General features: G+C 42.7%; 2 protein-coding genes and 1 pseudogene across 2 annotated transcripts; all 3 read right to left on the bottom strand.

Moving 5' to 3' along the window:
- Window positions 1-37,698: 37,698 nt before the first annotated feature.
- On the bottom strand, window positions 37,699-45,548 carry MMP7 (matrix metallopeptidase 7). Its single transcript, XM_012926991.2, has 5 exons — window positions 45,395-45,548; window positions 41,496-41,722; window positions 41,253-41,410; window positions 39,221-39,349; window positions 37,699-37,883 (listed from the first exon to the last, which is right to left on the bottom strand). The coding sequence occupies exons 1-5, from the start codon at window positions 45,509-45,511 to the stop codon at window positions 37,699-37,701; spliced, it is 816 nt and encodes a 271-aa protein (XP_012782445.2). The 5' UTR covers window positions 45,512-45,548.
- Window positions 45,549-66,588: 21,040 nt separating this feature from the next.
- On the bottom strand, window positions 66,589-100,994 carry MMP20 (matrix metallopeptidase 20). Its single transcript, XM_058662532.1, has 10 exons — window positions 100,862-100,994; window positions 93,211-93,458; window positions 90,228-90,376; window positions 88,436-88,561; window positions 87,498-87,659; window positions 85,793-85,934; window positions 77,510-77,646; window positions 76,368-76,524; window positions 67,937-68,040; window positions 66,589-66,893 (listed from the first exon to the last, which is right to left on the bottom strand). Exons 1-10 carry the CDS (start codon window positions 100,985-100,987, stop codon window positions 66,793-66,795), a joined length of 1,452 nt encoding a protein of 483 aa, XP_058518515.1. The 5' UTR covers window positions 100,988-100,994; the 3' UTR covers window positions 66,589-66,792.
- Window positions 100,995-105,321: 4,327 nt separating this feature from the next.
- LOC118759658 (U2 spliceosomal RNA) lies at window positions 105,322-105,531 on the bottom strand (annotated as a pseudogene).
- Between the last annotated feature and the right edge of the window lie 38,648 nt (window positions 105,532-144,179).

The following is a 144,179-nucleotide window of genomic DNA, read 5'->3' as shown; positions in this document are numbered from 1 at the left end:
AGAGAGAAGGGGAGATGGCTGCTCCCAGTAGCCCAACCGCATCAACACCTGGCGATGGCGGATGGCCACGTGATACCATCCGGGGTCCCCGATGTGGAGCATGTTCCAAGGGTACTGCTTGAGTGTTTTGATACTTCTGAAATGCTATTGTTTTCACTGTTTCAGGGATGAGAAAAATCCTTGCAAGGTCTATTTGCTGTCTGTTTGCTGACATAGTATACCTTAGGGTCTTGATGAGAGTAAGCAAGAGTTCCCCGTTCTTTGGTCTACACTGACACTTGTTGCCTTTTGCCTTTTTTGATAATAATCTTACTAGGATAAAGTGATATCACATTACTTTTTGATTTGCATTTCCTTGATGATTAGTGATGTTGAATTTTCTTTTTTTAAAAAGATTTATTTATTTTTATTGGAAAGTCAGATATAAAGAAAGTCAGAGAGGAGGAGAGACAGGAAGATCTTCCATCTGATGATTCACTATACAAGTGACTGCAATGGCCGGTGCTGCACCTATCTGAAGCCAGGAGCCAGGAGTTCTTTCTGGGTCTCCCACGCGGGTGCAGGGCCCCAAGGCTTTGGGCCGTCCTCGACTGCTTTCCCAGGCCACAAGCAGGGAGCTGGATGGGAAGTGGAGCTGCCGGGATTAGAACCGGTGCCCATATGGGATCCCAGTGCATTCAAGGCGAGGACTTTAGCTGCTAGGCCACAGCAGCGGGCCCAATGTTGAATTTTCTTGCACGTATTGATCTTTTGCATGCTTTCTTATAAAAATTTCCTGTTTGGATTTACTGCCTATTTTTAAATTGGATTATTTCTCGTGCATGTGTGAATTCCTTCTAAATTTTGGCTACCAACTCTTTGTCGGATAGATAACTTGCAAATATTTTCTCACATTCTGTAGGTTAACTCTTCATTCGGTTGATGTCTTATGATCACACCATGTTGGTCTATTTTTACATTTGTTTCCTGTGCTCTGATATTGGGAGATACACACACACACACACACACACACACACATCAGTTGTTACTGTTGATTGCAATACTGAGCCCTTATCATGATAGAATATCCTTCTGTATTCTTTTTGGTTTAAAATTAGTACAGCTCAGCGTACTAATGGCCTGCTCCAGTGCTGATGCTCACTGGCAGGTGCTGCGGCCTAGCTCAACTGGCCTGCAATGATTTCAGCTCTTTTCTGTCGGTGCTTCAGCCTAGCCTAGCCTGTCCCACACCCATTCTGGCTCTTGCAAGTGCCAGTGTGTGCTGAGCTTAGCCCAATCTGGCCTGCCCCCAAACCTGGCCATAGGCGTGCGACAGCCTTGCCCAACCTGGTCCACCCCCTGCTCAGTCTCCTGTACTCACCAGTGGGAGTTGCAGTCTAGCAGGAGAGTCCCTAGAATTCCCCTACCAGGCCCATTCCAAGTCCTGGATCTTGTACATGCTGGCAAGTGCTTCAACCTGCCTGGCACAGTCTACCCACTGTTTCAATTCTCACTGGCGGGTATTACAGTCTAGCCCAGTTGGGCATGGCCCACACCCTCTTCTTTCTCTATTTCATGCCAACACCCAACCCACAAATACTGACAAGTCCTTTATCCCTGCCTGGCCTGGCCCGCTCCCAGCTCCAGTTTTTTTTTTTTTTTTTTAAGATTTATTTATTTCCAGTGGAAAATCCGATAAACAGAGAGGAGGAAAGACAGAGAGGAAGCTCTTCCATCTGATGATTCACTCCCCAAGTGACCGCAACGGTCAGTGCTGGTGCCGATTCGAAGCCAGGAGCCAGGAACCTCCTCCAGGTCTCCCATACGGGTGCAGGGTCCCAAGGCTTTGGGCAGTCCTCGACTGCTTTCCCAGGCCACAAGCAGGAAAAGGTTTTTGTGCTCCTCCATGTGAGCTGTGGCCTAGCAGAGGAGTTCTGTAAATACCTCTACCAGGTCTACTCCCAACCTTGGATCTCACGGGTGCCAACAGGTACTGTGGCCCTGCTTGGCATGGTTTTCTCTCCATCTTTATCTTTACATGTGGCAGTGGGTGCTGCAGCCTGGCCCAGCCTGGCCTACTTACAGCCCCAGTGACTGTGTCAGGTGAGTTCTGTGATCCAGCCTGGTTCAGCCCATTAGCACCTGCAGCTCTCTGTGCAAATCAATGGGTGCTGCAGTCCCACAGAAGTGAGCCCATAAGTCTCCTGCAGAAGCTGCCCCCAGACTTGCTTGTTTCACTTTCTGGTGAGTGCTGTGGCCCAGCCTGGATTGGACCACCCCCTGCTTCGACACTTATCAGGGATACTGTGGCCTAGCCCAGCCTGGCATGCCCTCCAGGCCCAGTTTGTGGGCACCAGTGGGTGGCAGCCCAGGTCTCTCACATGGGTGGGTGCTGTGGCCTGACCCAGATGTGACCTCTGGTTCCCTCAACCGCAAACCACTGTACTAGCTCCCTTGCCTACTTGCGAGTGCAGTGGCCCAGTCTGTGGAAGACCTCAGAAGTCATTCCTCCTCTTTTAAACATGCCTTCAGCTGCTCCCACTCTAATACATCTGCAGACCTCTTTCCCTGGGAAATCTGCAGTGCTCTACCACCCCTGACCAGCATTCCCCACCCTCCCTACATATCTTTCAAAAAACAGTTAGAATAGGCAGCTATGCTGGCACACTGGTATAGTTAACACAAATTGGCATTAACCAGACCAAGAGTGCCTGCCAGCAACTGGTTAATTTTTCTCACAGGCAGTATAACACTTGTCTAGGTACAAGGCAACATAGGCAGTTCCTATAGCTGGAGCCTTACTATTATTAAATTTGAGCTATATCTCCTGTTAGATGCATTCATTTTTTAAAAAAGTAATTGCTCTTGAGGTCGGCAAAATAGAGCAGCTCACTACTCCTCCGCCCTTGGCACCAGATCCCACAGAGAAGCCTGCTCGTATCATGGCTACTCCACTTTTGATCCAGCTCTCTGCTTGCGCCCTGGGAAGACAGCAGAGTATGGCCCAAGTCCTTGGGATTCTGAATCCACATGGGGGACCCAGAAGAAATTCCTGACTCTCAGCCTCAGATCAGCACAGGTTTGGCTGTTGCAGTCATTTGGAGAGTGGACCAGTGAATGCAAGGCCTTCTCTTTCTGCCTCTCCTTCCATCTCCGTAAAAACAGGCATTTCAAATAAAAATAAACAAATCCAAAAAAAAAAAAAAAAAACCAACCAAGCAAACAAACAAAAAAACCCAAAACCTGCAGCTCCATCTGAGTTGCCCACATGGCTGGCTGGCACCAAGCACTTGGGCTGTCATCCACTGCCTTATCGGGCTCATTAGCTTGGAGCCAGATCAGAGTCAGAGCAGCCAGGACTTAAACTGCTGTTCTCATAGGGGGGGCCAGTGTCACAAACTGCAGACTAATCTGTTGCCCTGGGACATGGGCTTCTAGTTTGTCTTTTAGTTCATTTACATTTAAGGGTATCATTGGGGAATTTAGTCCTTTTAGATTTAAGGTTATTATTGATAAACAATGACATGTTTCTGCCATTTTTTTTTTCTGTAAAATTTCTTTTGCCTGTTTTGAATATTCTTTGTTCCTTTTTAGTCAGTTTCACGCTTTCACATTATTTCACAGTGCTGATTGCTTTTCTTCGTTTCATTTGTTTTTTAAAGATTTTTTTTTTTATTGGAAAGGCAGATCTACAGAGAGAAGGAGAGACAGAGAGGAAGATCTTCCATCCGATGACTCACTCCCCTAGTGACTGCAACAGCCCAAAGTGAGCCACTCCAAAGCCAAGAGCCAGGAGCTTCTTCCAGGTTTCCCAAATGGGTATAGGGTCCCAAAGCTTTGGGCTGTCCACTGCCTTCCCAGGCCACAAGCAGACAGCTGGATAGGAAGCGAGGTTTCTGGGATTAGAACCGGACCCACATGGGATCCCAGTGCAGATAAGGTGAGGACTTTAATCGCTAGTCTATCACTGGATCCCTTCTAGAAATTCTAAGCTGTCTGTTTTCTCTGGGAATCTGGGTACTTTTAAAAATATGTATTTATTTTTATTGGAAAGGCAGACTTACAGAGAGAAAGAGAGAGAGAGAAAGGTCTTCCATTTGCTGGTTCACCCCCAAAATGTAGCAACAGCCAAAGCTGAGCTGATCCGAAGGTGGGAGTCAGGAGCCTCCTCTGGGTCTTCCAAGTGGGTAAAGGGTCCCTAAGCTTTGTGCCATTTTCCACTGTTTTCCCAGACCATAAGCAGAGAGCTTGATGGGAAGTGGAGCATCTGGAACACAGACCGGCACCCATGTGGGATGTGGCACTTGGAAGTGGAAGATTGGCCAGTTGGGCTAATGTGCTGGCCCCAGCAAGACTACTGCAAGACTACTGTTACTATGTTGCTGCTATTATAGTCCTAATTGGTAAGTTATTGATATGAATTAGCAGAGTATCTGAAAAGTGGTAGTGTATTCCTACAAGCCTTTTTCTGAAACTGGGGTAGACCCACAGACCTAATTCTGTGGTCATACATGGTTTAATGCCAGCTCACACAAGAGGCCACAGCCCACCATGTCCAACACAGCTCACAGGTAGGATCAAAGCTCACACTGTTATAGACCATCAGCTGCTGAGAGGAACTCCCTGTGGAAGTATATTGCAACACAAATTATTCTGTTTTGGGCATAGATCTGATCACCTGGGGCCTCAGGACTCAACATAGCAGTGGAACATGTTTGGGAAGGCAGCAGAATATTGTCTAAATGTTTGGGCCCTTGCCACTGACACTGGAGACCTTGATGGAACTCCTGGATATTGTGGCCACTGGGAGAATATTTTATTTTTCAAATAAAAAATAAAATTAAAAACAAGTTTTAAACAATATGCTGTTTGTTGAAAGTCTGCAATCAACATTAAAGGTAAGTACTTATGTGTTTAAATAGGCACATAGATTTTAAGAAAAAGAGAAGTCCAGTGTTTCCACTGGATTTGTCATAAATTTTCTTTTCTTGCTACTACATTTTCAAAAAATTTACTTTTATTATTTTTATTTGAAAGTCTATATATATTTATATGTGGACAGAGAGATAGAGAGAGAAAGATCTTCAACCGATGACTCACTCCCCAAGTGGCCACAATGGCCAGAGCTGAGCTGATCTGAAGCCAGGAGCCAGGAACTTCCTCCAGGTATCCCACGTGGATGCAGGGTCCCAAGGCTTTGGGCTGTCCTTGACTGCTTTCCCAGGCCACAAGCAGGGAGCTGGATGGGAAGCGTGGCTGCCACGATTAGAATCTGCATCCGTAAAGGATCCCAGCATGTGCAAGGTGAGAACTTCAGCCGCTAGCCTATTGCGCCAGGCCCACAAGTAGATATTATACCCATTAAATGCAGGGTAGTCCTTACAATCAAACTGTTAATTTTTCTACTCTGCCAATATTCTGATCAAATAAAAGGAAGATGGTTGCTTACTTTCTTGGAATATTTAAATGTCTTTACTCAAAAACCTAACATTTTACACTTAAAAATTTTTTCTGTGTTGTTTCATGAAAATAAGAAAATAAGGTGGATAGGATTGCTAAGAGTGATTCTCAATTGTTGACATTTCCCTACATGTGGGATAAAAGAAAAGAACTGTGACATGTACTGTTTTGTGCTTTAGCTGGATTTGCCTCCATCTTAGAATTTATATAAGATCCAGTTTATTCTGAACCTAAAAAAAATTGAATGTCATTTCCGGAATCTGTATGAAATCATTGATATGAGTTTTTACAGTTTCTTTTAAACAAGTAAGCTATAAACTTTTATTTATATCCTTTCTAAAGGCCACCAAGAATCTGGTAATTCATGAGAAACAGATCAAATGCTTACAAATTATTACCATGAGGTAAGACACTGGGCCTGCTTGATAAACCATTTTATCGTCTCTCTAGAGCCAAAAGTCCTTGGGTGGGCGCTAGATATTATAAATCTAATAGAGTTTTTGGGGCAGCAGAATAAGCATTCTAATAAAAAAGATCATGAACTTGGGGTTTTAGGCTTAGGTCTATTCCAGCTATGTGGGAGCAAGAGCCACTCTGTCTCTGGGGAGTAAGTTAACTTCAGTGTCTTCATTTGTGGAGCTCTCTTCCCAGTCAGCTAACATAAATCTCTCTGCAGCCAGCCAGGAGATGTCCCAGCCATCATACCAAATACCCTTCTCTCCAGCTCCAACTCGGATTTTAATGTGTGAAAGTTTTAGAAGCGGGTACTCGATTTAGAACCATGCTTTGTCAAAATGTGCTCCTCTGGGACCAGCATTTGGCCTAGTAGTTAAGACCTTGTTAGGCCCAGCGGCATGGCCTGGCAGCTAAAGTCCTCGCCTTGAAAGCCCCGGGATCCCATATGGGCGCCGGTTCTAATCCTGGCAGCTCCACTTCCCATCCAGCTCCCTGCTTGTGGCCTGGGAAAGCAGTCGTGAAAGACCCAAAGCCTTGGGACCCTGCACCCGCATGGGTGCTCTGGATCGGCGTTGCACCGGCTGTTGCGGCTCACTTGGGGAGTGAACCATCGGACGGAAGATCTTCCTCTCTATCTCTCCTCCTCTCTGTATATCTGACTTTGTAATAATAAATAAATAAACAAATAATAAAAAAAAGAGTTAATAAAAGAGCTGTCTGTTAAAAAAAAAGTTGTTATTCTATAGTGGGGACAGGGTTGGAAACACACATTGGAGAGTTACGAGGGGACAAAAGTCCACCCCAGCATAGCTGCAAAGTGAAACTGAGGAGGAATTCCTAGTGTCCTACCAGCATCTCTTTTCTGAGATTAACCAAATCTAGCCAGGGCTAGGGGGAGGATACAGAGAACCAGCCCCGGAAACTTGGTTCGGTTTCTGACAGGACAAGAGCAGGTGGTGTCAGAGAGGAGGGTGGTGTCAGAGAGGAGGGTGGTGTCAGAGAGGAGGGTGGTGTCAGAGAGGAGGGTGGTGTCAGAGAGGAGGGTGGTGTCAGAGAGGAGGCATTTCTGGAGAAGAGCAATACTTTTTTCTGGAAAGGTAAAATGAGGATGGTCAACAGAGTCTTTCCTCTGGGGAACAGACTGTCAGTTAGTAGTTGGTTTACACCTGGAGTCAGGAATCTACTGTGCTGTACTAAGTCTGAATCTTCTTTCAGATATATAAGAAACAACTCTTTTTTTAAATACCTGTGAATGACCTAGTTTTAATGCTAGGCTGCCATCCTACTGGAGTGGTAGGAAGGTAACCTAAATCATTCCAGCAGGTGTGCACTCCTGCCCCAATCACACTCCCTCCCTGTGCTGAGGGTCCTGAGGCCCCACCTGCTCGTTAGTCATCACTCCAGCCCAGTTACTACTCATTTCCCTACTGTCTATGTCTGCACAATCTTGTCAGGGCTGGCAGCTTGCAGTAGCTTCCCTGACACACTTAGGATACTTGGAATCTGAAGTCTAAAACCCAGCATCCGGGGCTCTGACTCTGTGAGCCCTGACCCTGGATTCTTGTTACTTCTCGGGGGAACCACTGAGAGCAGACCCTGGGTCCTTCTGATTTGTAGACTGGTGGGCCTCTTTCCCACCCCATCTCCTGCCCGATCTTGTTCTTTCACTGTACACTTCCAGGGCTCATCCAATCCATAACTCGAGACACATACTTCTTTTTCTTCCAGGAAAGAGAGGACTGACTTCTTCAAAGATGTGGGTAAATATTTGCATTTCATTTTTTAGCAAGTCCATGAAAGGAAAGGAAAACAGAAACAGATCATGTACTGAAATAATGTGAGCATTTGTACCCTGTCACATACTAACGGAGAGGGTTTGTGAGTTCAGGGAAGAACTACAGGACCCTGTGAAGGAGACCAATAGTGGGGCAGGCAGTGGGGATGAGAGCTAGCTCAAAGTGATGGCTTTGGATTGTCAGAATGAAGCACTTGAGGGGGCCTGTACTCAGAGTCCCTTGCCAAGCAGGTGGAATACATGGTTGAGGAGAGGGTTGGGGTATGTGCCCTGGTGTGTAGCTTTACGGGTAGTCAAAATGGATTTGGAATCCTGAGACTTCAAACAGAGGTCCTGGGATCTTTGCTCCACCTTGTGGCTAATCAGGGATGGCTGGTCTGGATTTATCTACTATTTTAATTTGGAATTTTATAGTTTGCTTTCTTTAACTTGGTCTTCATGCTATCCAGAGAGATCAGTGTTATACTTTTTACTGATGGGAAAATTAAAGCCAAAAGAGGCCAAGTACATTTTACCATAGTAGGAACCAGTGCAGTGGCTCAACTGGCTAATCTTTCACTTCCAAGTGCCAGTGTCCCATGTGGGCACCAGTTTGTGTTCTGGCTGTTCCACTTCCCATCCAGCTCCCTGCTTGTGGCCTATAAAAGTAGCAAACAATGATCCAAAGCCTTGGGACCCTGCACCCATATGGAAGACCTGGAAGAATCTCCTGGCTTCGGATTGGCTCAGCTGCTGCTATTGCAGCCATTTGGGGAGTGGACCATTGGACTGAAGATCTTCCTCTCTGTCTCTCCTCTCTCTAAATCTGCCTTTCAATAAAAATAAATAAATCTTAAAAGAAACGTAGCATAATAACACAGTCAGTATGTGGTGTCATACCCATGACAGTTGCTGTGTGTTCACACTCATGTACAATTTCTAGTCCAATAATGAGATTTTGAGAAAGAGTGCACTATAGCCAACAGTTGTGCCAGGCTTATAACTGAACAGTGGACTTCTCCCAAATCAATCTGGTTCTTTCTCTTTTTATCAACACCTTAAAAGAAGAAAAATTTTTTTTAAGATTTATTTATTTTATTACAAAGTCAGAAATACAGAGAGGAGAGACAGAGAGGAAGATCTTCCGTCCGATGATTCACTCCCAAAGTGACCACAACGGCCGGTGCTGCGCCAATCCGAAGCTGGGAACCAGGAACCTCTTCCAGGTCTCCCACGCGGGTGCAGGGTCCCAATGCATTGGGCCGTCCTCAACTGCTTTCCCAGGCCACAGGCAGGGAGCTGGATGGGAAGTGGAGCTGCCGGGATTAGAACCGGCGCCCATATGGGATCCTGGGGCGTTCAAGGCGAGGACTTTAGCTGCTAGGCCACGCCGCCGGGCCCAAAGAAGAAATTTTAATTCTAGCAATCATTTGACTTGAAAAATTCTCTATTTTACTGATTTATTAGCTCAGTTTTATTATTTCCTTCCTTTCAGAAAGGTAGCAAAGTTTGCCCACTCCTTTTGTGAAGGCAATATGGTCCTTTTATAGCTGTACAATGAAAGTAAGATTACAGACCAGTTCCATTTGTGAACAGAGATACAAAGTACCCTAATATGAACTAACTAACTGAATTGAAAATGGATTGAAAAGATATATAATGATTTAGGAATATAATAAACCATGATCAATTGTACTCAGTTTTTGGGAATGTAAGAAAACAATGCTGTATTAGAAGAGCTATTAAAGTGATCTTCCATACTAAAAGGAAAAAATACAAGTATTTCAACAAGACATAGAAGAGGCACACAATAAACATCTAAACTCATTCATAATTTAAGCCAGCAGAAAAGAAGAAAGAAAGTACCTTAATGTTATAAAAAGGCATTTACTTTTACCTGCAAAACTTGAAACAATTTTGCTTTAGGAGTAGGAGTGGTACCAGGGTCCCTTCTTTAGAAACCTCAGCATTATCCTGAAGGCTCAGGCAGGCGGACCAAGGAGGGAAGACTGGGAAGTATGAAGATTGTTTGAGAAGAGATAAAACTGTCAAGTGTTACGATCATTTATATGAAAATGAAAGACAAGAAGATCAATGGGACAGAAATAGAGATCCCAGAAGCGTACTCATGCACATATAGCCCACTGATTTTTGACAAGCAAACTGAAATCAACCCAGGGAGATAGGACAGTGTCTTCAACAAATGATACTGCGAAAACAGGATATATGGTTGTAAAAAACACAAGATCCCAGGCTCGGCGCAATAGCTGAGCAGCTAAAGTCCTCGCCTTGCACGCACCGGGATCCCATATGAGCACCGGTTCTAATCCCAGAGGCTCTGCTTCCCATCCAGCTCCCTGCCTGTGGCCTGGGAAAGCAGTTGAGGACGGCCCAAAGCCTTGGGACCCTGTACCCGTGTGAGAAACCTGGAAGAGCCTCCGGGGTTCTGGCTTCGGATCAGTGTGACTCTGGCCGTTGTGGCCACTTGGGGAGTGAATCATTGGATGAAAGATCTTTCTCTCTGTCACTCCTCCTCTCTATCTGATTTTCCAATAAAAATAAATAAATCTTATAAAAAAAGAAGAAACAAGATCCCTACCTTTCACCTTACACAAAAATTAACTCTTAATGCATCAGGGTTCTAAGCCTACAATGTGACACCATCAAATTATTAGAGGAAAACATTGGGAACACTCTGAAAACATAGGTGTACACAAAGACTTCTTAGAAAAGACCCCCAAAGCACAACTAGGCAAGTGGGATTACACCAAGCTAAGAAGCTTCCGAACTATAAGGGAACAGTCAATAAAGCAAAGGGACACCAACAGAATGGGAGAAAACATTCTTGAACTACACAACAAATAACGGACTAACATCCAGGATTTATGAAGAACTCCAGAAACTCAATATCAGCAAAACAAGCAATCCAGGTAAGAAATGGGAAAAGACATGAACAGTTTCCAAAACAAAAAAATGAAATTCAAATGACTAACAGACACATGAAAAAATGTTCAGGTTCTTTAGCTATCAGGGAAATTCAAATAAGAATCACAGTGAGGTTCCACCTCATCCCAGTGAGAATGGCCTATGTATAGAAATCAATGAATAATAATTGCTGGCCTGGATGCAAGAAAAAAGTTTTCTTAATCCACTGTTGGTGGGGCTGTAAACTACTGTACTCTATGGAAAGCAGCATGGAGATTTCTGACAACCGAAATAGATCTACCATATGACTCAGCTATCCCACTCCTGGGAATATATCCAAAGGAAATGAAATCCACATATGAGAGAGTTACCTGCAGCCCCTTATTTATAGCAGAATAACTCACAGTAGCAAAGACACAGAACCAGCCATCTGGGGAGTGAGCCAGCAGATGGAAGACCTTTCTCTTTCTCTCACTCTGCTTTTGAAAAAGATAAATCAATCCTAAAAAAGAACAGAATCACTCTATTGGAAACTCATATAGGAAACTCATACATGATACAGTGTTAGCATATTGTAAACTAACATGGTTCTGAGATAGGAACATATTACACCAAGAAATGGAAGAGAGTCCAGAAACAGGTGTATGAGAATTTGGGTTAAGTATTTTGTAGGAAAGATTGGTTCACTCTGTAAGAAAAAATGAATTATTCTGTCACATTTATTAAAAATAAAAAAGTAAGAACTTAAATATAAAAAGACTAAAACTGCTGGAAGAAATAGTGGAATGACTTTAGGGTTTTGTGTGGGCAAGGACCCGGTGTGGCACTGTGTTCAGCCGTGCTGCTTCCTTGGCACACACAACAGCAGGAAGGGTGACTGCGTTCCGAGGGCCAGGGAGCCTGGACCAAAGGCTGCATGCTGAACTCTGGTAGCACGAGCATCACTCCGAGCACTGACACCTGCAGTGCTGGCTGCTCTGTGAAGACAGGAGGCCCTGACCGGAAAGAGAATGGCTGGCTTTGTGTTGACAGCAATGGTGGGAGTCTTGCAGACTGTGGAGCCAAGACGGACACAAAGCCTGTCTGATGATCATGACTCACACAGTCTCAGTGATAAACAGGAGGTGCATGCCCAAGCCCAACCACAAAATGAGATGTCTGGTCATTTTGTTTGTTTTTGATTTGTGTAGATCCTTACTATTATCTCATCGGATGGGTGGTGACATAGCAACATGGCTTCCAATACAACTGTCATCAAGTGCTAGCTGAGAATTTTTTTTAAAGTGAATGAAATAACATCTAGCATTAGGGTTGCTATAATAGATAGAATATTAGTATGAGAGTATGGATTGAAAATGGTTGTACAATTTTTAGCATATTTGCATTAAGTGGTTTATTTGAATTCTGTTTTTTAAGAAACAGCATGTCTACTCTGTGTCTCATGCTCTTCTACACAAATAAAACAAATTTTCAGCCTGAAAGTAGTTAACATGACACCTTTTAATCACGGTTGATGATGTGATGGTTGTTAAAATAGAACCACAGACTCTCGGCAAAGCAGTCTATTTTTCTGATAAGGACCTGTCAGAAACAGATTCAAAGGTAATCTGTTCTAATATGTAAGTATTAATGCTTAACAAATGGAATACATACCGCTTAGCCACCCTAAAGTATCTTATGAGTCTCATTTCTTCTACATTTATTTTTCACGTGCTTGAATGGCAGAGGGAGAGAGAGAATGAATCTTCCACGTAGTGATTCACTTTCAGATATCACAACGGCCGGATCTGTGTTAGGTCTAAACCATTGGCTCACACCTCAGCCTAGACATTCGGTGAGGCCACAGCGTGGGCGGCAGGGCCCACTACCTGAGCCACAGCCGGCTACTTCCCAGGATGCACAATAGCACAGAACCTCCTGGGGAACAGAGCTGGGAGTTGATCCTGGCACTTGAGTATGGGATAAAGGGACCTGTGCTGCTTTACCTGTGCTATAGTATAATGCAGCCCCCACAATTTTAAATTTCTTTATTTAAAAATTTTTTTAAGGATTTATTTTTTATTGCAAAGTCAGATATACAGAGAGGAGGAGAGGCAGAGAGGAAGTTCTTATGTCTGATGATTCACTCCCCAAGCGACTGTGATGGCCTCCTCCGGGTCTCCCACGTGGGTGCAGGGTCCCAAGGCTTTGGGCCGTCCTCGACTGCTTTCCCAGGCCACAAGCAGGGAGCTGGATGGGAAGTGGAGCTGCCAGGATTATTACCGGCGCCCATATGGGATCCCGGGTCGTTCAAGGCGAGGACTTCAGCTGCTAGGCCACCGCACTGGGCCCCACAATTTTAAATTTAAACTAACCTCTTTGTTACCTGTCATTTATAATTAAATGCCACCATCTTCTGGAAGGTGTGTGAAATAAAATTCTTAACTGGGAAAATAACCCATTCATTCATTTATCATTCATTCATTCAGTCAACTTCGCAGCAAATATTTACTGAACATTGTTTATGTGCTGCTGAAACAGATGGTTTTTTTAAAAAAATTAAACAATATAGACACAGACCCCACCTTTTCTGCCAACAATTCTACTTTTCACACCAATATTATGGGGGCAGAGAAGAAATCTGAAAAAAAAACCCACTTGGGGTAATCGTATTTTCTATGACAGAGTAACTCCTTAGATTAAGAATATAATTAGGGCCTGGCGCCATGACCTAGCAGTTAAAGTCCTTGCCTTGCACGCACTGGGATCCCATAAGGGCGCCAGTTCTAATTGTTGCAGCTCCACTTCCCATCCAGCTCCCTGCTTGTGGCCTGGGAAAGCAGTCAAGGACGGCCCAAAGCCTTGGGACCCTGCAACCGTGTGGGAGGCCTGGAAAGAAGTTCCTGGTTTCTGGCTTTGGATCGGCACAGCACCTACTGTTGCAGCCACTTGGGCAGTGAATCATCGGATGGAAGATCTTCCTCTCTGTCTCTCCTCCTCTCTGTATATCTGACTAATAAAATAAATAAATCTTTAAAAATATGTATTTATTTAGTTTTATTGGAAAGCCAGATATACAGAGAGGAGGAGAGACAGAGAGGAAGATCTTCCGTCCGATGATCCAATCCCCAAGTGAGCCGCAATGGCCGGTATGCGCCAATCCGAACCAGGAACCTCTTCCAGGTCTCCCAAGGGGGTGCAGTGTCCCAATGCACTGGGCCGTCCTCGACTGCTTTCCCAGGCCACAAGCAGGGAGCTGGATGGGAAGTGGAGCTGCCGGGATTAGAACCTGTGCCCATATGGGATCCCGGGGCATTCAAGGCGAGGACTTTAGCTGCTAGGCCACACCGCCGGGCCCATAAATAAATATTTTTAAAAAGAGTATAATTAATTCACATTGAGGCATACTCTTTGCTGATTGACATGATCTAGTTATTAATAACTTAAAAGTACGATTAGGTGCCGAGCTTGAATGGAATTTCAATCATTATTTAAGGTTCCTAAGCATTTCTATATAGTTGTTTCCTTTTTTTTTTTAAATAAAAGACTTATTTATTTATGTTGGAAAGGCATATGTACAGAGAGGAGGAGACACAAAGAGAAAGATCTGCCCGTCCTCTGGTTCACTCCCAAGTGGCTGCAATGGCCGGAGCCGAGCTGGTCTGGAACTAGAAGCCTGGAGCCTCTTCTGGGTCTCCCAGGCGGATGCAGGGTCCCAAGGCCTTGGGCTTTCCTCTACTGCTTTCCCAGGCCACAAGCCCCTGCTTGTGAAAGACAAATGGAGCAGCCAGGACACCAGCTAGCACCTATATGGGGTCCCGGTACATGCTAGGCAAGGTTTTTTAGCCATTAGGCTACTGAGCTGGGCTCACTTTTATTCTTGAATAGGTGAACATTCTGGTGCGAGAGACAAGAAAAAGGAACCTGGCAAACGCACTCCAATGATGTCCTCCGAGGTCTCAGAGTCTCCTTCAGGTCAACAGTTAGCACAGACACGGGTACACAAAACAAACCGACAGGCCATTATCAATGCCCCGGATGGCTAAGAGTTCATGTTATTTGGGTCAAAAGAGCTTGATCTTTTGAAGATACATCACAAAAGACTGCAGGGAGAGAAGACTGCTGTTCCTTCAGGTTTAACCCTTAGTTTTCGAAAATCACATTTCTGTTTCTTTCTCACCAATTCAAGCTGCAAAAAGCCACAGTCGATCCCAGCTCTCCCTCTGCTCGGGCCACAATGCAATTCACCCTCTTCGTGCTTCCTACTAATGGAAGCAGTCACTGTTTCCCACTCCTAGAGCTGGTCAACAGCCAGGGCTCAGCCTTTTACATTTGTAGAAAATGTAACATTTACCCTCACAGAAACTGTTGCGATTCCCAGGGTCAGGGTCTACACATTCATAGAGTGTTGTCTCTGAATTCCCTCTTAGTTGGTTTGGTCCGTTGTCAACAGGAATCGGATGAGGAGAGAAGGTACGATCTAAGTTTACTTACGTTGAACTTCACAGGACATTGGTTGCAGCAGATGTATCCTGGTTTGTGTACTCCTGTTTCAAATGTTTCATGAGTTGAAGGGAGACCCCTTGTGGCAACTTGGATGCAGAACTACAAATGCTTGGGCAATCTGACTTCAAGGTGGAGCGGTACGCTGTTCCTTTGAACTCTGGGCATGTTTATAATTGCTTTTATCCATAGAATAAGACAGACATGATCACATGCGATTTTTAAGGTTGTCTAAAACAGTCATACAGCTGGGTGAGGTTGTTTGGGCCAGCTGAGTTAAGCAGTGGGTTAAACTGCTGCTTGCGATCTTTTATATTCTTTGTTGGAGTGCTGGTTTGAGTCCCAGTGACAGAGCCTCCAATCAGACTTCCTGCTGGTGTGTCCGTGAAGGCCGAGACGGCGCAAGTACCCGGGTTCCCTTCACCCGTGTGGAAGACCAGGAGCCAGAAACTCAGGGGTGAACCTGCCCCAGAAAGACTCTCCAGGTCTTTCCCTCTCTGCCTTTCAAGTAAATAAATAAATCTTTCTCTAAGATGATACCCTTAGGCTGAAGACGTGTAGATTTCCTGCTACCCACACTGATGTAGCTGATACGCGCTGGAAACCACCTTGCAGTCTTTCAGACCAGCCCATCTGCCCATGACACAAGAGAATTAGCCAAGGAACCTTGACCGAATCCACAGAAATCGTGAGATGAGTGGATTATTGTCTTTGTGCAGTTTTGAGGTGGTTTTGTGCATAGACAGACACTGTGATTGTTCAGCTCTTCCAAATGCAGATACTGAGACAAGACGAGACACGCGAGAAGCTGTCGGGGACATCCAAGCAGTTGGAGCAGGAAGGAGCAGAGGGGCGGGCAGCAGCACAGTCTACAACAGCTAAGACATGGAGACAACCCAGCAGCCTGCCCTTAGAGGAATGATAAGGAAATGGTACATCCACTCCATGGAGTACTACTCAACCAGGAAAAAGAATGAAATTCTACCATTTGAAATTCTACCAAATGGTCCCAACTAGAGACCATTATACTCAGTGAAATAAGTCAATCATCAAAGGATAGATACCATATGTTTCTCTGATATAAGGCAGCCTTCATGCAAAATACAAAAGCAATAGCTCTTTCAATACTGTTTTTGCTGCAACTCATGGGTTTTGATACTTTTATTTTCATTTCTTCAAAATAGTTTCTTTTCTCTTATGAAATAGTTTCTTTTCAAAATAGTTTCTTTTCTCTTATGAAATTCTTATCTGACTCATAGGTCTTATGGTAGTATCATTTTCTGCAAGAAGTTTTTTTTCGTTTCATTTTTTTTTCAGGGACACATTGGTCATTCAGTAGCATGCTATTTAACTTCATGGTATTGTAAATTTTTAAAATTTTGTTTCTGTTGTTGATTTTGTTTTATGGCTTTTCATTTAAGGGAATGTACAGTAGCTGTGAGACAATCATATCCATATGCAGTATGCATCTCTACTTCCAAATCAAAGATGGACTCCCAATGAAACTGTTAACTATTCTCTTGACAATAGGACTCTGGACTCTGCCACTGTCCATGCCTGCAATGTCAGGATACACTTAAATAGCAGAATGCTGGATTTATGACTACTTATGAAGGACTGTACTACCGTAATAATATAGGGGAACTCAGTGTGTGTGAAAGGGGTTTTAGGCAGTGGGTAAGGAAAATCCCAGAGCCTATGGGATTGTATCATTAAAAAAAAAGGTGGCCAGAGTCCTCAGGTGCCAGTGCAGCTCTGGGGTGGGCAGGAAGGAGGTTTAGGTAGGAGGTGTCTTTGGTTAAGTCACAGCTCTGCCCAGGCTGCAAGAGCATCCCCAGGCCTGTTAGGAAGGCTCTGCTTGTCCCGAATACTTCCTGACCAAGCTGGCCTTTTGGACTTGGTGTCTGATCTGTAGCATACCTGCCTAAGTTGAACGCAATGCAGGAATCCAAGCAAATAGCTTACAGAATTCCAGTGTTGGGACATCCTCCCCTCCATATGGCATGTTGTAACTCTATTACAACTCTGAAAATGTACAATTATTTCTTACATAACCTAGTTTTTCTTATATATTTTATTTTTATTAGAAAGTCAGATATACAGAGAGGAAGAGAGACAGAGAGGAAGATCTTCTGTCCATTGAGTCACTCCCCAGGTGGAGGCAGTGGTCGGAGCTGTACCAATCCGAAGCCAGGAGCTTCTGTGTCTCGCATGCGGGTCCCAAGGCTCTGGGCTGTCCTCCACTGCTTTCCCAGGCCACAAACAGGGAACTGGATGGGATGCAGGGCCACTGGGATTATCGGTGTCCATATGGGATCCCAATGCGTACAAGGCGAGGACTTTAGTTGCTAGGCTAGTAGTTCTTATTTTTGTTTTCATCTTCACTGCCCATGCTCCTGGGCCAGTGAATGCTTGCTGAAGGACTGACTGAAAATAATTGGTAAGTCATCTTTCCTGTGTAGTTTTCAGAATAAATAGCACTTCTCTGGATTTATTTTTTTTAAGACTAATTTTTTTAAATTGGCCTTTTTTTCTTAAAGATTTATTTATTTTTATCACAAAGTTAGATATACAGAGAGGAGGAGAGACAGAGAGGAAGATCTTCCATTTGATGATTTGCTCCCCAAGTGAGCACAATGGCTGGTACTGTGCCGATTCGAGCCCAGGAGCCAGGGGCTCTTTCAGTTCTCCCATGTGGGTACAGAATCCCAAGGCCTTGGGCCATTCTCGACTGCTTTCCCAGGCCGCAAGCAGGGAGCTGGATGGGAAGTGGAGCTGCCGGGACTAGAACTGGTGCCCATATGGGATCCCAGCGCATTCAAGGTGGGGACTTTAGCTGCTAGGCTGCCATGGTGCCGTGCCCAAAAGTGTATATTTCATAACAAAAATTAAGAAATAAGTGGCTTCAGAATTTCGAAGTGAAATGGATGGAGCTAAATCACAAACTTCCTATATTCTCCTTAGTATTTTTCTTCCCTTGGCAGTTTGCCATCACCTGTGTCTATTTGTGCGTGGGGTTGTAAACTACAATCCAACATACTGATTGGAGCCTTTCCCGGTGAGTCAGCCCAGATCCTCGGTTTCCTTTCAGCATGCTCTCCAATACCTAGTGCTTGCGGCTCCCAGGAGGCGGGCAGAGGGGAGGAGGAGGTCAGGCATGCTGCTGTGTTATCCCGGGGAGGGCAGAGGAGGTCCACACGCCCCAGCTACCCCTATGCCTCTGGCCCGTGCTGGGTCAAAACACAGGAGCGGGCATAGGTATTCCGGTCTGTAGCTGCGGACCAGGCCTTAGCGAGAACTTGGTACTTCTGCGATTAACATACTGGAGAAAATAGTGATCCCCCACGATTCACGCCCCTTACCATCCAGGGAGCCATGCTCATCTTTCTTGCGCCAACAGAGTGTAATTGCCACTGGTCTGCAGCCTGCAGTTCCATCTTGGCTACATCTGTCTCACAGCACAGCCTCTCTGAGGGATGTATTCTGCTCTCACTGGGTGTCAGCAAGCTTCCTGCTACCCACAGCTACATGCAATACGTATTGATGGTATGGAATGGTACACGTGCAACAAAACTCTGTTGAAAAGAAAAGGGAATGCACAGGCCTGCCTGGTTTACAGCAGCAGTGAAGTTCTCCCGGGCAGGAAAACAGACTGGGAACCTTGGAAATTCAATGCACTCTTGGTTATCCCCCAGGCTGCTTCTCTGAAGGATTATCTACTGTCCTTTGCCCATTATCCTCTGTTTTAGGAGGACTGGATTCGCATTCTGGTGAGGTACCTTTCAAACTTCACAGCCCTTTGCTGTTGATACAAGATTGGTGTGCCTGACCTCCCTAGAGTGGACTAGAGACCCCAGAGCCAAGTGACTCACAGAACAGCACTTCATTTCTCTCACACTTGATAGCCCAGGGTTGGGGTTTCAAAGCAGTGAATGCTCTTGTGAGTCATTTAGGGACAGATTCTGTACTCAGTAAGGTATTAGCTAAGCTTCTTCATGAAGGGCATCTGAGGGCTCTGCATTGTGGTGTGGTGGGTTAAACCTCCACTTGTGATTCCTACATCCCATGCTGGAATGCTAGCTTGAGCTCAAGCTGCTCCATTTCGGATCCAGCTTCCTGCTCATGCACCTAGGGGTCCCAAGTGCTCCAGCCCCTGCCGCCCACCGGGGAGACCTGGATGAAGTTCCTGTCTTCTGGCTTCAGCCTGACACAGCCCTGGTGTTGCAATGAAGCAGGAAGTGAACCAGAAGACGGTTCTCTCTCTGGTCTCTGTTCTCCGTCACTGTGCCTTCTGAATAAATGCCTTTTAAAAATAAGACCTAAAAACAGAATTTTTCTGTGTTTCTGTATTTTTTGATGCTGTGTGGAAAACCAGGACAAATGGAGTGACTGGGGACTGGTGGTGAGTAGAGCGCCCCACTTGGCCCGGTCTGCTCACATCTGGGCTTTATATGAAGGGGAGGGAGAGGGAGGGAGGGAGGGGGGAGGGAGAGGGGGAGGGAGAGAGAATGAATGAGATGCTGCTTGAGCTCTTACTCAGCCGTGCAGGTAGGAGAAGAGACCGAGAGCTCCCTGCAGCTTTTCTAGAAACACCGCTTAGCACTTCTGTGCAGCTACGCTAACTCTGCTTACCGCCCCACACTCCAAGGGAGGCTCAGAAATGTTGCCTTTGATTCAGAAAGCACTGTGCTCAATGGGAAATTTGGGTTCTCCCAAAAGGAGGGGAAGAGACTCCAAAGCAGACCTCGGGCAGTCTACACCAGCCGCTCTGGACAGTGGCAGGGGGACCGTGTGGCCTTGATTTCCCTGGAGAGCCTATGACGGCAGTCTTCACTGTTTGAGTGATGGACACACACACACACACACACATACCCACAAATAGAAAAACAGAGAGACACAAATCTTTTCCTTTCCAAAAGGGAACATGTCATTTACTATGCAGAGTTAACAGTTCAGTGAAGTGTTCCCATTTTGGTTTTATTAGCTTGCAAGAGTGTACTTGCAGTAATATGCCATGATTGTAGAGTACTTTTTTTCAGCTTCGCATTTTTCTAGAACTCCCTTGACAATGACTAACTACAATTAACCATAAATAGCCATGACTATACGTGAATGCAGATGAACAAAGGAGGAGACTTAAAATAACAAGTGGGGGGCAGGTATTTGACCTAAAAATGACACCCACATCCCATATATGAACAGCGGTTTGATACCCAGCTGCACCGTGATTTCACTGCCTCCCATCGCCCTGGAGTCAGGGTTTCTGCCACCAATATGACAGTCCTGCATGAGTTACTAGCTCCCAGCTTCAACCTGAGCCCAGGCCTAGTCCAGGCCCCTTGTACTGCTCGTACTGTTGGTACTGTTAACTCAGCAATAGTAAACAGCTGGTTCCTTTTCGATACACTGGAGAAGGCAGTTTAAGAGAACTTGAGACATTGGTTCTCAGAAATAGTCACACTATTTTTGATATGAGGTCATCTCTGTTTTTATCTTCCTCTTCTATATTAGAGAAACTTTTTTTTAAAAAGATTTTATTTTTTAATTACAGTCAGATATACAGAGAGGAGGAGAGACAGAAAGGAACATCTTCCGTCCGATGATCCACTCCCCAAGTGAGCCGCAACGGGCCGGTGCTGCGCCGATCCGATGCCGGGAACCAGGAACCTCTTCCAGGTCTCCCACGGGGGTGCAGGGTCCCAATGCATTGGGCCGTCCTCGACTGCTTTCCCAGGCCACAACCAGGACATGAACTGGCACTCAGATGAGATCCTGGTGGTTGCCAGACAAGGATCTTGCCACTAGGCTACCACGCTGTGCCCACAACAGTTTCTTAAGAAGTTTGTCTAATAGGGCCTGGTGCAGTGGCCTAGCGGCTAAAGTCCTCGCCTTGAACGCCCCGGGATCCCATATGGGCACCAGTTCTAATCCCGGTAGCTCCACTTCCCTTCCAGCTCCCTGCTTGTGGCCTGGGAAAACAGTCGAGGATGGCCCAAATCCTTGGATCCCTGCACCCAAAGGATCCAAGGAAGGGATTCCTGGCTCCTGTCTTTGGACCAGCTCAGCTCCAGTTGTTGCAGCCACTTGGGGAGTGAATCAGTGGATGGAAGATCTTTTTCTTGGTCTCTCCTTCTCTCTGTACATCTGCCTTTCCAATAAGAATAAATCTTCCAAAAAAAAAAAAAACCCCATATATGACATCTAGTTCAGTAATAGTGCTTTTTATAATTTAATTGTTAATAATGTTCCTCATTTTGGCTGTAAAGTTCTATTCTCTAAGTTTTTCATTGCGCTAAATATCAAATAACATCACATTTACTTTCCAGCATTTTTTTTTAAAAAGCACTTACTTAAGGGGAAAAGAGAGAGAGGGCGCCCTCTGCTGGTTCACGCCCCAAATACCCACTACAGCCAGCCTGAAGCTGGGAGAAGCGGACACTCAAGAACCCAGTTTCTTGAGTCATCGCTGCTGCCCCCTAGCGTCTGCATTAGCAGGTGGCTGGAGGCTGGAGTTGGGGCCAGAACTTGAATCCAGAGACTCCAGCGTAAGATGTGTTTCCTAACCAGTGTCTTAGCTGCTTGGCTGCTTGGCTAAACGTCTGCCGCCTTGAGTGCTTTACCTGTGCAGCTCAGTGGTACAGTCACAGTGCTGTGCAACTATCACCAATATCCACTTCTGAACTCTTCCAACTATGGAAAACCTGAAGTACTCATAAACCAACAACTCCCCGTTTTCCTCTGCCCTCAGCCCCAGCAACCCCAAACATTCTTTTCTTAAACAAGGAAATGTGAATCCTTCAGTTTTTTTCAGGATTATTTAGACTATTTGGGGTCTTATCATTGCATATGAATTTTAGAATAAGTTTATAAAAATTCTGCAAGCAAGATCATTGGAATTTTGATGGGAATTACATCAACTTTGTAGATCACTTTGGGTAACTTTGGCATCTGAACAATATTAAAATTTCCCATTCATGACATGGAAGGTATTTCCATTTATTAGTGTTTTCTTTAATAGCTTTCAGAAAGGTTCTATAGTTTTCACTTGCACCTGTTGTATTTCCTCTACTAGGTTAAATCCTAAGTATTTTTTTTGTCTTTTTGAAGCTATGCTAAATGGAATTCTCTCAACTTTCTTTCAAACTATTGGTATAAAAAGTTTTAATTGGGGCCAGCATGGTGGCATTGCAGCTGAAGTCTTCGCCTTGCACATGCCGGGATCCCACATGGGCACCAGTTCTAATCCCAGAGGCCCCACTTCCCATTCAGCTCCCTGCTTGTGGCCTGGGAAAGCAGTCGAGGACAGCCCAAAGCTTTGGGACCCTGCACCCGTGTGGGAGACCCAGAAGAGCTCCTGGCTCCTGGCTTCAGATCAACTCAGCTCTAGCTGCTGTGGCTGCTTGGGGAGTGAATCATCGGATGGAAGATCTTCCTCTCTGTTTCTCCTCTTCTCAGTATACCTGACTTTCAAATAAAAATAAATCTTAAATTCACTCTTTTAAAAAAAGATTTATTTATTTTTATTGGGAAGGTGGATATATAGAGAGGAGGAGAGACAGAGGAAGATCTTCCATCCGATAGTTCACTCCCCAAGTGACAGCAACAGCTGGAGCTGAGCCAATCTGAAACTAGGAGCCAGGAGCTCTTCCGGGTCTCCCATGTGGGTGCAGGGTCCCAAGACTTTGGACCATCCTCAACTGTTTCCCAGGCCACAAGCAGGGAGCTGGATGGGAAGCAGGGTTGCCGGGATTAGAACCAGGGACCATATGGGATCCCAGCGCATGCAAGGCGAAGACTTTAACCACTACGCTATCACGTCGGGTCAAAAAAAAAAATTCACTCTTTAAAAAAGTTTTGACCAGTGGTGACCATGAATATTTATGTAGTGCAACGTGATGTTTCTCTGCTTCAAGCTGGCACTCTACTATGGGATACTGGTTTTGCAAGTGGCAGCTTAACCTGCAGCACCAAGCCGGCCTCGGTTTCTATGGTTGCTTTCATTTTGTTTATATATTGTTTTCATGATTCCATATTTTCCTTTAGCTCTTTGAGTGTCTTTTAAAAAAGATTTATTTTAGCTTGATGGGAAAGTCAATATATATAGAGGAGGAGAGACAGAGAGGAAGATCTTTCATCTGCTGGTCCATTCCCCTAGTGTCTGCAACAGTTGGAGTTAAGCCAGTCTGAATCCAGGAACCAGGAGCTTTGAGCTTCTTTCGGGTTCCCATGCGGGTGCAGGGTCCCAAGGCTTTGGGCCATCCTGTATTGCTTCCCCAGGCCACAAGCTGGATGGGAAGCGTGGCTGCTGGATTAGAACCAGCGCCCATATGGGATTCTGGAACGTTCAAGGTGAGGACTTTAGCTGCTAGGCTACCGCACTGGGGCCCTCTTTTAGCATATTTAAGAGAATTATTCAATTTATTTATTTATTTGTTTATTTATTTATTATTTCCCCCAACCCCGCACCAAATTCCCCTCTATTATTACTATAGCATAGCTCTTCATAAACAGTCACATGTTTATCACTGCGGGAAGGGACAATGGCAGAGAGTCCAGCATCCTATTGTCAAGATACAGCTAATAGTTTCATTAGTAGTCCATCTTTGATCTGCAGGTAGAGATGCACACTGCACTGCCTCCTCACAGCTGGACATGATAGTCTCCATTACGCAGTCACCACACATCCCTCTTAAATGAAAGGTGACAATACAAAATCAACAACAGGAAGGAAAATAGAAATTTTCAACACCATAAATTTCTCAAGAGGTTTTCATGGTTTAACAGTCCTGAACTGCTGGCGATCCTGCCACTCCAATCACAATGAAATCTCTCTTGAGTCTTCTGGCAGCTGTAGTCTATCTTAATAGTGTCTCCATCTGCCCAGATCTTCACTGCCAATGCCTGGTTGGAGTAGTTGATCAATCTGTTCTGTCCTGTGTCCTCTGCCATGGTACCAGGTGTCCTCTGGAGGCTCTGATGTACTGCCATATCCTCCATGTCCATTTGTATATGCTGTCCTCTGCTCTGTCTGAGCCACTGAGGAGGCCCAGCTCTGACACATCCGCACCCACAGTCAGCCCATGGAACCTGCAAGTCTCTCCATGGTTAGGGTTCTGAGTCCAGTGGTTCAGTTGGTAGGGAATCACCCAAGAAACCTCATCTGAGGCCATCCCAGACCTGATTCTTGTGTGTTTGCCAATACACAGTCCGGCATAGTCTGTCACCCAAACCAGCTTATGCACACACTGGTAGTTGCAATTGCTGGGTCAGTTCTGTCTCCAGCCACGTGTTTTACGTAACCCAGTGGTTGTTGGAGCCCAGCCCAATCATGCCCACCACATACTTGGCCTTCACATAAACCAGTGGGAACTGTAGTCTAGTTGGAACAACCCACAAAAACCCCCACCAGGCTCACCCCTGCCCTGGTTCCTGTGCTTGTCAGTTTGTACAGCACACTGGTCCCATCTGTCCCACATCCCATTCAGCTCTAGTACATTTTGATGGGAATTAAAGCCCACTTCATCCCAATCAGTCCCACTATCAGTTCACACTGATGCTAGCGGGTGCCACCATCTGTCTAAACCATGCCTGTGCCTGACAGAATTTGGCCCTTGTGCCAGCATCTGCCAGCTGATGCTGCAGCAAAGCCCAATCAATCCACACCAACACTGGCATATACAAGTACCAGAAAGTACAATCAGCCCAGCCTGGCTTTTCCCTATTCCAGCTTACATGTAGGCCATCAGATGTGGCCCTGCCTGCCTTGGTCTGCCCCCATCCCAGCTCTCATGCTCACCAGTGGGAACAGTGGCCCAACTGAGGGGCCTTCGCAGCCCCCCTCACTGGGGCCATCCCCAACACCCCTGTGTTTCACATGTGCTGGTTGGGTGCTGCAGCCTGGTCTGGCACAGCCCCCTCACCTTGGCATTTGCCAGTGGGTGCTGTAGCCTGCCCAGGCCAGGCCCACCCCCAATTCCAACTCACACTGGTAGGAGCAACAGCCTAACCTAGCCCTGCCAGCCTCCAATCCTGGCCCCCCACGTGGACTGGCTGGTATTGCACCCTGACCCACACTCCATTCCGGCACTCAGATTCACCAGTTGGTGATATGAACTGACCCAGTCTGACCTGCCCACAACCTGCACCAAGTGTATGCCAGTGGGTACCGTATTTTGGCCTGGTCTGGGCTGCTCCCAGTCTTGGTTCTTGCACTCACCTGCAGGGAACGTGTCCTTACAGAAGAGTTCCCCAGGCTCCTCCATCTGGATCTTTCACAATGCCAGATCTCACATACACCAGTGGGGCCCTGGGCCAGCCCTACTTAGTCTGCCTCCTATCCTAGCAGGAACAGTCGCCTTTCTTCACCAGCCCTCACCCATTCTGGTTTTTGTTGTTGGGCGCTACAGCCCAGCCAAGCCTGATCCATACCCAGGCACAGCTCACATGTGTCTCAGTGGGGGCAGAGACCTGGCCTAGCCTGTCCTATACCTGCTTTGGTTCTCACGAGTACCAGTGGGTGCTGGATTCTAGCCTAATCTGGCACATCCCATACCCAGCCCACACACATGCCAAGGCATTCTGCAGCTATATCCAACCAGACCACAGCCCCAACCCTGGCCCTCATGCTCTCCAATGGGGATCATAACCCGGCCAGGGCATCCCCTTTGCTCCCCAGCCAGGCCTGCTCCCCTCCACAGATCTCATGCATGCCAGTGGTTGCTCTGACCCGGCCTGGCATAGCCCCCATCCATCTTAGCCTTTGCCTTTGGATGCTGTAGCCTGACCTGACCTATCCAGCACCCCCAGTCCCAACTCTCACTGGTAGATACTGCAACCTGGCCCTGCTCAGTCTGCTCCCATCCCTGGCTCATGTGAACCAGTAGGTGTGCTATTCTAGTCCTGCATGACCTGCGCTCCAGCCTGGTTTCTGCACTTGCCAGTAGGCTAAGATCTGCTCAGCCCTGCTCTGTCCTCCCGCTTCCAAAACCGACTCTCACATTTGCCAACAGGCGGGACTGCCTTGCCCAGCTTGTCCGGAACACATGTTCACCAGTGGGAGCAATGGCCCAGTAGGGGAGTCTCTCAGTTTCCCACTCAGCCCACTCCCAGACCCAGAACTCATTTACGCCAACAGGTGCTAGGTCCTTGCCAGGCATAGCCTGTCCCTCCATCTTGACCTTTGTATGGTCTGGTGGATGTTGTGGGCCAGCCCACACTACCCCCTGTTTTAGGATGCACATGCAGGTACTACAGCTTGGACCTGCCCAGCTTATTCTCAATTCCAGTACCTGTGAATGTTGGTGGGTTTCATGTTCACCCCTAGTTCAGCCAATCTCCACCCCAACTCCTGAGCTACCCAGTGGGACTTGTATTTCCACAGGATTGGGCCTACTTATCCCCCACAGAATCTACCCACAGGCCTGGTTCTCTCGCATGCTGGTTAGTGTCATGGCCCTGCCTAGTGTGACCTGTCCCCAGCTCTTAGACTCAATCAGGTACTTGGATCTAGGTCTGCTAGACAGGCCCCCAGCCATAGCTTTTGCGTGATATGATGTGTGGTAGTCAGTGATGCTCTGCACTAACCCCTCTCAGCCCACAATCTGACCCATACAGATCTTCCAATCTTTCCCTCCATACCACCAAATCTCAGTCCTCTTACATATCAGCCAGTACAGTGGCTGATATGTAGTTAGGTGTTGTTAGGTGTCCCTCAGGACTCATTCCTCACTTTCACATATGGTGTCCATATCCATGAGTGTCCCTAGGCAATATTTTGTCATCCCCAAGTCCCCAGAGCTCACTGGTGGGCGGCCAGTGGGCAAATCCTGGCACTAAACAGGCGCACTGGCCACGTGTGGAATAAAGATGGTGCTGGCTGCTTAAAAAGCAGCCAGGGTGTGGGAGGGAGGGTGGGGTTGGAGCGGGGGTGGGCTGCTTCCTCTGCTCTGAGTGCCTGACTTGCCGAGAATTGTTTTAAGTTCTTACTCTGGAGCAGGCACTGAATGTGGTTTCATAGCTGGCTCAGTTGCCCATGACTCGGAGTGCCTGGGTGCTATTCCTGCCGCCATTCCTGATCCCAGCTTCCTGCTGATGCAGACCCTGGGAAGCAGCAGTGATGGCTCTAGCAACTGGGTTCCTGCCTCTCAGTGGGAGACATGGCTTGAGTTCCAGGCTTCTAGTGTCCACCCAGCCTTGGGGAGGAGTCAGAGTCATTCTTTGTTTCTTGGTAAAGGTCCAGGGGGCAGGTGTTTGGCAGAGCAGTTAAGGTGTTGTTTGGGATGTCTGTCTCAGGTTGATGGAGTGCCTGGGTTCTCGTCTGCATCCCCTTCAGCTTCCTGCTCACGGGCCGCTTTGAGGCAATAGGCAATGACTCAGATCCTTGGTTCTGTGCCACTCTCATGGGAGAGCTACACTGAGTTCTTGGCTCCTGCCTTTGGCTTGACCCAACACTGGCTGCTTCCAGCATTTGGGGACAGTGAATGAGCCTTTCAAAGAAGATTTTTTTCATTAATAACAGATTTCATGTATTTCACAGGAAGATGATCCTATATTCTCCCTTCCTTCCCTCTCTCTCCCTCATTCCCCTTCCATTACTTCTGAAAATTTTTACAAAAACATAATCTCATTTCACTCTATGATCACAGATTTTAATGCAGCACTAACCAAAATATTCAACAAGCAAACTTCCTTCGGGACTAGGGAGAGGAGCTTTCTCTGGTCCTTGCCTGCTTCCAACTTTGGGTCCCCACCCGCTCTCGTAATAACCATCAGGAGTGCTCCAGAAACCCCTCAAAACAAACAAACAAACAAATAAACAAAACTAGAATAGATAGACAGAGAACAACAGGGAAAGCTTAGAAACAGACAGGAAACGGTCAGCTGGGATGCACTTGTAACTCACTGGGTGGGACACAAAGATTAGTTACTCCTCACTGGGGTATGGAAGATTTCTCTGCACACCCCTCCTAAACATGCTCACCTAAACTGTTGACATATATCCTGTTAGAATTATAGAGTTAGACCACCCGAAAAACAGCCAGGTTCAGCGAAATCATGCTTCAATGCTATAAACTGCTAAAGACTAAAATTAAAATAGGCATGAGACAGCTGAATAGCAATCTAAGTCATTTTAAGGTGTATAGAACACGGTTGAATGTAAACCAAAATTGAAATGTCTATGAAGAAGTCACAGGTTGTGGTTGAGAACCTGCATTTTCCTATTAACATATTAATCAATACCATGTCAATTAATGCCATAATGTTGTAAATGGTTGGAAATATTATGTTGGGGCTTTTAATTGATTGGGATGATACTCTGCCAGCTCTACCTTCAGACCAGAGATGGTCTCACCAAGAAACCATTGAACTTACCAGGACAATAAGATGCTGGACTTTATGCTTGGTAAATACCTCCAATGAAAGAATGTCAACTGAATTTGAACTATGGAAATGCAACAAGATGGAGCAATCCACTGTGGGGGGAGGGTGTGGGGAGGGGCAGGGGGAATCCCAGTGCATAAAAAAATGTATCACATAATGCAATGTAATTAATTTTAAAAAAAGAAAATGCAATAAAAATATATGTTAAAAAAAAAAGTAAAGTCAAGTGTTTAAAAAAACCTTGTGGGATACTTGGAACAGTTGTCCACACTTAGGGGCTTGGGGAACAGTCTGTTTCTGGGTGCCGCCTGGGAGTGACAGCGGGGTGGTGCACTCTCTGCTCCCCCTCCCACCCCTACCCTGCAGACAGAGCAAAAAGAGCTGGAACATTTACCCTCCTTTCCCACACCCATTGTAATCGGACTTGGAGGTCTACATGGTCTGTAATCAATGTTAAAATAAAAACTCTGGGATATCAATTATGTTCTAATTACAATTATAACTTGACATGTTTTAGAAATGGTTGCAATGATTTATTAATCTGAATGCAACCTCTGCATGAAGCTGTCATTTAGTTTTTAGCAATAACATTTCCTCATAAATACTCCATTTCAAAGAAGCTGACAGTCTAGATTCCTGAATTAAGTAGGTTAAGAGATAAGTGATGGTGAATAAGACTCTATTAGGTAACATCGAAGTTCTTTTTGTTTATTTTAGACATTTATTTTATTTATTTGAAAGGCAGAGTTAGAGAGAGATTCTTTCATCCACTGATTCACTCCCCAAATGGCTGCAATGACTAGAGGTGAGCTGATCCGAAGCCAGGAGCCAGGGGGCTGCTTCTGGGTCTCCCATGTGGGTGTAGGGGCCCAAGCACTTGGCTCCCTCAGAAAGCTGAAGCTGAAGCTGCTTTCTCAGCCACATTAAGCAGGGATCTGAATTGAAGAGGAACAGCTGCGATTCAAACTGGCACCCATATGGGGCTGGTGGGGCTGCAGATGGCAGCTTTACCCGCTCTGCGACAGCACCAGCCCTGTGGAAGCTCTTGAGGAAAGTCACTAAGCAGGTTTAGGGGAGGTTGATGTCAGGATGGTTTTCAGCAGATAGGGGCATCAAGGCTAAGAGGGGAAGGGCTGGCGTTTGGTGCTGCTGAGAGTCACACCCACAGCCAGGTGCCGCGTGCTCTGCAGTGCACCCAGGAGAGTGATTGGAGATGACCCAAGCATTTAAGACCTCTGTCACCCACATGGGAGTTCCAGATGGAGTTCTTTCTAGGTTCCTGGCTTCAGCTTGGGCCAGCTCATTCGTTGTGGTCATTTGGGGAGCGAAGTCAGTGGGTCTAAAAACTCTGTCTCCCCTTTGACATTCTACCTTTCAAATAAACACAATAGATCTTTTTCTAAAAAATTACCTGAAGCGGGAGGAGCTGCAGCCACCGCCAGGTGAAGGGCAGAGGCTGAGCCTTGCTCTGTCTACCTTGATTCCTGGCAGCTGGGCTTCTTGCTGTGAAAACCCTGGTGAGTAATTCTGATGCTGGCCACCTGCCTTCCTTGTCCTGCTCTTCACGATCAAACTGGTGGATTTAATCAGGGAGAAACTAAACATTTTGACATGCGAAGCACTGAATCATCACAGACTATCCACACACAGGTTCTGGTTAGCTTATCATTGAATGTTTAGAAGTGCAAATATCATGAGTCCTACTTAACCAAGAAAGATTTGTGGGGTCCACAGCTAAGGGCAGACTGGTGAGCCAGAGCACAGCCAGGATCTAAAGGGAACGTCAGAGTCATTCCAGTTTCTCCCAGTTACACATCGCTATGCTGGAATCGAGACCAGGCAAACATGGCAACTTTGATTAACATCACCTGGGGTTGACCCAGGGCCATCAACCCCCCTACCTATTTGCGCATCTAAAGCATATGTTGTGTATCACTTACTTTTGAAGAGTGACTTTCAATGTGAAAAGCTTTTTCTGAAGTCGTGTCTTCCTTCTGGTGTCGATTTGGTGGGCTGTTTGGGCTGTAGTTCCAGTTGGACGCTGCCCTGTAGTCCTCCAATAGCCGCTTCCACTGTCATTGATGGTGGTGGCACTGAGGGCATGAGTCGCACCTCTCAATTCCAGCAGGGGTGCGTGGGGTCTCAGTGTTGGCACAGGGAGGCAGGATGGGACAGGACCCTCCATGCCAGGAGTGCTGAAGATGTTGCTCAGTCCTCACAGCTGAAACACAGGTTTCCATGCAATGTCTTGGTTTGTGCCTACATCTTCTTTTGCTCAGGCAGACAATTGCTCTCCGGGTTGGGCTGCCTGAGGCTGGGAAAGGAATGGAACATCAGTCCTTTAGCAGCCTATGTCACAAGGCTGGTTCATTCCTGGAGCTTACAGTCTGCCAAGACCTGCAAGGTTCACATTGCTAGAGACTGCCTGCTGCGCATGTGGCTTTGCAGCCGCAGGTGACTGCAACTAGCACCAGGTGATGCTGGTTGAGATATCAATCCGACTGACCGGGGCCATGAGTTTCTATTTGTTAACACTGCAATCCCGGATGCTGTGTTCCCAGGCACTGGCCAAGGACATGCCTAGCATTGGTATTTTACCACTTTGGTGTCCTATTCTCCAGGAGCTGTGCTACTCTCTTCTGCCTGAAGTTGGGGCAGGGGAGAGAGCTTTGGCTGCCCAGGCTGATACCAAGCGCAGTTGCATTTGGGGCTCGCTGCTTCTGAGAAAGGCTGGGAGTGATACAGGCCCAAACCCATGGCTGTCTGATCCATCTCTCCATGATCTGGGCTCCACCTAACCCCTGGGCAGGTCTAGTGGCTCTGCTTCCAGGTCCTGGCCCTGGGGCAGAGGCTTCTGCTGTCTTTCTGGTGCTGGGTCTCACCAAAGTAAGCCTGCCTCATAGTTCTAAGTCAAAACCTTAAGCGCTCTCTCTTTTTTCTTTCAAGTGTATTTATTATTGGAAAGGCAGATTCACAGAGAGGGAGAGGCAGAGTGAAAGACCTTCCATCCATTGGTTCACTCAAGTGGCTGCAACGGCCAGAGCTGAGCCAATCCAAAGCCAGGGGCCAGGAGCTTCCTGTGGGTTGTCCACGTGGGTATAGGGCCACAAGGTCCTGGGACATCCTCCACTGCCCTGTCTTACTCTGCTCCTCATGGCTGGAATATTGCACAAGCATGGGGGAGAGGTGGTGAAGGTTGTCTCTTGGTCACCTGGCCAAGTAGGGGCCAAAGGCTCAGCATGCAGGTATAGGCCAGGGGAGAGGCCTTGTTGGAGCTCAGGTGTTGCTGTCGCAGACCTGCTGCTGGGTTTCCAGTTAAAGGTCTGGACTCTCTTCCCTCCCTCCCTGAAGCTGGAAGGTGATGTGTCTCTCTTTGCAGTGCTCTTGCTGGAATTGGAGAGAGGCACAGGCAAGCCGTTCCTTCCTGCCTTGTTGGATGCAATTTGTCTTCAATCGATAACACCAGGCATTGCAGCCTGGCTTCCTTAGCTCTTGCAAGCATGCCTTTGTGTATGATTACCTGTTCCAATTAGTGCTTCTTGGGGGAGAGACTTGCTGGAGCACCTGACTGAGCTGCCCCTTTTCCACACCTGAAGTCAGCTATCTCAACTGCGTGCAGACACGGCTGCCTCAGTCTCATTGTTCACTGAGCCTTTGTTACCCTTCTGGCTGGGATTTCAAAGCCTCTCTCTGGAGCTGGGCAATTCACTAATTTTGATTGCTTTGCATGTCACAGGGAGAGACTCATGTGTTTCATTTCCTTCAGAAATTCACTGGAATACCTCAGAGGGTTTCTTTACCCCCAGTACCCTTTATATAGACCTCTATTTGAAAGAGAGCATGAGAGAGAGAGATATTCCACCTGCTGGTATATGTCTCAAATGGTTGCAGAAGCCAAGAACCTGGTACTCCATCAGGGTCTCCTATGTAGGTGGCAGAGGCCCAAGACCTTGGACCACCTCTTTTGTGCTTTCCTAGGCACATCCATAGGGTATTGGGTCAGAAGTGGAGCAGCTGACACTGAAACAGGTGCTCCACTCTGAGATGCCAGCCTCTTAAGCGGCAGTTTAACTTGCTGTTCCAAATTTTGCCCCATGGGGTGGTTATTTTATGTATTTTAAAAATTTTATTTGAAAGAGACACGGGGCAGATCTTTTATCTACTGGTTCAATCCCTAAATACATGTAAAGCAAGAGCTGGGATATGCTGAAGCTGGGTGCCGGGAACTCTATGTAGGTGTCACACATGGGTGGCAGGAATCCAAGCACCCGAGTCATCAGCTGCCTCCCAGGGTGTCTTAGCAGGGAGCTGGATAGGAAGATGCAGGTGGCAGTCAGTCTCAGGCACTCTGCTGTGGGATGTAGGCATCCCAAGTGGAGGCTTAATATGCTTCCTACTCTGTTCCCATACATTACCTTTTGCTCTTTTTCCTTTTCTGTGAGATAGCATGGAATTGGGGGATGGTTGGATCTTTGGTAAAACAAAAAAAAAAAGGCAGGGAGGGGTGGGGAGAATCCAAGTACCTATGAAACTGTGTTACATAATACAATGTAATTAATGAATTAAAAATAATAAATAAATTAAAAAAAAAGGCAGAAGGGACAGTGAGTAAAATTCAGAGGAATTACTTTCTGTGGTGAGCATTTGAGAGTATTGGTGTGGATTTGAGTCCCAGCTACTTTGCTTCTGTTCCAGCTAAGGCATCCTGGGAGGTAGCTGATGAGGGCGCAAGTGTTTGGGCACCTGTCACATGCACACCTCCATGGGCCACTGGGATGGAATTCTGGGCTCCTGGCTTAGACCCAGCGCATCCCTAACTATTGTGGTCATTTGAGGAAGAAGTTCTCTCTCTCTCACCCCTATTTCTGTTTCTCTGTGTAGGTACATCTGCTTTTCAGGTAGATGAAAATAAATGCATTCACATTTTAAAATTCTTTAGCTCAGTACTTCCCAGTTGGGCTGTTTTTCCCCAAAAGGGAACTTGGCAGTGTCTGGAAATATTTTTGGTGGCTACAACTGAAGATGTGGCATACGGTGAGTAGAGAGAGGACAGGGATAACTGCTAATCACACCACAATAGATGGGGCAGTCCCCATCATAAGGCATGGTTCCCTCAGAACTTCCAGTGGTGATGTGGCTATGACAGCTTTCTCTTGGCAAACCTTTTCAATACCAGTTGAGTATAACTGATTAATTTCACATATTTTCCCACATAATTATAAAAAAGATTATAGGCTCTTGTTTTTTAGGAAAATGTGTGTATAAAAGGCAGTTACATGCTATTTTGACTGGAAAAAGAAAATTTCATTTCTGTGCTCAATTAGAGCTTAACTTCACTGCTAAGAATGATGTGCTGAAACACATAGCAGATTGAAGCTGGCATTGTGGCATACCATATTGAACACCTGCCTTTGACACTGGCATCTTATATGGACAATGGTTCAAGTCCCAGCTGCTCCACTTCTTCTTTGAAAGCATTGATTTATTGGAAAGTCATATTTACAAAAAGAGAGAGACAGAAATATTATCTGTCTGCTGGTTCACTCCCCAACTGGCTGCAACAGCTGGAGCTGAGCTGATCAGAAGTTAGAAGTCTCTTCTGGGTTTTCCACATGGGTGTAGGGTCCCAAGGCCTTGGGCCACTCTCTACTGCTTTCTCAGGCCACAAGCAGGGAACCGGATGGGAAGCAGAGCAACCAGGATATGAACTGGTGCCCAAATGGACTGTCAGCACTTGCAAAGCAAGAATTTAGCCACTAGGCCATGGTGCAGGGCTCAGTTGCTCCACTTCTAATTCAATTCCTTGCTAATGTGCTTGGGAAGGCAGTGGAAGATGGTGAAAGTACTTGAACCTTGCACCCACGTGGAAGAAACTCTGGACTCCTGGCTTTGGCTTGGCCCAACCCTGGCCCTTGTGGCCATCTGGGAAGTGTCTGTCTTTCCTCCTTTCTCTGTAACTCTGCCTTTCTATAGTTTAAAAAGATAAGTGAGATGAATCTGTATAAAATATTAAAAGCTCACTTTCCTGTCCATCCCACAGTCTCTCTCTCTCTCTCTCTCTCGCGATCTCTCTCTCTCTCTCACACACACACAATCTAGAGCCTGCAGACATAGATATTCTAGGAAAGCTGTTCAAGCTGCTGTGCCCAGGAATGTAGGCAATAGAGAAGGAGGGGGGTGAGATGGAAGCCTGGGTGGGGCAGTGCAGCAGAGAGGGAGCCCAGAGAATAGCGCTGGCAGGAGACAGATGCAGGGGAACCAGGAGGTTGAGGTGGAAACTGGGAACTGGGCGTGAGTGTGAGGTTAGAAGTCCTTGGGAATCCACAGACAATGTATGAGAAGAACTGGACTTCCCAAATACCCCATGATGACAGCTGGCCCAAAAGGACAAGGGGAAGTTAGTGCAACTTTGGGCTATACAAATGAATGAGAAAAAGGTGGGACTTTCACATTTCTCATTTGGTACTAAGCTGAGGTACACTTGAAGACCCTAAAATAATTCAGTGGGATTTTTTTTTTTTGGTCCTAGTCCACGATTTCTTTCTGTAGCATATCTTCTCCTGCTACAGAAACAATGCTCCCAAATAGAAGGTATTTTTTAAAATAAAAATTTTATTTTCTTGTGCATACAATGTTGATTGACTTCTACCAATTGCAGGTTGCTTGAGGTGACCCACATATATGTGTAAGACACAGTCATCCCATAAAGTTTGTCCTTACAGTGAGAGAAAGTCACACAAAACCCAACAGGCAATACAAGGAAGAATGAAGAAAGTGCTAGGTGGAGGGCTGCAATGGTTGTTCTTCTTTCTGGATAGGAAACACTTAGCAAGAACTCAGTGGATGATTGGATGTTCACCCTGAAGCTTCTATCTCTTTCTTGCATTACTTTTCTTCCCTGTTAAGAAAGTAAAATAAGAATAATTTGACTTGGTATAAAAGGTATAGGAACAACTTTAAGTCTGTAGAAACAAAAGAAATGTCATGGCATGTTATAGCCTGTCCTTCGCCCACCTCAGGACAAAGATTCTGAAGAACAACCTCCAGTGACTGAGCAGTCAGTATTGCACAGGGTGTAGGTAGACCTGGGGCTCAGGCCACGGTTGCCTGCTGTCTCCACTCTTTCACCATCTGTGTGATCATGGGTAAGTTACTAGCTAACCTCTCTGGGATTTCGGTTACCAATCTGTAACATGAGAAAGTAAACATCTCATTGAATCATTGGTTTCAAGGAGTTATTGTGAAGGGTGTGGTAAGTGTGGGTACTCAATGCACTTTAGCTATTGTTATTATTATTCTGAAAAGAACATTGAGAATCCTGTATCCATGAGTTTAACCACATTTTTTGAATCTGTTTTCTGCTCATATTACATTTCTGGCTTGATGAATCCCCTAAATTTATAATCTACCTAAAAAGAGCACTTTTTAATTTGTCTACAAATTACTTCTTCCTAACTTTGACTAGGGGAAATCTTTTGTCTAATACTTGCGGATTTATTGCATTAATCTGTTCTTTTTTTTTCTCCTTCTTTTTTATTCTGTGCCTCAGAATCTTCTTTAGTCCCATATATTTTTCTTAAGATTCTAAGTTATTGAATGCTGTAGAGTATTCCATGGGTTCCAATGTTTTAAATAATGGAGGGAGTACTTTCCATTTGTCTGGTGATAACTTTATCAGCAATATTATTTCAGTATTTGAGTCTTAGGAAGCAGGAACTCCTTAAGTTGGATGTTTAGAGTACAAATAATTTTTTCGAAGTGTGCTCTCTGAAATGCAATTTTTTTTGCATTTCAGTGGTGTGCCATAAAAAGGACTATAGTTTATAAAATACTGAGTTAAGCATGTTTGTTGAGTTCTGTTAAATATTTGTTGCACCTGAAATATATTTGGTGGTGTTTGCTGAAATTATTTCTCTATATCATGATTTTGGAGAATTGTCTTATATAACTGGCATTTTGGTAAGACAATTTGGGAAGTGCTGGTTTATAGTAACTTCTTGGTTTAACTAATAAGTTACATTCTTCCCCCTTTAGGGATGATTCTTCCCAAAGGACAGTACTCAGTAATATGAGAGCCATTTCATTTCTCTGTGATCATTCAAAGCTGTGTATTCTTTTTGCAGTATATTATCATCATGATATTTTACTGCACAGGATTACCAATATCTGCCAATTTACGTATGTTATTGCCTGTTCTCTTGTCTAACTTACTTTTATTTGTTCAATCTTAAAAGGTTGATGTATTTTGAAAGACACTGTGATAGAGGGAGGGAGAGGGAGAGAGATCCATCTTCATCTGTTGGTGTATTCCCCAAATGCCTGCAATAATCCAGGCTGGGCCAGACTGAAACCAGGAGCCAGCAACTCCTTTCAGGTCCCCTAAATGTGTGGCAGGAGTCCAAGTGTCCAGGCCACCATCTGCTTCTTCCCAGAAGCATTAGAAGGAAGAAGCTTGGTGAGAAGCAGAGGTGGGAGCTGATCCCAGCATCCCCAACATGGGATTTGGGTGTCCCAAGTGGCAATTCAACTTGCTGCACCATGGCACCTGCCTCCAGTTCGCTTTTTAAAGCTAACTGGGTAGCAGAAATATATAGCAGAGAGAATCTGTAGGCACACAGTCCTGACTTAGAATCATTATTCAAGCACTTAGAAGCTACATGACATTCAACAATTCACTTAGCTTCTTTGAACCTTTTCTCATCTTTTAAGATAGTGCTTGGGATGTTTGCAACCCATATTGGAGTACTTGAGTTAAAGTTCCAACTCTACTTCAGATTCCAGCTTCCTGCTGAAGTGCTCTCTGGGAAGCAGTGGGGCATGTACCTCACTTGTGGGAGACCCAGAGTGAGTTCCAGGCACCAAGCTTTAGCTTGATCTTTTGTGGACATTTTAGGAGCCAACCAGAGGATTGGAACCTCTCTCTCTGCTTCTATTTGCCTTTCAAATAAAAAAATAAAATAAATAAGTAAAAACTTAAAAAAATGTACAGAAACAAAGAATCTTGAAAGTGTTATTTTTGTAATTTTCCTACATGGTACTACTGTCTTACTGAAACTTGAAATCAGCATCCTTGTAAATAAATAAATAATTTATTTATAAACAAATGAATAATTTATTTGTTTGTGATCTCAAAAATGTCCCCTCAATTGCCTTTTAAATGTAAGTTTTGGTGTTGTGTTTCTATGCAAATGCCCATTCCCAGTCATCCAAGTCTAAGGGAATGCCCCTTACTTGAATGCCCCTTACTTGAACTCACAAATATTACCATATAGTTTCTGAATGCTTTCAATATCATCCCGTCCAAGTTTGAAATTTTGGGAATCTTCATGTTCGTAGGTTGGATACATCACAGCATTTGGATCAGAGGAGTGATCCAGACCCAAGGAATGGCCAAGTTCATGAGTTACCGCATACAGGAAGTTTATTCCTATAAGCAAAGACAGGGCACTCAGTAAATATAAAAATAGATATGCATACAAGATAAACTGTAAAAATGCTCAACTCCAATTCCTTATGGTTTACTTGTTTACTTCAAAAGTAGGGAGGAGTAAGATGGAGAATCAGAATGTTTTCACCTCATCACTACTTCTCTTTCTTCAAAAACTTCAATGCTATTTTATACCTTTTTGCATCTAGTGTAATCACCCAGGCTGTCCCATTATGTTATCGAAAGCAAAAGCTTGAAAATATTAAGACTTGGCCTTCAACCATATCTCTGAGCTTACTAGCTTAATGGCTTTGGTCACAATAAACGTGGCTCAATCTTAGTTCCTCACCTGATAAACAGAAGCAGGAATTTCTACTGTGAAGGCATGTCATGTTAATTAGTTTCCCTAAACTTAGAAAAAAAATGGCTATTCAATAAATGAGAGTGATCTGAATATCAGAAGAGAGAGAAATTTGATTTTGAGAAAGCTGACACTGAAAGGCAGGATCCCCAGGCAGGGCTGGATTTGTGTTTGATTTCATGAAATCATGTTACATTTGAGGGACCATCAATATGTTCATGGAAAATGTGCATATTGAAATCTATGCATGGATTTTAAAACTTTCCACAAAAATAAGCTTTTAATTCCACTTTCCGTCAACCCTTTTAAAGTACCCACATATATTCTTTTTTTGCCCGTCTCTCAGACCCATGGAAATGCTCTGTGTCTCTAATGTGTCTATAATCTCCTACTTTGTAAAATGATGAACATGATTGACTGAGCCATGGAGTAGGTGCTTTGTGAGTAGTACAGCATAATTTCAATATTGTATAACTTTTAATGGGATATTCTTTGTTCATCATTCTCCCCTATTTGAGATAACTTACTTTGGGGAAATATGAAGAAATAAGTATAACTTATTAAACTATTAGTATATTCCATGTACCATGTTAATTACTAGACATGTATCAAATAATTTAATCCAAGTTCAGTCTTTGATTTGGGAACTAGTATAGTCTCATTTTCTCATAGATGAGGAAACTGAGGCTCAATAAGGTTAAATAATGTGCCCAAAGACGCACAGGAAATCCTTGTAGAGATCCAGTGATTCGAACCCAATGCTGCTTTACTCTGTAGCCTGAGCTTTCCTCTTCTGTGTATATAACATAATGAGTACATTAAATGAGACTACACAGTTAAGGCTTATAATGTGATTGGTATTTAGTCAGGCAGGGTTCAGTGATTCTTATAAATTAAAGCAATTATCATATTAAACTTGATCTACCTTCAGGATTTTTCAGAGGATGGGTGGTACAAGAGACATGAGATGCTATACCTGAACCGCTACCGTCGCTCCAGGGTTCATCCTTGTCAAAGTGAGCATCTCCTCCAAGGCCAGGCCCAGGTGGAAAGGCATGAGCTAGTGTGTTTCCTGGTCCATCAAAGGGGTTGTCATCCCCGTGAGCTGGAAGAGAATGGGGGCAATTGCCTTTAGTATCTGCACTTTTCTCCAATCAATCACTCAATATATATGTATATAAATAAATATATATATAAAGATTTATTTGAGAGAGAGGTCTTTCATCCGCTGGCTTCTTGCTTAAATGGCTGTAACAGTCAGAGCTGGTCTGGTCTGAAGCTGGGAGCCAGGAACTTCTCCCACATGGGTTCAGAACCCAAGAACTTGGGCCATCCTCTGCTAGTTTCTCAGGCCATAAGCAGGGAGCTGATTTGAGAAGTGGAGCAGCTAGTTCATGAACCGGTGCCCACATGGTATACTTGCAGCAGAAAGAGGGGGGTTATTCTGCTACAATACTATGCCAGTGCCCAATCAATGTATTTTCTTTTATAACATTATCAAGTCTACAAAGAGCATTTCAGGATCCCATGTTGCAGTGTAGTGGGTGGAACCACCATCAGTGATGCCAGTATTGCATGACTGTTGGTTCATGTCCTTGCTGCTCCTCTTTTGATGGAGCTCCCTGCAAATGGTCTAGGAAAAGCAATGGAAGATGGTCCAAGCATGTAGGCGCCTGCCATCCATGTCCAGAAGGATTGGATGAAGCTTTTTGCTTCTGGCTTTGGCCTGGCACAGCTCTGCCATTGAGGCCTTCTGGGGAATGAACCAGCAGATGGAAAATCTGTCTGTCTGTCTCTCTTTATAACTCAGATTTTCAAAATAAGTAAGTCTTGAAAGGAGAGAGAGAGAGAGAGAGAGAGAGAGAAAGAGAGAGAAAGATGAAGAAATGCTAGTGTGTGTGTTCTACCTCTCTAGGTCTTTGATACACAAGTGTCAATGTTCTACTTTTTTTTTTGCTAATAAGGGTATTGGAAGGAATCCAAAGACACTGTCCCACTTCTTGGAGGTCACTTGTAACCTTTAGGAGCTGTAACGTTTTCTCTTGGTTTAGTATTGATATTCTTAGATATATTTTGAATTGACGCATGCCGTAAAATAGAAGTTGGCACACTTTTGCTGTCAAGGTAAGGCAGCAAGTCATTTTGTTGATTTAATGGTCTCTGTCACAACTGTGACCTGTTTGAAAGTGGTATTAGGCGATAGCTAAGTGATAGAACAGCGCTCTGCTCTGATATGACTGGTAGACTGGCTTTGGTTCAAGGTTCTTGGCTTGCCAACTTCTGTTGTGAAAAGTGACTGTGAGTTAGCAGACTAGAAATATTACACTCATATGGCAAAATATGAGGAGACTTCAAAAACTTTATAGAAAAGGAAGTTAAAAGAGAAATTTATTTTGGTGCAAATATTTTTCAAAAGCTGTGCACATACAAAGTCTTTGGGAGTTTATGAAAAATACATGTTATGCAAAAATTAGACATGATGTAAATATTTGCTAAACCAAAACAGGCTTACCTTTTAAAAAGGATTTAAACTTTATTATTTTATTGATTTGAAAGACAGAGAGTGAGAGAGAGAGAGAGACATCTCTCATCTGCTCTTTCATTTCCCAGATGTAACAGGCAGGAACTCTCCCTAAACCTGCTGGAAGGTTGGTAGTGTTAACAACTACTGGAGGTATCACCTACTGTCTGCCAGGATATGCATTAGCAGGAAGCTAGACTGGAGAGAGGTTCTGGGATTCAAAGCCAGGCACTCAGAACCGGGATGAGGCATTCTAAGTGGCATCTTAGCTGTTTCATAAAACACCTGCCTCTAAATTTATCTTTTGATTCTATTTTTGCACAAACTTTTTGAAATATCCTTGCAAGAGTGCATGCTCGTGCGCACGTACACACACACACACACACACACACACACACACACACACATTTTAAGATCTAAAATCCTAAAAAGAAGAGAGGACTGATAAAAATAACAAACACAGAAATAACTATAGCAATCTCCATACCTCCTCTGGCAAAGCCAATCATGATATCAGCAGTTCCGGACTGAAGTCGCTTGAAATGCAGTGGAATCTCTTTGCTCCACAGGCTGAAGGCCTTTGCCACTATTTGATCCACTCTGGTAGGCGATAAGCCTCGAGTGGGAAATGGATATGACATGATCCTAGTAGCGAATAAGAAAATAATGTTTAACCTCTTAGGAAAAGGGTTTTATTGTTTTTGCTAAAATAAACCAAAATAAAACTAACCTGTAGGTGACCACCTTGGAAGTCCATTTTGGGTTATCTGAGTATAGCGAGTATTCTGCAACATCTGGAACTCCACATCTGGGCTTCTGCATTATTTCTATGATGTGGGAGTTTAACCTCCCAGTTACAGGAAGGCCAAAGAACTTTTCCATTTCCTTCAGTCTGGTTTCTATACTATTGACATCCTTTGATTTTAAGCCATAAAAATAAAATCTCTGGAGATAGTCCTGTTGAAAAGAGGGTAATTAATCTATAGTTTCTGCTTATGGTCTTCATGCTCATCTTTCTCTTCTGGTGCCTGTGGATTCAAACAGCAATCTGAAGATACAACAGTTATATAGTTACTGGGCAAAATAAATAGGCATTAATGAGGAGAAAATTTTTTACTGATAGTGAAGCATTGTCATTCAGTTTCAGGGACTAAAAAGAAAAAATAATCCCTCAACTTCTCTCTCTTTTTTTTTAAAGATTTATTTATTTTATTACAAAGTCAGATATACAGAGAGGAGGAGAGACAGAGAGGAAGATCTTCTGTCCGATGATTCTCTCCCCAAGTGAGCTGCAACTGCCGGTGCGCGCAGATCCGAAACCAGGAACCTGGAACCTCCTCCGGGTCTCCTGTGTGGGTGCAGGGTCCCAAGGCATTGGGCTGTCCTCAACTGCTTTCCCAGGCCACAAGCAGGGAGCTGGATGGGAAGTGGAGCTGCCGGGATTAGAACCGGCGCCCATATGGGATCCCGGGGCGTTCAAGGCGAGGACTTTAGCCACTAGGCCATCGCGCCGGGCCCTCAACTTCTCTTTTATACCAGTTTTTTGAAGAGGAACATCTTTACTTAAAAAAAAAAAAATAGTTATTTTTATGTAAAAGGCAGAGTTACAGAGAGAAGGAGAGAGAGAGAGAATCTTTCATCTGCCAGTGCACTCCTCAAATAGTTGCAACAGCCTGAGCTGGGCTGATCTAAAGGCAGGGGGCACGAGCTTCACCAGCGTCTCCCACGTGCGTCTAGGGGACCAAGTACTTGGATTGCCCTCCCTTAAACCCCCAGCACGTTAACTGTCACTCACATGGGATGCTGGCACCACAGATGAAGGCTTAGTCTACTACATTGTGGTGCCAGTCACCACTTTACACTTCATAAAGCCTAGTTGCGTTTGTAGGAATCCTCAGGAGTGTCTCCCAGTGTGCCCGAGCGGCCACATTGATAACGTCCTAAGATCCTGCTGAGCTCTACTCCCAGAGAAAGGATAGATAATCTTAAAGTTTTAGTCCTGGAAAAATCTATCAGTTAATTATCAGCATAATTACTTGATTTCATTGTCCAAGTGAGGAGAGCAAAGCATTTAGTAGCCGAGAATTGGAATTGAGTTTCCTGGCTTCTAGTTTCTTTTCCCTCTTTCCCTCCTTTCCATGATTAAACCCTAATTAAATCCACTTTGGGAGGTTATAGGCTGAAGCAGGGCTACAGGGTCTATCCCCTCCACAACTTCATGCATGGGAATCTCATGGTTTCCTAGTGTCTGGATATAAGGAATCCAGCAGCTCAGATAAACTAATGTCAGCTTATTTATTATTACCAATATTTGGGTTTCATTCAGTAACATGGATATCTATTACTCATCGGGAATTGCTTATTTTTTAAAAGAAGAAGTTGAAGTATTTCTCTTTCTCATTTAAAAAAAATATTTATTTATAACACTTGAAAATATTATAAAGAACAAGGAAAGAGAGAGAGATTCTCCATTTGCTGGTTTACTCCCAAAATGACTGCAAAGGCCAGAGCTGAGCTGATCTGAAACTGGGAGCTAGGAGCCTGCTCCAGGTCTCCCACATTGGTGCAGAGGCCCAAGGACCTGTGCCATCCTCCACTGCCATCCCAGGCCACAGAGACCTGGATTGTAAGTGGAACAGCCAGGATACAAACTGGCATCGATGTTGGCACCAAAGGCAGAGGCCTAGCCTTTTATGTAGTGGTGCTGGCCCTGAAAATTGCTATTTAAAACAATTGATCTATTTTATCTCTACCTGAGCTACAGACTTTGTGGAGACCCAACCGGAATGGAATTTCTCTGTGTTCCTAAATTGCTTTTTCTCCTGGCTTCCATTATACCCAGCAGACTCCTTCTATTGTGCTGACCACCTGCACACCAACTAGAGAGACAGATGTACCTGCAAATGTACTTTTTCCTGGAGAATTCATTAGGTAGAATCAGATGGTTTGGAGGGGAAAAATTGTTAAATATTTGTAATTCCATATGGTTCCGTCTAACATTCTATGGAAAATGGAGTTAACAGCTAAGCTTATTTTAATGCAAGCTTCAGAATCCACATACAATTTTTTGTAATATGTATCTTCTATGAACTTGTTAAAGATTCCTTGTATTACTGAAACTTCTTTAGCCGCTAGGCCACGCCGCCGGGCCCAACTGAAACTTCTTAAAGTACAAGTTAATCAATGATAAAATTTGACCTTTCTTATACTTCAGGCTTAACTATAAATAGCACTTACGTGTAACCATCCAATTATTTTGCCAAATAGTGACTATCTACACTTATTATGTTACTTATTACAGCCTAATTTTTGAGCCAGAAAAATTTGCCTTGGATTACAATCTCTTGCACTAGCACCTATGTGAATCTACTTAACCTCTTTTTTTAAAATCAGGATAAACTAAAGAGTAAATGATGCAATGTACATAAAACCACTTTGTAATCTGCAATTCTTTTTTTTAATTATTTATTATTTAACTTCATTAATTACATTGTATTATGTGACACAGTTACATAGATACTTGGGTTCTCCCCCCCGCTCCCCAAACCCTCCCACCATGGTGGATTCCTCCACCTTGTTGCATAACCACAGCTCAAGTTCAGTTGAGATTCCCCCATTGCAAGCGTATACCAAACATAGAGTCCAGCATCTTATTGTCCAGTCAAGTTCAACAGCTTCTTAGGTATATCCTCTCTGGCCTGAAGACAGAGCCAGCAGAGTATCATCCCAGTCAATTGAAAGCTCCAACATACCATCAGCAAAAATTTACATCATTATGGAATTAATTGACATAGTAAAAATTCTTACATATAGAAATCTTCAAAAAGTTTCTTTATGCACAACTATGCATGGATTTCAAAGTTCTTTTTGCATGAGAACAATTTTTCTTTTTAATCACGCATTTCCATACATTTTTGAAGTATCCTCATTGGTATTATCATTTCCCTTATTTACAAGAATAATACTGGGAGGTACCAGACAGTGTTATTATTTCCATAGGGCATAAGGGAAAGCAAACCCAGAAGCTGGTGCCTTACCTAGAGTCCTTGGCTTTGGAAAAGTTGTCACTTCTACTTGGGTTTTTGGACTCCAATTTTCTCACCTTTAGAGATGTACTCTGTGCGCTTTTATGAAGATTGTCAAGTAGCAATAAGTAAGGATACACGTTCAGTCTATTGAGAATGAACACTGTTGCAGCAGCTAAATGTTACATGCTTCACAACTCCTCTGCTTGGGTGATCATCGTTTTAATCTCTAACATCTCAGTTAAAAAACTGAAGTTTTGAGAACGTTACCACTATTCCTAAGTCAATCTATATAACGAATGGAGGGGTTGGAACTTGCAGTCCCACTCCTTGCTCACGCACCTGGGAGGCAGTGGAATACGGCTCAGTATCTGAGTTCTTGCCACCCACTTGGGTGATGCAGATGGAATTCTTTGCTACTGGCTTCACCCTGGCCCTGCCTTGGGTGTTCCTGCCATTCAGGGAGTGAAATAGGGAGGAACTCTCTCCTTCTCTTCTTTTCAAATAAAACTCTTCTACTAGTGTAGAAGGAGAGAGAATGGAAAAACATAACCAGTGCTGCTGGCAAGACCCCTGAGTCCCAGGGGAGGGGACCGTGACATACCTGAGCCTGTTCCCACTGGGGCTCCTTCATGCCCGCTGCCTTCTGTGGCAGAGGCAGGGCCAGGCTGCCGGCCAGTAGACACGCGGAGCACAGCAAGGTGAGCTGCGTAGCTGCCATCCAGGATGGTAGTTCTTGGACCCACGGTTGGATTGGCACTTTCTGCTTAGAGGCTGGCGAAATTTATAGAGCTTCTCCATCCTGTATGTGGAAACAGGTGACTCACTAGGCTGCTGTTTGCTTATTTATTTATTTTACAAAGGCTCTGTTAGTTTTCATTAACAACAATGAGGAAGTATTACGTCCTCGTTGGCTGGCAGCACACAAGGTATTTGTCCTTCAAAGAATTATTTCCCCTATCTGCTTTATAAGTCAAATCTATCAGAAAGTGCTTTATGTGCCAAGATTAAATCAGTGTTCACACAAATTTAAATTTTTAAAGAATTTGAGGTGCATGATTTAGGAAATTCTTGTCTTATGCATCTTAAAATGATATTTTTTTTGAAAATAATTCAGATGTATAGAAAGTTCATGCAAAAGTAAATGTTAAAAGAAGAAAGTACATAAAACATAATTAAATAACTATTAATCAAATACCGGAACAGTCCTCAAAGTCAGAAAATAGAGTGCTACCACCATCCTGTTATTCTTGTTAGAGGGAAAAGATGGCAGGAGTGGTTGATGGCAATGCTTTGATGTGATGGATGGACGTCATCCATCATGGAGCCGACTTTCCAAGCAGCACAGGGGAGCAGTGATATCTACCTGCTTTAAATCTCCATTTAGGGGCCCGGCATTGTGTTGCAGTGAGCTAAGCTGCTGCTCCAGGTGCCAGCATCCCATGCTGGCACACATGTTCAATTCCCTGTTGCTCTGCTTCCCTTGCAGCTCCTTGCTGAGGTGTCTGGGAAGGGATCAGAGGATGGCCCAAGCACTTATGTTCCTGCCACCCACATAGGAAATCTGGATGGTGTTTTTGCTTCCTGGCTTCACCCTGATCCAGCCTTCCCTTTGCATCTATTTGCAGAATAAACCAGCAGCTGGAACATTCTCTCTCTTTCTCTCCCTCTTTTCCCCTCTCTTTATTCCTCCCTCACTCCTCCTGCCCCACTCATTGAACACTCTGCCTTACAAACAAACTAAATAGATTATTTTAAAAAAATCAAACAACTCTTCCATTTAGGGTCCAGTGTTGTGGTGTAGCACGTAAAGCCCTCTCATGCTAACCTCTCATGTGGGCACTGGTTTGTGTCCCAGCTAGTCCACTTGAGAGCCAGCTCCTTGCTGATGGCCTGGGAAAAGCAGCACAAGATGGCCCGAGTGCTTGGGCTCCTGCCACTCAAGGAGGAAGCCAGGAAAGGCTCCTGGCTCTAGCTTTCGCCTGGCACAGTCCCGACCGCTACGGCAAGCTGGGTTTTCCAGTGGGTGGGAAGATCCCTCTGTCTCTCCCTCTCTCTGTAGTTCTTTCAAGAAAGCAAATAAATATATTTTGAAAACCAAAAAAACCCTGTTCATTTATTCAGATTATTCCCTTCTAAAATTAATTAATTGTTTTTGTTGATACTCAGTACTGTTCCTAAACCCTCTTGAAACACATGAAAAAATACTAAACAGAAATATTCAAGCATGGGCTTGAATATTCAACTGTCCTACTTATTCTGTATTGTACTCCATAATAACAGGTCTCTCCCACACTCTTTCTTCCAATCACTCTGACCCCAGCTGCCACCCAGCCACAGTTAGGGCTGCAGTAACCCTCAATACTCTTAATCATTATGTAGTCTCTGTCTGGGGGGTTCCAGTTTAATCACTTTGTTTTTGCCAAAGCTGCAATTGAGGTCAAGATGACAGACTGACTGATTCCTGCAAAGTCATGTAGCTTGCTAATAGTAGTCATGACTCAGCTCAGTGGTATTTATGTATTTCAGGATAGATTTATCTTCATTGTATTATATATTTCTTGAGAGAGTGCCATCACTTATAACTGTAATACATCAACGTAGACACCCCAAGTGTGTGAGAGCTGAAAACTTCAATTTCCCAGATATCTTTTATAGGATCTGGTGATTAGATACTGTGTGTTAACAAAAGTAAAATTTCCAGATCAGTTAGTTCAGTTTGCTTTTTTTTTTTATATAAAGAAGCTTTGATTCTGTGTGGTCTCAGTCCAGCTATACTAGTGGATTTGGGGTCCTTAGCAAGTGAACAATAAATGTTTGTACAAGAAATGAATATTTAAAATTGATGTAGATTCAGCTAACAATGAAGTTATATGAGATTTTCAGTGATCTTTGCATTAAATTAAAATCAAAAGACTTTGATTCAGCAGAATAAGACAGATTACACACTGTGAGGAAATATCTGTGAAAGATACATCTGATAAAACTCAGCAACAGCGACACAAACAACTGAATTAAAAAAAGTCAGAATAAGACAGGCTACATACTGTGTAGGAAATAGTTGCAAAAGATACATCTGATAAAACTCAGCAACAGAGATACAAACAACTCAATTTAAAAAAGTCCCAAAGACCTTAAAGTGACTTTTTTTCAGAAAAAGACACACATTTGGCAATTAACCACATGGAAAGGTGCCCCACATCATGTGCCATTATGGAAATAATTAAAAAATGATATTTTGGGCCTGGTGTGATGGCTCAATGGCTAAATCCATACCTTGTAATTGCCAGGATCCCATATGGGTGCTGGTTCATGTCCTGGCTGCTCCATTGCCCATCCAGATCCCTGCTTATGGCTTGGGAAAGCAGTAGAAGATGGTCCAAGGACTTGGGACCCTGCACTCACGTGGAAGACCCAGAGGTGGCTGCAGGCTCCTGGCTTTGGGTTGGCTCAGCTCTGGCTGTCTTGGCTATTTGAGGAGTGAACCAGCAGATGGAAGAGATTTCTGTCTCTCATTCTATCTGTAAATCCGATCTGCCTTTCCAATAAAAATAAATAAATCTTTAAAAAATGATATTTTGGGCTCGGCACCATAGCCTAGTGGTTAAAGTTCTTGCCTTGCATGCACCGGGATCCCATTTGACCACTAATTTGTGTCGTAGCTGCCCCACTTCCCGTCCAGCTACCTGCTCTGGTCTGTGAAAGCAGTTGAGGATGGCCTAAGGTCTTGGGATATTGCAACCACATAGGAGACTCAGAAGAGGCTCCTGACTCCTGGCTTTGGATTGGCTCAATTCTGGCCATTGGGGTCACTTGTGGAGTGAATCAGCAGAAGAAAGCTCTACTTCTTTGTCTCTCCTTCTCTCTGTAAATCTGACTTTCCAATTAAAAATATATTTTTTAAAAAAGATATATCATTGCATTCCTATTACAATGACCAAACCCCCAAATACTGAAAACAAAAATGTAAGATGTTTTGGTTGGGAATGCAAAATGGCACAGTCCCTTTGGAAGACAGTTTGGTGTTTTCTAACAAAACTGAATGTCATCTCATCCTAAGATCCAGGAATCTCGCTCCTTGGAATCTACCCAGAGGACATGAATGCTTATGAAGGTACAAAAAGTTGCTCAGATGTTCATAGTAATGATATTTATAACAACTAACATTTGGAAACAACAAGGATGTCTTTTCATAGATGAACAGATAAATAAACCGGCACATTTAGACAATGGCTTGATATTCAGCATATAAAAGTGAGCTGTTAAGTCATCAAAAGACACGGAAAAAAAGTTACATGCGTGTTACCAAGTGAAAGAAGCAATCTGAAAAGGCTATAAAGTGTGTGATTACAAATGCACACCATTCCAGAAAAATGAAAATTCAGATACTGGAAAAAGATGTAAGTTGCTTAGGTGGTGGTTGGGAGACGAATAGGTGATGCACAGAGGATTTTAAATTATTTTTATTTTTAAAGATTGATTTATTCTTCCACTCACTGGTTCAGCACAGAAAATTTTAGTGGAGAAATCTCTGTGTGCTTCTGGATTGGTAGACATATGTCATCACACATTTGTCCGAACCTACAGAATGTACACCAAGACTCAATTCTGGTAAGAACTCTGGGCCAAAGCCGATCACGTGTCATGACAGGCCCATCAGTTATAGCAAGTGCTCAAACCTAGAAGTTCTTGTGGGAATGAATTTCCTAGGAAGAGCACACATGAAGAGAAGAATTGGAGGTAAGATGTTGAGCTGCAACCTAGAATGCCAGGGAATTTTGGCCTTATTCTGAGGTGCATGAAAGAGCCTTTGAAGGGAAAAAGGAGTGCAGTCAGGCCTGTAAAGCAAGACAATGCAAGTGGTTGTTTTGAAGCTAGACTGTGGAGCGATATCTCTACAGGGGATATCAGAGAAGAAAATAACGGGTGAGAGAAGGAAACAGGTTCTGAAATAAGACTGTGATCATGGAGATGGACAAGAGGAGCAGAACATGACATAGGTAGAAGCTAGGATTGATTAAAAATAAAAAATTGAATGCTAATTAGTTGACAGAGTGAGGAAGACAGGTGTATAGATGATCTGAGTTTAACAGATGATAGCACTTTTACTGAGAAGCTTATGAGAAGCCACAAGTGTTTCTCCAGTGGAGCAAGGACATGGTTGTAGTTAAGCAATGGCATCACTTTTGGACACTGAGTTTGAAATTTCAGCTGGAAAAATCACTTCTGGAGCTCACGAGAGTGATCCAGTCAGTAGATACAGATTGCCCAAGACTTATTTGTAAAGAAGGAATACGATGCTCTTTTTTTTTTTTTTTTTTTTTTTGGAGAGGAGTGTAAAACATATATAGTACAATTCTTAATATTTTAAATATTTTTACATGTATTATTTAATTCCATTAAGTACATTGATAAATTCACAAGTTTGTAAAACTATCACCACTGTGCATTTCTACAGTCTTTTTTATCATCCATAATAGGAACACTTCCTACTAAATAACAGCTCTTTTCTCTTCCTCCAAGCCTCTAGTAATCTCTTTTACTTTCTTGTCTTCTTCTTTAGCAAAGATTTACTTATTTACTTGAAGGAAAGAGGGGGTGTAGAGACTGAGAAAGACAGAGAGAGAGAGTTGTTGGTTCTCTGCCTCCTTGGCCAGAATGACTGGCTGAAATCAAGAGATTCGGATGCTAGCATCACAGGCAGTGTCTCATCCTGCACAATGCTGACCTTCTATCCTACTCTGTGTCTCTCTCATTGATTATTCCAGCCATTTCATATAAACATAATCACGTAGTAATCCTTTCATTTCTGGATTTTTTTTTCACTTACTATAAGGTTTTCCAGGCTTATCCATGTAGTATGTATCAAAACTTCATTCTTTTTGTGGTAAATGGTATATTCCATTGCCTGCATATTTTGTTTATCTACTCATCCATTAATTAACTTCTGAGTAGCTTCCACCTTTTGGCTATTGAGAATAAATACACAATAACTGTTGTACAAATATTTGTTTGACTTGTTGTTGCTGATAACTTTGGGTATATAACTTGGGAGTGGAATTGCTAGTTAGTATGGCAGTTCTGGGTTAAGTTCAAGAAACCACAAAGTGGTTTTTACCGTGGCTCTATCATCCATTTTACATGCTCATCAAGAAGACACCAGATTTCAATTTCGCTGTGTCTGCTTGTCAACATTTGTCATTTTCTGTCTTAAACTTATTATCACACTCCTAGAATGTGTGAATTGATATCTCATTGCGGTGTTGATTTCACTAATGATTGATGAATGATGCTGAACATCTTTTTAAGGTGCTTGTTATTTATTTATACAGAACGCTTCAAAAAGTTTGTGGAAAATGAAATGAAATTCTGTTTTCCATGAGTGCTTCAAAGCGCACTCATACATCTTTGGAGAAACGTCTACTCTAGTTCTTCACTTACATTTAATTTGGGCTGTTTTTCTTTCTGCTGTTGAATATGTAGGAGTCTATTATAACTGTACCACATATACAATTTGAAAACATTTTCTCATGTTCTCTAGGTTGACTTTTTAATATTTTTGATAATATTCTTAATTCCTCACAAGTTCCTAATTTTAGTGAAGTCCAATTTATCTATGTTTTATCTGTTGCTCATGTTTCGTATCATGTTGTTGAAACAGTGTCTCAATTCAAGGTCACAAAGACTTGCCCACATGCTTTCTTCTGTGAGTCTTATGGCTTTAGCTCTTACCTTTAGGTCATCATTCTCCAGGTGTTGATTTTGAAGTCTTTCCCTTTCATGTGTTTGATTTTCCCTTGCCAGAGCGTCATTTTCTGCTTTGGTGATCTGACCAGACTGATGGAATGTGTTATTATGTTAAAGGGGAGTCATTTAGCTTTGAATAACTTTCTTGTGTCACAGTGGCTAACACTTGTCTGAAATTATTGGAAAAATGAGAAATGCTTTTCGTAGGGCTGTGAGAGTTAAATGAGAAGAGTCAGTCTAGGAGAACCATAGCAGTGATTTTGGAGCACCCTAAGAGGCAAGGACATTATTGTCATTGTTGTGCTGAGAGCTTGTACATAGCACAGCCTGTCCTCTTTCTTTCAGTCTGTGACCATGGACCGGAGATCAGACACAAAGATTGAAGCAGGGCCAACCAGATGCGAAAATGATGTGTCTTTAGTTTAAATGCATTGACACATAGTGCAGTCATGAGCGGAGGTGTTTATACAGAGGGAAGGAAGGTGTGAAACACTTCTGGGTATGCCAGATCTTCCTCATTTGGACTCACAAGAAGAGGCTCTATATAGAGATTTTCCTGGAGAACAGACAGCAATGGAAAGCAAGTTAAACCCAGCTGTGTATGTAGGTAATCAATACTGTTCCACTGCTCTAAAGAAAGAAAGAAAACAAGCCCCCAGCATCACCAACTAAATCTTCTGCTTCTTGGCCTTTCTTATTTCTACTGCTCTAATCCTAAATTTTTGCTCTCCTTCTTTTTTAATCTCTAAATTGTTTTCTTGTTTTCCATGTGCTCAGGATGCCCGTTCCATTGCCAAGCAGTTCATCAAGATATTTTTTTCTAACAAAAAAGTTGCTTATCTAGAGAGAGTCTACCACTGTTCATAGCACCATGCACAGGGTTGGAGAGAGAGGTGATGTGCAACTGAGAAAAAAGGAAATGAGACAGACACAAGACAAAGGTCATTAAAGTGGGTGATCAAGGGGAAGGCCCTTCTCTAAGGAAGGAGATCAACCCAGAGGGCTCGCTGTCCCCAACCTTTTATTGGACTGTTTGAGGAATCAAGTGGCAAGAATTGACGTGGCTACCTTTGGTAGCCATTCCCCATATTGATGTTAACTAGCCAATGCTTGATGATTAGGAAGCAAAAGTGTGACCCAAGCACAGAAGTCAGAATGCGCATGTCTCAAGGATATACTTAAAGCACATAACCCTGTGGTCTTTGACCATTTCCCAGCTGTGGATGCCTGCAGGCCTTGACCTTAGTCTCAAATTTTTGCCCACTCACACACCATTGCCTGAGTTGGACCTTGGTTTCCCGCACCAGCAGTCTGTGAACTCAAGATTCCAGGCACAGTGTGCCCTCCTCTTCCTTATCAAGCCACACTGTTATTTGTTTTTTACAAACTGCCTGTGGCAGAACTCTATGCCAACTATAAAACCAGGAACTTAGCTGCTCAACTACATTAGATAACATGAGTTCTACTTTGATTCTGTGTACAGTTAACCATAGTTATGAATATATTTATTGTATGATACAAAAGCTGAGAGAAATAATACTCTTCAGTTTGTGCCTAAAATTGTGATGGTATAAATGTCTCAAGTAATTATCCAGAGTGAGAACATTTTTGACATTCAGTTAACAACTCTGAGAATATTTGATCTGCTGATCTCCTTTTGTTTATAGATTATTGAACATGATTTTGGTTGATATTTAGAGTCAGGACAATCATGGAAATTGTGTGCAATGTTCTTTCTATCTAGAATGTTATTGAGCTTGTAGAGCTAAGTCCAGTAGTCATTTTTGAAGAAAGTCAAGTATCTGAGAGGTTGGGTTCATTCCAGTGACCCAAGCTGCTTGGAGTGTCTGTCTCTAGAGCAACAGGTACTCTGGCGGTACCACGTCCTCTGGTTCTTCTGAGGCCAGTTGTGGTTCATCAAGGGTGGCCTCTTCATTCAGCTTCATTGTGGTTATTATGATTGAGGAAATTTGCTAGTCTGGGTTTATATTTCAGTCAATTTCAGTATTAACCATGGATTTACATTTCATGTGGTCCCTTCCCTCCAGTTTACTGTCACTACTCCTGTTCTCGTCAGCTTCTGAGATCTGCGTTGCTTGTTCTGCTTTTACTGACTCTTGGCATCCTTGGGGATCATCTGTTCCTTGGTGTAGTTGTAACCTGTATTCATTCTCTGAAGGGCATTTACATTCCAATTCAATGACTATAATGGAGGAGGGTCATCTCGTTTACAAGAAGTGTGAGGCTATTGAGCAAGAAAGGATCATGTTGGAAGGAAGAAAGCCCTTCCTGCCTGCCCCTACTTCCACTCAGTTACTTTCTCCTTTGCCATTACCTAGGGATGCCCAGTGGAGTTATGGAAGGTCAAGGGAATATTGCCTTTGGGAGGGATAAATGGCACTATTATGAAGTAAGTTAGCTGTTACAATTGTGGGTAACTATAAGGAAATGCCAGGGAACCTCCCAAGCACCTGGCCCCTTTCTGCTGGCAGCTGTTTCTCTTTCTACTTTTCTGGTATGCTGTGACCCAGGGAGGGGTGCCCACACAAGAGGAGGTACCATGCTATTTGGACTTTTAGCCACCACAACTGTAAGTTAAATAAATCTCTTCTTCATAAGTTATGCAGCTTAAGATATTTTGTTGTAGAAACACCAAATGGACTAAGATACAGCATGGTTGTTTGTCTGATTTTTTAATCAATAATTTACATACCAAATGTTACAAAGCATATGCTGTGTGGGCTGCTCTAAAGGAACAATGCCCAGGAGACATCATCATGAGATCTCCTGAAGAGAATGAGCTAGTATCTGTCCACCAGAAGCAGACAGCCTGGCTGAACTGTACATACTGAATACGACTGCAACATGGTCTATGCAATGGTCAAGCTATTTGCTGAGGTTAAGAAAGAGAGGGGGGGGATTGATGCTGTGGCATAGCAGGTAAAGCTGTTGGCAGTGGTGCTGTCACTCCATGGGGTCCAGTTTGAGTTCCAGCTGCTCCATTTCCAATTAAGCTCCCTGCTAATCCTGAGAAAACAGTGACAGATAGCCCAAGTCCTTGGGCCCCTGCACCCACATGGGAGACCCAGAAAAAGATCCTGGCTTCAGATTGGCCCACCTCTGGCCATCTCAGCCAATTGGGGGAGGAAACAAGTAGATGAAAGATCTCTCTCCCCTCTCTCTAACTTTGCCTTTCAAATAAATAAGTGAACAGACAAATTAACAAAAACAATTTTTAAAAGGAAGTTAGAAAGGGAGATATAAACTTTTGGCACAGTCATAATGGCTGATGCAATGGAGGCAACTTAACAGACTGATCAATAACATTAAGCATACCATTTCCAATGATTTGGAATTGCTGCTACCCCCTCCCCTCAGGGTGAAAGGAATTTAATTAAATTAGCTCCTCATAAAGTGATTTTAAAAATATTTTTATTGGAAAATCAGATTTACTGAAAGGAGAGACAGAAAGATCTTCCATCTGCTGGTTCACTCCCCAAGTGGCTGCAATAGCCAGAGATGAGCCGATCTGAAGCCAGGAGCTTCTTCTGGGTCTCCTATGCAGGTACAAGGTCTCAAGGCTTTGGGCAGTCCTTGAATGCTTTCCCAGGACACAAGCAGGGAGCTGGATGGGAAGTGGAGCTGCCAGGATATGAACTGGCAACAGTATGGGATCCTGGCTCTTGCAAGAAAAGGACTTTAGCCACTACACTTTTGCATCAGGCCCATGAAATGATTTTTGAAAGGCTGAAACATACTGAAGGTGTTGGAGCTCAGCAAACAATATTTCCCAAACACAGTATTTTGCCATGCCTAAGATTTGACCTAAAGTAAGAGAACACAGTGGTCTTCTGTCTGCCCCCTCCCATCCAGATTCTCATTGTCCATTACAGCAAATAAGAATGAGAAATGTGACCATAGTCAGCAGTAAACACTAAATATGTCCAGTTTTTAAAATGTCAATTATGTCCAAATAAATTTGTATGGAAAAAACCTCATCATATTTGGCTTGACTTCTCTGGCAACCGCTGTCTTTTGGGCTCCAATTCCAAAAAGAATATTTTATGATAATCTCTGTCTCCAGAGACTGTTCATTTCCCTCAAGCATCATTTACAGCTTCTCAAATTGCCTACATGACCTATTCATCTCCCGCAGCTACAGAAAAGGGCTTTTTTATATTCATCTAAATGGACTTTTGGAGAATCACATGTTGCCCTGTGATTTCCCCCTTCACATGTCAATAAAACTGTACGCCTTTATTTTTCTTTATTCTTTGCTGATTGACTCCAGGGAACCTCCGGAGGCTAGAGGGGGAATTCCCATTTGCCCCAGCAAGAGTTTCAATTCAGTCCTCAACACTCAGAAGCCGGACTTTCTGCAGAAGTTGTACGCAGAGCAATGGTCATTTGGCTCACGTTGGGCCTCTGGGCCATGGCCATGCTATTTGCAGTCCCCTATGTTCATGGGGTAGCCGAGGATAGAGGCTGGCACACCACCTCTGCATGCAGCATCCTATCCACACAGGTGTTCAATGCTTCCTCTTCAGTAACTATTTCTTTGTGGGCATTGATGTGAGACACCAAGAGCTGCACATTTTGTGCTTATTTGCTTGAGTTCATTCAGGTGATACTTTCCCAGACATGTGTCTTTGATGTTAGAATCTTACTATCTTGCTCCTTCCAGATGATGGCACACTCACAAAGCAATGTGTAAGCTCCTGGGAATCCATGAGTACTTTCAACTGTGATCATTTCACTCCCCTCCCCTGCTTATCACCTCCATTAAACACGCTCAATGCTCTGCGTACCAGAACCATTACTCATTCCTATTGTCTTCAGAATCAATCCGTGTAAGGCTACAGGGCAGTGGTCTGTCCTGACTCCATAGTCACCATTGAAAATCTCCAGGGGCTGTAGGTTTCAGGTAGGGAAGAAGCACTGATGAGAAGGGTAGAGGTGACAGACAGGGTTTGGCCACGGAACACATGTACGCTTCTGGCTTTGCTGACTAGCTTGAATTTAACCCATCATGTTTACTTTTCAAACAATGAGCACTGTACATAAAAGTGACCCCTAATTTATAGGGTAGCTAAGTAGTAGTGGTTGTCTAAGTAACTGAGACCCATGCACACACATTTTAGCTCCACGTTTGATACAGAGAAATCAGTCATGAAACAATCATTGTAGTCACCATCAAAATCATCCTCTCCGTTTTATAGATGAGAAAAGCAGAGAAAGATTCTAAGTAACAGCCAAGTTTTAAATTATACGTCACACCAAACCTATACTCCTAATTATTTGATTGGACTGCTTTTTCAATTCTTGTTAAAACATACATGGGACTCAGGACATCCTATCCCAAAATATGACTGCAAGAAACCATAATATGTCACTCCTAACATGCCCTTTTGCATAGAATTATTTTGGAAAATGTCAAACACAAGAGAAGCTTTGAAAACAACCAGTCACAAAAGTTGCCCTTTTATCGGAAAAATGTACTTCCATGAAAGAAAACTTCATTCATAAGCATTGCCTCTTTCTCTGCACCAGGAAGAGAAAGATGATTAGAAATTACTAGAAACTCCTATCAGAAGGAAATTCCAAAGAAGCCTTCTCTGGTTCACCCTGTCTGTCTGGGCATCTCTCTAGTACAGCTCACATCACCAGCACCTTCTTTCTGTGTTTCAGGTGAAGATGGCAGACAAGCCTGGCCTGGGAGCTACTCTGAGCATCTGGGGCATCTTCCATATACAGGAGACATGCACATTATTAACCTTGTTTCTTTTTCTCTTGTTACTGGAGTCGGTCCTAACTTGGAAACACTAAAAGTAGATAAATAAATCATTTTTCTTGCCTTATACATAATGTGTTATTAAGCATGTTGAATGAATTTTAAAAAGTGACTAAGAAACGTGAATCAGAAATAAGAGCTTTTCTGTAAGCTGAAAATAAAATTTCTATTTATTACTTTACACTTTTCAAGAGGTCCTCATGGATATTAACTTTTAAACTAGCTTTATTTCACTATAATTTATGCAACACAAAATCAATAAATGGTGGTTGGCTTTGACATGAAAAGAAAGACCTAGAATTTTGCTTTAGCTCATTGTGGAATTTTCAGATTTACTCCGGTATTACCTTTACTGTCAAACTGGTTCAGTTCAACCCATTCACAATTATTAAGCATTTCTGGAGGAAATACAACCACACATGTGAAAAATCCCCTATCTTCCATTAGATTGAATACCTGTTTTTTAAGAATAATTTGCATTTGGTTATTTTTGGCCTTTTTCCTACTGATGCAAATCATGATGAAATGAGTTTGTCAATCTCTCCCTTGCTCCCCATCCCCCCCCTTTTTAGTGGCATTACTAACAGATTCAATACTTTTGCTTTCTCGATTTCTTTTTACCTACTTCTTTGTTTTGAAGAAGTTGTACTTCTTCAAATTAATAACGTGCTGAAGAGAAAATTTCTCTGACGTTTAAGATATCTTTGGAGTAATTCTAACACCCTATCTCCTGTTGGTTATTCCGGTCTGATACTACTCAGAGGTGTTTATACAGTTAGGAATGCTCCCCGTGGTAAACAGGAGGCTTCCCCAGTTCTCCTTTCCTAGTCCCACATCACTGAGTGCACTTGCCGATGGCTAGCCCTCATCACAGGCTGGCCTGAAGTGACATGTGTCTGCAAACAAAACCAGCAGTGACTTCGTATAGGGGGCTGTCTACTTCCTTAGGGACCTGACTTTGGTGTGTACTTATGAGCCAGTACTGGTTTCCAGCACCTCAACGTCAGTGATTGGCTTGTTGCAGCTCAGATCACTAGAACTAGTTTTGGGAGTTTATAGCCAAGCCCTCTCATCAGTTCTGGGGGTATGATGCTTTAACATGCTAAACACTTTCAGCGGAAGGATATTAGAAACTCTTAGAAGCCACCTTAGGATCCAGGTGTCTGACCATCCCTGGTCTCTCCTCTCCAATGCGAGCAGAGGGATTTTCTCTGATTGATGGAACTTCTTCCTAAAGAGAAGCAGTGATCCTAAGTCTCCTTCTGAGGAATGCCAGTTTACAATCTGGAAAAGCCTGACCATCCTCACCCACTCCAGAATTATTTTTTTAAAAGATTTTGATTTATTTATTTATTTTTAATTGAAAAGTCAGATAAACACAGAGGAGGAGAGACAAAGAGCAAGAACTTTTGTCCGCTGAGTCACTCCCCAAGTGGCCGTGAAGGCTGGAGCTTCTTTTGGGTCTCCCACATGGGTGCAGGGTCCCTAGGCTTTGGGCTGTCTTTTCCCAGGCCACAAGCAGGGAGCTGGATGGGAAGCGGGGCTGCTGGGATTGGAATCGGCGATCATATGGGATCCTGGGGTGTGCAAGGTGAGGACTTTATTGGGAGGCTTTCATGTGCGTGCTGAGACAGCTTTGATTAGAAGTGTGGTCACTTGTCGCCACCTACTCCAGTGTCCAAGGAACTTTATCCCAAGCTATTTTCTGTTCCCTAAGCTTGTTTATTTCCTCTAAAAGTTTTTTGCTCATTTTCTAGCATTATCTAGCATACTCCAGTTTTTTCTGCCCTATAAACAGGGTATTTAACCTTTTGCCATCTGACCCTTTTTTCAGATTGGTGCGGTTTCTTTGCACACATGTATGTTAATGAATGTGTTTGTCATTTTCCCTGTTAATCTATTACTGATTTCAGCAGACTCAACTCCTGAACTTTTAGAGGCAAAGTTTGAACTCCTGTATAAAATAAACAAGAATCTTGATTGGAAAAAAATGCAGAAAATGAAATGTTCAGATAGTTTATTGAATTTTTCCTGAGTGTTTAGTAGATAATCATACCAGGGAACCAAAAAAAAAAAAAAAAACAGAAAAATTTCAAATATGAAAGGGAAATTATGCTCATATTTTATACTAGAAAAAAAATTCATGGTCCATAAAAATCTACCATAATAATGATAATGTAGCGGTTTTTATTTTTGAGCCTACATATCATAATGATCTTTCATACTACAGTGAAAATTTCTGTCAGTCTATTTCTACCAGTATTAATTAAAATGCACTTTTGTTAATTTTATTTTTGAAAAATAGTTTTCATATGGTGGCATCCAACATACAGAAAGAAAAAAGTCTCTACTACAAGAAGTTTGTCAGTTATCAAGAATCCCAGTGGGGGCTGGCAGGGTAGTACAGCATGCTAATCCTCTGCCTTGTGACACCAACATCTTAACTGGACACAGTTGGTGTCTTTGGCTGTTCTACTTCCTATCCATCTCTCTGTTTATGGCCTGGAAAAGCAGTGGAGGCTGGCCCAGGTCCTTGAGCCCCTGTGGCCAGGTGGGAGACTGGCAAGAAACTCCTGGCTCTTGGCTTTGAATCAGCTCAGTTCTGGCTGTTGTGGTGATCTGGGGAATGAAATGGTGGGTAGAAGATCTGTCTGGGCCTGGTGCAATGGTTCAGTAGTTGAATCCTCACCTTGCACACTGGGGATCCCAAATGGGCACTGGTTTGTGTCCTAACTGCTCATTTCCCATCCAACTTCCTGCTTGTGGTGTGGGAAGCAGTAGGGGATGGCCAAAAGCCTTGGGACCCTGCACCTGTGTGGGAGACCCAGAAGAGACTCCTGGCTCCTGGCTTTCGATCAGCTCAGCTCCAGTTCAGCTGAGTTGCAGCCACTTTGGGGAGTAAACCAGCAGAAGGGAAGAACCTTCTCTCTGATTCTCCTTCTTTCTGTAAATCTACTTTTCCAATAAATATAAATCACTCCTTCTCTTTCCGTAAAATCTACCTTTCAAATAATTAATAAATAATTAAAAAAAATGTATCCCAGTGCAGATCAGTTTCAAAACCACAATGCTTCCCATGCTTATTTCTTCAGGATCAAAACCGCCTTTATGTGTCCATTTTTTTAAAATTTATTTTTATTACAAAGTCAGATATACAAAGAGGAGGGGAGAGAGAGAGGAAGATCCTCCATCCGATGATTCACTCTCTAAGTGAGCGCAATGGCCAGTGCTGAGCCAATCTAAAGCCAGGAGCCAGGAACCTCCTCTAGGTCTCCCACGTGGGTGCAGAGTTCCAAGGCTTTGGGCCGTCCTCAACTGCTTTCCCAGGCCACAAGCAGGGAGCTGGATGGGAAGTGGAGCTGCTGGAACTAGAACTGGTACCCATATGGGATCCCGGCACATTCAAGGCGAGGACTCTAGCTGCTAGGCCACGCTGCCGGGCCCTATGTGTCCATTGTTAGAAAACTTAAAACATAAATAAAAGTTCTGTGAGCATAGAGCAAAGGGCAATGAAGGAATTAGGGGTGGAGAGGGTTATAGCATGTGGCTGTTGAGTTTTGGGATTTCCAAGAGGAAACCCGGTGAGGGGGCCTCTGGATTTCAGCTTCAGTGTGGTCCTAAAAGGGTGTGGACAGTTCTAAGGCTGCAGAATCCTGCTGTGCCTGGACCTGTGACAAGGTGCAGGAGGGACGCAGCTGCAGGCCTGGGCCAAGATCACTTATCAACCGAGTGCTTCTCCTCGGCTAACATTTTATTCTCATTTTTTACTCGGTATTCTTCTCCCTAGTGACTATGCTAGTTGAATTAAAAAACATACACTCTGTTATAGTATTTCTGAAACTCCTAGCTTCCTAGCTTCTGTTCTTTCCATTGTTTCTTACGTATGTTCTCCCTAACTTGGAGAACAGTATGGATACCTGTCAAAGAGCAGTGAATGAACCTGAGTACTTTTATGAATTAGTCAGCCAAATATGTACTTAATAAGCAGAGGCTGACATTTGTAATGGTGTATTTATTTTCTACCTTCTCTCCTGCTTGGAAAATCTCTCTCTGTGTCTCACTGTCCCGCAACCTTTCTGTTCCATTCCCCTATTTGATGCTTTCCTGGGGTGAGAGTCAGGAATGACTTAGCATAAGAGGAAAATACTAAAGGGTAGACCGCTACTTGACTGTTTGACTTACCATTTGTATTTTGTTGAACCACAACTAATTAGAGGTTTGCAAGTTTAACAATGTGGTTTCAGTCACGCTTTTGGCATGTCTTTGTATCATGGTAAGTAAAAGTTTACCCTCTGAGGCCCTCACATTGCTGGTTAGCTGAGAATAATCACTCCATCTCCTTAACCTATCGTGAGAATTAAACTCTTGGCATAGAGCAGGAGAACAAAAAATTTCTTTCTCAAAGACCCCAGGAAATAAGATCTAAAATCTCATATGTGAATATTGTGGGCCTTGAAATCAGAACTGCTTTTCCGATGTTTCAAAAGTGTTTTCACTTTCATTATATGTGGATTCCTTAATAATTTGAATATTTCACAACTCTTGCAACAGAGTTCAAAGCTCCTTGAGGGCAGAAGTTTATGCTGGAAAGTGACTGAGCCTGGTTTGATGCAAACACAAAGTAAACACTTAACAGGTATTTCTTTACTGAATTAAGAAAGGTATAAGGATGGTGATAATGGAGTAGCTACATCCTTTCAAAAAGCAGAACTGAGCTGTAAAGAAGACATGAAGCTCTCCAAAGAAACTGCAGAAAAGATAACTAATTTTCTTGGGGCTGGGGGTGATTGATTCTGGAGTTAAGGTTCCATAGTGTAATGGTTAGCACTCTGGATTCTGATTCTGCAGTTAAGATGATGGCAGGGAGCCTGACTTCATGTGCTGAGTGTACTTCTGATTTCAGCTTCCCGTCATGCATACTCCAGGAGGCAGCAGGCAGTGGTTCAGTCAGCTGGGTCCTTGCCCCCGCGTGAATTCCTGGCACCCAGCTTTGCCTTGGCCCAGCCTCAGCTGTAGCAGGCATTTGGGGATTGAACCTGTGAATGGGGGACATTTCTGATTCTGTCTCTTTGCGTCAAGTAAGCAAACAAAATGCACTGAGTTCCAGAGATTGCTGTCCCATACATGGAACTAAGTTTAATATGTAGTTAAGTGTCATTTGAATCGTTGGTTAGTCTGTGATTCAAGTGGAATATGTCCTAACAAAACTGTGACATCCCATTCTCTCTAGAGGTAGCTATAAATGGTTACTACCCAATCATAAAGCTCACATCATTCATCATTACATTATAGATTTGGGATTTTCCTAGAATAAACAAACTGCTATTTTTGCAGTTTTCCAACTGCAAAGGTCTGAGAAGGATTTGAATGTTATACTTAATTGATCTTTTGCAATTGTTTTCTCATGGACTCCCTGCTATCCTTTACTCTTCTGTCCTCCAAGTCTTGTGGGAATAATGTGTTGCATTGCACAACAAAGGTTTAATGATATATATTGAATTAAAAGAAAGCATGTTGGATTAAGATTAATAGAGAAGAGATGAAAATGAGAATGTGAACATGCGAAAATATCCCTTTGGACTTGTAGTCATTCACTAGTTTCCCATTGTAATTTGTTTATCATCAAGCTTTCCAATTCTGTTCTGTTTACATTCTGAGTTTAGGTACTGAGAGTCTTTGAGTATCACATCATGGTTCTATGTCTGCTCAGATTGACATACCTCTTGGAGGTAGAAATGAGACCAAACATGGAAAATAATCAGAGAATTCTGTTTCTTTTTTTTTAAATCCAGGTTGACTGGAAAAACTTCTGTTTGCCTGGACTTTTTTATGCTCCATTATGGAGACTGGAATTCTAACCTGCTGATGATCATTGTATATTGCCTCTCAAATGGTACGTCCATGGCTAATTTTAATTAGGAATATTCACAAAGAACATTCACAAAGAACACAAAGATATCATTGTCTGAAAGGAAGCGAGGCTGAAAACAAGAATAAAGAGACAATTTATCAATGAAAACTTCTGAATAGCTTCTGATCACCTGCAAATATTACACACAGAATTCTGAAGACCAAACTGCATAGTTTGACATTTTAATTTGTGAAATGAAAGTCTAAGGTATTTCCAAACAAACACTTGAAAAAGAAATGGAAAAGCAACAAAGCCAGGTCTGCTATTTCAGACCAGGCTAAATGCAAGAGCCCTGAGTTCCAGCCGCAGACCATTTGGTGTGCAATTCTGAGACAGGCTCTCTACCAACTCAGATTCTTTCATCTGCTAGTAGCACTTCTGGTGCTCTCACTGTCATCTTGGAGGTCAACAGGACAACACACAGAACTCATCAGAAAGTGATCTCTGTGTTCTCTTCATTGCCAAAGTAGTACTTGGTCCACTTTGTTAAAAAACATTGTTTAAAAAAACGTTTTTGTGCTCAATATGAAGTGAAATGAAGAGTGCAGTTATCCTAGGCAGACTTGGGGGATTGATTACAGGGCTCTCCATGTTTACCCAAATTTGTACTGTAGTCCTGTATATAAAATGGTGCTATATATTACATACAATGTATAAAATCCTGCCACGTTTTATTTATATTTATTTATTTATTGTTGAAAAGTGGAGAGAGTCAGAGATCTCCCATGTGCTGGTTTACTCCCCACATGCCCACAAAAGCCAGGGTTGGTCCAGGCTGACGTCAGCAGACAGGGCCTCCATGTGGGTCTCCCATGTGGGTGTCAGGATCCCCACTACCTGAGCCTTTTGCTGCCCAGGATGTGCATTGGCAGGAACGAAGGCCAGAAGCAGAGCTGAGCCTGAACCCGGCCCTCTGATATGGATTGTGGGCTTACTACCATTGTGCCAAGTGACTACTTCTAATATATGTATTTTGATTAGTGATATAATTTGGAATTTGCAGAAGAAAAGCTTAGGTCATTGTTCATCAATTCTTACAGTGTTACAGTTGATCAGTCCTTAGGTTTCTCAAAGAATATATACAAATTTTCCAAAATATCTCAAACCAAAAGCAACTTTAATTGCTTCAAGGTCAAAAATTATAGAATCCCACTAGAGTGCAAAAGGACTATTCTAAGAGTGTCACATATTTTGATTCATAAATATATTCAAACTGAGGAGGTAATAACTACTTACCTCTATTGAACTTACTTCAGTTTTACAAAGGAGAAAACGGAGACAGATAGATTAGGGAATTTGACCGATATCATACAGCTAAACACAGAAGATCTGGGCTTGAAATCCAGTAAGTCAGGTCCCAGAACACCGTTTCCATTCCGTTTAGTAACGCCCATTTACACAGTGAAGAGTCTTCCCCATGCATACTGTGGGGATAGTGCTAGACACAAGGAGGACCCTTGGTTGATTGGGCTCAGCACCAGAGGCTAAGGCTGATGCATCATTGCCTTGTGATCCTTGCTGCAGCTACAGGGGTACATAGCCTTCATGGATCACATGACTTTGATCTCCTTGCTTACTATTTTAGATGCATTAGTTTTATTGATATAATTCACATAACGTTTAATTTATTCATTAGAAGTGTGCAATTTAATGGCTTTTAATATATTCACAGAATTGTATAACCATCAACATCATTAATTTTAGCACAATTTCATTATGCCCCAAAGAAATCCCATACCCAGTAGCAGACTGCTTCCTTTATTCTTTCCAAGGGACTCCTGAAAAACTCACATTTGCTTTCTGTCTCTATGGAGTGCTCAATTATAAACATTGTATATAAATAGGATCATACACTATGTGACCTTTTGTATCTGGCTTCTTTCATTTAGTGTGATATTTTCAAGCTTCATCCATGTCATAGCATGTGTTAATACTTCATTCCTCTTATCATCCAATAAGATTCTATTGTATTGCCTCTGGGGATGTGCATTTACAGGAAACTACAGTCAGAAGTGGAGCTGAGCCTTGAAGACAGGTATCAGGGTAAAGGATGTGGTGTCCCAGTGAGGGGCTTGACTGTTGCTCCAAATGCCTACCCAATATACTAATCTTTTAATTCTATTTTCCAAGGACTTTTTGAAGTACCTACATACTTAGGAATGAAGCTGCTGTCATGTGATAAGTCCATGCTTAATCTTTTTTTTTAATGAAATGCCTATTTTCTTCCTTTCTTGCTGATAGTAAGGAGTTTTCCTTAGCTGAGTACTTTTCTAAAAGCAGCTTTTCTTCTCTATAGAAGCATCTTCAAATTGGAAAGCAAGGATACCAGGCAATGTCTTCAATCAGTATGTGACTTCTTGTAGAGTGTAAATAGCCACTTACAGTAATAGAAACCAGGTAGGAAACTTAGAGTAATCTCGAGCAACTGCCTATTCCTTTTGATGCTTAAGTCCTCTGTAGCAAGCATATATGACAAATTTAATAAATGTGGGCAACAAATATAGCTAACATCTGTTAAACACTGTGGATGGTCCAGGCAGTCTACAAAGTACATTACATGATTGTCATCAATTTTAGACCCATTGAACTATTTTAGAATCCTTACACTCTAGAGGTTAAGACTAAAAAAAAAATAAATAAAAATAATGTTGAATAGTTATTATTCTGTATATACTGATGACTAGGAAGGAAAAATGATTTAGCTTGAAGAAAAATTGAAACAAAAAGGTGGAATCCCCTAAATGGAAACTATGCAGAGACTCCCTCAGTGGTGCAAAGAGAGGTACTAGCAGGAAGCCAGAACTGGAGTGGGGTATCACCGTCATTCTTCTGGGTCTGTGTATTCACAATGCTAGCTGATGTTGAACGTTTTCTGTAAACAGAATGAGGAACTCTTCTAATATAATGTTTAACTGGCATTTGTTCAAAGCTTTCCTGTTACAACATGCCTGTTGCATAGTATGAAAATACATTTGAATATGTTTTTCTACCATATACCACTTTAGAGAAAAGTAAGTAAACTTAGAGTCAAATAAGAAACAAAACTTAAATAATATTTCATGGTATGTTTAAAGTAAATCTGGGTATAGCTATATTCACCATAATAAATGATGGCCAAATGAAGGCCACAAGTCATCATTTATAAAAAATTATAATTGTATGGCAATGACATTTCCTATGAGAATTATAATATGTTTTAGGGAATGCAAAACTAGGTTTCTTTCTGGAAATAAAAACCAAATTGATGAATTTGCTCTAGTGTGCTGCATAAGAAAAAAAAATCAATGTATATCTAATTGAACAGAGTGCTGTGTTAGTTCTAATTGCATACAAATTGTTGAATAGGAAATTTCTCATTTGAATTAAAAATTCTGAATACACAACTGTTAAAACATTTAAAGCATTTTTTTTGGTGTGAGTGAACTTCAAAGCTCCCTTGGAATGGAAAGTTTTGGAAAGAATTCCTCTTCTAAATTATGCTTTGGTCCTTAGGATCCAGTTACCAGCTGCTTGTAGCTGTCTTCATTCCTTGGGATAGACGAGAGCTTTATATTTAGCAGCCAATCCAGGAATTAGATTTCATCACGCTAACTACATCTTCCTTTTCTGTGTCATATTTGTATGTTTTTGGTCCTGAGAAGAAGTAAATGTAGCCTAAAAGAAATAAAGTTGAAATCATGGTTACTGAAAATGACTTGCAAATATAAAATGTGAGGACTTGTAATTGCAACTTTCCTGAGGTGGCAACAAAGGGAAATTGGAGAAAAGTCAGGGGACATTTTACTTGTCTTCTGTATTTCTCCACCATGTCCTGGACCCCAACCCCTCCAATCTTTCAGGTATTTCTCATCTTTCTTTGTTCCAGCCAGGGTAGCATCTTCCATTGGGGTTCATTCAGCATGCCATTCTCAGTTGTACTCAGTCAGCAGTTCTACTGAGCTTTTCTCCCGCAGAGAACTCCTCCACTTTTCTTTCTCTGGTCCAATCTCTAAGCAGACTTCAAAATCCAGTTAATATTCCACCATGAAATTTCCAACTACTGATTCCAAATTTTCTTCCAAATCTTTTCTTTCCAAAATCATCTCTTGCAATTATTGCAAACATGTGATTCAATAATAAATAAACTGTCTTGTTGTCCCATAACCTTTGCAGTGTTGGATGGATGGACACATCTTCAAAGGTGCCAATCATTCTACTGAAGCAGAATTCATGTCTAGAACTGTCTTTACATTTCTGAACAGTGTCCAGTTCTGTGCTCAATATTCAAGAGAAATGTGTTGGCCCACTGATTCAAAATATTTAAATATAGCCAGAGAGTTTCAGTTAAGCACTCCTGGATATGCTAAATTTCAGGAATTGGGTGATGGAGTAAAAGGCTAAAATCATTAATATTTTGAAGACAAAAAAAAAAAAGACCTGAGTGAGTTTTATGATCTGGGTGATAAATGGACTGAGATATACGTATAAAGATTTCTATTAATTAAGAACTACAATGGCAGATCTTTTACACTTTTTCTTTCTGGTGGATAATTTTGTTAGCTAAACTTAAAAAGGACCCAGGACCAAAAATAAAAACTAATGACAATCATTTGGAAACCTACTTCTTGTTGCATAAAACCAGAGTCCAGAGTTTTTGCTATAATGTCCACAAAGGAAGGGATTTATTTACTTATTTATTTATTTGTGGAAACACTCACCATTTAATTCCACAGCAGCATCGATTTGGCCATTTACTCCTGAAAATTCTTCTTCAATACTCTTTGGATAGTCTTTTTCCATTTTCCTTTTTCGTTCATCAAAGCTGGAAGAATTATTATTTCATAAAGAATACTAGTAAGTGGTTCTTACTGGCTATAGATTATGTAGATATATTTAGTCAGAGATGACTTATGATATATTCATTCTCTCTGAATTTCTTGGCTAACCAAAGCATTGGAAGTCTTTCATAGTGGCTTTTACCCAAGGGTGTAGTGCTATATTTCCATGGAGAAAGGGCTGAGCAGATATTATATACTGAATTAATAAATGAATGCATGAATAATCAGCAAATGAAAACCAAGAAAATCTTTAATAACTGAATACCAGGATTTAAATCAATTTAGTTGCATTTTATTTATTTTGGTTTCTAGAAAGATTATACTACTAACCGAATAGTTTATTTGGTTTCTTTTTCTGGACCAGCAACCCTTCAGTGGTAATCTTGAGATTGGCTAACATCTCTCTTTGTGGTCTAAATTCTCCTGGTGTAGAAGACTGTGACTTGTCTGAGCCAGCATGATTTCTGTGAGTTCAGCAGTAGGCAGTCATACCTCCCACCTCTTCAGCAGGACTTCATTTAAAGTCTAAGAAAGTCCCTTACTTATTGGCACAGAACTCTGGATGAGGGATTATCGAGCGGACACTGTATTCCTTTCCCACCAAAGTATGGTGCCTGGGCTACAGCATATATCGTCTGTGGCAGCAGACTACACCTACCATTGCTTGAGATGTGCGTCTTATGTGGCTCTGGCTAAACAGGCCAGGGAACATGAAATTGAGCAGGAGCCAAACATTGAGAAACAGTGTTCAGGCAGGAACTGATGGGATGGTTGAGCTACTTTGTGGAGTGTTGGGAGTAGGGACAGCAGCTGGTTTTCCTAACATATTAACATACAAACCATGCCAGAATATTATCTCATGTAGACCTCTTAAATGGATATTATGTAGATAGGTGCCCCTTTCACTTCATTTTAGCAAGAAAGAGAATTGCTATCAAATCATCAAAAATCATTTTAAGATATTAATTATTATTTCACAAAGAAAAGTTTACATAAACAAGGCAGGCAGGACATTAACAAAGAATAGAAGGCAGTTCTCATGAATAATTGTTTTATGTGGACACGAATCGCATGTCCAGCATTGATAATATTGTATTGCTGTTATTATTTTGCTACGCATTGGCAACAATGTGATGGCCTAGCTCTCTGTGGATCTGTACTGGGAGATATCTGTTATAAAGCAAAGGGCACAATATACACTATCAGATGGCTTTAACTTTACATTTTTGACTCTGCTATCTGCTGTCTCTGTGATCAGGAGACTGTGGCCTGAGTTCTGTACCCTGATTCTCTGGTCTGGAAATAGTGGCAATGAAGATACTGGACAATTTAAACACACACACACACACACACAGAGAGAGAGAGAGAGAGAGAGATAAGTGGATGGATAGAAATCTGGCATATGTTGTACTCAAGGCAGGCCCAAGCTGCAAGTTTTTGTGTTCCTTTTCTTCTCTAGGAAGATTAGCTCTGATTCAACATGACAGGGAGTGTGGTTTGATCAGGGATCCCAAAGCTAACAAGAAGTTTAAACTTTCAAGGGATAACATTTTTTTTTGTGGAACAAGCATGGCTGAGAAGTAGCGGGAAAAGGAGGACTGGAGAATGTTGGAGTCCGTGAAAAATGGTCTACTGGTTTGTTGATGATTTTGCAAAGAGGATAAAATTAAAGGAAGTGATATAATAGGATGAGAACCATGGACATCTCAATTGACAATAAACTTTTGGCAAAGGCATTCGAGAGGTGAATATATGTGGTGGGTAGGAGGGCCTTTGGATTTGGAATCAGAAGAAGTAAGTTACTGCTGTAGCCTCTCTGATGCTGTTTTTTAACTATCTAATGGAGATTAGAAGTACCTGCTTCTTGAGACTGTAGAGCTGGCACACAGGAGACTGAGAGTAATGAGAAAATACCCATCATGATTCCTGGCACACAGTAAGCTAACAAAAGTATTAGCATCATTTGAATATTAAAGAAGGAAATTTTATTCAGAGTCTATTAAGAAATAGGTAATTGCTCAAATCATCACCAGTGTTTTCTCATCAATGAGGTTTTATTTGTGAAATCTCAGTTGAATGAAAAATGAAGATCTTCAACTACAGACCTAAATTATTGCTGATAATTACAGTTTATTTGTGATAACATGTCAGCCTAGATATCTGACACGGTTCTTCAGTTCTACCTTATTCATTACATTTGTTGTCTAAAGACACAGAGACTGAGACATGTATGCTAGGAGCTTAGATTTTCCAGGCATTTTTGGTATTTTGTTCGGGATGATTTCTATTAGATATCGACGGCATAACTGACACCACTCTATCTCCTTTGAAGGACTTAGTGGGGAGGTGAGTCTGCGAAAGGATGCTTCAAGGGAAGTTAGGGAATGTGGCAAGAGGGGAACTTATTGATGAAATACTTCTTGAAGCTGAACTTTCAGGAACTGGAATTCCTTTGATGTTAAGAGCTTATAACCAGGAACCACACAGCTTTTGGGAGGGAAGGAGTTTGTTTTACACTGGAGAAGAGTGATCAGCAATCCCAAGAGGAGCAAGAAGCTGCCACGTGCCATTCCAGAGGAGAGTCAGGAAACAGATTGCATGAGAAAACCGCAGCAGCATGGAAAACTATTTATGGTGTACCACGAAGTAGAAAAGTTTCAGGATGTACCTTTAACTATTTTAAAATGGAACAACTTCCCAACAGAGAGAGAGAGAGAGAGAGAGAGAGAGAGAGAGAGAGAAAACTGTTATGAAACTATTAAAAGATGTTGCAATTGCTGGTGACTGAAGAGATTTCTTTCCTATTTCTATTTGCTGTCCTTAACTCCTCCCTGCTGGAATAATCTCCCATCTTCATTTGCCTGCAGTTACCACCTGAATGTATGAGCAATCCCAAATTATCTCTCTAGTCTTGAGATTCTTTTACTCAAGACCTGAAGATCAACTTTCTTCTGAACATCTGCATCTTGGGTCTCAATAGGATGTCAAACTCTTTATGTACAACATGAAACTTCTCTTTATTCCCCTAATTTGGCCTCACTTCTTCAGCTTACTATTTTGGTAAATGACAAAATAAAATGACCCACACCTAGTCAACCAGCAAGTTTTAAATGTTCTAATGCGTGAATAGCAATCAGATCTATACCGTCTTCCTGAAGTCATCAGCTCTGGAAGGATTATGGCAATAGTTCTGTCTCAATCACATGCGCATGCTCTGTTTAATAAGTCAATGATTTTTGATACACTCATGGAATTGAGATAAAATCAACACAATCCATTTAAATATGCTGTCACTGCCCTCAAATCAAAGCTCATTTCCCCCTTTTAACTATCAGTGCTTAATTTCCCCCTCCGCCATTCCACTCAGCTCTAGAGTATTGCTAATCTACTTTCCTTCTCTATAGAATTACATTGTTTTGACATTTCATAAAAATGAAACCATAGATAGTTTTCAAACTTATTTCTTTCACTTAGCAAATGCTTGTGAGATTCATGTATATTGTAGTATATGTCAGAACTTCATTCATTTCTGTGGCTAAGTAACATTACTTGAATTTGTCACGTTTTACATACCCATTCAGTAAAACATAAATTTGGGTTGTTTTGCCACTGCGTTATTTCAAGTAATGCTACTATGACTATTTGTGTCCAATTTTTGTGCAGTCATGTGTTTTTATTTCTTTTGGGTATCTACCTAAGAGTAGCACTCTGGATTAATGATAATGGTATGTTTAACCTTCTGAGGAATAGGATCCTGGTTTCAGATGGAGCTGCAATAATTTATGTTCTCAGTAACGGTATATAAGAATTTCAGCTTCTCCGTATGCTTGTCAATACTTTTTGTTATCTGAATTTTTGATTTTAGCATACTGGTAAGTATGGAGTGATATTTCATTGGAGTTTTAATCTTGATGTTTATGTTCATCATCTCTTCTTGTGCTTATTGGCCATTTGATTTAATCTCCTTTGGAGAAGTATCTATTCAGGGATTTTGCCCTTATTTTGCCTGGGCTAATTGTCTTTTGATAAACTGAGTTAAAAATCTTATTTATTCCACATGCAAGTCTTCTGCCAGCTATATGATTTACAAATATTTTTTTTTCCCATTCTTTGGGTTATCTTCTTTTTTTTGATTAAGTTCTTTGGTTATGAAAAAATTTTATGTTTGGTGAAGTCCAATTTATCTAATATGCTTTTGGTGTCACATTGAAGCATACATTGCTAAATATATTGTTATGAGAATTCTCTATATTTTCCTCTGAAAGTTTCATAGCTTGAGCTCTTATATTGAGGATGCTAGATGTTGATTTGTTTTGTATATTATGAAGGAGAGGTCAAACTCCATGGTTCCATATATGGCTATGCATGTCCTAGCATAATTTGATGAAGACTTTTTGCTTTCATTACTGAATAGCCTTAGCAACTTGCTAAAAATTAACTGTAGATACATTGGTTTATTTTTGGACTCTACATTTTATTCCATTGATTTATATGTATATGCTTATGCCAATATTACATGGTTTTGATTACTGTTTCTTTGGAGTAACATTTGAAATTAGGAACTATGCGTCTTCCAATTTGGTTATTTTGTGTGAATTTCCACATAAGTTTTAAGATCAACTTGTCAGTTTCTACTAAGGAGCCAGTAACAATTGGTAGGTTCTGTGTTGAAATCTCTAGCTCAATTACGGGACTGTTTCATTCTTAAAACATGGAGGCTTTCAATCCATGAACATGGATCCATGAAATGGATAATCTTTTCACTTAGATCTTATTTAATTTGTAAGCATGGTGTTTCATGATTTTAAGACTGTAAGTTTTTCATGGTTTTGGTTAATGTTATTTCTAAGTGTTTTATATAAAAAAAATTATTTGAGAAACACAGAAAGAGGTAGAGAGGGAGAGAGGTGTTCTTGGCCCAGGCCTAAAAGGAGGTAGAAAAGCAATCCAGGTCTCTACATGGATGGCAACTGTCTAGTCACTTGATCCACGCCTGCTGCTTTCCAGGGTAGCCATTAATAATAACTTGGAGTGGATCCGGGCCTAGCACAATAGCCTAGTGGTTAAAGTCCTTTTTTAAAAAAAAATTATTTTATTTTTATTGCAAAGTCAAATATACAGAGAGGAGAAGAGAAAGAGAGGAAGCTTTAAAGGCTGGAGCTGTGCCGATCTGAAGTCAGGAGCCAGGAACTTCTTTCAGGTTTCCCGCTCGGGTGCAGGATCCTAAGGCTCTGGGCTGTCCTTGACTGCCTCTCAGGCCACAAGTAGGGAGCAGGATGGTAAGCAGAGCTGCTGGGATTAGAACCGGTGCCCATATGGGATCCTGCCGCATTCAAGGCGAGGACTTCAGCTGCCAGGCCACCGCGCTGGGCCCCTAAAGCTCTTTTCTTGCATCCACCAGGATCCCATATGGGTACTGGTTCTAATCCCAGCAACAGTTGTATCCTGGCTGCTCCACTTTCCTTCCAGCTCCCTATTTGTGGCCCCAGAAAGCAGTTGAGGATGGCCCAAACCCTTGGGACTCAGAACCCTTGTGGGAGACTGGGAAGAAGCTCCTAGCTCCTGGCTTCGGATTGTCTCAGCTCCAGCCATTGTGGCTGCTTAGGGAGTGAACCAGTAGATGGAAGATCTTTCTCTCTGTTTCACCTTCTCTCTGTAAATCTGACTTTCCAATTAAAAATAAATAAATATTTTAAAAGAGTTGGCATTTAAAAAAAGAGTGGATCTGAAACTTGAATGCAAACAGATTTTCTTTGTCCCCCCATTTCAAACTGCTTTATTTGATTAAATAATTCCTAGCTCTTATGTCACTTCTTAAAGAAAATATTATTGACCCTACAACAGGATTATTTATAAACTGCATTGCACAATTCAGTTTTAAGCCAGCTAAGAAAAGAAGAAATAAGTACGTACACTAAGTTTAATTATGGAATTAAACTTACGAGTAACGTGCTGTTTTGTAATGAGTTTAGATTTCTGTCTGGAGTCACTTGCTTTTGGCCTAATGAATTTCCTTTAATATTTCTTGTAAGAAAAGTCTGCAAACATTTTTTCACAGTTTTGGGTTTGTTGGTGAATGTCTGTTGCTCCTTCTTCTCTGATCTCTCTTTCTCTATATGCATGTATCTGCTAGCTCTGAGTCTGGATGAGAGTCCTTGGAGAGCTTTGACTATACCTTATGTTGCATCTGGAATTAACTAGAGGAGCTGGTTTCTCTTCTGTCCTTCTAACCCAGCTACATTGCTGCCAAAGGTACATTACAATGCAAACCTTCTGAGTGATTCCCTCATTTAAGAATCTTTGACCTGACTTTTTCCTTGCAGAATAAGCTCTGGGCTAGCTGGAAAGGCACTGACCTCCATGGCCCGTGCCCTGCTTTTCTCAGGCCGTGTTTCTCATTTCAGCCCACACTCTAGTCAGGCTGACTTACCTGAGGTCTTCCTCACAGTCACAGGCTATTTTGTGCATGAGTGCCTTTGCTGTAACTGTTCTCTGTGCCTGGAAGCCACCCGCCCTCACCCCACTCTCGTCTGGGAAACTTCTCTGTAATCTTCAAAGTGGAGCTCAGATATCACTTCCTCTAAGGATTCTTTCCTGGAACCTCTGCTAGAATGGGCCATTTTTTCTCTGTTTTGCTCCAATGATCCCAGTGCGATCTTTTATTATGGCACTTTAGGCACTTGGGGTTTTGTTGAATGCTTTTCTGTGTATTTATTCTCAACTGGAGAGACTCACTGAAGGCACAAATAGCACTCAACATGAAAAGCATGATGATATGAAAAGCATTTCATAATTTTTCGCATCTACTCCTGCAACAATATAAAGTATGTACTACGTCTACCTCAACTTTGCTTAGGATGAATATATAAAAACTTTTTTTTTCTCTTGGCACTTAATTCATTTGTGAACTAACATGAGGTCTAAGGAAGAACTTGAGAAGTGACACAAAGAGGAAGGACCTAATGTCCTGACAGGTGCATGGTGAGCTAAGGCAATCACCGCGGGTTGTGGCCTCTGATATTTCTCAGCGTGGCAGTGCACTTCCTCTAGAGCTTTACCTGTCTCATTCAAATTTTTTCTACCAGCTTCTTCCTTCTCAACTAGGGATATAGTGACTAAAGCTTCCCGGGCTGCCTCAAATCATGTGGCAACCAGGAGAACGGAAGCCAGGTGGTAAGAATGGTAGTGTAATATTAAGAGGAATGTGGGTTGTCATTGACCGACAGACCCACTGTACTGACTCAATTTGTTAAACTTCAGACTCTATATACATGAAAATGACAAAATCTTTAAGTGTGTGACAACTATTTTGGGATCTCTGTCATTAGCAGCTGAATGTGACTTTTAAAACTAACAGAGCTTCACATGACACTAGAATGCCATACATATTAGGCTCTGCAAAGCACAAAAAATTGTCAATTCAGGGAGCTTGTCAATAAGGCTTATACAATAGCTCTGTCTGAACTTCTAAGCTATAGGTCAGGGTCATTTTCTGATTCCTGAGTGTTTAATCCAGTGTGCATCACAGTGTTGTCGACGGAGAATCTCCTTGCATGCTTTGATAAAAAAAAAAAACCAATGATTTGTATATAATGTCAGGGCTCTCCACTCTGGGAGGCTCAAATACTCAGATTTTTTCCACACTTGTGGGAGAATTGGATTGAGTTTCTGCCTCACAGCTTCAGTCTGACCCAGCCCTGGCTACTGAGAACATTTGGGGGATGAATTAACTGATGAGAGCATGCACTCCATCTTTCCGTATCTGTGCCTCTCAGTCTCTCAAATAAATAAATAATTTATAAAAATTAGTGTAAAAACCAGCCATGGCATGAGAATTATATATAGTTTCATTCGATAAGAAGAATTATCATGCTCTTAACTAGATAACAGGATGTAGCACGATGACCACTTGTTTTTGGTGGAACTTTCCTTCCAAGAGTTCCAGAATCATAACCATCTTCTTTTGTCCCAAAGCACAGTGTGCTCTAGAATGCGTTTTATGCTCACATACCTTCCTTCCCCAGGCATTTCCATGCGGTCATTAGGTATGTGAGGATGGGGATTCACTTAATGAGTGCATGAAGAGATCAAAATTTTGATATGCTAGAGATCAAGCAATGGAATTATTGAATGAGTGTTCACTTATCACTTGAATAGTTCCATATCTTGAAAATAATTAACCATCTGTAAATAGCCATTGTGAATCCACTGGCTTACTGCAATCTCACCTTGGTTTCTACTCCACAAAAAGATATTTTTCCCTTGCCCCATGAATTAATTCATCTAGAGAATCAAATGAAGAAAATCATACCTGTAGTATTCATCTCCCACAAAGAAAAGCGTCTTCTGAGGCTCCTTGAGGTAGACAGCAGCATCTATTCGCTGCACATACCTTGGGAAGCCAAAGTCATAAATAGTTCGAGGAGAACCTTGCATTTGGAATCCTCTTGTTACCCAGTAGTGGGGACCTGAAAGTAGAAATTGAAGTTTACCAAAACTCTGTATTTCCTAGTGATGCTTCTCACTGTAGAAGATTGTTATGAAGGATTATAAATGGGGTTCATTCATGGACTACTGGCCATGATCTAGTCAGTAGAAGATAGAGGGCTGCAAATATTCAATTTAGTAAAATTTTCAATTTTTATTGATGGCAAAAATCTCTAGTTATGTCTTAAGAAAGTGAAAATATTGATACAATAGGTCTATTTTGACACAAAATTTTCAATGTCATTTTTTATTTGTAATCTTGTTCCATTTTCATATATCTATGAGCAAGAAGCGGTAATGCTATGCAAATGCTATGATTCTTATCTAAGTTGGCACCTGTCTTCCAATCTTGTCTTTTAGCATCAGAAAAATATAGGCCCAAATGACAACTGTCACTTATTGGGTAACTTTATTTGTTAGTCATTGCTGGATATAGCTTCAAAGTTGATATTCTTATGACTTTTCTGCAAGAAGGAAACAGAGACTTGGAATAATTAGTTAACTTTCTAAAGTCTTTCAGCCAGTGAAGGGCTGCAGCCAAAGGCTGGGATTGTACATGTCCCCTTCCTGATGTCCCAAACACCCCCCATTCCTTGACTGTTTCTGGATATGACATAATAGTTAGGACACTGTTTTCATCATGGGAGGTTCCATGTTGGCTATTGTCAGGTAAAGACTCTCATTGGAGTCACTCTGGGCAGAGCTCCTAGGTGACAGGGAACAGTTTTCCTGCTCTGTGGGTATGGTCACCTAGCATTGTGTCTCACTAGACTAACAGGTTTGCTTCTGAAAAATAGTTAGACAGCAATGCCACTCCTATCATTGCTATGACATGGTGGAGTACCAAGTCTGAGGACAAGCAACTCTTAAAACATGCCCCACAATCACCAAATGCTGTCAGTTCTAGAATTTTCTAAAGAGATGATCATGTGCCCCTGCCAATTATTTGAGGGATCTGTAAGGTACCTTTGAAGAAATAAGCAGTGCCTCTCTCAGCCACTTCATACGCTGCATCCACATTGGACATGAGCTGGGGGAAGGAGCTGGTGATAGTGCTGGGCTGAACACCTGCTGGCAAGTGAAGCTGCCGTCGCCAGAAGATGCTACGGGGGTGTTCCAAAAGAAATCAAGAACAAAGACTGATTCGGATTTTAAATTGCACTTGGATGGTAATGAACAGCAGACCACACTTCAGGGGTCTTTGCCCAACTGCCCTTTGCCTTTTGCCTTGTTTTTAAAAAACACAGTTGTTTTTAATCTTAGCAAATACTTTCTTCTCTCTCTTCATTGCCTTAGCATCTTTGTAATCTCTTTTCTTTCAGTTAGTTCAGGATGTTCAAAACATGAAAGAAATAACAATAAGCAATTCATATATTTTTACTATGTAGCAACTTACTGTAAATATCGCTTGATATACATTTCTCTTTCCTATTCCAATAAAAGTCAAATATTAAAAAGATAAATGTGATCCAGAAGAAGAACATTATTATACAAATGAACCAAAAGTTTGTAGTTGGAAGATGCTAATTATTCCTTGTAGAAATATAGAAAACATTAATATTCATAAACTATGGTGTTGCTTACATTTTTGTATCTTTTACTCTGCAACTAATTACTAGAAAGTCTAGCACACCCATATTACTTGCAGGTTTAACAACTTATGCATCCACTTTCCCAATAGTATTTTTTCACAAAATTGTGGCAGTACATGCTGAATTGAAACTTCCAGTGTAAATGTGGTCCATTTTGCATTTTGGAGATGAAAATAATTTTTCTGGAACACAAGCAGTTTGTGTTTGCTTACTTAAATTTCCAAAATCAATGTATAAGATTATTTTTAGACAGGAAAAAAGAGAAAATTTTGACAAGTAACTTTCCATGTGGTTTAGGAACTTCCCAAATGTCACGCAGAGTTTCACTAAGTTTCAGTTAAGGTAGCACTTATTTATGGAGCATCTATCACCAGCTACTGTGCTAGAATCGAGGCTAAAACACTGTACAAGCCCCAGGCCCTGTGCTCAAGTTGTTTACAGTCTAGTAGTAGAGACTGGTAAGTGAGTAATTATACTACAAAATAATCTCACAAAGCCTTGGGAGATACATTGAGCAGAGAGAAATACTTGTTCACATTTTCTAATAAGCATGCCAATGCAGAAGAAAAAGCACATCTCATTGTTTCACAAGCTGTAAGCTGGAGTTTTAACTTTCCTTTTGGCCAACATCTCTAAGCCTTAGTTTTATCGTCTCTTCAATGGGTGTAATGGTTCCTTGGCCAATATTATGAGATCATGATGATGATGAATGAGAGAAAGCAAATCAAAGTGCCTATAAAATATAAAATGCTATGCGAATAGATGCTATCTCTTTAAAAATATTATTTTCTTAGGCTTCATTTATCCACTAATTGCACATGCACTGTAGATAAGCCTTCACTTAGGGAACAACAGTATTTTAACCTTGGCCCAATACTTCATAGATTTATTTACAACAGATATCCTAATAGATGAAATTCTGAGATCCAAAAGGCAGAAGGGCCAAAGGTCAGTTGCTGATTAAGGGTAGGCAGAGGCTAGATCGGACTCAGCTTTCCTGATTATTATCACACACCTACCCCAACCACCTGCTCATTCTCAGCCTTGTGATTCCTGGCTTTTCACTGTTTACAATTCGACCCTTTATCTCATTAGACTGACCCTTTTCTGAAAGCACAAAGCACTACTTTCTCCTTTTTTCTTTTCTTCACCTCACCACAGATACAGTTCTGGGTATCTATACGAGTCCAGCAATTAGCTCTTGGACTTACTGGGAACCTGGGAAGAAACTGGAAACGCTGGTGTTTTCCAATTAATTCAAAGTACTGCCAGCTTTGGAATGCTGACTCGGGTCAGGTGGCTGGGCTGGGACTAAACGTATGCATGTCAGGATGAAGTGTGCCCGACTGGGGTGAAGATGTGGGGAAGATGGTGGAGGAGCAGACACATCCTCCCATTGACTCTTTCTGAATTATATTTCTAAAGAGGTATTGTTGACTACCAATTGTTTTCTCCTTGGGGACGTTAAAGCTGAGATATTTTGCCTTTCATTTCTCATTTAAAAATCAACAAGTGATTTCAAGCAAAATAGAACTTTATCTTTGTGAAATTGTGGGATACAGACATCCCAAATGACTCAACATAAAGTTAGTGAAGTGCAGAGGGTAAAAGGAAAGGCAACAGAAAAACATGCTTTTCAACTTGTCACAGTTGTTAGAATCTTACATTTCTTACTAAACCCAACTTGGTTTAGGACACTGTGGGTGTTGTGTGGCCTAAACTGAAATAGTGTGGTGATTCTAAATCAAGTGTGATTCTGTGTCCTTGGTGACTTTTGTCCAGGCTGGGGGCAGCTATTGGGTAGAGGTCAGGGCTGCCAGGAAACAGCCTACAGTGCAAAGGACAGCTCTACACAACAAAGATTGACCTGCCTCACAGTATCAGCTACGCCAAAGCTCAGAAACCTTGGTTTACACATCACTGTGACATATTATGATATATACAAAGCTCATATAAAATTGACATAAATGCTATCATTACTTATGTAAATTACCACAACCTGCAAAAGGAATCTGTAGTTTAATACTTTCCATAAACTAATGAAGAAAAAATATGTCTGATAGGTAATCAAACAACAAATGACTACCCAGAGGATCTGAAAACTTTGAGCTATAGATTATGGTCACGAATGAATTTAACTGGACCAAAAGGAAAGAAAATTCCTCCTGACATATTTGTAAATAGATTTAAACTATAAATTCCACCCTGACTCCTGAAATCTATGTGTCTGTTGGAAAAGTACAGCTATAGGATATATTGAAACTTGGCAATGAAAATCGACAAACATGATATGAATAGTTCATACTCTGATCCTTGTTAAAGAAGACAAAACATGGAGTTTATTGATTTATAGACCTGCTGATTACACATTTAGCTGCACTATTTATCTTTGTGTAGTCAGTAACTTAATCCTGTGCCTGGCATATGATCAGGGCTCAGTAAATATTTGTTGACTAAGTAAATAGGCACCACAGGGTTTGCCTAGAATGTTCCTCTATTTCACCACCAAATTGCATGTTCTCTGACATTTTCATTTCTTTTTCCTAGTGAACACAACCAATTCATCATATTTGAGACTAGATTACTTACAACATTCACCAGGCATTTCTCAGGGATAGAATTACAGGAAAAAAATGTACTATTCATCTTTTATCTGAGGGCTTAGCATCATACTTAATGCATCTAGGAACCTGATCCATCATTTCGAATCTTTGTTCTTCTTTGTTACATGCATTCATCTTCGCTTCCCACCTACCTAAGCTACCTAAGCATCCCCTTTTTAGGAGGAGCTTTCACTTGTTTGGTGAAAAATGAAGCTAATTCACATGAACCACATGGACAACTTTATTTTCTATTCTCTCAACCCCAGATACGATAGACTAAGATTTTCTCTATTACCTTGTTTTCTACATTTGGAAAGAGGTGTCCTTCTGGCCTTCTAATTTTCTCAATTTCTACAATTTTATTTATTTGAGTGACAGATACACACACACACACACACACACACACACACAGGCAGACACACAGATAGATGGAGAGCTCCCCCCAACTGGTCTACTCCCCCATTGCATGGGAAATGGAGAATTCTATCATGGTCTGTCATAGATGGCAGTTTCTGAACCGCATGAAACTTCGGTGCTGTCACCCAGCTTACCCATCAGTGGGAAGCTGGAATTGGGGCTGGAGCTCGGACTTGAATTCAGACACTGCTACAGGATGTAGTTGGCCCAAGTGGTCGCAGCTTTTGTGCTAAGCAACCTGCCCTTGTTTCAAAAAAAAAAATTTTTTTTTTGATGATCTTAATCTAATTGTTGCGTGCACCCTGCAGTTAGTCAATGCATCCCTTGGAAAGAAACAAGGGATGTTTGAAGCCCTGTTTTGTTACTGGCTGTGTGACTCCATGAATCACTTATTGTTCTGAGACTTGTTTCTCTATTTCAGGTAAGAGTGAGAATAACACCTGCACAAATACTTCAAAGGATCAAATGAAGCAATATATATGCAGGTGCCTTATCAACTCTGACAACTCTTTGTAGACATCTTCCAAAGACATGTTTTCATGCTATAAATTTACTAGTAGATGATATGCAAAATTTAAATGCAGAGCTTATTGATATAGTGAAATTTTCTTCTAAATTTAGTTCACTGGAAAACGTCAAGTACGAGCTATTGCACCACTGGCTGACAAATCTTTAGTTTTGTGGGGTTCATCAACCAGGGCTGATTCAGAGGTCAAAAAATCCACCATTAAAATAAAGAACCCGTTAAATTAAGCTTGTTAAATTAAGAACCTGTTGTATGTACAGTGGTGTGGGTTAAACACAGTCAAAGCTGAGCAGTGCGTCTCACAATTGAGAATACTTGCATCCATCCCAAGAGCAATGCTGATGCATATTCATAAATCTTCCACTGTGAGATCAGAGAGGGACCCCTTCTCCTTGGAAAGAGAGAGTTCAGAAGAAATTACAGTGAGTCAGGAATCATAGTCCATCCTCTGCCTCTGTGTTCGGATACGTCACACATCAGAGCAAACCAGTCTAGGGGAATACAATGCCATTTGCTGATTTTCAATGATGCAGGCTTATGGGCAGAAAAGATTCAGCCCGAGAGAGAGAGAGAGGGAGACAAAGAGAGATTGAGATTTTCCTTAAGCCTGTAGAATTCTGGAAGTGCTGATTTCAGACATGCCAGGTAAGAGCAGAGGTGTCTGATTTCACTGTCACTTCTTGCGGCAGCACCTTGCCTTTCTTTTCCTCTAGTGGTTCCTTTTCATGTCTTGAGAGTAGGACATTTTTCATTTTTGAAATACTCTTTTGACTCTGCCACCTCTTCCAGTTATTATCAAACTTCCTTTGCTGTTAACTTACAGTATCTGAAGGTGACTTCTCTCCAAACAGAGCATTTGAATATATAACACACAGTGGAGAATATCTAATGCTGCGTCTTCTGGGATTATAAAAGGCACTACATCCCAACTTGCTTTGGAAACAAACCATAGTGCTATTACATCCATAGCAGGGAATGTCCCATCGACAGATTATTGTCAGTGAGGGGGGAATTCCAGGCTGGTGAGTGGGAGAAAGTAGACTAGGAACTCTTTAATCTTCATTGGCCCCCTGGTTGGCATTATAATTATGGCTTGAAAGAATTCTTTGTTCTTTGACTAAATTTGGCAAGGCAAGCATGTTGGGGCTTTAGTGGCGGGGCGGGGAGGGGGTTGGAACTGCAGAGTCATGGAATTCTAGCTCTGGAGGGCACTTTAGAAAGTAAGAGAGCAAGACATGTAGGAGCATGGGCTCTGGGGTATGATAGTGTGGGTTCGGATCCTATTCTAGCTCTGTGCTCTCAAACAAGGTGCTTATCTTTTTCATGTCCTGGAAAAAATAATTTATAGCTCATAGGGGTATCATAAGGATTTGATAATGAAAGGCTTACCATAATCAGTACTGAACACCTTCAAGCCCTGTAATTATCCTTCAATCCCATTTGGCAGGGAAGAAGACAGATAGATAGTTGTAGATCTAGGGCTAGGAAGGGCTCATGGAAGAGTTCTTTGAATTTACTTGCCTACCATATAATAGATTAAAATGTTCATGGAAGGACTTATTATGGAAAAACCACACATTGATTAAAATCCAAGGCACTATAAAAAGCTTATCTTTTCATTTCAGTTTCCAGTGTTTTTTTAAAAGCACTCCCTCATCATGCACCAAATCTGATTGGGGAAAGTAGAGAAAATGATGATTAAGGAAATACGTGGTAGTCAGCTAGCTCCTAATGGTCAGTTTATGGATGGCCTGCACCTGTGCCTCCTTTCTGTTGTTGCTACCCTCAGTTTGTACAGCTGTGAACGAAAGATGGATCGTCCTCAAACGACCCTTGTAATTGCTGAGTGTTTAGAGCTTGAGAGACACAGAACTTTCAAAAAATGTTTTGTCCTTTTAGCAAAAGAATTATAATGAAATAAAATGCTGTATGATCTTTGTTTCAGTGTCTCCTTTGTCCCTATTTTAACCCTGATATTTACCAAAAGAATAGGGTGCACTCTACACAAAGGCCACATCTCACTACTTTCTGCATTTTTAATCCCTTCAGGAGAATTGCATGATACTTCCATGTCTGGGCAGTGTTCACCTTGATACTGGAAGCTGAAGTTACTCAGTGCTGTATTCTAGGCACCTCCTGGTCTGCACCTTGCCTTCCACTCTTGAGTCATTGCCCACAAAACAATCCTGTTTTTCTTCTTCTTCTTTTTTTTTTCTGCTAATATGAATGCTGCTGATACGAACATAATGTTGCTTATGTCAGACCAAAACCAAAGCGGCACTGAAAGGTCATGAACAAAGGCTCTCATGCTTGAATATCTGAGATCAGACGATTACAGATTTCTCTGAAGCTTGTGTACATAGGCCTGTTCTGAGAGCCTTTACAGGAACCCTGTCACGGTTAAGCTGCTTCCATGAAGATACCTCTGTGGCGACAACCAGGGCTATCAGTGCGTACAGCCAGCAGATGCAGTGAGCCTCTGTGGTGAACACTGTTTCAGGACGGCCCCTATGAACTCTCCCTTGTTGCCCTTAAGGCTTCTCCTGCACCAAAGCGCCTTACATGCCTCTGTGGTTGGTCACTGCACATGTACCATGGACTGTAGTCCCTGGTTCAGTCCTCAATAAATTCATTGTCTCTTTAAGAGAGCTCTTTTTTTTCTGTTGTTATTTTAAGTTGACAGTAATAGTAAAAATAATATCAATCATTAGCAAGTCTTAAAAAATCATCCATAAAAAGTAAATATAAAAAAGAATAATTTGGAATCTCCAAATTCTTCAAGTTGTGTCTTTTTTTATGTCTTATGACTGTCAATTTTTTAAAAAAAATTCCTACTTGTAAAGACACACATTGGCATTTATTCTGACATTTACTGTGTGGTAACATGTAATCCCAAGGTCTGTCAAGATAGCTGCCTCATCAGTAAGAGCCAGAACTAGAGTTTAAACTAATTTAGTCAAATGCAAAAGTTTGGGACCGGAGCTGGGAGCCAGGACTGCAATCCAGGCCATTCATGTGGGTGGCAGGGACTGTATATCTTGAGCCATCACCACTGCCACCCAGGGTCTGCATAGGCATGAAGTTAGAGTCAAGAGCCAGAGTCAGGAACTGAACCCAGGCCCTTCAGCGTGGGGTAAAAGTGCCCCAACTGCTCCAATAAGGGCTCACTTCTTATAATGCTTTGTTGACTATTCTCCTCCCTCATGCAACTTTGAGGGGTAGTGGGAGCAGTGTCCATCTCTATTGCCCCAGTCACCACAACAGTGCATGGCATCCAATGTGGGCTCAATGAATACCTTTTCGTTTAAGAAAATCAGTAATGTCACCCCTGCTCAAGCCTGAGTTATCTCTACCTCCTCTGGTTAGATTGAATTCTGTCTCTAAGAAAGGGAGGAATACAAATGAGTTTCTCTTTTCCTCCATGGAAAGAAGTAATTGCTGTAACCACTGTCATGGAGCTAGCCTTGAGAAACTGGAGTGTAGGGAGAGCGAGGCATTTGGCCTCCCTGTACTAACAGCTGAATGACAGCTGAGAAGAAAGCAGGCCTTGAAAAAGATGAGTTTAGAAGAATGCTGACCTTGGAACCATCCACTTGTCTATCTACCCATCAACTCATTTATTTGCTCTTCCATGCACTAGTTTATCATCCGTCCAACCTCCTCTTTGTCCATCTGTTCAGCTAGCCAACACTCATTCACCAAATATTTATTGAACACCATGTGCTTACACCAGGGATACAGTAGTGAGAAAACAGATATGAAATAAATATGCACTTGTGTGTTAGTACTACCACTTAGGTGTTGCCTTGGGAAGTTTATTTTCTCCCTTGAGGTGCTTTGTCTATAAGGTGAGGACTCTAATTTCCAGTATAAAAATCTTGAAGAAACTCTGCACATATGTGGAAAACACAGCACTAAGGCTATAGCAGCTGCTCCACAAACAGTAATTCTGGAGTTCTGCATCATTCTGGAGCCCCTGCCTGCCATTGTACCGCCACACAGGACTCCGTTTCTGCCTTCTCTGCACACAGGGTAACCACAGGCCCTCTGGAGTGGGGCTCATCTGGAGGGGGGAGCTAGGGCTGGGTGAGAACCAGTGGCTTTGGCTTACCGGTCCCTGAAGAACAGGAGTTCCTTCCCCAGCATCGTCACAGCATCAAAGGAAGAGCTGGAATCACAGAGGTCGGGGAGGATGGGTTTATGAGGAGGGATGTGGGGCAGGGTGGGCTTTCCCAGGAAGGGTTTCCGAGGTCCTAGGATCAAAAGTGATTTGGTTAGAATGGTGCCAGGAATTTGAACATACTGAATTTCTGCTGTCGAGATCAGGGTAGCTTGTCCACTGTCACTTTGTATGTGGCCGCGTCATAAGGAGAAGGCTGTTGATGGGAGGTAGACCTGGGCTTGAATCCTGGCTTCCCTAGTTGCTGAGTTATGTGGCTTGAAGCAAACTATTTAGTGTTTTTGAGGCTCAGTTTCCTCAGCTATAAAATGGTAAGGATAATAATAGTTCCTATCTTAGAAAATTCCGAAAAATAGTCCTATAAAGCACTTAGTAGGGTGCATGGTTCACTATAAATGTACCCCCAAAATGTTGCTATTATTTTATTATTATACCTAACCTCTTATAGCTATAGGTGTTCTGAATTAGAACTACCGATTATGTCTTGCCCTTGGCTAATGCTTTGTAATGAAACTCTTTTATCTGAACGAGCTTTTAACTTTCTTGGTTGCTGCTCTGTTCTTTTTATATGCTGCTTGGCTTTCTGTACCACATTTAAACCTTTCTTTAGGCATCCAGGAGAGCTGGAGTGAATGCTTGTGGAATTGAAGTTCATTAAAGTCATTTACTTCTTCAAGGGCTCATCTGGTGGAGACCCACTCCATGGGAAAGCTGCGTGCAGTGAGCTTGTTTCCTACTTGGTCTCTTGTAGGACTTCCCACTAGGTACAGAAGATTGAGCCTGCCCCGCGCATCCCACTGCCCCCAGCAAGACCCTGTTCTTTAGTGAGGCCTGTTGTAGCCAGAGGGTCAGGGGAGGAGACAGGCACAGGGCCAACATCGGAGATCATTTGAGACCAAGCAGGCAACAGGAACCAACAGTGGGATGTGGGTCAGAGGTGTGGTCAAGCTTCTGCAGAAGAGCAGAAACCAGACATTGGTGAGATTAGAAATGTGGCGAGGTTCCGTGTGGTCAAGTATTAACAGATGGGTGGGATTGCTCCCTAGTAACATGAACCCATGTTTTCTCATTTTGTTCACCTGTGTAAAAATGGCTGTGTTCAAATCTGCCCTTTGGCTCCTGAATGAGTGACAGTGGCCATCAGAGTGGCAGGGACTTTGCAGTGCATAAGAACCTACAACAGCAAGTGTTTGGATCTGGCCCTTCTGGGAAGCTAATGCGAATTGCTCTCCACTGGAGTCCTACCACTAGGGACTTGATGGGAAGCGGAGTTGTTTTCAACGTTTTCCTGCCTGTCAAGGTAGACAGAAGTGGCAACTTTCCTCTGCAGAAATAGAGATGGCAGAGGTCTTCTTTGGATGCAACTTTGGTGCCTCAGATGAGAGCTGATGATTGGCAGATGTGTGCCCATATCAAAATACCAACATGCTCTGGGAGTAATGCATAAACTTTCACTGCAGACTTCTGAAGAAGGAAGCAGTAGTGGTAGCTGGCAAATAAGCTTTTCACTAAGAGGCATTGTTGAGGCTGTCATCTCCAGCTTAATCTTTCACTGACAAAACATACCGTCTCTAAATTGGAGACTGGATGCCTGTCACTGTCAGGGTTAGTGATCAAAGAAATGTTGCAATCATACCGTACAGTGCCTGGATCCCTCTCACATCATCCTTGGGGAGGTGGAATCCGTAAGGATTCTGGTACTTATAAGTTGGGTACATCAGTGCTGTTGGATCTGTGGAATGGGCCAGGCCCAGAGCATGACCGAATTCATGAGCCGCCACTGTGAATAAATTGAAACCTAAACAATACAAGAGAGAAACAGACAGCATCAACATGGGTTTTTGTTTTGTGCTCCTGTCTTTACAGAGCAATCTATACCCCAGTTACAATCCATTGCATTTTCTTGACTGTCTTATTCAAAGATAGGTGAATTATTCTGAAACTTAACTTTTCTGACTAACCCAATTCCTTCACCCTTGACTAGGAGGGGGTTGGGGGGATGAAAATGTAAGTCAATCTCTTTGCTCATTGTCAGAAATTCGTGGTGGACAGATTAAAAAAAAAAAAGGCATGGGAGCTGTCAGTGGCAGTGCTACTTGGTCAAACATAAATCTAGGCCACAAATGCCCCGATATTGTCCTACTACTACCAGCTACTCCCTTTTATCCACACATACTCCACACTGAGGAACTGCAGGTGACCTGTGTGATATCCTACGCCCATCCTCATCACACTTCTCAGGGGAAGACTGATTCCTTCAGGTCATTTCTGGAGTCTATTTCCAACTACAAGCAAGAATCAGCAGATGCTGTATAACTTAAAACAGCTGTGTGTGTGGAGGAGGGGCTGGCCAGTTCTGGAGACAATATGCATGATACACAAATCAGACAAGCCTACAGCATAACTGAGGGTGGAGCTTTTTCCCTTATGGTGTTCCCTTTTAGATTTTTGGCTTACTTGTTTTTCCTAGCCAGCCCCCCTAATTAAAGGGTGGCTTGGGACGTTGAACCTCAAGGTTTCATGATGGAAGAAGGTACAATATTTTCCAGGTTATGGTGAATTGTGCATATATACCATTCGTTCCCATAGTCCACTTCTCAGCATTGTCGAAATGAGTATCTCCTCCCAGGCCTTCTCCAGGTGCAAATGCATGGGCTAGAGTCCCGCGAGGCCCATCAAATGGATAGGAATCCCCGTGATCTGAGTAAGTGGAGAGAAAACACCAGCAGGCTTCAGTCCTTCTAACAGTGGTGAGGAGCCCATTATTCCGAACGTAGAGCATTCTGAAGAACATGAACTCCTAAGTTTATTTTTAATATATATTTTAAAGAATAAGTTCTCATGTCATTTTCAGAATAAGTTCCTAGCTGCCTGTGGAATACTAGAGTTACTTCATGCTTCAAAGATAGTAAGCACTTAAATACCCCTTTTTTATTGTGACGTCTGTCAACTGACACACAGCCCACTATAAACAATGCTGAGATCCTTGGTCCCAGCAAGAGGAAGAATAGAAGGACGGTGACAACATGCCTGTTCCCCAAAGGGATTGTGACCTGCTGGCAGAATGAGCTTTCAAAATACGAAGCAGCTGAGACTCTATTAGAACAAGTAGATGTGTGCTTGCTGTCTATAATACAATTTAAGAAAGTGTAAAAAAAGAGAACATTTCTCTGTAATTTTGATATACTTTCATTTGTAAAATTCGGGGAAGTCACAGAGGTATTTATAAAAATCTAAGTTTGGATAGCTTTTTGTGTTTTTCTTTTATTGTCTATATTTTAGTTAGCAGTGATAGAGGAGGAGGAAGAATGAGATGAAGGTCAGAGTAGATGCCACATGTCACAATTGCTCAGAATTGCAATGAGAGCTCTGATGTGTCGCGACTCAGGTTTCAGTGCACTGGGTGTTAACCAGGTTGCAGGCTCGGACCTAGTGCAAGGGCAGCGTGGATTAGGGACAGCACAAAACAGAGCAGGGCAGAGTCTGCGGTTTGCTCCAGAGCCTGGAAACTGCCATGTGCCCTGCTGCCTGCCGCTTCCCCAGGCTGGCACTGGTCTTCCAGGAGGAGACATCTACCTAGTGCCAGGTGACCCGCAGAGGGTCTACACTCGACATTCGCTCTCTCAGAGCGCGCAAGCATTGCCCCTCCCACTCCTTCGGTGATACCAGATTAAAATTATGATCACGACCTGAAATGACACGGACACTCAGAATTACCATCTGTGGGAGGGGAAGAGGCTGCGACTCTCACGGTGGCTGTTGCGAAGTTGGGGGGGGAAAGTCATTTTATGGGTCTCTTGGCTCACTGCTTTTCCTTCCTACGTAAGTTTTTCCAAAAAGAGCTCTGAGCCAATCCCCGGTGAACGTTCAAGCCTCTGATCCTTGCCAGGGTGGGAGGTGACCTGGCGCAGCTGGCAAGCGAGAGGCAAGTGGCAGGCAGGCCTCCGTGCAATGCGCAAGGGAGTCGGCCAGTGCAGGCCAGGCAGGAGCAGCATAGTCCTACCCCTCACGGCAGGGGGAAAGCGGCATTCAGATAGTTGCCAAGTTCGTTTCCTTCTGTGAGAATTCGAGTTGGGAAACAACTGGCTAACAAGGAAAGGGGTGTAGAGCAGTTAACGTTTTCAAAGGGTCCACTGAATTTGGTACAATTGTCTCCTAGGGGAGCTAGACAGGAGAGAGCTTGTCACAGGGCGTACACTCTGCAGCTGGCCTGGCCTCCCTGGGCACCGTCGGGGGTCCAGGTGAAGATCACGGCTAGGCCCTCTGCCCCCTCTCCCAGCCCGGAGCAGAGGATCCAGTGTGGAGGACGGGCACTGGGACAATGCTCCCTGGAGTGGCAGCCCAAAAGCTAGAAGTCACACGGTACCTCCAGTTTCAAACGATATCATAATATCTGCTTCCCCCGTGTTGACTCTAACAAAGTTCAGCGGGACGGCGCTGCTCCAGGCCCGCAAGGCCATCTCCACCGCTTTGTCCACCTCCACGGGAGCCATGGAAGATGTGTACTTGGAAACCCTGTGAAAAGAGAAGACACTGGTTTTCCTTTCAGTCGCTACTCCAAAAGGAGGAAGGTGGGCATTATGTCCTAGGTTGTATTAAAAAAAATAAAAATGTTATACAGAAATCTGCAATTTAGATCTTGCGATGTAATAACTTTTTATTTTGCTTCCGTATATGTTGAAATGCTGCATGTTGAAACAACCGGGTGAATAACAGAGGAACAGGGGCAGTTGAGTTAATTTGGCACTGAAATAGTGTAGCTTCCAATATTGCTACACTACAAGTAATTTTAAAGAATAAAACCAAAGGGTCTATTTTCCTAAACATGGTTTTATTGGAAGGAAACTCTTATCCCCAAAGGGACTAAAAGTTTCAATGGTTAAAAAAATTATATAGATATGTTATTTTGAGGCTTTGCAAACCTCCATTGCAAGGCATCAGGATTTCCCAGGGCTGTTGGGGAATGCGTTTTCTCAAAGGGGAAATGCCAATGACACCACAGGATGCTTACAGGAACTGCAGAAGGCTGGGCCTCTGAGCAAGTCCTAGTGTGACAACGACATTTACAGCCACAAAACCAGTACAAAGGACAAACTGAGTGGAGCCGAAGTTAACAGTTCTCTTCAACTTTCTCTTTGGAAACATAGGACTGGGATTTCTGGCAGCAAGCAAAGCATGAAGAGGGCCCAGGAACTCCCAACCGGGACCATGAGCTGGAGAGGAATAATGGAGTCAAAGCGAGAAGTGAGGTGTGTGAGGGCCAACTTTAGGAGGCACTGTGAGGTCTTCCCCTCTCTCCCCAGTGCCCTCTTAAGGTGGCTGCTCAGCAAGTGCTTGGTAAATGGATGCATCAAAGAACATGCCGTCTAGCTAGGGGGTCGGCTTAGAGGCTCTCAGACCTTAGGCCTATAATAACTACTTTGGAAGCTGGTAAAATGCACGGGAGTGGTCCGGCGACCTGTATTTTAACAGGTATCCCAGGTTATTCTAAGGCAAGTGACCTGCATGGGAGACCCAGAAGAAGCTCCTGACTCCTGGCTTCAGATTGTCTCAGTTTGGTCATCGCAGCCACTTGGAGAGTGAACCAGTGGATGGAAGATCTTTCTGTCTGTCCTTCTCTCTGTAAATCTGTCTTTCCAATAAAAATAAATAAATATTAAAAAGAACTGTATCACATGTGTATCTACATTTTAGTACTCTGAATTATAGGAAGTGTCTGAGGTCTGGTCAGGGTACCTAGCTTCTGACGTTTTTCTGAGGGAGCGCCCACGGGGGAGCAGGTGCAGGTAGGTACCATGAATGAGCTGAGCTCTTGCAGTTGCTCCATTTATTACAGAATGTTACAATTCCAAAGTCCTGCCTCATTTTGATCAATTCCATTGGTGTTTGCCTGTATATAGTCTGTGTAAGTCTGTGTATAGTCACAGACTTTGTAAGGTAGTTTATTTTAAGAAAATGATGAAAAGATGTTGTGGATTTATATACAATTTCCTCCTCTTTGGGGTGGGGAGGAAGAGGGAAACTTAATTTTTTTTTTTGCTCAGGGCGCCTCCTTCAGGTCTCGTAGGCTAACAGCAGGCGACAAGTCGCCTAGCTTAACCCTTTTGGTGGCTCCGTTTGTTCACAACTTTGAGCAAACCTACTCAGTACTTGCCTCCCCAGCTCCCGTCCGGCTGCTCGCCCCTGATGGTGTGGCTGGGAACCTCTTTTGATTTGTATGGTTTGCTGCTTTCTGTGGTGTAAACACTCTCATTGTGGTTAATTTCAGTTAAAATCAACGCGGATAGTCTCGTGAACGTAGACAACAGTAGCATGTAGCAAAGCAGAATGAGATATGTTTGATTGCCTTTGTTTTTTTAATGTATTTTATTTAATTGAGACTTCACAGAATTTAATAATGTATGTGTTTAGCAGCAGCTCATAGAACTCTTGGCAACTTAGCTGGCTGCTAAATTCCTGACTTTTCAAAAAGTGATTTCTTTAATTTATGTGAAAGAGAGAGACTGACAGGCACAGAAAGATTATCTTGCAATTGCTGGTTCATTCCCTGAAAAGCCACGGGGCTGGACTAGGCTGAAAGCAGAAGCCTCTGATGCAGTCTGGTCTCCCTGCTGTGTGGCGGGGACCCACACGCTTGGATCATCTCCTGCTGCTTTCGCAGGTAGCAGGGAACTGGATCAGAAGGCGAGCGGCTGGCATTTGGTATTGCGCGTGGCAGTTCAAGCTGCTCTAAATTTTTGACGTTTGGCTCTTGTGAGCTGTTAGGAGCCAGTTCCGGCACATGTGCATGCGCACACACACACCTGGACTGTGGCACCGTCGGACCTTTCCTGTTGCGGGGTATCATATGGATGTGCTCATTCAAAAATGCAACCCGATCCTGTTCCCTGCTCTCCACTGTCCAGGGAAAAAGTCAGAACTCCTGAAGTTACATGCTAATTACCCCTAAGGCTGCCTTTTCAGACCCAGTTCCTACCACCCCCTCTCGCACTGCAGCACACGTGGAGGGCTGTGACCATAGCCATGCCGCTCAGTCTGCTCTCTGCTGCCATCTGCTGGCTCTGCTCTGCTATCTGAAAGACCACTAACATTTACAAGGCCTAGGCCAAGACTACACACCGGAGCAGTCTGCCGCGCTGCATCCACAGGCATGCTTGAAGCCTGTATGGCGCAGGTGCCACCCATTCTAGTGGATTGTCCAGTGTCAGTAATGGTCAGACCTAAAGAATCTCTTTTCTTACGGTCATGGCACTCAAGATTTTTATGCGGTTCAGAAGTATTTTTTTTTTTTTAAAGAAGTCAAGAGAGGGGGTATTTCTCTCTGAATTTTGGAGACTCCATCTCATTACCTGTATGTCAAAGTATTTTTTTTCCATTTGGGTTCACCTGGGAAGAGGCGGTAGTTTGCCACATCAGGAACTCCACAGCGAGGCTTCTTGATCACATCCATTGTGTTCTGGTCTAGCTTGCCTGTGACTTGGAGGCCAAAGAAAGCTTGTAGCTCCTTTATCTTCTTAACCATGGCATTGCCTCCTCTTGCAACCATCTCACCAACCTGGGTTCCTCCTTTCTTTGTGTAATACTTGTCAAGATAAGCCTGAAATGGAGAGGTGGGTTGACATGTCTAAGGTGCATTATGAGAAAGAGTCATGGCCAGATAAGACAGGAGACCAAAGCCTTACTCTACGAAGTACAGTACGGAGTGTGTGGGCATGTATGTGAGTGTTCAGCCTAGCAGCTTAGATGTTGCATCTCCTTTCAGAGCGTCTGGCTTAGAGTCTCTGCTTTGATTTACATTCTAGCTTCCTGCTAATTAATATACGGCCTGAGAAACAGCAGATGATGGTTGAAGTGGTTGGGTCCCTGATACCTACATGGGAGATGTAGATTCAGTTCCTGGCTTCAGCCTGGCCCAATCCTACCCGTTGTGGGCACTTCTGTCTGTCTTTTCCTCTCAAATAAACAAATAAAAAAGTGAAAAAAAAAAGCACAAAGAGTATATTTCCACATCTAAAAAACATTAGACATATTTGCTTTGGATAGTGGAGGTTTTAGTCTTTCTCTTTTTTACACTTGCAGTTTATGATCTTTCTATAGTAATATGCATTATTGCTTTCATTTTTTGAAAGAGAATAATGGAAGGAAGAGAAAGTGGACATCATTGTCATAGATTGGTAATTTGTTGGTGAGGCTCTTTCCCCAGCTTGAACACAGAGGTAGCTGGATCGTTTGGTAACAGGTGAAGGGTATTATATTTTCCCCATACATAATGGAAGAGAAGTATGTTTGTGACTCACAGAGGAATGGAATTCTAGCCTCTTGTCCTCTGCAAAGACAGAGGTCATCCTGGTTTTCAGCTGAGCTTGAAATCAGCTCAGGTGAGTCAGCAAGTGGGCTGGAGTTTGTTTCCATGGGGTAGGCTTCCTGGGCAAGCTTTGGGCCCTCTGAGGGAAATAAAATGAACCATAAATCACATGGTTTTCATCTGTACGGGAAGACTCAAAACCCCTTAGTATGCAGTGTTTAAGATACCAAGCATCTGGGCTGGGCTGGTGATTGAGGCAAGGTTGTATAAATGCAGGGTGAAGACTTAAGCCCAGCGATATCACCTACCCAACTTAGTCAAAAAAATACTCAAAGAGAAATTAAAGATTGATTCAAATCTGCTTTTTTATATAAATAGTCTCATATTTATATTAGCATAGTTTTATTTAATATAAATTTTATTTCTTATCTATATATTGATAATATGTACATTTTAATATATTACATGTACTATATGCATTCATATAGTTGTTTTATATATAATACATATACAGATAATAAAGTGAAAGTAAGCTTTTTAAGAGGGATTTGCTAGATTATATTCTTATAAGAGAGTCTTCAAAAAGTTTATGACAATTGTGTATTCTGAAAAAATTATGCATTGATTTCACATTTCACACAAAATAGAAACGTTTAAATTATATTTTGTAAAAACTTTTAAATGTACCCTTGTATATTCATGTGCTATGATACTAAGCCTTCAGTGAGGTCACATGTATGAAAAGTGATATTTAATGCCATGGAAGAACGCTATTAATGTCGTGGTAATGTACTGAGAAACATAAGGGAGAAATCTTCATACAGGTGATAATTAAAATTCTGTAAATAAACAAAGCACCTATAGTAAAAAATGAAATGAGGTGTATCTGATTGTTACTATTGGTTATCTCTGTGAGATGAAATTACGGGTGCCAATTAATTTTTTCTTTATCTCTTTATGTGTGTTGCAGATTGCTAGAATGCAAATGTGCTGTTATTGTTCAGGAGAAAGCCAAGGGACTGAGGCTTACTCCCATGTCTGGAAAGGGAGCTCCATTTCCTTACTGTGGGGCCAACCGATCCTTCCCCTCACCCTGTGCCCTGTGGGTGTCAGGAGCTCAGCTTCCCGGTGACCATCCCTTAAAGGTTCAGGTGAGATGAGAACCCAAGGGGAGGAAAAAGGAGAGGCCCTGAAACCTGGAGACACTCTGAGAAAACAGGTGACGATGTGGTCGCATTCCCAGCTCTGATTTTATCCTGTTGGGCAGATTGATGCTGTGATAACACAGTAATGATGGTGATGTCCCCATTCCACATCTGGAGACAGCTATGATCTTAAGTATTTTCATTCCCTTGTTAGGTTATGTGTTGCACTTCCACTTTTTGTTTTACCTAATATAGTGATGTAATGGAAGATGGGCAAGCAAGCTAAGTGGAAAATATATTTACCACAGTTACAATGTAGCAGAGAGATCTTTCATTCTACTTATTCACTTCTCAAATGCTGGCAATAACCAGGGCTGGAGGAAACCCAAGCAAGGATGCTGAGATTCCATGAGAGCCTCTCATATGGATGACGGACACTCAAGTATTTGAGATGAGCCTCAGTGGGCAGCTAGATCAGAAGCAAAGCTAAAACTTGAACCCAGGCACTCAGACCTGGGATGTGGCTGTCCCAAGCAGTCACCTAACTGGTATGCCACAGCATCTGCCCCAGGTTGGTTTATTTCTCTCTCTCTTCCTTCCTTCCTTTATTCACCTTTTCTCTTAGGCGGAGTGCGAGAAGGAATGTGATACATCCGTTGATTCACTCCCCCAATGCCTGCAATACCTGGAGCTGGGCCAGTCCCAAGCCAGGAGCCCGAAGTCCCATCTCGGTCTCCCATGAGTGCCTGGGCCATCACATACGGTCTCCCAATACATTAACCAGAAACTGGATCAACAGTGTGGAGCAGGGACTGGTGTTGTGCTGCAGAGGGCTAAGCCACTGCCCGCGATGCCAACATCCCATGTAGAGCACTGGTTTGGTTGCCAGCAGCTCTGCTTCCCACCCAGCTCTGTTAATTTTCTTGGGAAAGCAACAGCAGCTGTCAGGTGCGTGGGAGGCCGAGAGGAAGTTCCTGGCTCCTGCCTTCGAACAGACTCTGTCCTGTCTGTTGTGACCATTTAGAGAAAGATCCAGCAGAGGGAAGGTCTCTGTTAGCATCTCTTTTTCTTTCACTCTTTCTTTTTAAATAAGCAAACAAATAAATAAGTAAAAATGTTTAAAAGCACAGAGCAGTCTGAGCTGGGTCCAGGCAGTCCAGTGTGGTACACGCGTACCTCAAGCAGGGGTTTAATCACTAGTGCCACATCAGCTCCCCCTCAAATGTCTTTTTTAAAAAAGTGATTGAGCACCTGTGCACCTCATGAGGACCAGATCAGGGAAAAACCAGGCTGGGCTGATTATTCCTACTGGTGCAATCTACAATTAGAGTGGGTGAGGGTTGTTGGGGCTTAGCCACAGCGTCAGCTGGCAGAAGCTGGCACTGGGGGCTAGTTCTGTCGAGTTAAACCACAGAACCACCTGGAGAGTGCATAATCTGGGAGTGGGAGTGGCCTGGGAGGGAAATAGTGGGCTCCTCCCTCTTGGGTTACCACCCCCCATGGGAGGGCACGAAAACTAGGACAGGGGCTGGAATGGCTAGACAGAGATACCCAACAATATCTGTGAAGGCTGGATAGTTGAGCTGGTTAGGTGGAACAAGGTTTTAATATCCATCGACATGTATGAGAGCAGAAGGGGATGTGGGACAGACTGGACTAGTCTGCCACACATACTGGCACACCAGGGTAGGGGGCGGGCCTGGCTGGGGTTATTGTGGGTTGCTGTGGCTGGGCTGCAGCTCACACTGGTTTATGTGAAGACCGAGTATGTTCTGGGCAGAACCAGGCTGGACTGCAAACACCCATTGGTTCCAGTGGAAGTCAGGGATGGAAACACAACCAACCCAGCAACTGCAACCAACAGCTGATTGGGGCAATGGGCTGTGCCGGGCCCTGTGCTTGCTAGTACATACAAGAATCTGGTCAGGGAACACCTCAGACAAAATTTCTTTGGGGATCCCCCCAATCGAGCTTTCGGGCTCAGAATGCTAACCATCAAATGACAGAGGACAGAGCAAGTCAATCAACCACCTCAGCTATATGTTGGGAATGAAAATACTGGGCAAACAGAGACTATATGATGGACTATGTCAATCAGTGGAATCTCCAACGACCACATCGTGCTTGGAGTGGTGAGAGTGGCAGCAATTCAGAACTGTTGAACTATCAGAACCACTTGAGCAAGACCCTCGGAGCATGCCCCACATCTGGGACCTCGGGTGGGTGGGAGACTGGGTGGGGCTTCTCCCTTAAGATCTCCTTTTATATCAGATATATTTAGGAAACAATACGGAACTGATTGTCTTACCCATCTTCCTGTAGTGCTTGAACCTTTTTGCCCTAATTATGCCAAGATTGTAAAAAAAAAAGTGATTGAGTTTTTACAATGTATGTACTATCAATATATGCATTTTTGTAACTAAATGCTTTATTTCTTTATTGTATGCATCCGATATTAGACCAGGCTGGTCATAGAAGATAGGAGTAAAACAGCACCTTCTAATGAAGTAAAAATAAAAATAGAAATGATTCCCACTTAAAAAAAAGAGCAAAAAATATTAAGTGCATGTCTGCAATGTTCTTTGTGAAGGTTAGGAGTTTAAAATTAACAGTATGTTTCAAGACAAGGTGAAGTTTGAGGTATAGTTATTCAACATCTCTCTTTGGTTAAGTCACAGCAATATATTTGTGATCACTTTGGATCCTATCTGAAAAATTCTGAAGTATAATCCAGGCAGCGTCACTAATAAGCACAGATATTGCTTTTGTGTCAGCTTTCCCATCTATAAAATGGGGTTTATTTCTACTATACCAGGAGGCCCTCAACCTGTTTTTAAGTGCATGAAAAGAGGTTAAGATGTTTTCTTCCCCTTTATTCTATTTCTAGAAACTCTTCAGAAAAAAAATCTTTTAGGATAGGCACAATGATACTCAAGGGAACATTATTTTTAAGGAAAGGATGTACCCAACAAGGAAAATGGCAAATTAAATTATAATTTACATGTGTTCTAGAATATTTTCCCTGTTTAAATTAGTTAATGAAAATACATCAAAATTTTTCTTAAGACGGAATATGAGTCAATGAGAAAAACAGGACCTGTGTTCTGAAGACCATATCTGCTGAAAAAAGGTTTTTATAACAGAAAATAAAGTAGTAGAGGCACATCTGAATATAACAGTTGGTATTTAGAAGGAATTATTTGCATGTTCTGTTTCTTTGGTTATAAATACTTTATAATGCCAGTGGTAAAATGTATGTTATTTTAAAAGACATTATTAAAGAAACCAACATTAAAACTTAATATGATGCTGCAGAGAGTCTCTTACCACGGATCTTACATAATGATTTTTTGAGTTTTTCACAGTGGCAAAAGCAATATCTGTTCAGTAGAACCCATAGTTTATTTAAACTTGGGATTGTGACCTTTGCCCAGGCTAGCGATCGGGCACAATTTTGTCTCCTGAAGCTGGGTGGTGGCAGGTACTAGGCTGCGGTGTTTGATAGGTGATGAATATTCATTCTATGACATTCTTTTTTTTGGACATGGCCCCATTCTGAGCTATGGAAAATGTGAACTGTTTTTCTTTTTTGACAATCCCAGGATGAAGCCCTGGATTAGGAGAAGAGGTAGGCGTTGTTTTTCCATCATTTTCAAAGCCTTTAAGCAAATTGTCAAATCAGAATGTAAGGTTGTCAGAGGGTGTGAAGCCAATTAACTAAGAACCTGTTTTTCCCTCCAGATGTAGACGCTGCAGCCCGTGGATCTTGGAGGGAGAACAGAGGGCTAGAAATGTGGCCTGCCTTGATATCTTCAGGCATGAATGTCCTCAGAGATTGAGCTAGAAAGAATACTGCTTGCCAGTCTGTGACTGGTTAGGCTAGCAAGGAAAGCTTTCTGAATTTCTTGCTACATTCTGGGGCAAGACACTTTCTAGAGAGTTGACCACCAGTATTTCTGCTGTGGCAGGCTCTATGCTGCCACTGTGGCCGCAAAGGGGGCTCAGTCAGTGCAGACATCAGTGGTACGTCCAGCTTTGGCTGTGGACTGCAGGTCACCTGAAGCAAGGGCTAGCACCCAGGTCTCAGGCACCTCACACCTGCTCTGTCCTCTCCTTCCTGATGTTGTAAAACTACTGAATCAGAGCCGGTGGGATCATGTGGGGGCAACCGATTCGAAACCAGCAAGCACCAATAAAATACACAATTTTCAATGGATGCTGAGAGATTTTAGAATTCATCCAAGAGTAAGCTCAAGTCCAAGCAAACGTAATTCTACAGGCATGTAGTAGACTTCCAATGAACTTCACACACAGGTTGGAGTGGCAGGGGAACTGGCCAATTGGTAGTATGACCAATTGGTGGGAGTAGGATGGTGCATGCTGGGGAGCCTCAACTGGGCTATGCTCTCTGCCTCCGCAGTGCCTGGGCCTCTGGTGCAGCCTGGCCGGCAGAGAACGAGCCCGAGCCCGAGCTAGAGCTGGGAATCATGGACGTGCTACGATTTTGACAGACTCTAGAAAAAGAAGCCTGCATGCAAAGCTATCTCTTTCACACATCTTCACTAACGTTTGAAATTCTATCCCTAGAAATGCTTTTTTTTTTTTAAAAAAGAATAAACATTGCCATCATCTTTTAGAACACAGAACATTTGAGATAATTTTGAGTCATGTGGTCTTTGTAAAATTTATACATGGATAATCTATAACAGGCTCTTTTTTTGTCAGATTAGAGAGCCGGTAAAAGAAGAAATTAGATGGAGTGTGTGTTTAGCCTCCGAGTTAAGAGGCTTGAGTTCTGTATTGGAGTGCCTTGGTTCAACTCCTGGGTCCACTTCTGGATCTCAGCTTCCTGTTAACATAGATCTGGCCAGGCAAAATATTACTGGGGTCGCTGCCACGCACACAGCAGATGGGAACTTTCTGCCTCCCTGCTTGTATGACTCTCAAATAAATAATACAACAAATATTTTTAAAAGAAAGAAAATATAATAAAGTAAGGATAGTCTGGGCATGTGTATTAAAGAGGAAGTGGCTTAGCACCCAGGAAATACAAGGTCAGCTTTACATTTTGATCAAGATGACCCTGAATATGAGGGCCATTCCTACAAATAGGAGCACAGGAAATCCGTCCGCTGTGACTGCTAAATCACATGCGTAGCACTAAATTCACAAACTCACTTCCAGGAGGAGAAGCTTCTAGCTCAGTGTTTACTTTTCTGCTCCTGTGTTTCCTCCTTCGTAATTCCTCCAATGCTTTTCTGTTTTTTTTTTTTTTCTAATTGTGTGCTTTTTGGAAACCACTTCAAATTTATGAAAGATTTACCATAAGAGTTATTCATTTATTTATCATTCATGCAGCATGTGCATCTAAATATGTACCAGACACCACTCTTCAACGAGTAGGAGACAGCATGGCAGAGACCTCAATGGACTTAGCAAGTGGCTTACAAAGAATAACAGATTTCTTCTTTAACTGCTTCTCTCAATTTTCCCTTTTAGGCTTTTCGGGGGCAGAGGGAGAAAAAGTGAATTGGGCAAAGATTCACAAACCTGTGCGAGGTGGAAGTTGTTTCTCCAGGTCCTGGGGGTGGCTGTGAATAGGGAAGGGGCTGCAGCGGAAAACTTCAAAGCCATGATGAGGAAGACAGCGAGGCCAGATGCAGGGAGCACCTTCATCTCCTTAAGGTAGCTTGGTAATTATATCAGCTCGGGGATGGCAGACAGTGCACATTTGCACTTCGACCTTGGGCTCCTTATATAGAGTCAAGCAGGTCTGGGTCCTCCGTGCAAGGATGATTCATGTCTCAAATGGTAATTACACAGCCCATTTCTCCCCCTGATGATGGGGTAACACCAGGCTGCAACAGGAGTCAGGGAATGCTTCATCCTTTGCGACTTACCAAAGAAAAGGAACAGTCACTTTTCCTAAAGCTTATCAGCTTTGTGTATTCATTGGAGTAAACTTAATCGACCTGAACGCAACTCAACCAAGACATTGGATTTGTCTCAGTGTGGGGGTCTTTGTTCATTCTGATGACAGAAAAGGCAAATGATCAGGTTCTCACTAAACTTGTCCTCACAGTAATACTGGGTTCTGCACACTTTCGACCCAATCTCCTGTATCCTCTGCATCTACTTCAACATTTGCCAGTAACAAATGCAATTCACAATGACAGTTCTGAGACACTAAGATCCTGAATCATCAAGGTTATTCTACACTTTACTGCACTGACTTTGAGTGGAAAATAACTGGCGTACAGTTACAGCACTTTTCAATGAGTTCATAAGGAGGACAGTCCATTGCAGTGACCTCTGATTCATGCGGTCATTTCTTTTGCTTGACTCTGATTAAGACTGGTTTTGACTTGGAGATGGCCTGGGGAAATGGTGTTAGGTGGTGGGAAGAGCGCTTTGAGATTAGACCAATTGAGATTAGATTTTATTTGAGATATTTCTTAGCTGTGAAACCTTGGGCAGATTACTCATTTATTTCCTGTGAACATGAATTTTTGGATAATAAACACTGGCCTGTGCAAACTCCTAGATGTCAGGTAGCATAGAACTTTAGTGTGGTATCTGCTAGCACCACTTGTATCTTTGAAATCTGGGTTCAAATCCCGATCCTGACAGTTGTGTATATGACTTTGAGCAGACACATTCATTGCTTTCAGTTGTGGAATTTTTCTGCCTGTAAAACAAGGGGGAGTTGCCTATTTGGTAGATTTGAAGTAAACAATGTCATAACAAAGCCCTTAGCAAAATGCTCACTAGACATTAGCTCTTGCAAAATAATGCTCTGCTTATCTTTTTATTTTGGTGCCAGGGATCTGGTGGGCTCAGGCTTTTAAGAAGTATTTTTTTTGAGTGGCTGTATGGATGATTGCCTCAGCGATTCTCTAACTGTGGGTCCTAGCCCCATCAACAGTGTCACTCTCTAACTGTGGGTCCTAGCCCCATCAACAGTGTCACCATCACCTGGAAACACAAAACGTCAGGTCCCACCTAGATTTACCCTGGGAGTGGAACGCATTGACTTGTGTTTTAGCAAGTCCTCCAGGGAATTCTGATACATTTTAAGGCTGGAAAACCACTAATTATGAGGTCAGAAATACATTGAAAAAGATGTGTAAGATATACCAAGGATACCCCAAGTCATAGAAAGCATGCAATGCTACTCTTACTATCCAAAGCCTTATATTTTAGAAGTGATATACCTAGTATTTAAAAATTATTTTTCTTATAGATATTTCATTGCTTGATAATGATTTGAAACTATCCAATGACATTAATTAAAAAAAAAGACATATGAAAAAATGGTCAGGCTCCCTAGCTGCCAGGGAAATACAAATGAAAATCGCATTGAAGTTCCACTTAACTCCAGTGAAATTGGCCTGCATTCAGAATCCTATTAACAACACCTACTGGTGTGGATGTGGGGAGAAAGGCATCCTCCTTCACTGTTGGTGAGAGTGTAGGCTAGTACAACCGCTATGGAAATCAGTATGGAGAGTGATAAGAGAACTAAAAATTGACCTGCCATATGACCCAGCTATCCTACTTCTGGGAATGTATCCAAAGGAGATGAAATCTGCACATAAGAAATTGACCTGTAATTCTATATTTATAGCAGCACAATCTACAATTGTGAAGACATGGAAACAATCCAGATGTCCGTTGAAAGAGGAATGGATAGAGAAACCATGAAATGTCTACTCTATGGAATACTACCTAGCCATTAAAAAGACTGAAATTCTTTCACTTGCAACCAAATGATGCCAGCTAGAGACCATTAATGCTCAGTGAAAAAAACCAATCCCCAAAGGACAAATATCACATGTTCTTTCTCATAAAAGGCAACTTTCCTACAAAATGCAAGATAAGTAGATATATAGATAAGCATGTATATACATATACTCATGTAGAGGAACTGTATAATGGAGAATAACATAGTGGAAAGTGAAGATACATCGCAGTATATATCCCTACTCTGGAATAAAAGATGGGCTCCCAATGAAACTGTAAAATATGTCTTGACAATAGGATGCTGGACTGAGCCAGGTTGAAGCCAGGAGACAGAACTCCAATCTAGTTTCTCACATTGGTTGCAAGGAAGCAAATACTTGGGCATTCACTTGGTGCCTTCTTGGGTGTGTTATCAGGAAGCTGGATCAGAAACTGAATACCTGCACTTGATGTGGTGTTTCAATATGGAATCCCAGCATCTACTGTGCTATCATGTACTATACTGTTAGCCTCATTACCTTCACATTTAGATTCAAAATCATTCCTCTAGTGGTGTCTCTTTTACTCTGTTACATTTTAAATACTTTTCAGTGTGAAGGAGAAAGTAATAGAGCTACAGCTGATGAATGGAGTATATTGAATAGCCTCATGCACTCAACAAGAGTTTGCAACATCTGTAAACATCAACTCTATAATCAATGGTGAGGTGCAGAAACCATGTGTCTTGCAAGGAGAAAGAAATGAAATTATAGATCTATGAGGTTTAGTCAATGAAATGAAGACAAGTAACTTAATCAGGCTTGTTGAATGAATGAATGGACTTAATCCTGATTGCCATTTTTTAGTCCCAAGAAAGAGAAGCATTATTACAATAAACATGAAGAATTTGTGTGTGGATGCTAACCCTCCTGTCCTCTGTAGCCCCACAACTTACTACAGCTTGCCAGCAGCTATAGATCACAAAGATCAAGGACTGAGAACTTGGAACATTCCTCCAAGTACTCATTTGTTTCCCTTGTTTTCTTTCTAAAACACTGTTCAACTCAAGGTGATGGCCCTGGTGTGAAGTCCTGCAAGAAGGCAAGTGCTAGGGAGTGATGGTTGGAATTTTGGGGCGAGTGAGAGAAAATAGTCTCACTTGCAGAACTGTAAAGAGTACACTCTGCTCCATTTTGGGGAGCAGACTAAAGTGACTCATGGCCGGTAAAGTCTGATCTAGATAGTTGAAGAAGGTTCCATTATTTATCCTAATGCATGGATCTAGTCCATTGCAGTGTTCTCAAGTGCAGCCTTCAATTTTTAAGTGCAAAAATCCTGATGAGTAATAAAAATTCCACTAGCTTATAAGTCACCTACATGTTGGGATGAACCATATCATTTCAGAGTTAATGCTAGTTAACACCTTTAACTCTTCCAGAGAAAATGAAAACTGTATGTGGTACTTTTTCACCAGAATCTTGCTCTTTCTGATTTTTCTCTCTTCAGAGAAAAGTCTTCCTTCATCCTCTCATTTTTGTAGCAAATTTAAACTTAAGCCCAAATCATTCAAACCTAAAGCTATATCAAAGCAAGTCAATGGCTAAAAGGAAATGAAACCTCATCAGAGAAATTTCAAAAACATAGTGGAAAGTGGAAACATTTGATGATGTATATTTCATACTTTAAAGATCTAACAGATTTCTCAGAAACTTTAAACAGAACCTAAGTTTCCAGGAATCATTAATACAAGGGGACAAGCCTTTAACTCTATAGAATAACAAGTACTGCAGAGAAGTGATCCTTGCTAAACATGGCTGAATTGAATTCTAGTTTTAAGAACCCCTCAATATTTATGTTTCTGAGATTGTGCCTGCTATGGATGGGACAGATTGATACATAAATAAATGATTGATTGGCCATTTGTCTTAAGTAACTCCTTGGTCTTCTGTGTAGCTAGACCTAGAGTCAAACACTGACTCATGTTCTAGAGGTATTCGCATTCAGTGTTCTCCAATGTCAAGGTACAGAAATGAGTTCTGGCTAATTTAAAATAAAATTATCAAAGAAGACATTTCTATGGAGCCTGGTGCCCCTGGCTGGGAGAGCCAGCAGGGATAAAGGCTGAAGGAACAAAGACCAATCCTGCAGAGAGGACCAATCAAAACCAAACTAAGAAAATGCTCGCCAGTGTGTAAATTGCGTTAGTTTTCTCTCCTGCTCTGTTAATGCAGAATGGTTATGTTTATGCTGCCAGTGAATTGGGAGGATTAAAATGGCTAGTGGATGTTTAGGGCTAACTCATTTGTAATTGGGAGATTTCAGAATTAAATTTCACTATGATTTGGAAAAATTTCCTGGAAGTATTGTGACGGATTATTAAAAAATTGACATGACATTTTTACCTCTAATACACTACTGGTTATGTAGCCAACCATCGATTAAGTGACAGTTATGGGGGAAAAATACACTTGATCTCAGCCAAAAGGCCGAGAAGTGATGGAGGAAAAAATAAAGCATTCTGTTGCTAAATGCATACATTGGCCTGCTATTTATGTGTTCAGTGTTCCTGTTTCACCATGAGCATGTGCGCTCCTAAAGGATATGCCTCTGTCTACCCTGCTCACAGCAGCATCCCCAGGGCATACAATAATGCCCCCCACACGATAGGTATTCAATTAGTATTTCTCGCATAAGTAAATGCATGAATACTGATTAAGTGATAATCGTAAGTATAGGGTTAGGTAAACCATGATTGTCCCCAAGGAATGGATTTAAATTTACCTTTAGACTGGGTCCATCCGAGGGGTGGGGCATCACTCTTAGCACCAACATTTCCACAAAGCTCTTGTTACTCACCAGGCAGTGACTCAAAGCCCGTTACAGGTGGTTTTCGCATAACGTATAACACTGCATTTTTCACATGATGGAACTTGGGTTCCAGAAGGTAAATCCTTTGTTAAAGTTCACATTGATGGTAAGTGGTATTTCCAAGATTTTCATCTGAATCTGTCAGACCCAAAAGCCTATTGTCACTTTTCCCCCCCTGTGATAGTATAATACAATAGGCTGTTGATTTATAGAAAAAAGAAATCAATTTCTTACAGTCGTAAAGGCTGGAAGTCCCAGACTGGAGAGTGCTGAGTTTGTTAGAGGGCTTTTTGCTGAGTCATTATGTGGCAGATGGCATTAATTATGTGATGAGGAAGCAGATATATCAGACAGAAGCATCTGGTCAACTTCATCCTTTTATAAGGATTCTACTCCTACAGGGAGAATATTCATCTTTTAGTGATGGCACAGCTCTCACGACCTAATCACCTCTTATAAGCTCCTTTTCTCAATCCAATTGCAGTGGGATTAAATTCGCAATGCAAGAACTTTGGGGCACATGTTCAAATCATAGCACCTGTGTTCCAAATGGTTACAGAGGCATTCATTGATGTTTATCCCAAGCAGTGCTCAAAAAATAAACATATATGTATATTTTATCTGCTAGTTCATTTTCCAAATGCCTGCAAAGGCTGGGCTGGGCTGGGCTAAAGCCTGGATCCAGTAATGAAAGCAGAGCTCCCATTTGGGTGGTAGGGACCTAAGTCACTATTTGAACCATAGGGAGGGTACACCTCAGCAGGGAGCTGGAATTTGAAACAGAGTTGAAACTTCAACCCGGGCACTACAACATACAATGTGGGCGTCACAAGTTGGTGGCCTAACCACTGTCCCAAATGCTTACTCTGAAAGCCTGACTGCTAAGTGTATTTATTTATTTATTCTGTAAGTTATAACATATTATGTTTTATAATGGTATTCTTTTTTTAAGCTTATAAATTTTTGGCGAGAATACAGTACACCACTAACTGATACTGTGAATTTCCAGGTGAGCATTTATATTAGAGTAAGATAGGATAAAAACAAACAAAACAAAGAAACAAACAAACAAAAACTATTTGAAACCAAAGAAATCTCCCAGGAACCTGTCCAGGAAAAGAACAAATAGTTTTATCCAATGCGTGAGAATGAGGCACTCAGAGAGGGCCAGAAAACTTGTTTCCAGAAGTCAACTTATTTATTCTCACTAGCAGAAAAAGGAAGAGAGAAGAAAAGGAGGGGAAAAGAATACCCCTGAATTAACAGTGGTTTTGAGCAGACAGAAGGAAGCAAGCGACACTTTGATTCAGCAGTTAGCAATGAAAAGAGCTAGTTAAGACACTTGTGGAGTAGTTTTAGAAGTCTGTGAGAACCGGGCAGGGCATCACGGTGTAAGATGGGACTGGGTTAGATGGGATTCTTCCTGTCTGTGGGAGAACTGGTGTAGGTGACTCTTGTATTGTTGATACATATAATTTGCAAATATTTATGTATCTAATTCATGGATAGTAAGGAAATACCATTTCCTATTTACATACTCAATATATACTTATTAGGTAATAATTATGTTCAGGTACTTGGCACACAGACAGCTGGGTCACTACTTGTTTTATGGTTTGGAAACTATATGTATTATTCTCACAGTTAGATGAAGCATTAAAGTGAGATCTTAGATGAAAGTTGACTGAATCTTTGTGACAAAGACTGCACTTCTACATTGGTAAAATCCTTGTAAAAAACAATGCTGGGACATTTCTTGAGAGTCACAGAAATGTTCACATTTTGGGACCATGTTTTACTGCTAAGAATTATCACTGAGAACAAATGTAAAAAATAGAAGCAAAAAAGTTTCTTTTATGTTTAGTTATAAGAGCAAAAAATGGGAAATAACCTATAAGGAAGTAGTCACATTATTTGTGACAACCTATTGACATATAATTAGTAAAAATTTTCTATCATTGCATAAAACATTAAAGGAATAAACTTCATGCAAAAATCAAATACATAGTTACAAAAATTTTATTATATATCAAAGAAAAGTGTATAAGCAAGAAAGTTGGGAGAAAATTTGGAGAAAAGAAACATGAGTGTGGAAGAGGTAGGGTCTTTTGCCTGATAATTCTTTTTTCAATTTTTTTTAAACATTTTATTTCAGAATGGCTTTAAATTCATTAAAGAAGAACTGAGGTAGTAATACAAAGAATTCCTATATATCTCACCTCATTTCCCTACAATATCCTATAGCAGTACATTTTTAAAGTACCACCATATATTTTTAAAAAAACAGTAAGTAAGTTTTTGGAAGACTCTATCAATGCACACTTTAAATTTGTAATTGAAAGAAACAGGTGTGCAAGGATGAATGTAGTGTCCTGTTGTACACACTCGTTTGTTCAGTCTTGCTTCATCTTCTGACAGTCTGCAACTCTTGCATTTATTCTCCCTGTTGGCACTGTGCTCAGTGCTGGAGGTACAAATGGCCAAGTCCTATCTTCATCTATCAGGCTCTTAGATTCTCCAGGGAGAGAGTCAAGATCTGAACTCAAATTATCCTATCATATAATTAGCAAAATAATAGAGGTATTTAAAGGTTCAAACACAGGAGGAAGAGAGAAAGCTTATCTCTACCTGGGCAGCTGAGGCTGGGAGTGAAATGGAGAAAGGAGTGAGGATGGGCTTTCCACGGGAGTGGGGCTGTAGGTGAGCCCTGATTGCCAAGAGGTGGAATTCACCAGCAAGATGGCGGAGGTGAGGGGAGGGATGGCAAGAGAAGTGGGGAGGGAGGCATTCCAAGCCGAGGGTACACGTGGTGGGAAGATACCAAAGAGCACATGTTCTTAAGCGGGTATTTTTGGGGCTGTGACAGGAGATGGGGCATTCTTAGGTGGGTATTTTGGGGGGTAATGACAGGAGATGGGACAGAAGAGGAAGGCAGAGACCTATCTGGTGGAGGCTCCTGCTTACCCACAGTTCTGGTGTCTGAGATAGGAGGGTAGAAGTCAGGAGTCCCCTGCTGGATGAGATGTGGCCAAAGGTAGGGGCTGGGAGAGCAACTTCCGACCCAGACTGCAGATCCAAGGGCAGCACTGGAAAATGGTCAGCGGAACAAAAATGATGAAAGAGTAGAATCAGGCAGAACCTATCTGATGCAGCTGCAGGAGCAACAAGGGCTTTTGAAGGCTTTCTCATGTTATTTAAAGGGCCCTGTGAGGGGTGGACTGAGCAACGTCATGGGAGCCTCGTGTGCTGGATCGAGGCACGTAGACATTAGGGACTTGTGATCGGAAACCACTGGAAGGTTTCTTTTCCAGGAATGACATGATTGGTTTGCATTTACAGAAGTCTGCTCTGAAGGGAGCTTGCAGCATGGGTTGGACTGGAATAGGTAGAGGTGAGGGGCCACAGAGGAGAGGGTTGGAGGAGGCCTGGTCAGAGAACTGACAGCTATGTTTATCTCAGATCATGAACCTTGACAGACAAACATGTCAGTATAAATAGTTAGCATCTTGTTTATCCCAGTAAAAATCCATGGCCTATAATGCAAGGATCACCAGCGTCAGCTTTTGAGGTTGAACAGTGAATGTGTTTACAGCTGCCTGTGTAGCCAACAGGATGTCAAAAGTCCCATTAGAGCACATTCCACTTGCCCAATCATTTCAGTAAGTCAATTTGCTAAATTATAGACCTGTTTTCTGTGTAAGAATCAGCAATTTCTGAAAGTTGATAGTTTGCCTTGCAGTTGGAAACTCTCTGTTTTTTTTTTTTTTAAAAAAACATGGGAAGTTTTGTTTGACATGTGAAGTCAATTTAACTGTTAGAAGGATCTACCCACATCACTACTGCTAAGTGTTTGTGTCGCCAAAATTTTTAGCCTTACGGTGATAGTATTAGGAGGTGGGGATCTTTGGGAGTTGATTAAGTTATTAGAATGCAGCGCTTGCAAATGGGCTGATAAAAGGTATCCCAGAGAGCTAACTTGCCCCTTCCACCACAGGGACATACAGCAAAATGCTGCCACCTGTTAGTTAGCAGACACTTGATCTTGAACTTTCCAGGCTACAGAATCATGAGGTATAAATTTCTGTTGCTTATGAGCTATCTTGCTTGTGGTATTTTGTTTCAACATCCACATAAAGACAAACTTGTGGTGCCAGGTTGTAAAGAAGTATTCCAAGATTGATGGAGGTGTGTTTAAAAGACATAAGCCAGATTGTCAGGGCCCTGTGGTCTAATGTGGGACACCTTAAACATCAAAATATGTAAGAGTAATGTTTGCAATCCATTGAATACACAGGAACTCATGAGTCTGTACAGTTCTGAATGAACAAGCCAATAATGGGGAGAAGAGACAGTTCTTTCTCCCAGAAGTAAGCCATCCATATATGTATAAAAAATGATGGCTTTAGAAAATAGCATTTTGAAGTGGGTGACTGGTCCAGTGGTTAAGATGCTGCTAGGTACAACTGCATCCCACGTGAGTCCCACTTTTGATCCAGCATCCTTCTGATGTGCACTTTGGGATGTGACAGGTGACATCCTAATACATGGGTCCCTCACTCATGTCAGAGAGACCTGCATGGAGCTTGGAGCTCCTGGTTTCAGCCTGACTTGGTCCTGGTTATTTTGGGCATTTGGCAAATGAACCAGCAAATGGAAGAGCTTGCTTGCTTTCTCTCTCTCTCTCTCTCTCTCTCTCTCTCTCTCAAATAAAATCAAAATGAATTAAATACAAAGTGAACATATCCAACATAAACTTAAAAAAAGAAGAAGCAGCATTTAAAAATCATCTTAGTAATTCAGACAAGAAAGACAAAAGATGCTAAAATCAATGGCTAAAGAAAGATGTTTTCACTAAGTTCAAAAGTATCAGCTCAGAGTACATATTAATCACCAAAAAAGTCTAGCATCACCTGCAATTGGAAAAATAGACATTGTTTAAGGAACCAACATGTTAGAAAGAAAAGAACAAAGTTTCTTGGAAACTCTGGAAAAAACTACATAACCGGAAGCTGGTGATGGTCTATCAGACTGATCTAAATTGAGAGATATTCTACAAAATAACGAGCCTCTGACTTTAAGATAGCAGAGCCCTGAAAACTGAAGAAAGACTGAAGAGCTGTTCCAGAGGCAAAGCAACAGGCAACCTAAGATAATTAGGGACCACTTAGACTCTTGGTTTACCATGGAGGCCGTGACTGGTACAAGTGATAAAACCAAATAGGGTTCCTAAGTGAAAGTTTTTTGTGTTATTATTATAACTTTTATGTAATTTTGAAGCTGTGTCCATATTAAGTAAATATATACTAAAGTAGATGTCTAAAATGATTAAAGAATTCATGCTCAAGCTATGCTGAGTCAAATAAACAGAACACGAAAACTCAAGAGACTTAGAAACTATTCTGAAAATTTTAAATTTATAAAACTTTTTGAAAAAAATATAAACAGCCTATAAAATCATACTCATGCAAATTAACTCTGGCTCTATTTAATTGCATAAAGGAAGAACCAGAATAAATATAAGTCCAAATGAGTTAAAATGTTGAGCTTTGTTAAGTGTCTATAATAAATTTCATTTTATACATAAAAGCTAGATTTTTGTTAATAGAATAAAAAGATATTTTTCTGATCCACTTTAAGAAAGAATTGAAGGATGTAGACCTGAAGGGGTGCAAATTTTCAGAGAAAATATCAGCCATATTCTATCCCTGAATGTGTAAGGATTACATGATCTCTCAACCTCCCCCCCGAAAAAACTGCAATGATCTGAAATGTGATATCATTTTAACTTTAGATGGAAAAAAGCATCCTAAATGAAAAAACTGAATAATGCATTTTATAAAAATTTACAATTAATATGCTGAGTTAATGTATCCCAATATGTTATCCCAATATATTATCCATTTTGTGTATTACCCATCTTGCACTTGATTCTTGGAATCTCCTTAGTTTACTTTCTTCACCTAGTCCTTTAAGTGTTGGCTCTCTCCAGGGCACATTCTGATCACTTTTTGAAAAAGGTTTATTTATTGGAAAAGCAGGGTAATGGGGGAGCGTAGTTGGAGCAGGGAGACTGGGAGAGGGAGATGGGGAAAGGGAGGTTGAGAGGGAGGAAGAGAGAAAGAGGGAGCGAGATATAGAAGGAGGGAGAGAGACTTCTTTATTTATTTTATTTTATTTTATTTATTTTATTTTATTTTAAAGGCAGATTTAAACAGAGAGAAATATTTTCCGTCCACTGGTTCACTCTCCAAGTGGCCACAAGGGCTGAACTGAGTGGATACGAAGTCAGGAGCCAGGAGTTTCTTCTGTCGGGTCTCCCACACAGTTGCACGGTCCTCCACTGCTTTTCCAGGCCACAAGCAGGGAGCCGGATGGGAAGCAGAGCAGCCGGGACACAATCTGGCACCCATACAGCACCTAGGTGCACGGACTTTAGCCACTAGGCATTCACACTGGACCCAACCTTTTGTTCTGTAAATGGCCACACCAGTCAGGTTTAGACCAGGCTGAAGCTTGAGCCAGGAATGCCTTCTTTTCTTTCACAAGGGTGTCTAGGCCCCAGATAATTGGGCCATCTTCCACTTCCTTCCCAAAGGCAGTAACCAGAAACTAAGTTAGAAGTGGAGTAGCTGAGAATCAATGGCGTTCTCCTCTATGGCACTAACCATTCTATGGTTAGCACAAGCAGTAGCTTGATATGCTGGGTCACAAAGCCAGTTCCATGGCCACTTTGTTTTAGTACTTTGTTCTGTATACTTTCATATTGTATGTGTTCTCTTTTGTAACTCCTTAGTTACAGTAGATCAAGAAGATACAGGAACACGTACTCTGGGGGACATTGTGGAAATGAAGGAAATAAGCCTATTATAAAAAAACCAAATCTGTATACTGTATGATTCCATCTGAAGCATCTAAGCTAGTTAAGCCTATAAAAACAGAACACACTGATGATAGCAGCTGCAGGAGAAAGCAACTCCTTTGATGGAGATTTGCCATCTAACAAGTATAATTATTCAGTTGTAAACCTGTACACATGAGATTTTGTTAAGACAATAAACCTCCTATTAAGTGTTTCTACCACAATTTTTTTTTAAAAAAAAATGCTATTTCTAATGGGGTCCTAGAATCTCTTCTTAAATCTGTCCCCATATAGACTGTGTCGTTGGTAGCCTCTGTATGCTCTCAGAAACTCTCCTTTCAAGTATGTAATGTGAATATAACAGTCTATTGGCCTGGTCTGTTTGGAAGAGAGGGGACTGCTTGATGTGAAAAAGGCTCCTTATATGTGGCACCAATCCCTATTCCTCAATCACCTGACCGCTTTTAATTGGTCCAGTAATGGATCACCCAGTGTCAACCAGAATAATCAGACTACTTTTCCATGATTATTGAATTTGAAAGAAGAGGTTCTTGGATGGCTTGTGGTCAAAGCCCTTTTCAAGTGCAAATCCAGGTGGCAACAGAATAAGATGAAGCAGAGAGGGAGAGAGGCAGAGGGAGGGAGAGGATAAGAGAGAGAGGGAGAGGAAGAGAGGGAGAGGAGAGATGGAGAAGAAGAGAGGTAAAGAGAGGCAGAGGGAAAGGATGAGGGAGGCTGAGGGAGGGAGAGGGAGGAGGAACAATATTATTCCTGTTCTGGCATTGCCATATTCAGTTTCTTTTTCCATTCCCCTTGTCGCAACCCTTGTTATAACTCCGATGAACTTCTGGTCAGCTCTGAATGGGCTACAGATTCCAATCCTGTTCTACCTGCCGTAGTTTGTCATCATTCCTGGGGACATTCATCTCCAACAGTAGTACCCTTAGCCTGTCCATTTGGACTCATGTTAGATATCACCTGTAATTTAAAACTTTTCACACTCTTGGACAAATTGTGTCTCTTGTTCTTATGCATTGAGATCCTCAAGGAATTTGGGATAGAGTAAATGTATTTTCTGAATGGATTGAAAAATTTTAATAAGTTAACAAAAATGTATTTGCTGAAATGAATGAAAATTACTTGGTGAAACTGGAACCATAAAGCAGATTCAGGATGGACAAATAATATCGCATGATAATTTGTTTTAATTCCAGGTTAAACATGATGTGGATTAAAATTGAAATACTTAGGAAATTAATTTTTGTGATGTATTTGTTAAAGTGCAATTTACTCTTGTCATAGATTGGGGTCCCAGAGAAGCAGAGTATGAGAAGACATGACAGTGAGAAGCTACGGTCCTGTTGGTGCCATCGCTGAGGGAGGGCACAGAAAGGAATCAGACTTATGCCAAGGAGGAAGCTCAGCTGCATTGTCATTCAGGACTGTCTTGGATTCAACACGGTCCTCCAGGGTTGTTCTGAATTGGAGGGTCTTTGGTAAACTTTCTAACCCCCCCACAGACCAGACTTCAGAAGTGATCTACCCTAGGAAGGGAACATGGCCTGGGGAAAGTGAATGTCTACAGTTACGGCAATCCGAAGGAGAGGGAATAAATCCTGTAGCTAAGGTGGGAAGCATCTGGACATTGCATCAAGGTGGCCATCAACTGATAATGACTATTATGCAAGTGGTTTAATTTCATTTTTGGTGCGTGTAGTAGTTGGTAGAAGTGGATGGTGGTGTTGTTCCTCACAGACTGTAGTAGACATAATAGGGAGTCCAAGACAGCCACTATTCCACTCTAGATGAGGAGTAAGTCTGATTTCTTTTGAGATGTGTTGCACAGCATGGTGAATACAGCTAATAACTGTTTCCACATTGGTGGCAGAGTGGATCTTGAACGTTCTCATCACATGTCAAATTGGAGCTGATGAATGGGCTGGTTGGGTTTAATTTGGTCATTCCACACTTTACTAAAAATCATAACATCAATTTGTACCTCACAAACATTTACAGATGTGATTTGTCAATAAATAATTTTTAGAAATAATTGAAAAGAAAAGAAGGTCATATAATATAATGATGACAGTTAGAGGCATGATTCAACCTTTCCATTGAGCTATTGAGCTCCGGAGACATGCTACAACATTTCATTTGGAGTCAGGTGAATCCATCCTCTATTTCTTCAAGATGGCAATGAAGGCAGTTACTGGAAATTATCAGTTAACTTAAAAAGTTTTGAAGAGGCAAAGTATAATAAGGACGACAGAAGGGAGCAGGGTCACACGGGGCAGGATCATTGGACACAGTTCCTATGAGAGAACGGAGCAGAATTCAAGGAAACTTACAGCACATACCGAGTTGAAGAGAAATAGGATAATAATCACTTAAAATACTTTGACTCAAATTTTTCAGTTTTGCTTTTCATCAGTGCTCATGATCACATTCGATGGTGCTGTTCAAAGAAAAAAAAAAGATTTTCAAGACTAAGCTCTACAAAAAATCATTTGATATCTTTAGATATGATTCTGATACAATTAGGAAAGCATAAAAACCACATAGGCCTGGCAACTATTTTGAAGCATATACTCACAGATAATTCAAGAAATATGCAACTTGACCCAATTTCCTACCACTATGTGTAAACAGACTCAGAGGATTATAGGTGTTCAGAAAGAGCTGGCCAGGATTCTCATCTGCAAAAATACTTCTTACATCTCAAACATACCAGTAACTCCTCCCACCAAATAGAATATTATGCTTGTTTAGATTCTGGTTAGTCATAAATAAATCATGACAGCATTGTGGAAGAGGGTCAAGAGATATGGGGAGTTTCTATTATGCTGGCAATGTTCTCTTTCGTAAACTGTACGTTTGGAGTGCAGATATTTTACAATTATACAGCAATTTTAAAAACGTGACTTATAAAATAAAAAGATCTCATTCCTTTTGAGAATAGAATTTAAACACTTCCAGCATGATATTTAAATTTAACAACTTGGATCCTCTACTCCTGTTTTCTGTTAGAGAGAAGTATATTTTGAACTGACAGAGAAAGGGCACCATGAGTAATTTCTGTTTAATGCAGTTTTACCCACTAATTACAATGCAGTTTTAACTAGGAAGCAAAATTGACCTGTATACTCAGATTATTAAATAATTCCGGTTTTTCCTTTCACATGTTAATGATAAAGGATGTGATTTATTTATCTGCAAATAGCTAGTTGGTTTTAGAATCTTTTGGTAGTAGGACCCGTTTAAAGTCACCCACAGGTACTTTGAATGATGAGCTCTGACTTTGGCTGCCTTACAGTGAGATAACCCGACCCAGCTGGGAGCCCTACTGACTCCAACTCCTGCACCCAGAGCCTTTCTCTTTCTCTCATTTTACGTTACCACTGTTGGTCAAAGAATTGTCTGCCCAACACTAACACGACACAGATATGAAGGAGCCAGATGCAACAGCCTGCAAAGGATGATGCCTATGATTTGCAGCAGATGGACTTTCTATGTCCTAAACAAGAATTTCTTATTACCTAACATTTCACATAAAACTCCATTTTAGCAGTCATTTTTCTTGAATGTTTTTGTCCTGAACTAGATACAAGCTCACTGAACGCAGCAATAAAATCGGACTCAGCTTTGATTCCTCATACTTAAAATGTAACATGAAACGCTGAGAATTTAGAACATTTTTCTTGTATCAAAGAAGTTGTAGCAGCAGTAGAGTAGTCTCTTGGTATCTTGTCCTGAATTCAGAAGTATTTCTTTCTCTTTTTTTTTTTGTTGAGAACCTAGGATCTTTTTTAAAATGCTAATTTGCAGTTTGAAGCTGTTTAGGTGAAAAAATACAAGAAGCAGCAGCAAAACAGACGAAGCAGGCACTTTGGGATAATATAATTACATGTAAGGTTTGTTTTTATTATAGTTCTTTGAGTTTAATCATGCTCTTGATTCCATGGAATGTCATAGAATCACAGGACTCAGAAGGTCTCAAAAGGTCTTTCAGTGTCTGTTTTTAAAGAGACGTGAGTTTAAAGTTTTGCAAGCGTTTGCTCACCCTATGGTATCTTTTAAGATAAGCAAGAAAGATAGGATACACAAGAGCTCAAACTTTTAAAAAAAAAATCAGTATTATTACTTAAGCTTTTCCTGGAAGTGGCTTCATCATCTGCCCTATAGCTTTCTTTCTGTCTTTCTTTACCTTTTTTTTTTTTTTTTTGGTCACTTCTGGGAGTTTTTTTTTTTTTTTTTTTTTTTTTTGTCTGATCTCTGATCTCTATCATTCTTTTCTCAAAAACAACTGTTAACTCCTCATTGCTCTACCTTGAAGAGTAGGTTAGAAAGTCTTTCTTGTTTCTTGAGCACGCCCTGCAGTATGTGGGCAATTCTCAATCTTGCCCAGTGTGCTTAATCAAGAGGTTTATTCCAGTGCTCTCTCTAACAGGGATTTTGGTGAATGAGCGTTTTCTTTAACGCATTACAGTCTCATGTATTCTGTTTCTAAATAAATGACTCCTTTCCTTCATTCTTGTATACAGTGCTTACCTTCCAAAAATAAAGCACAACTGTTTTCTCTCTTTTGGATCCTGTGCACAGGTCAACAGCCGTCATCCAGAGTTAGACGCAGAGCTGATTACAGGGTTCTAAAAAGGGCTAGCACACTCCAGATTGTAGCGTTGATGGGTTGTTGAAAATGTTGGTGACTCAGTTCCTGGAGTTTTCCAAATACCACTGTGTTTCATGCAAGCTATTTTTGGTTACCATCAATTTTTAACTTTGAACTTTTGTCATTCATTAGATTTCAAGGTTTTGTACCCTAATCTATTATTCTTCTTGTATCCATCTTTCTTTATTCTTTAAGGAAAGAGGATTTCAATGGTTCATATAGTGTATACAATGGTTGTCTGACTGACAGATTCTCTTTGGCCTCAAAGCCTATGGATTGTATCAACTCCAACTGTTGGTGTGGGCTTACTGGGCTGTCATCCCCCCAAGTGTGATGACAGATGCTGGGGGAACATGGGTAGGAATCTGGGAAGGAACCATGGGGAATCAGAGAAGGGGATCCCTACGTGGCATCCTGAAGTCTGAGAACTAGAAGGCTGGGTATAAAGACAAGGATGATACAAGAAGATGATTCAGGAACACACACATATATATGTGAAAGCCTTAAGATGAAGGAGAATGTGGCCCCATTCTGGACAACTCCTTTAAGTTTGGCATGGATTAAGCATTTGACCCAAAGCCAGGTAAGTGAAGGACGAAATGAAGCATGTTATAGTCTTGTGTCATGCTGGACCTTGTAGATACTGCTCAAGACGACTGAATGATGCAAAACATTTAAAGCTATTAAGAGAGGGAATGACATTATTAGTGGAATTTTAAAAGTCTTACTTGCCTTGGTGTGAAAAACACAACTCCAGTAGCTGGTGTAGTAATAATCCAAAAGGAATGACTATGGCCTGAATCTAAAGGTATTAGAAAAGTTGCTTTATTTAAAATATACAAACAAGGCAAAAGAGATAAAGAAACAATTTGCTATTGATTAAATCATGTTGTCCTGAAGACTTATTTCAGAAATTGATTAAGTAATCAGTTTCATGTGGCTTACTCTGGATATATGTAAGTCCTTCTACATATCTAAATTTGGTCAACTGAGGGGACATCTGGATTATGCCATTTTTTTAAAAAGTAGTTTTCTTTAGGATCTGTCAGCATGTTGTTGAGGTGAGAAGTTGTAACTCTTTTGGCTATGAACAGTCAACAACATGTACTTAAAAGGCATTCTACTGCAGGGCTGGTGCAGTGTTAATCAGCAGTGCTGGCATCCCATATGGGTGCTAGTTAGTGTTCCAATTACTACACTTTTTTTTTAAGATTTATTTATTTTGTCACAAAGTCAGATATACACAGAGGAGGAGAGACAGAGAGGAAGATCTTCAGTCCAATGATTCACTCTCCAAGTGAGCCGCAACGGCCGGTGCTGCGCCGATCCGAAGCTGGGAACCTGGAATCTCTTCCGGGTCTCCCACAAGGGTGCAGGGTCCCAGTGCATTGGGCCGTCCTCGACTGCTTTCCCAGGCCACGAGCAGGGAGCTGGATGGGAAGTGGAGCTGCCGGGATTAGAACCGGCACCCATATGGGATCCCGGGGCATTCAAGGCGAGGACTTTAGCTGCTAGGCCACGCTGCTGGGCCCCAATTACTCCACTTTTGATCCAGCTCCCTACTTGTGGCCTGGAAAAGCAGCAGAGGATGACCCAAGTCCTTGGGCCCCTGTACCCAAGTGGGAGATCCGGAGGTATCTCCTGGCTCCTGGCTTTTGCTTGGCTTGGCTCAGAGTAAAACATATACCCGCACGATGAGAAAGTTTCTGGTTAGATTATAGTTAGATGCAGTTTCACTCTCAAGTGGAAAAGGGAAAAGCTCTAACTCAAATGATTGGCTAGCATTTGAGTGGCATCATTTGCTTCCTGTCCCCCAATATGGAATGAGCACATAGAAAGTTTAACAATGATAAATTAAACAGTCACTAACTTTTAGGAAAAAAATTCTAAAAAATTCTTTATTTTATGACACAGTTTAATAGGCATTAGGGTTTCCCATCCCCTTCCCAACCCTCCCCATCGTTCTCCTCTCCAGTCTTTCAACAGGTGTCTTTCAAGCACCCTCACAAGTCCATCACTGAGACCACTTCAAGGTGTCTTCCAACAACACAGGGGCTTATCTGTCATTTTGCCATGAGATCATCCTTGTATTGCAAGTACCGGGATATACTTCTCTCTGTTTCTGCCTATGGACATATTTATTCCCACTGTGCTTCCATTATATGTCCCCTTAGGTACAGTCCGCCATGGAGAAGCAAAAAAGAAAAAAATTGAATAAAATAAAATAGTGAGTATTCATCTCCCTGGCGTGTTATCAAACTCATAGCAGGGGTATCAGTGTGACACTATGGTGGTGCAAAACAGTGTCCAGTATCTTCCTGCAGAAATCAATGCTAGCGTACAGCCTGTGTGGTTAAAATGGGAGCACGGTACGAACTGGATCATCGTTACCCATGGGTAGTAGAAATAACAGTGATAACAGGGATATTAACATTCTTAGATGATTACATGTAATCAGTCGCTCATGAATTATTGATTAATAGGTTACATCACAAGATCTTGTTGCATGTTGTACACACAGCTAGGAAATGCAGTAAGATACAACTTACAGGTGTAAGTTTTAGATTTAACATTGTATTCTCTTATATTAAGGCAAACATATGATTTTTGACCTTTTTGGATCGGCTCATTTTCCTTTGCACGATGGTTTCCAGTTGGGCCCATTTGGACACGAAGTAATGTATTTTAGTTTTTTAAAAATAGCTGAGTAGGATTCCACAGAGTAGATGAAACATTGTTTCCTTTATCCAGTCATCTGTTGATGGGCACTTCGGTTGCTTCCATGCTTTTTAAATTATTGATTGTGCTGCTATGAACATAGGGGTGCATGTTGCTTTCTCGTGTAACAGGTCTTTTGGATATTTTCTTAGGAGTGGTACTGCTGGGTCATATGGTAGGTGGATTTCAGTTGCCTGAGTATTCTCCATACTGATTTCCCTAGAGGCTGTGCCAGCCTTCAATCCCACCAGGAGTGGAGTAGGGTTCCTTTTTCCCCACATAGGAAAAAAAACTTTTTGAGAAAACCAGAAATTTGTATGTAAATGAAAATTTCATCATAGGAAGAGGGTTGAATTAGAAGTAAAATGATTTATATAATTAGAATGTAAAGGTATTGTGATAGACTCCATGGTAGTAGAAAGGGAGCTGGGAAGGAAAAGTGATGACGACAGGCAGCATAATAGAACTATTCTTATATTAGAAGTCTAGGGATAACGTGTAAAACAGATAAATCAGGACTTATGCATACTATTTAGAAAAATAAAATTGAGTCCTAAAAATTCAATTAAATTTGCTATGGTAGTGTTCTCTGAGTTGTCAAGACTGGAGCAGAGGAAACAGCTTGATTTTAAGGCTTTTAAACACAATCAGAATGCTTAGGGAAAACTAAAAATGAACTTGTATCACACACTATTAAATGAAACCAATAGTAGGGACTGGTATGATGACTCAGTTGGCTAATCCTCTTCCTCGAATCATTGGCGTCCCATATGGGCGCCAGTTCGTGTCCCGGCTGCTCCACTTCCCTTCCAGCTCTCCGTTTGTGGCCTGGGAAAGCAGTGGAGGATGGCCCAAAGCCTTGGGACCCTTCACCTGTGTGGGAAACCCAAAAGAAGCTCCTGGCGCCCAGCTTTGAATCAGCTCAGCATTGGCCATTTTAGTCCTTTGGAGAGTGAACCAGTGGATGGACAATTTTTCTCTCTGCCTCTCTTACTCTGTAAATCTTTCTTTCCAATAAAAATAAATAGATGTTGAAACCAATTGTAAACATTTGGCCAGAATGAGAAAGAAAACTTTTTTTGGTCCACTGCAAAAACTAACTCCTTTGTTAACTCTGTTTTTGCTATTTGATCAAACAGGAGGAGGAGCTTCTGTTGTTCTGGGTAATGCAGAGCTTTAGTCCCAAAATGAAGACATATTAAAATCATTTATTCTTTGCTTTGCAGTTTTCAGTTCTTCAGGTTTTGATAATTTCAGGATTACTCAAAACTAAATTGATTCAACTTAAGCTATTATTCACTCATTTTATAACCTAATCTCAAGTTATATTATAAATTATTGAAATGAAATATAATAACAAGTCTTCAAAGTTAAATAACATTAAGAGCATGCCGTAGGCTGGATCTGGTTTGGTATTTTCTGAATTCATCTAATTTATGCCTCATAAAACCCCATGAGGTGGGACTGTAATTATTCTCACCTGTGGTGGAAACTGGTGTTCAATATTTGTGTTTAGCTTGTGGTTGGGAAGATTCCATTGTTCTCTGCTGACACTTGGCAATTTGGGATGATGCTTGCAGATATCCGTGAAAACATGGAGGCATCGTGGTGGAGGTATCCACCAGCAGCTTGACCTGACAAGCCTGATGGTCACGGAGGTCATTTTCTGGCCATGAACCATTTGTCTGCAACATGAAGTGAAGCAGCTGCAAGCCAGGGAGCTGGGGTAGAGACAGGGAATCTGTCAGTGAGAAGGCTAGCTCCTGAGACACTTTTCTCTCTGAATCTAAACGGGGGTTTCACTCGAGACAGTAGCTCCTGATCAAATGGAACTGTCTCTGCAGGTGAAATCTCTTTGTCTTAAGTCTATGGGGTCCTTACAAAATGTGATCTTTAGTTCTAACCATTGGCGTTAACAGTTCACTGGAGACTTTCTCCTTCTGTAACTACATCGATGACAAAGAGCTTTCATAATATTGTTTTAAAAGTGTTATCAGCATAACAATCCTCTAAGCTATGATTTACTCAGTAATGACTACATGCCAGGCACTCCAAAATGTTCAAACTTTAATCTTTTTTTTTTGAAGAATATCTATTTGAAAGGCAGAGTTAGACAAAGAGACAGAGATCTTCGATCCACTTGTTCACTCCCCAAATGACTACAATGGTCAGAGTTGGGCTGATCTGAAGCCAGCACCCGGAGCTTCCTCCAGGTCTCCCACATGGGTACAGGGGCCCAAGTACTTAGGTCAGCCTTCACTGCTTCCCAGTACATTACCAGGGAACCGGTTCAGAAATGGATCCATTGGGAATCAAACTGGTACACAAATTGGATGCTACTAATGCAGACATTGGCTCTACCCCTTCATCATAGCACTAGCCCCAAACTTTACTTTTTTAAGGTAGGCATGGCTATGTTTCATATGGGACCCAGTTCCCTACTTCATGGATGTAGTATATATATACACAAAACTTAGTTTATATATATAAACCAAGTTCCCAACATTGTTATTAACCAGTACAATGGTTCTGCTGACAGCTGCTGAGCAAGTATAACTAAAGGGTATATCGATTTCTAACCTTATATTAACGAAGAATCAACGTGAATAAATGAGCAGTCTTTCTTCAGTTTTCTGGACTCTGACTTTGCCATATTATATCTGAAGCATTTGGATCCTTACTGGTAAGGTATGTTTTAAAATGCAAACATGGTTATTATGTCTAATTTTCTGTCTCTCTCACTTCTAGATTCTCTAGTCAAAGTTAGATTTCAGGCACTTCCTTCCATTGAAATTGTAATTTCCAATCATTTTTTTCTTTCTTATTTTTTTCCCGTTAAGTGGAGCCTATTATGCTATGTGTTGTTATTGTTCTCTTTAATCAGGGTAGGCATTAGGTCTGTGCTCAAAGTGCCGTTTTGGGACATATGCACCTCGTATCACACTGCCTGCACTTGTCTCCCTGCTTCACTTCCCATCCCAGCTTCCTGCTAATGCACACCCGGGGATTCCTCCCACGGTGTTGGCAGGTGTTGGCTCAGGAAGTCTGGTCTCTGCCGTCCATGTGGGATATCTGGGTTGAGTTCTAGACTTCTGGAGTTACCGTAGCCCAGCCCTGGCTTGTATCTGGGGAGTAGCAGAGTCCTTCTGACTCTCCCTTAAAAATAAATGAAAATTTAAAAAAAAGTTTCAGAAAGACAAGAGGAACAACTTTAGAAGCTTCTGTCACATTCACTTAGATATGGAAGCCATCATACTGGGGACGGGGTATGAAAAGTCTGCCAAACTTCTGTTCTTCTTCCTGCCCACTGAACATAGTGAAAAAGGTTACACAGAAATGCGCTTTATGTCCATGACTCCTTTCAGTATATGCTTTTAAAAAAATGGCAGCGGTGGCCATTATCTCAGGGAGATACATGTACCATGCTACACACAACTCTATTATCATTTTATAACAAACACAGACATATGACTAAACTGAAAGCAAAAATCAGATGAAGTTATTTTAGAAATAGTATGTATTCACTTGCAAGAATTGCAGGAAACGGGGAGGAAAGAGGAAAGAGAGGAGGATGGGCTGGAAAGAGCACATGACAGCGCTCGTCCATTCACTGGTTCACTCCACCAACAGCCACAACAGGCTGAAGCCAGGAGCTCTGAAATTCATACCGTATCCCATGTAGGTGCACGGGCCATCTTCTGTGCTTTCAGCAGGCCAATAGCAGGGAACCAATTTGGAGGTGGAACATCTAGTACTCAGACCAGCGCTCATATAGGACACCAGCAGTGGCATAGCCTGCTGTGCTACAACACTGTCCCCTCTCCAAAATCAGATCGGACTTTTGAGCAACAGGGGATATGACTGGAGCTATTTATAATCTCAAATCTGATTTGCACCCCACCTGTAACTACTTCTCTGCCTGTAAGAGCTACTTCCTGAGGGAAGATTGGAGGAAAATGATGAGAAGCATGGAGTGTACAGAACTGCCCAAGCCATGTTGCGCAGGAACATCTGCTAGAACATTTTTTCCTGATGGAGAAGAGATGAGAACATCCCCACCAGGCCTAAGGGTTTCTATATGCATTTATCACAGCCTAAGTCTCTCAGAAAAAGCAAGGAAGAACCTCCAATTTCTAGGAAAACCATTTGCTGTCACAGCACTTCTGTTCTTCTATGTAAGATTAGATGACAAACTAAATGATGCATTAGCGGGTGGAGTAGCCCTTGTTCAATTACTACAAGAACGTTCATCACAAACTCTCTATTAGATGTTTATTGTGTTCACATCTTACATTTAAATTTTGTGTTCTTTACTGTTTTTTGACCCTTGGCCATGACCCATTTGCTGAATTCCCATGAGCACAGAAAAGGAGACAAGATTCCCTCCCCTCACCTCTAGGCTCTGCACTTCCCCAGGAGGACACCAGGACTTGGCACACAGGCATCCTCACAGCGATGGTTTATTTCAGTAGAAAAACGCAGAGCCACATCAGTCAAGGGGAAAAGCACAGGTCTACGGGGAGGAGGTGCAAGTGCCCAGAGAACCTCATCTGGTTGTAGTATTTAACGCCCCATGTAGGACATGAAATGTTTGCTCTCATCAGAGAGCAAACACCTAGGGATATTTATTTGTTTTTATTCGTAATGCAGATCAGATTCACAAGAGAAAGAGAGACGAGAGAAAGATCTTCCATCCATTGGTTCACTTTCCAAATGGCCACAGTGGCCAGGGCTGAGCTGATCCAAAGCCAGGAGCTTCTTCTGAGTCCTCCATCTGGGTGCAGGGCCCATGGCTTTAGACAATCCACGATTGCTTTCTCAGGTCATAAGCAGTGATTTAGATTGGAAGTGGAGCAGCCAGGACATGATCTGGTGCCCATATGGGATACTGGCGCTTACAGGTTGAGCCTTAGCACTGGCCCCAGCACCTAGGGCTTTTACTGGGTTCTGGTGGCGTGCTCCCTCCCACTTCCTCTGGCTTGCTTCCACCTGCCACATGCCAAATTCCAGATTCCCAGAAGGCAAGCAGTGGTTAGGCAGAAGCCAGTTGTGTGGTTGTGCGAAGGATTCAGGCACAGAAAGTCATTCCTCTCAGCTAGGGGTGGGATCCTTCTGGAGTCTCCCTCCAGAGGCAGAAGGCCAGCCTTGGGGACAGGCCAAGGAAAGGCAGCCTCGAGCTTACTCTGTCTCCTCTTTCCTGCTCTGGGCACCTTGGGTCGTTTTGGAGAAGTCGTTCTTGTGTTGCCAGTAGGCGAAGGGCCTCGGACCCCTCTGTTGCAGCTTTTTGGAGTGATCCTAACCATTCTGCAATACCCCGGCCTTTCAGCACCAGAGCAAATAGGAACAATTACAGAGGGAGGAGCAGTAGGATGATTTTTTTATCCTTCAAATGGAATCAAATAAGTAGAGGCTTGTTCACACAGGCAACACAAGTTGACCAAGTAAATAAATAAAAGAGAAGCCTCACCACAACCCAGCATCTGCCTTAAGTATGTGTTGGAGCAGGAAAATATACACATGCAAGAGCCCTAGTAAGCACTTAGAGGCAACCTGCTGGCTGGCCCATGGGGGCTAAATGCTGACTCCAGGTTCAATACGCAGTCATCACATTAAACAGTGTTTACCCGCCAGGATGCCATTGTCTGGCTGTCAGGGCTCCTGGCTGTCAGGGCTGTTTGCCTCCCTTCACCTAAATGCCACAGTTCATGCATTGCGCACCTGCCTTTCTAATCACCTTTCTCAGAGTCTGGGTCCCTTGTTTATCTCCTGAGCTACCATCACTGGAGTATCAAGAAAACAGCCACACTTTCCATCTTGTATTGCTTACTCCTATTTGGGTTAATATGACTCTACTGGCTTTCCAATAAGGGAAGAGAGCGATTGGGGGAAGAAAATCTGATGACATTCTCTTTACCTCCTGGGTCTATGGCCTAGAGAGTGTATCGTCAGTTCTTGTGTTCCTGAAGCATCTGGGCAGCTGTTGCCAGTTCCTCAAGATTGTCTATAAATGCAAGCTTACTTGTTCCTGGAGTAAATGATTTTTGTTTGTCTTGTAGAATTTGTATAAGTAGGGGTAGGTGTTTAGTGCAGGGGTTAAATTGCTGCTAGGCAAGTTACAGTCTGAATCAAAGTGCTAGGGTTTGAGTCCTGGCTTTCTGCTAATGCGCAACAGGTGATGACTCAAAGATTGGTCCCTGCCACTAACATGGGAGACCAGGATTGAGTCCTTGGCTCTGGGTGTCTTGGGAAATGAAGCAGTGGGTGGTTCTCTTCTAATCTCTCCCTGCCGCCAAAAATAATTAAAAACAAACAAACAAAACCCTAGGGACACAAAAACAGGTTAAACTTTCATAAGTAAAACAGTTGCAGAGCCGTATTTACCAAATACTGTGAAACTAGGTAAGTCTATGGTGAAATATGGACAATCATTTGCTCTAAAAATTATAACTTCAGTGTGAAATAGGATACTTAGCTAGCACAGACTTTCTGTGAACATGAAAGGAAGTTTATACTTACGTTTAGAGGAAAATGACCCAAGCCAAAGGTTCTTCAGCAGGAGTTCACATGGTAAAATCCTTAGCTGTGGTAATAGTTGGCTACAGCTAGGGGACTGTGAACATGGTAGAGCATCAGCTTGGGCTCCAATCCTTGCTTGAGAGACTTAACCTGGAGGCCCTTTCACTGACTAAAACAAAAAATATATCCCAACCCCTGGAGTTGCTGCAGGGATGAGAACATGAGGTTATGTCAAGCTTCCAGCATCACAGTGGACAGATAGCACGATTCGACAATAATCAAAATGAATTAAACACTTACTACATGTCTAAACTATGTCAGACTTTATCTGTTCATTGAATCTTCCAAAAAATCTTACGCAGGAAAGTTATGAACACGACATTCTTCCTCCTAAAGAAACTTAAGCCCAGAGAAGTTACAGTACTTTCCCCAAGTCACACAGCCAGAAAGTGGTGGAAACAGTTTGAACCAAGGTTGCTTGACTTTAGAACTTTCAGTTAACTAGCAATCTACTTTTAAAAGATGTATTTTCATTTGAAAGGTAGAGTTACAAAAGAGAAGTAGAGACACAGAGATTTTTCATCTGCTAGTTCATTGTCCAAATGTCCACAATGGCTGGAGCTGAGCTAACCCGAAGCCAGGTGCTAACTGTAGGTCTCCCCAGGCCATAAGCAGGGAGCTGGATCATAAATGGAGCAGCTGGGACTTGAACTGGCACCATATGGGATGCTGGTGCTGAAGGCGGAAGCTTAGCCTGGTATGCCACTGCATTGTTCTTGTTAATCAATATTCTAACATTCAGAGTTAATGTACAAAACTGTCTTTTGGGGGTCTTTCTCCAGGGGTGCTATGCAGTCCCAGACATATGCTAACAAGGGCTCCCAGAAGGGCTCAGCTTGGCCCGGAGTGGATGGAGCATGAAAGGAACATGCTGGTCACTGACAGTGTGAGAGACTCAGGCTTGCCTTGGTAGACTGTGGGGACCAATCACGACATCACTGCGCTCCAGGTCCCCTGCAGCCAGTCACATGTGTCCAAAACCTTCCAGTCTGCTAGGGAAGTGCTGGCTGAGAAGTGCAGAGGGTAGTGTTCAAACAGAGAGAGTCCACTGCAACAGCCTGGGAAAATGAGCGCCTCACCTGGGTGGTAGTAATAATATTGGAGAAGAGGAATGTAGGGGAATGCTTTAAGGCAAGACCTCCCTATCCTCTGACCCAGGGGAAGAGGCAGAAGATGGACAGCTTGTGGCTACTCTGCTCCCAATCCAGCCCCCTGCCAAGGTGCCCGGGAAAGGCTGCAGAAGATGGTTCAAGAGCGTGGGCTCTTGCTATTTACATGATGCGCCAGGATGGAATCCCTAGCTTCTGGCTTCAGCCTGGCACAGACCTGGCTATTACAGCGACTTGGGGAGTGCGCAAGCAGATGAAGCATTGTCTCTCTCCTCTCTCTCTCTGTCACTCTGCTTTTTAAATAAATAAATCTTTAAAATTTGTATCAATTTCTTAAAAAAAAAAAAGACTTTCAGGGTGATGATTACCTAGACGCTGGAAGGAGGAGAACCCAAAGCCTGAGCCTGGACTGCCATCACCACGAAGAGTTTATGGAAGACAAGAATGAAAATTCTCGAGTCTGCAGCACCCGAGAAACCTCAAGATGAGATGTGGCTAAACGATCATGGCAAGGGGATGCTGGGTTTGGGGAACACATTTCTTTTCAGAAGGATTCTATTAAAATCCTTTTATTGACAAAGAATTCATTCCTGATCCCCTCCTCCCCCCCATTTTTAGTGTGCAAGTGTCCCTACAGCCTCCAGGAAAGTGGGAGGCAAGCCGTGGCTTCCGACGGGGGAGAAGAGAAGCCACTGAGGCTTTCAGCGCTGGCTGGCAGGGCACAGGCTCTCCCTGGGTCACTTGCATCTTGGCTTGTTTCCTTAAGGAGCGAAGGTGTTGTTCCAGCCAGCCAGTGAGCAGCTGCTAGGACTGCTGTGTGTTCATGTATTCTTCATCCAGCAAGCATTCGCTGAGCACGGACTATGTTGTGGGTGCCGTTCTTTAGGCTGGGGATGCTGCCGGGAACTAAACGAGCCCTTACTGTCCTGGGACTTACATTACGGAGATGGAGCGTGAACTAATAAATAGGAAAAGGAATAGACTACCAGTGTGTCCGGGAACAGCATCTGGGAAGACAAGACCGTTAGGTGCCCCTGAAGGAGCACATTTATGGAAAAGTCAAAAAATTGCTCTTCTGACCACACATCCCTTACCCATACCGCCTCCAATTTAAAAAGGGACTCCTGGATTTCTTGGTTAAGTGACCAAATTAGTTTTGCGCACCACCTGCTGCTTTTTATGACTTTCTGCAGGCGTTGTAGTGTGATAGCCTGAAAGGCAGCCTCTGGGGGCGGTGGGGGGGAATCTTGGAGATCTCACCGCGCCTGAGTTCAAATGCTATAGGAAGCAGTCGCCATCTAGTGGCAATGTGAGGAAACGTATTCAGTAGATTGGAAGTGGGGAAGCTTTAATACACTTACATGAAATCGCTCTGATTAATATGCTGATTTGCTATTCCTCTAAAACTTCGAGCAAGTCGAACAATTAGCCTAGAATAATTTGTATTGCCATATTTTTCTGAGATAAGGCTTCCTTTATCTGACACATACTAGACATTTTTACACATTTCTGCATTTAATCTTCATAACAACTCTACAAGCCGAGTCTCTTATTGTCCTCATTTTGAATAAAAAAAAAAAATTAGATAAATTTCTCGATGTCCTAGAGTTCTTAGGTGACAAGGATGGGATTTAACTCTGGTCTTTTTGAGGACCAACTTTAACAAAAGGAGCCAGTTCTTGGCAGATACAAGACTTGCTGTTTTGTGGAACCTAGTCAGTGATGTCTTGCTCTGCAGAAAGGGCTTAGCTCTCAGATTTGCAGGGAGAAATTACAAAGGCAAATGCCAGCTCAGCAAACAGTCTTGTCAGGAGCACTGCACGTGTGCCCTAAGATGGCGCTGAGACCTCTCCTCCCCCTGGAGCTTGGCGGTACACAGGTTTCAGGAAGTGCCTTCTGATTGGCCCGTAGCTGCATGCTTAGCATGTGTGCTACACGTGATCAGAGCTATGATTGGCGTGCCTGCCGCGTGCATCGGTGACCTTTAAGCTGATTGGACTAGGATTGTATTTAGTGGTGGGGGTTTCAGGAAGACGGAGACAGACGGACGGATGGACGGACTGAGATGGAGGACAGGGTACGACTGGGACAGATGGATGGATGGACAGAAGAAGACTAGGGGCAACGAGGAGACTGGGAAAGGAAGCAGAGAGAAGCGGAAGAAAAACAGGAGGTAGTAGAAGTCCAGTCGACCAGCTGGGAAACGGACTGGTTGGAAAAATAAAGTTCCTCAAGAAACAGAGTCTGGAGTGTCGGGTGAATTCTTCTGCGTGACGGAAGACCCCGACAACTGGTGCCGAGACTCGGACCCAATTTAGTCGGTAAGCCGCAAAAGCGGGAAAAAGGTAAGCAGCTGAGCAGAATGCTCGGGGAGCCGCTGAATAGCGGGTATTAATTTTCAACTGAGATTTTTCTCATGGAGCCACAAAAGCGGGAACGTACATATGAAGCTCGCGGTGTGCGACAAGAGAGAAAGCTCGCAGTTATGCGACAAGAAGGTTCACGGTTAGTGACCTGAGAAAAGTTAGAGCCATGGGGAATTTGTCCTCCACGGTGCACATGCAGCACCTGCGGCAGGGATTGTTAAGTGAGTCAGAAGAGGCCTCTGCAAGTGAGTCTTCTGAGGATCCTCCACCCGTTAAAAGCTTGGCTAAATGCTTTGCTCTGATAGCAGTTCTTGGGATGCTGATTTTGTTAGGCCTTATATTGTTGACAGGTGGTCGCTTTTTGATTAATCCAGATCTCCATTACCTGACCCAAAGTTTTCTGTTGCCTGGTTTTCCACCTTTTAAATATCTTTATAGTATGATCAGAAAGAAAAGGTCAAGAAAAAAAAAAAAGGTTTTGCAAAACTTGTCCTCTGGGCTTGCAGATTGTACTTTGGATAAATGTTTGGTAGGCTAGCTTCATCTGCATATCCATGGCCCATGGCAATTTTGGAAAGTTGGAGTTTAAGGGGTAATACAAGACAAGTCTCTTGAGATTTTTGGGGTTTCAATTGTGATGTTTTAAAAAAAATGTGAAATTTTATCGCAAATAATTTGTTATAGAAGTAAATTTTAACTCATTATTAAATTATTTCTAGGTATAAGTTAAATTAATGTAGTATTTATTATATATAAAGCATTTTTATAGTTTAAAATTTTTGTGTTTTCGGCTGGTTATCAAACTTCTTATTGCTTCAAATTGGTAAAGATTTTGTTTTGTTTTAAAGGTATTTGACTGATGATTTCATGTCAATAACGAAGTTTAATCTATAATGTATTATATTAATAATAGCAAAAACCTTTTTCCAGATATTTTTAGCCATCCTTAAAAAGATATCCAAGAATTCAAAAGTTTCCAATTCTAGGATTGCTCTTGGTATTCTTATGAGGCCTCAAGAATGCCAACGGATTTATCTCCCATTTTGTGGAGACAATTAATCAGGGTGATTGGATTAAGATTATTGTCAAATGTAGTAAACTTCTGTTGTGTCAAAATGCTGTACACATCCATGGAGTTGTGAAGGTTTAAATTTTAGTATGCACATTTTTAATGATTTAGCTTTACAGTTGTATCTGGTTGTTCATCAAGTATTTTTAGGATGGCTATATTATTGGGAAGATTGAAATTCACATTTTTGCAATGATGAAAAGATTTCATAACGGTGACTTTTCTTTCTCAAGGTCTTTGTTTAAGACTATTTACTTGATGGCTTTTCAGCTACTGGTTTCTGGAGAATATCACTACCATTAAGTCTGATTGAGAATAATTTTTTAAGTTTCAAAAGTGTGTGTGTGTGCGCGCGTGCACATGTGTGTCTTAATGTTTGTCTTCTGTATAAGGTGTTTAAAATTGTTATAATGCGTTATTGCCTGTTGGTCAGAAAATGTTCTAGCTTTTGTGAATTAAGTTTAAACTTACTGCAGGAAATATTTTAAAAAGCAGGTAAATTAATGCATCTGTCCCATCAGCTATCTGAATCCTCAGCTGCAAAGGCAGGACACATAATTTGCATATCAGCAGCAAAAGCAGGTTGCCTCGAGCTCTGAATTCTGCAGACACTCCCAGATCCCATCCTCATTTGAAGGAGAGGATCAGTCTGTATTTTCCCAGAAAACAAAAATGGTCCACAGTGGATTCCTGAGAGGCTTGTCTGGCAAGCTCCTGCTGTAGAGTCTTGTGAAAGCTCGGGTACTGGCCAAGATGATGGCATTTGAATCGGAAGATCGACGGGACAAGCAAGTATATTGGACCTTTGTTAAGCACCCCTCTCTTTCCTGTGAGCACCTAGGTCCTGATATTTCCTGCCAGTTTCTCCTTAAACCAGGCTATCAGACTGTCTGGTGTGTGACCCCAGCTGTTGGGGGTCTGCAACTTTTTTTACAAATAGCTCAATTTCTGCCCATGATTTTTCTTGGAAGGTGGCATACCAAGAGTTTTGTTCAAACACTGTGTGGCGTAATGTTGCTGCAGGAAACCCCCAGTGGAATTTAGAGACAGGCACTGGGGATCTACAGAGATGCCTCTCCAAAGTTATTCTAGGAGCCAATGAGCCTTATGCGGATTTTGTGGCTAACTTATTCAAACTACCTCAAGAATTTTTGGGGAGGTGGAGTCAGCAATGCCTTTGGTAAAGCAATTAGCATATGAATAGGAAATGGTGCCTAGAGGCTATAAAGCCGTGGAAGGGTGAAAAAAAAAAAAAAAACCACAATCAAAACTACGGCAAATGATGTCATCCATGTTTCCAGCTTTGGTAGCTTTTCGTATGTACTTGTTTCAGTTGATACATATTCAGGTGTAATTTTTGCCTCAGCTCATACAGGAGAAAAGGTCCAGGATGTGATCTCTCATTGTCTTCTAGCCTTTGCAGCCTGGGGTGTTCCCTGCTGCTATAAAACAGACAATGGACCTGCCTACACAGCTAAGGCGTTCTCCAAGTTCTGTTCAGAATTTGGTATTAATCATTCCACAGGTATTCCATATAATCCTACAGGCCAGGCTATTGTAGAGCGCGCACATGTGACTCTTAAAGCCTTGTTATTAAAACAAAAAGGGGGAGTAGGGGCCTCCCTATATCCCAATAGCCCTAAGCATCAATTGGCTCTTGTCCTATATATTTTCAATTTTTTGATTTTGGATTTGGATGGCTGTTCTGCTGAACGTCATGCTACCAGCGCAGGCCCCTATAAAGATTGGGTTATGTGGAAAGATGTAATAACAAAACAGTGGTTGGGCCCACATCCAGTTCTTAGGTGGACACGAGGCGCAGTTTGTGTTTTTCCACAGGATTTGGACAGACCAGTGTGGGTGCCTGAACGCCTGACGTGAGCAGTGAAGAAGCCACATCAAAATGAATCTTTGGATGTGGTGGACGCTGCTAACCCTGACAATCGTCCAGATGCAGAAGGGGCACAGCCAGAACCTTCAATTATGGACAATAGTGAAGGCGTGACCAACACCCCCCCCCCGCCAGTGACCAATAGTTCTTCCATTTTGCCTCCATTTTTTTTTTACCAGCAATATCGGCGTTGGACTGCCTGTACTCCCTCTGGATAACACCACTTCCAGGTTTAAGAACATGAACATTGACCTGTCAGGAGCAGTTTGTTTCCAGACTCACACCTCACCAGCGGACAATGAAACTCCACCCTGCATCCTATTGGCAAATCAGACTATAGGGAGATTCAGAGGCAATCAAACCTACAGGACCGCTATGGTCATGACCACATCAGTCCCCTGACTGTGCCCATGGAGTGAGTGCAACAACACTGTGAAGGAAGTGTGGCAGACATTACTAAGGTGTATGGACCCTTGGAAGTGGCCTCCTGAGTGGACAGACTGCTAGAGTACTGTGACTGCCAGGAAGGTGGCGCCTGGCTTTGCCTTGACCAATTTGTTTTCCACCTATACAAACTCCACTTTCCCAGGATGATAATCCTGTTCAATCTGTATCTGACCAGCCCTGGAATGCTTGGGTATTGTACACCAGTAGGGGTGGATGCTCTGCTATATCAGCTTTTGCATTTATTGATAAGGTTGTGATAAGAAACTGTATCTATAGCAGTAATGCTTTGGGAGTTTGGGAATAGGGTGTATCGGTTAATTGTAGTGCTGATGTTATTCATGATCCTGTTTATGTATGTGTGCAAGCCCCATTTATGTTTATTGTTTCTACGGTTTTGGACCAGTGGGATTCTTCAGGGTTTATCGTTTGCAAGCCAGTGGGCAGGCCTAGCGGGTCTTAGTTTATTGTTGGTTATTGTGATCTGGGCACCCGCATGCTCCTAATTTGCTCAGGACGCCAACAACATCAGCAGTAATTGCTTGTTCGGGCAGTGCTAGTGCTTCTCAACAGAGAATCCCCGGAAGTACAGTTAAGCATGCTGGACTGGTAGTCAAAGACGGGTAAGTATCCGATAAGGCTTTACCAACCTAAGACAGGCGCCGCGTTCACAGCCACGCGGTTAGCCCATGACGGGTAAGGAGAGCCCTAACTTGGAACACCTAAGACAGGCATGGTCCTTTGCTTATTAAAACAAAAAGGGGGAGATGTCGGGAGCACTGCTCGTGTGCCCTAAGATGGCGCTGAGACCTCTCCTCCCCCTGGAGCTTGGCGGTACACAGGTTTCAGGAAGTGCCTTCTGATTGGCCCGTAGCTGCATGCTTAGCATGTGTGCTACACGTGATCAGAGCTATGATTGGCGTGCCTGCCGCGTGCATCGGTGACCTTTAAGCTGATTGGACTAGGATTGTATTTAGTGGTGGGGGTTTCAGGAAGAAGCGGGCCAGGACAGGAAGACGGAGACGGAGACAGGGTCCGACTGGGACAGACGGATGGACGGACAGAAGAAGACTAGGGGCAACGAGGAGACTGGGAAAGGAAGCAGAGAGAAGCGGAAGAAAAACAGGAGGTAGTAGAAGTCCAGTCGACCGGCTGGGAAACGGACTGGTTGGAAAAATAAAGTTCCTCAAGAAACAGAGTCTGGAGTGTCGGGTGAATTCTTCTGCGGGACGGAAGACCCCGACAAGTCTTTCTAGCAGGACAGAACACATCAGCAAGCCAACTTGCATGGGTTGGGCAGCACGTAGGTGCGTTGTGTTTGGCCCAGGCCATGTCTTGTCAATATTTAAATATTTTCTTAAAGATTTATTTTATAGAAAGGCAGATTTTATGTAGAGAAGGAGAGACAGAGAGATCTATATCTCCTGGTCCATTTCCCTATTGGCTACAATGTCTGAAGCTTACTTCAGGTTTCCCACATGGATGCAGAGCCCCAAAATCTTGGGCCGTTATCTACTGCTTTCCCAGCTCACAAACAGGGAGCTGTGTGGGAAGTGGAGCAGCCGGGACATATGGAATATACACAAGCAGATGGTTAGCTTGTTACAACATCGTGCCCGTCCCCAGATGTTTGAGTTCTAATTCTTTATCTGGGTGGTTTTTCCAGTTTGCTATCCTGTGCCTTAACCTTTCTCCTTAAGTAATACACCTGGTCCAATCCCCACAGTTATCTATTCTGCGTGGCCGGGGAAAAACTTGGGTTGTTGATCATTGGGTAGCTTGTAGATGTTTTAAGATGATAGCCAGTAGGGCCCGGCGGCGTGGCCTAGCCTTGAACGCACCGGGATTCCATATGGGCGCCGGTTCTAATCCCGGCAGCTCCACTTCCCATCCAGCTCCCTGCTTGTGGCCTGGGAAGCAGTTGAGGACAGCCCAATGCATTGGGACCCTGCACCCGTGTGAGAGACCCGGAGGAGATTCCTGGTTCCTGGCTTCAGATCAGCGCGCACCGGCCCGCTGTGGCTCACTTGGGGAGTGAAACATCGGATGGAAGATCTTCCTCTCTGTCTCTCCTCCTCTGTGTATATTCGGCTTTCCGATAATAATAAATCTTTAAAAAAAAAAAGGATGATAGCCAATAGTGTATTTGATGGGTTGACAAGTTTGCAAAAACTGTTTTGTTAGGTTTTTTTCACTAGGACTGTTAAAATCAATAACTTAATCTTTGTTTTACAAAAATATCTGTTGTAGCGGAATGCTTCCTGTCAGGGACCAGAGGCTCTCGTCCCTGTTAGAGCCCACTGTCCCGATTTCATTTTAAATGTCTTACAGTTCATGTTCTCTCCATCCGTCTTCCAGGATTGGCTTCTGCTGCTCGTTTCTTTCTTTTTAAAATCACTTATAAGTGTATGTATGAGGAGGCTTCAACAAGTCCACAGAAAATGTTCATGATTTTAAAATTCACTTCCCATGGACTCTTTGAAACTCCCTTATACAATGCAAATCTGTCCTTAGGATAATTTCTGAGAAATGGTATTGTTGGGATTGAGAGATGTGTGTATTTTGAATACCTTTCAGTTACATTGCAATGGTTAAAAACTACACTTCTCATCCACATTAGAAAAAAGCAACTTTCACAATGTGAGAAATGAAAAAGAGGATCTCACTGCTTTTTATTCTCTGTTCTCAATCATTGACGTTGAGTCTAAATTCCTATATAAGTCCCCTTCCTCAGGCTATTGTTCTTTTTTTTTTTTTTTAAAGATTTATTCATTTTATTACAGCCAGATAAACACAGAGGAGGAGAGACAGAGAGGAAGATCTTCAGTCCGATGTTTCACTCCCCAAGTGAGCCGCAACGGGCCGGTGCGCGCCGATCCGAAGCCGGGAACCCGGAACCTCTTCCGGGTCTCCCACGCGGGTGCAGTGTCCCAAGGCATTGGGCCGTCCTCTACTGCTTTCCCAGGCCACAAGCAGGGAGCTGGATGGGAATTGGAGCTGCCGGGATTCGAACCAGCGCCCATATGGGATCCCGGTGCGTTCAAGGCAAGGACTTTAGCCGCTAGGCCACGCCGCCGGGCCCAGGCTATTGTTCTTACTGACTCGATGGCCATTCTCTTACTGACATGAAAAGAACGTACAGCATTGGAGAAGATGCTTTTCATCAGCAAATATTTTTCATGTTTTGTTTCCAGTATGTTTGCCATGTAGAAATTTATATTTTCATTTGGTGATATGTTTCTATTTTCACTCATGACGTTTAGGTTTGTGAGTTAGGCAGAAAGAAAAAAAAGTGTTTAAACAAATCCCCTTGTATTTCCTGATGGTGCTTAACCAGTTGTAATCTGAAGCACCTCTTCTGGTGGACCAGGGCATTCTTATTCAAAGGGTTGTTTGGAGAACCACAAGACAGGCATTGCAAGGGACCTCACTGGAAATGCAGCATCTCAGGCCCTATTTCAGACCACTCTGACTCAGAGCCACATGCCACCAGGCTCCTTAGAGACGCACCTACAGCTTGCATCAGTGAGACCAGTGTGGGCTCAGTATGTTTGTATCTTTGCCATTCTCACTGGCCAGATCCTATAGGACAGATCAAACACCTTGCTCACCTTGGGAAAGTTTGTATGAGGCAGTACATAGGGGATTGGATTCAGAGAGTTGAATCCAAAATATAATGGAAATAGACTTGACCAGTTGGGTTCACTCAGTGAAGAATCAATCTGCTGAGAGGTAATGGTTTTAACACAAATCTTCACTGAGGAGGAAATGGCCATGGAATATCCTGTTCTTTAGTGGTCTCTGGTTGGGATGCTTACAAATCCTTCTTGAAAGAATCGCATGGAGATATGGGGAAACCCATTGGTTGTGGTCAAACTCTAGCAAGCTTTTCATTTGTTTTGTTTTGTTTTACATTCCGTGGTTTTACATTCCGTGACTTTAGTAACTGGTCACTCCAGCCACCGCTCGGCCAGCCCTGCCTTTGCCTGGTTCTTTGCGATAACCCGGAGTGTTCCCTTTAATGTCTCCTTTCTTCACCTGAGTACAAGAAGCCATAGCTCAGGAAGTGACAAATGGCAGCCCTCGTTGGACAGGAAGAATAAACCCAGCATTATTGCACAGAGCAGCACCCCCGCCCCACCCCTGCCCCACTGGACACTCCAGGCAGCATGTGTGTGAGAAAAAGCAGACTGTGTCCTCAGACTACTCTGGGGAGGAAATTCTCCTTCCTGCTTGCTAATCAGATGAATTCAATGAGGTCTCCTGTTCTCCCAGCCGATTCCTGAAGCCTCAGGATTCAGGTGGTTGTGGGGCTGTTCTGGGAAAGAACCCATAACTGTTCTTAATCGCTCGTTTTGCACTTCCAAACCCTGAGCACCAAAGGAGTTGTCTCTAGCAACCAGGTGGTTACTCAGGAGCCTGAGTGAAAGTGAAGCAAGTTCCTATTGGATAAACACAACATATCTAAACAGGCACCATGGTTGGGCAGAGGAGAGGGCCTGAGCGGCAGCCAGCTGCCTTCATCTTAACTCCTGAAGTTCAATGTAATAAGAGCCAAAACAGTGAAAGGGTTAGGGACTTGTCAGTCATTTTGTTTGGCCTTGCTCTCTCCGTTACTAGATTGCCACCTTTCCGACAACAGTGGGGTTAGAAGGACAAAAACAGCTGGGCAGTGGAAGTGGAGCAGGCACAACACCAATCAGTGATTTTTTGAGTGTGGTCTCCACACCAGCCACGTCAACGTAACAGGGAGGTGGGGGGAGCAGTTTTTAATTGCTGGCTGGTCTTGCACTTAAAACAGCTGGCCTGGAATCGCCTGCTGCTGCACTTCTGAACCCCACTCATTTGGGAGGACAGTGTGATAACTGCTGATCCAGTCAACTCCAGGGACTGTGCAGAAGACAATCATTTATATCCTTTAGCGTCCACTGCGAAAGGATTGTATGTTTCAGAGAACACACAATGCATTTACACTTTCCTTCCTTAGAGCAATTCTCAACTCTGAATGTATAACGAAAAGCACATGGGAAGCTTAAAAAATTCCCAGACATTGGTCTCTTGCACCCGAAACCATTAACCAGAGTGCCCAGGGTATGCTGGTCCTCAGGCTTTCTTTCAGTAGAGAATTAACTTTTTCAAACAGTGGTTCTCAAATATCACAGTGTGCAACAAGCTTACCTGGGAGACTTGTTAAAAAGACATGGGCCACTGGATCCCCACCTTTAGGTTTTCTAATTGATTTGGTCTTGAGTGGGTCTGAGGTTCTGACCAGCCCCACTGTCTCTGTTACATTGGCCTGGTTCAGAGACTACACTCAAAAACCACCATGGTTGGCATTGCCCTGCTTCACTCCCCAGCTGTTTTTGTCTTTCTAACTCCACTGTGGCTGGAAAGGTACAAGCAAGGTGCCGATGGGTCTAGCACAACCCATGGGCTGTCCCTTAGTGTGTCGTAGGCTTGCTCAAGAGGGAAGGTGCTGTGTTTTTCCTTTTCCCCTTACTTACATTGAGAAAGCAAACCACAGCCATCATGAAATCAGAACACTGTGAAACACCTGCAGAAGAACCAGGACACACATTGCAAACGAGCCTGCTGGGTGTGGCCACCTGCCTGGGATTGGATACGTTTTTATCGGTAAACAGACTGGTGTGCATGAAAAATTTTTATGTATTTCATTTGGTTCAGAGAGAGAGGGAGAGATTGCTCCCTTCCCAATACCCACACAAGACTGGGCACTGCTGAAGCCCAGAACAGGGTGGCAGAAATCTTCTCACTTGTAGCACCACCTCTGTTTCCCAGGGTCTGCCTTAAGCAGGAAGCTGGAGTCAGGAATGGAGCTGGAACTTGAACCGCTACACTCCTATGTAGAATGTGGGTCTCTTCTGTGGTGAGTTAGCTGCTCAGTTAAACACCTTTTCTATGAGCTCTTTTAAAAAGTTTTCTCTAATGTAAAATTCTTAATGGATTCTTTTTAAAATAAATTTTAAAATTAAAAATATTTTTTGAATGGACATGTCATAATTGTACATATTGATGGGTGATAGTGTGGCCTTTTAATGTATGTAGTCAATTTTTCTAGTTTCTTAAAATAAGTTTCATTGCTATTGAAAAAGAAAGAACATGCTCACTAAAACACAGTCTCAGCCCACAGGGCCGAAGCTCAGCTATGAAATCAGTTAGCAGGACATCAGAGCCCTGTCATGAGGACAATTCCTTCTGAAGGTGTCAACATCCAAGTCTTCTTGTTTTAATTTTCTACATGGATGAATCATGTATGGGACTTTTGTATTTAATAATAAAACCAGGCCCTACATGGTTAACATAATTGACTCCATGGACTTGGTTTAAATTGGGAAGTCTGAGGTGACTCCCCATTGCTCATTCTGTAAGATGTGCAAGCTCTTATTTGGAGAATGCACCAGGAAAAGGGATCCTGGGAAGTCCTGCCGGGTGACGTGGCAAGCTCAGGAAAACATGAGCATGCAAAGAGCATGAGTAGCTGGCAGGGAGAAGGTGCTTATGTGCACAAATGGAGTTGTTGTGTGTGTGTGTGTGTGTGTGTACAAAAATGTACCATGAATACCATGAAGTTTATCTTTAATCAGTTAATTAATTCCTGTAGGGCAGTGGTCATGCCTCTATTTTGTCTTGCCTCTCCCTGGCTTGACACTTAGGTGACATAGTCCCATTCCATGTTTTCCTCGACAAACTCCAAACTTACATCTTCAAGTACCAGCTCTTCAGTGAACCTTGGACCAGTCCAGTCAATCATGGTTGGACGTTGTCGTTTCTTCCTCATACTGGTTTTTCTCAAAGACTTAGTCATCTCAGTAAATGGATACTCCATTCTTCTTGTCCAGAAAAAAAAAAAAAAACCAGACACTGGATTTGATTTCTCTCTCTGTTTCACAACACATGCTCAATCCATTGGCAAATCCCATCACCTCTACCTTCAAGGTAGCTATGCATCCACAGCTTTCCTCACTTGCATCCATCCTGGGAACTGTAGGGTATTTCAGGGGTTTTTATACATCTCCTGTTTCTGCTCTCTGGTTGCTATGGTCTATTTTCCTCAGCAGAGCCAGTGAGTTTACTCAACTACAGGTTAAATACAGCACTTCGTTGTTGCTGTTCTTTAGTCTCTAGGACGCAGACTCTGGGTTGTGCCTCCTAGAATGTCTCCAACTTCATCTTTGTCTTCTTCACCTCACCCTGCCCCCTGCTTCTCTGTCTCTTTGCTAACTCACTCCAGCCCTTTCCCTCTGCACTTCCTGCTGTTTCCAGGGGACATCCTTTCTCCCAGCTATGGTCTTCTGGCTCCCTTCTGTCAGATTCCAGTCTCAGATCTTCACCGAGAGTTCTACATTTGCTACTCCTTCCATTCCTAGTATTTAATTAGGGGGAGTTTCACGCAGTTTTAAATCAGTCACGTGTGATGGAAAAAGCTGAAAAGCCAATCAGGATACTGGAGTGACCCGGAAGTTTGAAGCTGTAGGACCCCCATTGGTCCTGGAAGAAGCAGGAAGCCTACTGTAATGGTGGGTGCCGTGGTGCTGGAGAGACACAGCTCCATTACCGAGCTTAACACAGGAGTGAGACGAGATATGCCTGCCACTCTGGGGTCTAACTCTCCCCGTGGCTACCTACACCAGGGAGTGGGGTCAGCCTGCAGGGAGCAACACTTGCTACCCAATCCCCAGGAGAGTCAGGGAAGGGCAAGGGAGGACTCTGAGGACAAATAGGCTCAGCTCAATAGTTTTTTCTTTTTTTTAAATTACATTTCATTTTTATTATTATTATTTTTTATTGTATTTTTGTTGACAATCTTTACATAGTTAATTACGGTTTAAAAAAAAGGTTCAGGGGGTATAGGGAAATGGGTAATAGTATTATGTCCATATTGTTTCCATCATGTATCTGAGGTAAAGGGGGATATTGAGGGAGAAGCCCCACCCAGTTTCCCACCCACCCCAAGTCCTGGATGTGGGGCATGCTCTGAGATCCTTGCTCAGATAGTTTTGATAGTTCTCCAGTTATGAATCGCTGCCAGTTTCACTTGATGAGGTCGTCCACTGATTGACACAATCCATCATAGAGTTTTGATTTGCCCAGTATTTCGCTGCCAACATATAGCTGAGGTGGTTGATTGACTTGCTCTGTCCTCTGTCTTTTCTTGGCTAGGGTTCTGAGTCCAGCAGTTCAATTGGGGACATCTCCAAAGAAACTTTGAGGTATTCCCAGACCAGATTCTTGTATGTTCTAGCAAGCACAGGGCCCGGCACAGTCCACCGCCATGATCAGCTGGTGGTTTCAATTGCTGGGTTGGTTCTGTTTTCAGTCGTGACTTCCACTGGAACCAATGGGTGTTGCAGTCCAGCCTGGTTCTGCCCAGCACATACTCAGCCCTTGCATCAACCAGTGAGAGCTGCAGCCTAGTCGGGGCGACCCACAATAACCCCCACCAGGCCCGCCCCCTACCCTGGTTTGCCAGTATGTATAGCAGACTAGTCCAGTCTGTCCTTCATCCCATTTGGCTCTTGTACTTGTCAATGGGTATTAAAGCTTAGTTCCATCTAACCAACTCAACTCTCCAGCCCTCACGGATGTTGTTGAGTGCCTCTCTGTCTAGCCACCCCAGCCCCCATCTTAGTTTTCATGCCCTCCCGCGGGAGTAGTGACCCAATAGGGGGGAACCCACTATTTCCCTCCCAGGTCTCTCTCAGTCCCAGTTTATGCACTCTTTAGGTGGTTCTGTGATTTGACTTGACAGAATTAGTCCCCAGTGCCAGCTTCTGCCAGCTGATGCTGTGGCTAAGCCCAAACATCCCTCACTCATGCTAATTTATGCTTGCACCAGCAGGAATAATCTGCCTAGCCTGGCTTTTCCCTGATCTAGTCCACGTGCAGCGCACAGGTGTTGCAGCCTTGCTTAGTCTGGTCTGTCCCCATCCCAGCCCAAGCTCTTCAGTGGGAGTAGCTGTCCGGCGAGGGGACCAGCCCCTTAATCCCCCCGCCGGCTCTGCCCCTCCCTTCCTGGATCTCGCGCATGCTGGTTGGGTGCTGCAGTCAAATCCAGTACAGGCAACCACGCCCTAGCGTTCCATAGTGTGCACTGGTTTTGTTGCAACCAAACCCGGCTCAACCCACACTCTGTTCTGGTGTTCGGATTTGCCAGTGTATGACATGAACTGATTCAGCCTGGTCTGCCCCTGACCCATGCCAAATGTATGCCAGTGGGAAACTTTCCATGGCCAATTCTGGGCTGTTCCCTATCATGCTTCTTGCGCTTACCTGCAGGGACTGTGTCCTGCCAGAGGAGTTGCCCAGGCTCCTCCATCAGAACCTCTCCCAATGCCAGATTTTGCACATACCAGGGGGTCCTTGAGCCAGCCCTATTCAGTTCACCTCATGTCCTAGCAGGAACAATGGCTTTTTCTGGTTTGCTTTCACCCCATTCTGGTTCTTGTTGTTGGATGTTTCAGCCCAGCCATGGCTCGTCCATACCCACGTACAGCTCACACATGGCTCAGTATGGGGTTGAGACCCAGCCTAGTCAGTCCCACATCCACCCTGGTTCTCCAGGACACCAGATGATGTTGGGGTCTGGCCTGGCCTGGTGCATCCAATCCCAGCCCACACTAGTGCCTCGGGAGATTGCAACCATTTCCTAGATAGAATGCAGCCCCCATTCCAGCACACGCCCCTTGGTGGGAACCTCAACCCAGTTAAGGTGTCCCCTTACCTCCCCAACTGGGCCTGTTCCTAGCTGTAGATCATGTGCCTGCCAGTGGTTGCTCTGACTCGGCTTGTCTCAGTCCCTCACTTGTCCTGGCCTCTGCATTAGACAGTGTGGCTTAGTGTCCTTGACTCAACTAGACCAGTAGGTGCAAGAGCATGGCTCGGCATGACCTGTGCTCCATGCTGGTTTCTAGTTTTGCTTGTAGGCTAAGGTTTGATCAGTCCTGCCCAGTACATTCTGTTCCGGTACGAGTTTCTTCAAAGGAAGAGTTACCGCCATTGGGAATGTTAAGGATTTACTGAGATCCCAGAAGCACAGTGGGATCAACCTGGAGCTACCTAAGCAATGATTCAGACAACCAATACCCCAGAGCTCTCTGGCCGGGCAGCCAGCAGGCAGAGCCTGGCACCACATGGTGCACTGGCCGCCCTGGGGGAGGTCGAGGACTCGTTCACTGCCTTGCAGCAGTGTCTTTGGCGTGAGCCCCCAGCATTGGGTCCGACCCAGCAGGGGCACCCCCTACAGCCGCCACACTGTGAGGAGTGGCACTTGCCCCCAAACCCAAGGCCCAAGCCCCTCCCAAACTCACCCAGCCGCCAGATATTAGCAGCTGGGAGGAGCTAGGAATTTTAACCCAGTTCCCAAGTTCCCTCATGGGGCACTTACCCTGAGGAAAGAGCTCTCTTGGGTCCTGGGTGAGGCCGAGGACTCGTTCACTGCCTTGTGGCAGTGTCTTTGGCGTGAGCCCCCAGCATTGGGTCCGACCTGGCAGGGGCACCCCCCACAGCTGCCACACTGTGAGGAGCGGCACTTGCCCCCAAACCCAAGGCCTGAACCT

This window comes from Ochotona princeps, chromosome 4 (assembly GCF_030435755.1).
Source record: "Ochotona princeps isolate mOchPri1 chromosome 4, mOchPri1.hap1, whole genome shotgun sequence".
Taxonomy (NCBI): Eukaryota; Metazoa; Chordata; class Mammalia; order Lagomorpha; family Ochotonidae; genus Ochotona; species Ochotona princeps.
Note: the sequence above shows the minus strand (reverse complement) of the source record. Positions and strands in the feature narration are given on the sequence as shown.

Coding starts and splice junctions, on each gene's coding strand:
- MMP7 (XM_012926991.2), bottom strand. CDS start 45,511: ATGGCAGCTACGCAGCTCACCTTGCTGTGCTCCGCGTGTCTACTGGCC. Junction 39,350..41,252: donor GATTGGCTTTGCCAGAGGAG/GTATGGAGATTG, acceptor ATTCTCTTCCAG/CTCACGGGGATGACAACCCC. Junction 37,884..39,220: donor GAGCGACGGTAGCGGTTCAG/GTATAGCATCTC, acceptor CTTTGCTTATAG/GAATAAACTTCCTGTATGCG.
- MMP20 (XM_058662532.1), bottom strand. CDS start 100,987: ATGAAGGTGCTCCCTGCATCTGGCCTCGCTGTCTTCCTCATCATGGCT. Junction 85,935..87,497: donor AGGGATCCAGGCACTGTACG/GTATGATTGCAA, acceptor TTTTGATCCTAG/GACCTCGGAAACCCTTCCTG. Junction 68,041..76,367: donor GTGGGAGATGAATACTACAG/GTATGATTTTCT, acceptor TAATTCTTCCAG/CTTTGATGAACGAAAAAGGA.